General features: G+C 31.1%; 14 protein-coding genes, 2 long non-coding RNA genes and 3 other non-coding genes across 31 annotated transcripts; 10 read left to right on the top strand and 9 right to left on the bottom strand.

Annotated features, from left to right (window-relative positions):
• Positions 1 to 10,015: 10,015 nt before the first annotated feature.
• LOC126837290 (uncharacterized) lies at positions 10,016 to 17,015 on the top strand. The gene is made up of 7 exons (XM_050571137.1): positions 10,016 to 10,397; positions 11,633 to 11,830; positions 11,899 to 12,009; positions 13,464 to 13,701; positions 13,829 to 14,072; positions 14,470 to 14,678; positions 16,759 to 17,015. The coding sequence occupies exons 1-7, from the start codon at positions 10,299 to 10,301 to the stop codon at positions 16,893 to 16,895; spliced, it is 1,236 nt and encodes a 411-aa protein (XP_050427094.1). The 5' UTR covers positions 10,016 to 10,298; the 3' UTR covers positions 16,896 to 17,015.
• Positions 17,016 to 19,207: 2,192 nt separating this feature from the next.
• On the top strand, positions 19,208 to 27,513 carry LOC126837341 (UDP-glucosyltransferase 2-like). Of its 2 annotated transcripts, none has more exons than XM_050571216.1 (6): positions 19,208 to 19,407; positions 24,109 to 24,504; positions 24,615 to 25,046; positions 25,588 to 25,807; positions 26,705 to 26,924; positions 27,159 to 27,513. In XM_050571216.1, exons 2-6 carry the CDS (start codon positions 24,109 to 24,111, stop codon positions 27,445 to 27,447), a joined length of 1,557 nt encoding a protein of 518 aa, XP_050427173.1. In that variant the 5' UTR covers positions 19,208 to 19,407; the 3' UTR covers positions 27,448 to 27,513. The 2 variants fall into 2 exon arrangements, with proteins under 2 accessions (XP_050427173.1, XP_050427170.1); XM_050571213.1 differs by lacking the exon at positions 19,208 to 19,407 and adding an exon at positions 20,623 to 20,878.
• A 1,759-nt stretch (positions 27,514 to 29,272) lies between these two features.
• LOC126837272 (solute carrier family 52, riboflavin transporter, member 3-A) lies at positions 29,273 to 37,057 on the top strand. Of its 6 annotated transcripts, none has more exons than XM_050571106.1 (4): positions 29,273 to 29,453; positions 34,718 to 34,798; positions 35,657 to 36,665; positions 36,748 to 37,057. In XM_050571106.1, the coding sequence occupies exons 1-4, from the start codon at positions 29,449 to 29,451 to the stop codon at positions 36,949 to 36,951; spliced, it is 1,299 nt and encodes a 432-aa protein (XP_050427063.1). In that variant the 5' UTR covers positions 29,273 to 29,448; the 3' UTR covers positions 36,952 to 37,057. The 6 variants fall into 6 exon arrangements, with proteins under 6 accessions (XP_050427063.1, XP_050427067.1, XP_050427066.1 ...); XM_050571110.1 differs by lacking the exon at positions 29,273 to 29,453 and adding an exon at positions 31,546 to 31,646; XM_050571109.1 differs by lacking the exon at positions 29,273 to 29,453 and adding an exon at positions 31,564 to 31,794.
• On the bottom strand, positions 37,016 to 38,994 carry LOC126837274 (uncharacterized). Its single transcript, XM_050571114.1, has 3 exons — positions 38,716 to 38,994; positions 38,455 to 38,657; positions 37,016 to 37,376 (listed from the first exon to the last, which is right to left on the bottom strand). Exons 2-3 carry the CDS (start codon positions 38,632 to 38,634, stop codon positions 37,113 to 37,115), a joined length of 444 nt encoding a protein of 147 aa, XP_050427071.1. The 5' UTR covers positions 38,635 to 38,657; positions 38,716 to 38,994; the 3' UTR covers positions 37,016 to 37,112.
• A 90-nt stretch (positions 38,995 to 39,084) lies between these two features.
• On the top strand, positions 39,085 to 42,294 carry LOC126837271 (cytoplasmic tRNA 2-thiolation protein 2-A). The gene is made up of 9 exons (XM_050571105.1): positions 39,085 to 39,346; positions 39,603 to 39,677; positions 39,921 to 40,120; positions 40,191 to 40,413; positions 40,484 to 40,619; positions 40,683 to 40,826; positions 40,943 to 41,092; positions 41,162 to 41,401; positions 41,642 to 42,294. The coding sequence occupies exons 1-9, from the start codon at positions 39,285 to 39,287 to the stop codon at positions 41,738 to 41,740; spliced, it is 1,329 nt and encodes a 442-aa protein (XP_050427062.1). The 5' UTR covers positions 39,085 to 39,284; the 3' UTR covers positions 41,741 to 42,294.
• Positions 42,236 to 46,536, bottom strand: LOC126837273 (deoxynucleoside kinase-like). The gene is made up of 5 exons (XM_050571113.1): positions 46,118 to 46,536; positions 45,456 to 45,595; positions 43,872 to 43,990; positions 43,641 to 43,798; positions 42,236 to 42,932 (listed from the first exon to the last, which is right to left on the bottom strand). Exons 1-5 carry the CDS (start codon positions 46,409 to 46,411, stop codon positions 42,708 to 42,710), a joined length of 936 nt encoding a protein of 311 aa, XP_050427070.1. The 5' UTR covers positions 46,412 to 46,536; the 3' UTR covers positions 42,236 to 42,707.
• Positions 46,537 to 48,257: 1,721 nt separating this feature from the next.
• Positions 48,258 to 58,308, bottom strand: LOC126837306 (protein mahjong). Of its 3 annotated transcripts, none has more exons than XM_050571155.1 (28): positions 58,046 to 58,308; positions 57,805 to 57,959; positions 57,006 to 57,156; positions 56,802 to 56,933; positions 56,606 to 56,733; positions 56,367 to 56,536; positions 56,124 to 56,231; positions 55,423 to 55,571; positions 55,171 to 55,338; positions 54,580 to 54,713; positions 54,281 to 54,419; positions 53,962 to 54,195; positions 53,679 to 53,851; positions 53,342 to 53,609; positions 52,767 to 52,889; positions 52,552 to 52,705; positions 52,022 to 52,167; positions 51,517 to 51,705; positions 51,250 to 51,401; positions 50,958 to 51,170; positions 50,709 to 50,889; positions 50,413 to 50,624; positions 50,266 to 50,350; positions 49,995 to 50,204; positions 49,426 to 49,624; positions 49,203 to 49,357; positions 48,998 to 49,064; positions 48,258 to 48,626 (listed from the first exon to the last, which is right to left on the bottom strand). In XM_050571155.1, the coding sequence occupies exons 2-28, from the start codon at positions 57,897 to 57,899 to the stop codon at positions 48,412 to 48,414; spliced, it is 4,350 nt and encodes a 1,449-aa protein (XP_050427112.1). In that variant the 5' UTR covers positions 57,900 to 57,959; positions 58,046 to 58,308; the 3' UTR covers positions 48,258 to 48,411. The 3 variants fall into 3 exon arrangements, with proteins under 3 accessions (XP_050427112.1, XP_050427111.1, XP_050427113.1); XM_050571154.1 differs by having other exon boundaries at positions 57,805 to 57,920; XM_050571156.1 differs by having other exon boundaries at positions 53,685 to 53,851; positions 57,805 to 57,920; positions 58,046 to 58,307.
• A 1,389-nt stretch (positions 58,309 to 59,697) lies between these two features.
• On the bottom strand, positions 59,698 to 81,512 carry LOC126837343 (bone morphogenetic protein receptor type-1B). Its single transcript, XM_050571218.1, has 7 exons — positions 81,025 to 81,512; positions 62,277 to 62,461; positions 61,853 to 62,194; positions 61,586 to 61,778; positions 61,203 to 61,500; positions 60,773 to 61,103; positions 59,698 to 60,705 (listed from the first exon to the last, which is right to left on the bottom strand). The coding sequence occupies exons 1-7, from the start codon at positions 81,095 to 81,097 to the stop codon at positions 60,565 to 60,567; spliced, it is 1,563 nt and encodes a 520-aa protein (XP_050427175.1). The 5' UTR covers positions 81,098 to 81,512; the 3' UTR covers positions 59,698 to 60,564.
• A 2,241-nt stretch (positions 81,513 to 83,753) lies between these two features.
• Positions 83,754 to 86,339, bottom strand: LOC126837291 (ubiA prenyltransferase domain-containing protein 1 homolog). The gene is made up of 2 exons (XM_050571138.1): positions 86,146 to 86,339; positions 83,754 to 86,057 (listed from the first exon to the last, which is right to left on the bottom strand). Exon 2 carries the CDS (start codon positions 86,036 to 86,038, stop codon positions 85,055 to 85,057), a length of 984 nt encoding a protein of 327 aa, XP_050427095.1. The 5' UTR covers positions 86,039 to 86,057; positions 86,146 to 86,339; the 3' UTR covers positions 83,754 to 85,054.
• Positions 86,340 to 86,786: 447 nt separating this feature from the next.
• On the top strand, positions 86,787 to 94,316 carry LOC126837277 (zinc finger protein 271-like). Its single transcript, XM_050571118.1, has 5 exons — positions 86,787 to 86,929; positions 89,804 to 90,087; positions 90,761 to 90,819; positions 91,680 to 91,767; positions 92,270 to 94,316. Exons 2-5 carry the CDS (start codon positions 89,864 to 89,866, stop codon positions 94,011 to 94,013), a joined length of 2,115 nt encoding a protein of 704 aa, XP_050427075.1. The 5' UTR covers positions 86,787 to 86,929; positions 89,804 to 89,863; the 3' UTR covers positions 94,014 to 94,316.
• On the top strand, positions 89,163 to 89,281 carry LOC126837414 (5S ribosomal RNA). Its single transcript, XR_007685515.1, has one exon. It is a non-coding gene; the product is annotated as a 5S ribosomal RNA (ribosomal RNA).
• Positions 94,317 to 95,857: 1,541 nt separating the features above from the next.
• Positions 95,858 to 95,976, top strand: LOC126837413 (5S ribosomal RNA). Its single transcript, XR_007685514.1, has one exon. It is a non-coding gene; the product is annotated as a 5S ribosomal RNA (ribosomal RNA).
• A 1,292-nt stretch (positions 95,977 to 97,268) lies between these two features.
• Positions 97,269 to 100,980, bottom strand: LOC126837278 (uncharacterized). Its single transcript, XR_007685490.1, has 5 exons — positions 100,408 to 100,980; positions 100,106 to 100,271; positions 99,749 to 99,954; positions 99,243 to 99,443; positions 97,269 to 99,172 (listed from the first exon to the last, which is right to left on the bottom strand). It is a non-coding gene; the product is annotated as an uncharacterized LOC126837278 (long non-coding RNA).
• A 209-nt stretch (positions 100,981 to 101,189) lies between these two features.
• LOC126837275 (zinc finger protein 91-like) lies at positions 101,190 to 111,040 on the top strand. Of its 3 annotated transcripts, XM_050571115.1 has the most exons (6): positions 101,190 to 101,469; positions 101,571 to 101,721; positions 101,999 to 102,069; positions 102,206 to 102,427; positions 106,781 to 106,930; positions 108,091 to 111,034. In XM_050571115.1, exons 2-6 carry the CDS (start codon positions 101,719 to 101,721, stop codon positions 110,792 to 110,794), a joined length of 3,150 nt encoding a protein of 1,049 aa, XP_050427072.1. In that variant the 5' UTR covers positions 101,190 to 101,469; positions 101,571 to 101,718; the 3' UTR covers positions 110,795 to 111,034. The 3 variants fall into 3 exon arrangements, with proteins under 3 accessions (XP_050427072.1, XP_050427073.1, XP_050427074.1); XM_050571116.1 differs by lacking the exons at positions 101,190 to 101,469; positions 101,571 to 101,721; positions 101,999 to 102,069 and having other exon boundaries at positions 102,324 to 102,427; positions 106,737 to 106,930; positions 108,091 to 111,038; XM_050571117.1 differs by lacking the exons at positions 101,190 to 101,469; positions 101,571 to 101,721; positions 101,999 to 102,069; positions 102,206 to 102,427; positions 106,781 to 106,930 and adding an exon at positions 107,524 to 107,953 and having other exon boundaries at positions 108,091 to 111,040.
• A 293-nt stretch (positions 111,041 to 111,333) lies between these two features.
• LOC126837303 (uncharacterized) lies at positions 111,334 to 115,390 on the bottom strand. Its single transcript, XM_050571151.1, has 2 exons — positions 114,404 to 115,390; positions 111,334 to 111,439 (listed from the first exon to the last, which is right to left on the bottom strand). The coding sequence occupies exons 1-2, from the start codon at positions 115,274 to 115,276 to the stop codon at positions 111,404 to 111,406; spliced, it is 909 nt and encodes a 302-aa protein (XP_050427108.1). The 5' UTR covers positions 115,277 to 115,390; the 3' UTR covers positions 111,334 to 111,403.
• Positions 115,391 to 123,625: 8,235 nt separating this feature from the next.
• Positions 123,626 to 129,210, top strand: LOC126837287 (uncharacterized). 2 transcript variants are annotated; one of them, XM_050571133.1, is made up of 6 exons: positions 123,626 to 123,793; positions 125,666 to 125,782; positions 125,945 to 126,061; positions 126,584 to 126,644; positions 127,017 to 127,125; positions 128,096 to 129,210. In XM_050571133.1, the coding sequence occupies exons 1-5, from the start codon at positions 123,770 to 123,772 to the stop codon at positions 127,076 to 127,078; spliced, it is 381 nt and encodes a 126-aa protein (XP_050427090.1). In that variant the 5' UTR covers positions 123,626 to 123,769; the 3' UTR covers positions 127,079 to 127,125; positions 128,096 to 129,210. The 2 variants fall into 2 exon arrangements, with proteins under 2 accessions (XP_050427090.1, XP_050427091.1); XM_050571134.1 differs by lacking the exon at positions 123,626 to 123,793 and adding an exon at positions 124,886 to 125,248.
• A 1,852-nt stretch (positions 129,211 to 131,062) lies between these two features.
• Positions 131,063 to 131,133, bottom strand: Trnag-gcc (transfer RNA glycine (anticodon GCC)). The gene has a single exon. It is a non-coding gene; the product is annotated as a tRNA-Gly (tRNA).
• Positions 131,134 to 132,001: 868 nt separating this feature from the next.
• On the bottom strand, positions 132,002 to 139,359 carry LOC126837356 (uncharacterized). Its single transcript, XM_050571247.1, has 7 exons — positions 138,286 to 139,359; positions 137,194 to 137,381; positions 136,975 to 137,101; positions 136,591 to 136,712; positions 136,154 to 136,267; positions 135,388 to 135,456; positions 132,002 to 132,792 (listed from the first exon to the last, which is right to left on the bottom strand). The coding sequence occupies exons 1-7, from the start codon at positions 139,304 to 139,306 to the stop codon at positions 132,544 to 132,546; spliced, it is 1,890 nt and encodes a 629-aa protein (XP_050427204.1). The 5' UTR covers positions 139,307 to 139,359; the 3' UTR covers positions 132,002 to 132,543.
• Positions 132,079 to 133,374, top strand: LOC126837357 (uncharacterized). 2 transcript variants are annotated; one of them, XR_007685507.1, is made up of 3 exons: positions 132,079 to 132,259; positions 132,338 to 132,426; positions 132,536 to 133,374. It is a non-coding gene; the product is annotated as an uncharacterized LOC126837357 (long non-coding RNA). The 2 variants fall into 2 exon arrangements; XR_007685506.1 differs by having other exon boundaries at positions 132,517 to 133,374.
• Positions 139,360 to 140,193: the final 834 nt, after the last annotated feature.

Genomic DNA, 140,193 nt, shown 5'->3' with positions numbered 1-140,193 from the left:
TTTATTATGTAAATTTGTTAACGTATAAACGGTTTATAACATTTATATATCTAACCATTCTATGATTTTATTATATATTATTATATATTACAGTTTACACTTGTCGGGTTGTGGATTAATATTCCCCTCAATATTTCAGCGGCCCGAATTTATCACATCACTCACATGTAGAGGGTTAATTACAAATTAGAAATCAAACCTTTTCCGAAAAAGTCATCAGCCGCCGACTTAGGGTAGTTGGTCGACTTGTCTTATGCTATTTTTTTTTAACTCAACAACTATTTTTAAGGAAAATCATTTAAAAGTGTTATCGGTTTTATTGGAAATCATTAAAGAAATATTTATAACTTAAGTCTCAGAACCACGGGTTATTACAATGATATTGTTAATAATGTTTACAGAAAATACTAATCAGTAAGCCTAGTATAAATCAGTATAGAAAGGTGGGAGCATTTTATATTTATATTAGGTATTTAAAAAGACAATGTCACCTAGTCAATTAAAACATCTTTTAATAGGCGACATTCTTGTCTCTTAAATCTCTTAAATCTATGGCAAATTGTACATAAATGTCTGGAAAATCTGTTATTTTAGGTGTAACAAGTAACAACACAACTAAAAATCGTTTATGTTAACATTTTTTAACACCCCGAAGTCGGATTTTTATTTTTCGTGTTTTTATATAATACCTCGTTTCTAACCACCATTTTTGACGGCTCGTGGCTAGTTTATAATAAATAAAATAACACGGTGGTATATCTTTTGCCCCGCAAATACAGTCGGGATAGGCAACACAATAAACATTTGCCATTTAAGCGAATGAGGCGAGATGTAGAATGCTGGGCGCTAGTTAGATTAAGTGTGTGTGTGATTGTAAAGAAATCTAGATAAATTGGATGTAATTAGTAACTGATATTGCCCCGACCCCACTGTACTGTTTTTTTTTAAATTTAATTATACATTGAAGATACCTTGGGAAGATAATTTTATTATCATACAAAAACATATTTTTCTGTAACCCACATGTACCAAAAGCGAGAAAAGTAGTAAATTGCCTCTAGGAGGTTAATTTTTGTCAACAGCGTCAAATTATTGTGCTCATACTGATAAGAAAACAAATTTAACAACGATGAACATGTTATATGGACACCGATCATAAATATATATAAAACTCATATCCGAAGGCCGAATGCGATATATTATAGGTTTTTATTTTATTATGGTCTTTATTATTGACCATAGAAAAAAATGCAATATGAATACATTCAAAACCAGCTTATTTAAGTTGACAAGAACACAATTTGTTATACGTTTTTCGGACGCATAATGCTAATTTATTTCGAATATCGTTAGCAACGGCCGTAACTCCAAAATACCAAATTTTACACTAAAAGGAAAAAACGTTAAATTTATTCTATAAATTTCATTGGCAATTTCTTACTGTATATCACATATTTCATGGAAAAATACACTGATATAAAATCATCATTATACTAGTCGACGCACAGCTTTGTTTCTCTTTCAAATAGTGTAATATACCGAACATTTATTTTTTGGAGATACGTTCTTTGCTAAATAGGCTGACGATATATACATGTTGATTTGGGTGTACTTATTAAATTTCAATGATCAATGATCAGGAGTACACAAATCATCGCTATTTAAATATAGTAACGTTAACGGGCGGCACTAGGCGGCACTTAGGGACGGCAGTCATTGGGGGGGGGACCAACATAGAAGCAAAAAAAAAAAAGAATATAACAATATCAATAGTTTTTTTACTATTTTAAATTCTCGGAATGTAAGTGATTATATTATTATACCAATTTATATCTTAAGCAGTAACCCGTGTAAAGATGTACTAGTAATATTAAATAATAATTTATCTTACATAAATTATAGACGGATACGGATTTGAAGGATAACGGTCCAAAAAGTGTTGATGAACTAGAACAATTTTTTGGGTCATCTTTAACTAACAAAAAACTGAAACATCTTTTAATTTTAAATATTGAAAACGAATTACTCAAATCCGTTAATTGATCAGTTATCATACAACAAATTGCCGTTATAAAATAAAGACATTTTTTTTTTTAAAAAAACATGCATGACAAAGTCCCTCATAAATTGATAAGATAATGTTTTATATTGTAATTTTTTTTTTGTAATTTAAATTTGGTTCAATATTAGTGTGTGTCGCATATATTTCAAAATACTTAACTCAATGACTTTAGACTTATTTGAATAGGGCCCACGATTTTCTTTTTAGTCAAAAATTAAAGATGTTTAACATTATTTAAAATTGTAGTTAATTTTCGTTTGTTTTTAAGTAATTGGCATTTTAAATAAATTGTGCTACAGTTGATTGGTAAATTGTTTTGTTGTAAAATTATTTTTTTACTTATTAGTTCAACATATGTATTTTTTAAATTTATTTATTTTATTTTTTACTTTTTAGTCCTATTAAAGGTGTTAATAATTGGTGAAAAGATCACTAAATTAATTTTGAAAGATTGGAAAAAAACATGAAATTGGACCTGGATGTTGGAGTCCCAATTATATTACAGGATATTTTATTGTCATCCAAAATGAGTGTTTGTGCTAAGTTTCTGCCCTCTACGACATCGGGATGTAGGTTAAATTAATTTTGCAAGATTTAAAAAATATTCGTAGGTACGTACGTGTTAGCGAGTTAAAGAAAAGCATGTAAAAAGAGCATTAAAATATTAGTTTATAACACGATTTTTGTTTACATTTTATTATTATATTTTAAATGTATATTGATAATCTATTGGTATTTATAATAACAATTAATAAACTCATAGGTGTAATTTACGAATTAAGCCGATCATTTTTTTCCCAAAACTTTGTATGACCAAAATTAAATTTTGATTTTTTAACTTAGGTAAGTACTATTAGTTCTATCATTGCCCGCATTAACATATGTATTGTCCGTTGTGGAAAAACAAAATGATAAATTTACAATCACGTCTAAATTTTTAAAAAAAAAAAAACATTTTTAAGGGCGGCAAATTTCTTTCGTCCAGGGGCGCCAATATAGTTTAATGCAAATCGACCACCAGAATGCAGTTGTTACTCTGCGGCAAAACGACAGATCAATAATGGTGTACTGTACATATATGTATTTAAGTTTAGGCGTCCATTCTTTGTCCTGGCCCGTTCCAGGAGAACGTTTGTCGAGTGCGTCAAACTTACAAGTTGTAATATTGTCTACTCATTCAGGGTTTTACTGGATTTCTGGATTCTGGAACCGCTGAATTCGGTGGCGAGTCGACACACACGCGATTGTCGCCTAAACCAAATACTGGGCAATCTTCTGACCGAGGACTTCTTTTCACGGGACAGCCACAGGACATCGCTTTGGTCTGGTAATACTTTTTTCCAAGTTCGAAATAATTTGTATCAGCCGAGTTAAAAAAACAAAAAAAAGGTACGTAATGTTTTGGCAATTCAAATTTCTAAAATCTGTATCTAGTTAACGGAAACGTATAGCAAATGTATTTACCAAGTCATGGACGTACATGGATAACATTAATTTTACGATGATTAACCCCAACTAGAAATAATCACCTAAACAATTAACAAAAAAAAAAACCCATATATTCGGTAAGGGCGTAGCGGGGTTGAAGCAATAGTTAAACAATGGGCTTTACGGGCCATATATATATATATTTTTTTTCTCATTGTAATTCCTCCAATCGGGGCCTTACATTTGGCAGTTTGTTTCGGGGGGGGGGGGGGGTCTTACAGCTGGTTATCGACCTCACGCGTACCCACCCCAAGAGACAGATGGCCATTTCTACCCTCCGAGAGTCGCCTGCCCCAAAGAACAAAGCGACAGTGACAGACATTTGAACCGACGATCGTGCTGGATATTTAGGTTTTAAAAAGTTCAAAATATGATGCTAATATAAACATAAAATATTCTCTTAATATTCCATATTAAAAACAGGAGCTATTTGTCGAGCTACATAAAGGCAACACATATTTGTGGAAACCTGGCAATTAAATTAAAATATTGCGTGAGAAGTTTTTTCCAAAAGATTCAGGTATATAAATATTAATGTTAATTCTAGGTTTTCAGAAGTACCTATCCATGTTTTCTTTATTGAAAACCGACATTCCGGTCTTGTTTCAGTGTCCGTCTCCATTCTCCGTATTTTCATTCTTTAGTTTTAAATGAGTTTTGCTATTTTTGTTGATAAACCGATTATTTGGTAATTAGTTTGTTAATCTAAATTCTAAATTTCGTACTGTTCAAACTATTTATCTCCAGCAGCTATTCCCCAACGATCGATTATGTACCTTTTCTAATTTATTCAACAGTTCATTAGTTATTAGCTTTCAGGCGTGGACATAAAACTGGAACGGTATGGATTTTCAATGATTTTAATAAACGCTATTTTTACCATTAATAATTTTTACTTGTCTCTGGTAAATAATATCGTTTTCTGGGGCTATCGATTTTAAAGAACTCAACAAGTAACAGTATAAATGCTAAAAAATTTGTTTTTTTCAGATTTACACTGTCTGTAGTATTTATTTAGGCTACATAATTAGGACTACATAATCAGACAAAACAAATTATTTCCACAGTTTGATACGTGTCTTAAATCAACGAACAATGGTAAATTTATGCAGTGTTGTCGGTTGTAAAACCCGGTATTCAAAGGAGCGTGTTTCATTGCACAGGTAAAATTCTAGATTTAAAGTAAATACGTGGCATTATGGTAACTACTTAATTTTTATTTATTAAGAGACAACCTGACATATTAAGGAGATTTGACTGGTGTTTCATGCAAATAAGACATATTTTTATTCTAACGTACTGATCTATCGGATCACACAATAATGACACGTTTGAATTCATTATCTTGTCATCTTTAGATCCTCCAAACAACTTTTAACAAATTTGAACTTGCACTTATCAAAATTTGACTTTAAAAATATATACATTCACAAATATTCAACATAGACTATTACGCTTCTCCAGATAAATAACTAGAAAAGGCTGGTCGTAGAATCCAAAGTAAACATATCAAGATGTTCAAAACAGTGTTCACTATCAAAATCGCATTGATCGGTATGATGAAATGAAAATTAAAAAAAATAATTTTTAAACTTTTGGCATAATTTAAAGAAAAATAACTTCAAAAGTTTTATAAGTAGAAACAAATTAATATTTGTTCACCTTAAAATTAAGGCACATATAAAATGGATATTAGATTATTTTTGTTGAATATTGCTTAGCATTTGACCGTTAATAATAGCAGCACTTTCAAATCTCCTTAAGGCACTTCTACACCTGCATACTTTTGGTCAACAACAATCCGTTCTATTTCAAACGTACTGTTACTAAGAAAACTCTGATTTAAGTTTTGAAAAAACATTTGGATTTTTTATAACATTGTTAAGGCATTGATCGTGGCATAATTTTAAAATTATTTTTTGTTAACTAATTATTACAGTTTGAAAAAGTTAAAAATTGCAGTTTTTTACATTGGAATAATTAATCAACAAAAACTAATTTTAAAATTGTGCCACGTTTAATGCCTTAAAAATGTTATGAAGAATTCAAATGTTTTTTTTCAAAACTTAAATTTAAGTATTCTTGGGAACAGAAGGTTTGAAGTAGAAACATATGTCTTTGTACAAAAATGATTCTACATGCGTTATAAAAAATTGAAAAAAAAAAATTGAACAAAAAATAGACTTCTTTTTTATGGTAATATATTATATGTTTAATCATTTTAGTTAAATGTTAAGTTTTAGTGAAAAATTGCCTACACAATGCGCCTTAATAAATGCTAGTGTAGAGGCCAATGGCCGTACACCCACAGAGTTATTTATTATTATTATTATTATTATACTATTTAAATCTAAAGTAGTAATTAAAAAAACTATTACAACTCTAGTTTGTGTTTTACATTAATTAGATTTCCAAAACGAAATAGTAGAACGTTTCCATTTTGGGTCGCGGCTACAAAGAGGGGACAGGCATGGAAACCAAATGGAAGTTGCCGAATCTGTGAAAAGCATTTTATTAAGTCTGACTTTTTTATTCACAATAATGTTCTCTGGTTAAATCCATATGCCGTGCCCACAGTTGAATATAGCGTGGACGTACCGGTACAACTAAATACCTTATCAGTTTACAATAGTATTGAAGTGTAAATCGCTAATGATTTTTTTTTTTTTTTTAGAAATACTCATATTCTTCTCGCCGAAACGTTACACCGGCAAGACCTTCTGTAATAGAAGTGATCGATTTATGGTACAAGTCAATGACATTATTATGGTTTACATCAATGATAATATTTCATTTTATTTCAGTTTCGATGAGGATATGGAAACATTGGAAAACGAAGATGCCGAAGAAGTCGTATATAACCGAATGGTATGAAGTATATATATTATAAATGATCAAAATATTATGTCTTAATATAAAATACTTTGCTTAGGACGCCGAATCACTAATGGAAGAAATTGAATGCGAAGTAATTATCGGTAAAGAATAAAATATTGAACTCATTTCAGTCCTAGTGATTAAATTGCATTTATCTTAATTGTTTTTTTAATTTGATTTATTGAATTATAACGTCCAAGCGGGCATGCATTAAAAAAACCTGTAAAAAAAAAAAAGTATAATTTATTATTTATAAATTGTGATGTTAAAATAGAAAAATTAAGTATTCTTACCATTCATGGCGATTCTGATAATGAATGACGAAGACTTAAATTATTTTAATCTATTTTAATTTAGTATAATGGTTCTAGTAAAAACAACTTAAGCCTTTAAGTACGAGATACTGATATAATATTATATATTAATTTTGATTATTTTAACTATTGATAAAATTAATCCAAAACGTTTTACTGACTTGACGCGTAGTTTGGAATGCGTTAAATTTAAAATTTATATTTTAATCCTGAACTAAAAAATAAAATTGTTCGTTCAATTCGTTCCATCACTTGTTATAAAAAAGCTTTTTTTTTTTTATAACCGTAGGTAATAGGTACTTCTTTTAGTACGATAATTAATGCAGTCATAAAAAACCATTTGTTTCTTTATGATTTACTTATTAAAATAAAATACAAATATTGGGAAAGTAGATTTATTAATTTAGTAAAGCCAATTATTATACCGCTTACATTTTTGTTTTATATATTTAAAAATAAAATATTAAGTTGGCCACAATACGTAACTGGTTTAATGTTAAATATTTGTTTTATTTGTTTTTAGTTAGAAACTTCATGTAACCTGCGTGGATAGATTTTAGTGTCAGTATATTCGAAGACGATAATGCTATCTCGGCGGTAGAAATAAGGGAACTTATAATAGGGCCATATTATGATATAGTAGCTAACAAATAAAGCAAATAATATTACATTTTTATTATAATACTATTAATATATACTATTATTAAATAGTTTTTAGATTACTATTAAAAACTTTTGGTCATAATATGCTAATGTATTTGAAAATTAACATACAAGCCATGCGTTTACCTTATTTGTTAAAAACTACTCAGTCATTATTTTTTAAGCTGTCATTATTGTTTAAGTACTTTATTGATTTATATATAAATTATAATTATAATATATTTCTAGTATAAATATAATGTATATTATAATATAATTCTACATAAAAATACTTTTGCCATTACTTTTATAATTTATCTTATTACTTGTATGCTTTTAATAAAAATCTCATTCAATAATATTGTATAACTGGTCATTTGTTTGAACACCTCTACATATTTTCATTATTACCGTTAATATTAAATTATATATTACTTAAAATAATATGAAAAACCCTTAACCATAAAAATTATATACTCTCCGCGTATACGACGTATTTCGGTGGGTATATATTATTTTCTTGATTTTTAAAAATGTATAATGTAATATATTGAACAAATCTGAATAGTTAAGAGGATGTTATACGCTCAGTTTTCTAGCCTCAAAACATACCTACACAGAATGGGTATTATTCACTCCGTGATGATTTTAGGGCAAACAATATACTTATAAGTTATAACGAAATCAAAAGATGATAAGAATTTGGAGATTATGTCATATCCTTTTTTCGATAAACCTAACCTAGTATGTAACTTAATATTTAACATTTGAAATCACAGTTTTTTATTTCTTTAAAATCACTATAACTTTTTTTTTACATTTTTTTTTCAAACCTTAAATATAAGATCTTGTAAAAAATTGTCTATATTTAACTCCTTAAAAAATAAAGAATATAACGTACTTTGAAATATGTGTTGTACTCCCACCATTTTAAACTGGGATCAAAACACAGAAATATATACCTGTAAAAATTGTTCCGTTTTATACATAACGGCAGGGAAAACACTGCCACTTATTTTTGTTTTTGTTCTGCTTATTTTTAGTTAAATTTGGTTCAGTAGTAGCACAAGTTTCTCAATTTGAATCAATTAAAGTTTTATTAACATTGTATAACACCCACAAAAAGTCAAAGTGTACAGAAAATGTTTTACGTAAGCCAAATAAATTTTAACACAATACAAGAGTATTAATTGAAAACAACCTAACATTTTTTTTTTAATTACAAATTACGATTAAGTATTAAAGATCTTATATAAGTCTATCAGTAAATAAAATAGTTTTTATTTTTTTCCCAAAAAAAATGTGTATTGCTTCAGTAAAGGTTATTTATTTTTATAGAGATACAAGACAGAACAACGAACCAATAGTTTTATTTAGAAAATGTGTTTAATAAAATAAAAATATACATGTAAATGAAATTGTTTTCAAAAATTTTTAGCTAATGCCTAATAAGATAATAGCAAGCCACTCATAACAAATCTTAGATAGTTATTTTTAATGTTACTTAAGATAAAGTTAAGATGGAGTGTAGATAACTTAATCGCGTTGACAACTAAATACAGGGCGATTCATTAAAGATAAGACACTCGTTTTTTTTTTAAATAATTGGAATTGTGTATTTTTCTAGTTGAACACATTTTTGTATAAGGTTTTTAAAAAAATGATAAAATTGCTAAATGTCTACTTTTTTTAATATTTTCCATAACTTATCAACTTAAAACCTACTTAAAAAGTTAAAGTTTAAAATTTAAGACGGGAGGAAAGTTGGAGTGTAGTATTTCCCAGTACTAATACATATTACACTATTATGTATATCCGAAACGATATCCGCAGACCATGACTCCATTGCAAATTTCTTTATTTTTGTCATTGCTTTTTTGTTGCAGTTTAACTGTAATTTTTGTCTACCTGATCTTAGCGAGTACGACAAAATATGGTAAATACTTTACAATTTATAAATATTACTATATATACTAAGGTGATCCTTATTTTTGACTTTTTCAACTTGTTATGCGCCGAAGGACTGCTCTAGTGAGAAAAAAAAACCCTAAAAGTTTCACGGCTCTAATTCAATATTTTTGTCCATGTATGTAAGACGGTGAAGTTTTCCATTTAAATAACACGGGATTAACGAAGCTTAGTTTAAATATTTTCGAAAGGTGTAAAAAAAAATCTGAAAAATATGGAAACAACGTTAAATTGCTTGTGTACGAAAAATTCAAAAATGTATAAATCAGCCATTTTGAGCTTGCACAGAGCCAACATATCAAGTTTCCCTCCTCAATTTTTAGATTTGTTTATATAATTTGTTTTTATGAATTTAACATAATAATGGAACTATTGTTGTGTACACTGAAATAACGTTATCGGTTAATTTGTAGACTTTTAGTTATGACATCCGGTGGCCAAAAGTAAATCGTGATTCATTTTTAGTGGAAAATATCATGTATAATAATTTGTTTTATACTTATGGTTATGTTTGAACGTTTACTAATGAGCTCGCAGCAACACTCCCAACAGCAGACAATGACGGTCTTACGGGGGAAATATGATATTATAATACTAGAAAAAAAAAAATGTTAAATATAATATGTTTTTAGCAGTCGTGCTGTGCCGAACATGTTGTTAAACTAGGCGCACGCGCGAGACAACGCGTTTACATAGCAGCTGATTAAAATACTGATTATAATGACAATGTACTCAATTATATAGGTAACTGAACTTTTTATTATCGGTACGGTTGCAATTTTCGTCTTAGAACATATCGAGGCCACCATATAGTGTTTTCGTGGGTCCTCGCTGACGTTTTTTAGTATACAAAACAAATAGTGCTTAAGTCGTCCGTTTTAAAAAGAAGTACGATTATTATTTGTCTTGTTTAAAACAAAAAGTCTAAAAACTATAACGCTGTGAACATGTCGATTGCAGAGTCATGCGACGAAAAACGTCCAGTTCGCAATTCCATACCAGTCGTCTACGTGAACGGCACTCATTACGAAGTCGGATACAGCGTGGTAAGTAAAATTACATTAAAAAAAAATCACGAGTATAAGAGACGTTTAAGAACAGTCCCCGTAATGAGGCCACGAGTAGCATTTAGGATTTCCCTAAAGATGCACAAGCGAGAGAAGGGATAGAAAAGGGAGTCCTTACAGAAAAACTACTACCTAGGAATACCTGTGGAATCCAGAGAATGCCTGAATACTTAGATAGACCTCATATTGCTCTTTAGAGATCCAATGGTCGTCCTATAAGTTTTCCGGTCCGGTTTTCCCCAACACTCGAGGACTCTTAATTTAGATAGAAAAACGTTTAGAATAACTCCATTGCTCTTTCCCTGTTATACGGGATAGCATGTCAACGAGACGCACGGCAAAGTGTGAACAAGATGACACGCTTGGCATACTACTTGCTTGTAGAATAAAATGCAAGCGTAATAATATTATATTTGATCTATGTTTTTCCTATTTTTTGTGTGTATTTTTATCAACTTTAGACCACCAATTATAGACAATCACTACTTTTAATTAACTAAATACGTAAATCAAAATCTATAGATAAAACACACAATCATTTGAATAGCTACTAATAAAGGTTATAGTATATTATTAACAATTATAAAAATATTCCCATTCCTCTTAACACTGTAATATTGTTACAATGATTTTTGCTGTAGCAACTAATATACAGTATATATACCTAATTGCAGCATTTTATTTTGGTGATTAGCTTCGATGTGTAGCTGAGAATGTATTGTTTTTACAATGATGTGTTATTATTATTTTTTTGTCTGGACCCACGACATCTCGTAAACCGCTGAACCGATTTCTTCGTGTAGCAACTCTATAGATTAGAAATCACACCTGAAAGGTACTTTAGTAAGCAAAAAATTTTAAAAAGTTACCCCTTCCCCACCAAAATTGAGAAAAACATGTAAAAAATTTACCGTATATATACCAGCCGCTTAGGAGGAGTTTGAATACTTACACACGGACAGAAGAAATATATATATATAAAGATATATAAATATAAATTGGAGAAGCATTGAAATTGCGAAATATATCGGCGAATGAGTTTGTAACATATATGTCATAACTGTTAACATTTTATCTAGGGTTTCCCTTAATTTACCCGTTACGCATTTGCAACCAAATTCAGTTAGGTAAATAAGAGGTCAAAGTCGGGGCTTTTTTACACACACAACTAATTATAATATAGGGTTATGTTTTTTTATGTTTTTACTGTTTAGGGGCGGACTAATGGACAAATGATAAAAGAATTTCTAAAGGCTTATACGCCGTTGCAAGATGATTATTTAAAAATGATTGCCGAACCGGAAGGTCGAGCCATTTACGAAGAAAGCTTGAATTCGACAAAAATGTACTTTCCACAGTATGTGATCGAGCTGCAAGGCGTAGCTGACGGCGCACAGGTCTCTTTTGAAGAGGTGCGTTTTGAGTCTAAAGATTTTAATTTGAAAACCCCAATAAACTATCAGTGTATGTTTGTTTATAGCTATTTCTGATGGCTTTGGACGACACGTTGCCGGTAAATTTAAAAAAAGGACCGATAGAAAAAGGACCCGTCGGATGTACTTCGCTCATGATTAACCAACCTAATGGACAGGTAAGCCGAGAATTATTATTTCTATATTAAACCGAAAAGATAATAATTATAAATGTACACGGAAAAAAATAAACACAATATTAATTTCTAGCTGAAAAAACTAAATAAATAATTGACCCAACTAAATTTTTAGATGGCCGAAGGATCATTCCACGTGAAATCGCCTAATGGGTATGCGACTATAATTAAAAAATGTTTGACATTTTTATCATACATTCTTTATAGGTCCTTAACAACAACAAAAATTTTAAAACATTTTTTTTTGGACCTAGGTAGGTTAATTAAAAAAAAAAAGCATCCAAAAACACCTCATGTTCCCGACTCTGTAATTTAACTGTCGATAGTGGTATAGACATGAAACCTGAACAGTTAAAATTCTAATTAAGTGTACTTTAACCATATTTCAAGAAAATATTTCACGTGGAATGACCCAATTTTGTAGTTTTTCTTTTTGAAAAATACTTTTATTTGTGTTTTTTTACTTTATTGAACAATAATCTAAATTATATCTTTTTTTATTTTTTATCAACTTTTAAAGTTTAAATGGTAAGGTATAATATACTTAATTAACTTATTAAATTAAGAATAATTTGCTGAACATTTTGACTGGTCGATAACCAATTTTGGATATTGTGCCTTCAGTTTTATGCTGACGTTTCTAACTCATTGCAGAATCCATCTCCCGCTTCCTTGAAACCAGTTATCTCGACCAGTGGAGTGTGCGTGTCATGTAGCTTTTTCTTTGTACGTTGTGCTTTTTTTTAAATTCTTTTCATATTTTCTTTCTATTTTGCACCTGAAATTTTCATTTGTTTGGACAGAGGCTGTGACATTGATTGGTTGGTTTAATTTTTCCTGTTGAATAATCGATTTCATGTACCGTTGTCCACCTCCCGCCCTAAACTTTTATACATTTAAAAGCAATGAACTAACACTGGTTATCGACCAGTTAACCAGTCAATTTTCAGCAAATTATTTTTAATTTAAAATTTGAATTAAATATATACGTTCCCGTTTAAGTTTTTAAAGTTGATAAAGCTCTGGAAAAAGATAACAGTTTTAATATTGTCGAAAATTACAAAATAACATAAACTAAATTGTCCCCAAAAATAAAAACTACAAAGTTACAATTATTTTAAGAGACAACGAGTGTCTTACGTTAAGCTGATCACCCTGTGCACACATTGTGCTCCAAATATTTTTAGCTCTTCGAATAAAATACCAAAAGAAATAAATATTTTTGAAATTTCTTAAATAATACAAAGCGAAATGTTTTCAAATGAAAAAGTACTGAATTTCAATTTTTCCAATAATCAGTGGAAAGCATCTTTTAAATATTATTTAAAAATTAAAAGTTTGATATTTAATTTTGACTTGGATTATCGTAAGATTTAGATTCACGTCGGCGAATCAATAAATTACTCAGCAGTCTGTAAAAACGTTTTATTTTTCAGTTTTTGGGACACACGGAAGACGCGATGGCCGCGACCGAGGACCATTATTACATTGTAGCAGCTCACATAGTACCCAGTGAGGACGAATCCGGTGGCATATTCAAAGCCAGGGAGGAGAAATTCGAAGCGTTGGCTTATGCAGGACATTTGCCGGGATACGCCAGCGGGCACAATTATCACGGTGTCGTGTTCTCGATCAATACGCTGTGCACAGACAATCCACTCAGGGGCCGCATACGTTAGTTGTGCTAAGTTCCATGGGCGAAATTTGGGAGGCGCTTGGGTGTGCTTAGCACAAAAAAAAAAATTGTGTTCTGAGTCTATAACACTTTTAACTTGTACTTATAATTTATATTCTTTTATAGCGCGCGAGTTCATCACCAGAGCGTTGTTGTCGACGAGGGCCGACATGGCAGAAATTATAGAAATACTCACCAACAAAGGCGTGGGCACCGCCGATGCTTTCAATGTGAACTTGGCCTTTTTGAACGTGCCCAGAGATTCGCGAACGTTCTACACAATCGAAGTGATGCCTTACAACGGAGAACCCAAATCCGAGGTTTACCCCACTGAATTCCCTCTGGGCAACAACTCGGTGCACGCGAACAGGTGAACACAAAGTCTTGGATTTGTTCGTATAGGTTGGGTTACTGGGTAAAAGTATTTAAATGAGGGAATCAACCTGTTAAAACCCAGTTTCTTGGATCTTTTGGATCATATGGAATGTTTAAATTTTTAAAAAGGGTTATGGCCAATAAACGAACAAAATAGGCGAATACGTCAAGGAGACAAAGGCGGAACGTGGTTTTTTTTTTTAATTTCACTGAAAGTTTGTTTTTTTAGTCGTAGTGTCAAAATGAATTACATAAACAAACGTGTCATAAAAAATTAAAAGTTAAAAGGCTTGATTTTCATACCCTAGTGTCTTTGTAGCAAATGAACTTTATCTAGTCGGCCATGAGAATTTTTGTTTGTTTGCCAATGAAACATTCATCATTGTTTACAGGTTACTCTATTTAAAGCCGTCAGATGGTCAGAGGGAACTACGCGGAAGCAACAGCAGCGCGTCAAGAGAAAACCGGTACAAAGTACTAACCAAAAACAAAGTTGCCACAAGTTTAAGAGACATGTTGGAAATAATGGGCAACCGGGACGATGGCAAGAATAGTATATTTCTGAATTGGCCAAACGACATTGGCAAAACCGTTCATTTGGGTAAGCGACAAACCAGTAAATATTGAAATATTGACTGTAAGCTGAAAATTATGACAATAATACATTCACTTACATTTAAATTTCAATAAATGTAATTTTAAATCATATGCAGAGTGCCACTTAGATCACTTATCACGCAAGATATGAGATATCACCGTCAATTGTATTTAGATGATTAGTAATAGTCAATAGACAATAGTGTGGCATGAGTCTTTAGAGCACTACAATTTTTTTAATAAAAAAAAACATAAGATTACATTGGTACGTCCAATAATTGTATATGCCTCTGAAACATGGCCCTTAGAAAAACCGAGAAAAGAATATGTCGACATCAAAAAGGAGAATGGAGAAAAAAACAAAATGATGAATTGATTGAGCTATTTCAAAGGCCAGATATTCTAAAAGAAATTTGAAAGAGAAGACTCATGTGAGCAGGTAACGTGAGGAGAGAACAAGGGTCTTTAGTAAGGGTGTCGAAGAAAGATCACGGTAAGCAGTTTCGTGTACGATGGGAAGATTTTGTTAAGCACGATGAGGTAAAAGTAGGACCAGATTTGCAGTAGAGGATAACAGCAGTCGATAAGGAGAAATTGAATACAATTTATTTGGCGGTATGGTCTTAATGACCGGTAACCACAAAGAAGAGAGAGAAAGAGAAAAAAACATAGGTGGTCACGGGTTTTATAGACTTTAGAATTGTGTTAGAATAACTTAATGATCAAAAGTGATGAATATACTATTTCAGAGATCTCTAAGGTGGTGGATTTTAAAAACTATACCTATTAACGAAATTATGGCTATTTAAAAAATAACGTTTTGTTTATGATACAGTAGAAAAACTTGAGATAACGAATTTTTTTATTGCGCTAAACTCATCATAAAAAAATAGGCATAACGGGTTCTGCGTAACCTATGTTTAGGTTAGAAAAAAAATGCTGTGATAAAAAAACGAGCTACCAATAAATAAATACCAATAAATATGCCTTTGGTTTAAGCGTAAAAACAAAGTTTTTGCGAATAAATTGCTTGTACCTAATCCCTAATAAACAGGAGTGTATGTCTTTGGGAAAACGATTGAAAATTTGTCAACAAATATTTGATATTTAAATTAAATATAGTCTCCTATGACGCTTTGCTACTGATAATAGAGATTATAAAAATTATTAAGAATAATGTTAGATGTTAATAGTTATGCAATAAAAAAGTAAGAATAATACCTAAAATGTCAATGTACGCTACATGCCCTGCTTAGATCTTCAGCTAATAACTTATGTGTCCCCTTTTTTCTTCTAGCATCCTGGTCTATTTTCTGGTTTCAATTAAGTAGGTAATTAAAAAAAAAGTACCGTAGTAAAAAAAAAAACCTTCTAATAGCGTATTTTCATGTTAAAAACTAACATCTTTTCAAAACTAAAACAAAACGATGATTTGTCACCGATTGTGATTCAAAAATGACAAACTACAGTTTACTTAGCAACCGTCAACAAATTTATTTCCGCCATAAAATTATTTATTTATTATCTTTGCGATAGGTCGTTAAGGTCTAGCATTATAATATAGATAATATAATAACCATTTTTATGAAGAAATAATTAATATTTATTGAACGGTTGGAAAATGAAAGAATATGAAAATGTGTATTGTATGAGAATAACTCCATGGCGATTGCATATCAAAATAGCAACAATTTCTTTTAGTTTTTACTCTCAAATAACATTATATACTAATGTTAACACAAAGAGTCAGTCAACCCCTACGATAATTAATATTATTAATTATATTAAAAATAATACTTAAAATGTTTTAATTTAGTGCTGCATAATATTATAAAAACAGCAAAATAATAATATTTTGGATTAAATAGAGGAGTGGGGGGCAATTAGAAACTAATTAGCAAATATTGGACTATTGTTGTATCGCTTGGATAGAAAGAAGTCATTGATACTGTAAATTATTATAAAGCTACAATTTTAATTTCTATACATTAAACTACTAGAATAAAAATGTATTTATTAGTGTAATTTATTTTATGTCTAATTATCTCAATACTTTACGATCTATCCTAACGATTTTATTTTAGGCGTTTTCGACTTTGATAAGAAAGTTTGGATAATGTGGACCAAGAATCCATTGGACAGCCCGCCTCTACTGCAGTTGCCACTCACGTTTGTAGACATGGTCGACGGCATCGACGAAAGTCATTCTGAACTTTTGTAAAAACGAAGAAACGGCCTTAATCATTTATTGTCATATTCATAGTATGTAATTTATTATAATTTGTTCTTTATAATGGTTTTATTTATGTATTGCATTTATTAGTAAATCAATTTGGATAAATTGCACATCAACAAGTTATTTTACTGTGCGTGCATTGTGAACCGTATCGTACATTTTTACATTTATTAACCATTAACCTATTTTTTGTCTTTAATTAGTACAAATATATTTTAATTGTTACAGTAATTTTTCTCGGTAGTATATAATTTAAAAATATACTCCAAATTAATTAATAAGTTAATACGATTGCTGGTTGATTGTCCAACGCGGCAAAATAAGAATCAGGATTATTAATAATAATAATACAAGTAATATCCATATGCAATAATACTCGTAATTAGAAGAATTAATATAAGAATTGTTATAAAATCATATAAGCCGTTATTTAAAAAAACACCGAAGCAAAACATTTTACTTTATTCAATCGGACTTTAAACTCAATTACTCCGTATCAAATGTAGGATTCATCAACATCGGAGTTTTAATGGAACATAAATGGACTTGAATGTACATTTTTATGTGTCGGATTATAAGTAGATAATATGAAATATGAATTCACTGTAAGACCTTCGAAAATATTTTGGCTTAATAATCGCGCCTGGTGATATTAAGATCGGCAGCCAGGCGTGTCTCCCATATTGTTTGGTTGATGCAAACTAATAATTGCTAGTTTGTGAGAACACTTTCTTTTTAAACGGTCAACAATAATTCAAGACTTGAATTTAAATGTTTAGAGTGATTTCATCACTAATTCCTATAGTCCTGTAATTACTTTAACTTCACAATGCCGTCTCCACTTTATCCAGATCTCTTTGAGCAGTTAGAGCTTATAGTTTCGGTGCAGAAATAGTATTATTAAATGGTTAAAATTATAATCAAAATATTTTAAAAAATCCTACAGTTGCTATTTTAAAACATTATAATAAAATTTCATAAATATGTATTTGAGGCAAAACAATAGTTTTTTCAATTTATGCCAATAATTTTTTTTATTTATGTCAATAGATTGTTAAAATAAATACATTTATTATTAGAGTAGCATTTAATGTGATTTTTTTTGTTCTTATTTAAGAGGTAGAGGAATTAACGAACTTTGTTTTTGCTATACTCAAATATTTTCATAATGTGACAACTACAGTTTTTCCCCTGCGCCCTTCAATTAACAATCACTAGTTCAATAATTATCATTTTAATTATACCAAAAAAATGTTTTTATTACTGCTCTATAAAAATTAAAAAATGCATTTTGCTTTTAACCATGTACCGTTTATAAACTGTAAGCGTATTTTATTTAAAAAAAATATGTTTTTTTTTTGGAACAATTCAATTATATTAAAAGGCCTTTAATACACCTACGTATTTTTGGTTGAAAACAACTCATTCTATTTAAAACGACTGTTCCTAAGAGTACTCTTTAAGGTTTTAGTTTGAAAAAATATTTGAATTCTTCATAACATTTACAAGGCATTGAGTGTGGTATAATTTTTTAATTAGTTTTTGTTAATTAATTATTCCAATGTAAAAAACTGCAATTTTTAACTTTTTAACCTGAAAAAAATAATTAACAAAAAATAATTTTAAAAATTGTACCACAATCAATGCTTTGAAAATGTTATGAGGAATTCAAATGTTTTTTTCAAAACTTAAATCGAAGTATTCTTAGGAACAATACTTTTGAAGTAGAATCATTTATTTTTATACAAAAATAGATCCTACATGCGTTATACAAATTGAAAAAATAAATAAATATCCAAATAGATCTTCTTTTTTATGGTAATATATTAGATGTGTGATAATTTTAGCTAAATGTAGTTTTAGTGAAAAATTGCCTTTACAATGCGCCTAAATACATGCTAGTATAAATGCTGATATTATTAGTTCATCAAAATAATTAAATTTTTATGTCTGGTTTACACGATGCTTAGTACTAATCATTAGTATTAGGAAGTATAGGTACTTAAAACAGAGACCTTGAAGATAATTTGTTGACAGTATATTTCCTGGTTGTTGTTATATATTTAATACCTACTGCAATATGCGATATGCATGGTATTGTACATGTTAAACAGTTATAATATTATAACTATACAGATATACTTTACTTCAATTTATTTGAGCTAATTCGTTAAGTATTATTTTTTAACTTAATAAACTTAAACTGAGCATCTAATTCAATCTATTTGTAAATATTTACTTAATTAACAAAACAAAATGTGTTTTTATAATTCAAATAAATTTAGTTGAAATATAATTGTAGAGCTCTTATTCCGAAGGAAGCGTAATGTGCACATTATAAAACACTATTTCAGACAAAAATAAAACAATGTATGTGTTTTATAGTAACAAGTACTTAATAAATGATTCAAACACTTAGCTTTCGACGCGCTAGTCTATGTGAGATAATATAGTCCTCGTTTACCAACTAGTATACAGCCTACTTACCGTGTTAAATGTAAGTACACTTATACATTGTTTTTAATAACGAAGTAGTAATTATTATTTTTGTTTTAAACCACAATCTACTCAAATATTATTCGGACCAAAGTATGTTGTCGACCTAACAAATGTTGACGTTACTTCCGTTGGGCAATATGCTAAAGAGTATACGGGAGAATTTCGTCTGCCTATCGTACATTAATAAAATAGACAATGTTACATTGTATTATAATTATACAGATATACTTTACTTCAATTTATTTGAGCTAATTCGTTAAGTATTATTTTTTAACTTAATAAACTTAAACTGAGCATCTAATTTCATATATTTGTAAATATTTACTTAATTAACATAACAAAATGTGTTTTTATAATTCAAATAAATTTAGTTGAAAAATAATTGTAGAGCTCTTATTCCGAAGTATTGTGTTACTTAATAAGGCTTAAATATTTTAAAATTGTATTCTACGGTGATTACTGATTGTGTAATATTAGCCATTAATTATATAAATGTGTAAAGTTACCACGTATTATGTATACATTTTACGCTTATAATTGTTCAATCATTATTTCGCACACCTAGATCAAAACTGTAGCAACTCAAACTCAACTTAGAATTATAGGATTAGGCATTTTTACAAAAGGTAAAATCAAGATAAATTAAAATTAGTTTTGTTGGCTTATGAAACTTCGTTTGTAGAATCCGAATTATAAATAACTAAAAATGCCCACTTTTTAAGGTTGTTACAGGTTTGATCTAGGTGTGCGATTTGTACATGCTGGACAAAACGTTATAATATTAATAATATTATACATAGTAATATTAATTGCCTATTTTGTTAACCTTCTATCTTAGTCGTTTTTTTCAGTCACGCTGTAATTACTAGTTTTCTTACATAATATAATACATCGAAATTAGCCATCAACTGACGTCTTAAACGATTGCAACATCATTCATATTTGCTATGGTATAGCAATTGTTATTCGTTTGGGACGATTTAAAAATTTAACATGGTCTATTTTATTAATATACGATAGGCAGACGTTAATCGTTATCATACATGTTTTATTGTGCTATACTATTTTAAACGTAAGATGACCAGGAATATGTATTGCCGGGATCAACAGGTTTACGTTTATTTATAATGCTTGTCTCAGCAATATTATGGGTATTCTTTTTTTATTTAACAGTCGACTATTTGAATGGAAGTGGTATGTACGTTCTCCTTCTCGACTCTGATCGACAAACGGCAACTGCAATCTCTCGTCACTCGTGTATCAGTTGAACGTGTTGTTACACAGCCGAAGGAAGCGTAATGTGCACATTATAAAACACTATTTCAGACAAAAATAAAACAATGTATGTGTTTTATAGTAACAAGTACTTAATAAATGATTCAAACACTTAGCTTTCGACGCGCTAGTCTATGTGAGATAATATAGTCCTCGTTTACCAACTAGTATACAGCCTACTTGCCGTGTTAAATGTAAGTACACTTATACATTGTTTTTAATAACGAAGTAGTAATTATTATTTTTGTTTTAAACCACAATCTACTAAAATATTATTCGGACCAAAGTATGTTGTCGACCTAACAAATGTTGACGTTACTTCCGTTGGGCAATATGCTAAAGAGTATAAGGGAGAATTTCGTCTGCCTATCGTACATTAATAAAATAGACAATGTTACATTTTTAAATCGTCCCAAACGGCTAACAATTGCTATACCATAGCAAATATGAATGATGTTGCAATGATCGTTTAAGGCGTCAGTTGATGGCTAGTTTCGATGTATTAATTAACTAATTTTCCATGAATTTTGTGTTATAAGATGGTATCTTATGATACAATTAAATACATTATGATAAAAAATATCACTAAAAAAAATGCCATTACAATTGAATTTCAATAATGGTTTCTTGTAGAAATTGGTTTAGGAGTAAAACGATTAAAACTATTCCCGATTCGGTGGTACTTTGAAACAAGAAGCTTTTTTAAAAGTAAAATTAAAAAAAAAATAAAAAATGCTAATATTACTTATTTTATTTTTGAGCTATAATGATAACACAAAATTAGGGGTCTCATTTAGCAAAAACGAACAAAAAGTCCACTGGTCATCAGAATCCCACGGGGTGATGACCTTGTGACGTTAATATATGTAATATATGTTTCCTGAGAGTTGAGGTTAAAACTTGAGGTAGTTCATTTTAAAATTGTGTTATTGTCAGGATGGTAAATAACAAAAAATATATTTAAATTACAATTTAACAATTAATTTTGATGTAATATTATTTATTTTAGAAAAATCTAATAATAATTTTATTCAAGCATGTTCTTTTTCAGCCCGCCACTGATAAATATTTTATTTTTATAAATAATAAGTAAAGAATGACCAAGTACACATTAAAAAAAATAAAGGATCTAGTATTTTGAAACGTGCATTTAGTTTTTTATAAAATTATTCTTAGCCCATTATACGCTCTGGACTTTAAAGCGTTTTGTCGTAATCAATAAAAACGAATAAAGTGTTTTAAATGTAGATAAAACAATTATTTTTTATTATTTTTAAGAAAATGAATACATATAAAATATTACTATCGTTATTCACACAGACTTTTCTATTTAACATTGATAACTTTTCTAATGAATATTCCAAGATAAGCATTATTTCACGACATGCACGAATGATTATATTTACTATCTAGGATCTAGGTATAATGTAAACTGCCTTTTGATAAACAATCAATATTATTTACTTATTACGAATTTTACTAATTAAAATGAACATTTTCATGTTGCGAGTTTAATTAAAACGTTTAAGGTTGTTGTATTTAAGTTCAAAGGCTATATTTAATAAAATAAGATAAGTTATTAGGTAGGTATAAATAATAATAATACGAATAGTTTTAACAACTGAGTTAATAATATTATCAGTGCTGTGCTAATTGTCATTTACGTCCTAAGGCAATCATATTTGACGCCCCTATTTAACATGTATTCATATCTTTTTGGCACCCCTAAAATTTGTGGCGCCTTTGGCGCGTCTGGGCACTTGGCACAGCCCTGAATATTATATACATATACTAAAAAAATAATAATTTAAAAACTGCGCGCTTTATGCACCTAAAAAATATGTAATCAACACACGAATACAATTTAAACGTAAAATATTAGGTAAAATAATTATTTGCTTTTGTGTCTATGTCTTGCCTATTAAAATTTGGCCTCGAATATAATACTTAACTGATTACCATACGGTTTTTTATGAAATTAAAAAAAAAATAATGATGTTACCGTTACAGGCGATGCCTATTAAATTTAATAGACAAGGCAAATTTACCATCCTATATTTGTGTTTTCATTAAAAAATAAATTACATTTATCATTAAGGACTTTAAAAATGACTAAGGCTCGCTTGAAGGACAAATTTGTTTTCAGTTTCCAGGAAATATTTTTACATTGCAATTTTGTACAAAAGTTATGATTGCAGTTAATAGCTGATGATAATAACTCTACGACCTTTTTTTTTTGCCCCTGCTAATTTAAATACATATTTGTTTAAATAACATAAAATCAACTATTTATAAATAACCTTTTGTTATTCGGTCGGGCGAATGATTGACTATAGCGAAATTAGTTTTAGATCAATACCAAGCCGAAGGGAAATTTTTTTTTATTAATTTGAATTGTTTTTTGAGACTTTTATTGAAATATGCATGTATTACGTAATACGTTTCGTTAATATCTGTCAAAATAGGATATAAAAACTTAATCAATATTATCAAAATAAAGTACATAATTATTAATTGGAATACAATGTACACACTAATATTAGGTTTTTTAGCTTTCGCATAGATAATTTAAATTTTTAGTTAAGATACCATAATAGTAAGTCAGATGTAAATCAGTATGTCTTAAGATAACAAATTTAAATAAATAAAAAGTGGCTTAGGTCCTCCTACTCCCTAACCGTGGATTTGTAAACTTAGAAATTTAAATTTCCTGACATGTAATGGAGTTTTGACAATAATTTTGTTTAGCAATAATAATTATTATAAACATAATTTAAATAGGATATAATTAATTTATAAGATTTAATTAAAACGATTTTGAAATTTAAGGGACAAAAGTCAATGACGAGTATTCATAATATTTTATCATATACGAAGGTTAATTTCAGGATATGAAATAGCTCCAGGAACGCCCCTTGAAAAGTCCTACAACCAGGGGCGACATTTCAGTTTTTCTTAGGGTGGGGCAAAATTTGTATCGGCCCTATGTTCATTTACAAATATAAATATTTTTTCCAAAACACTTAGGTACAAAACAGTAATAACACAAATATTATCAACCTTCATACTTATTATTCGTACTTGGTAGTCAGTTCAGACGGTTCGTTATTAGTAAAGGTAGATAGTTGCACAAAAAACAGATAATTTACTGCCTTACGTTCCGAAAATTTGACCAGCCCATAAAAATCAAGGGTGGGGCAAATGCCCCAGCCCCCCCCCCCCCAAATGACACCACTGCCTACAACCGGGCCATGATATACAAATTTAGCTTAAAAAACATAAATCCGGTATAGGCTAGAATGTTTTAGTTAGTGCAGACCTCTTGTACTATCAGGGCATGCAGCCACATACCCTGAACGCTCTGTATATATTAGCTCCGCCTACGATGATTTATAATTATTTAACTTTGATCGTTTTTGAATAGATGAAGCTGTTCAGTGCACTATTGGTGTTAGTAACTGCTTGCGTGCTGGGCAGAACCAATGGAGCTAACATACTCGGAGTGTTCCCGATCAACGGCCGTAGTCACTGGGTGGTCTACGAGAGCTTGATGAAAGCACTAGCGGCACGAGGGCATAACGTCACTGTTATCACGTCATTTCCACAAAAATCTCCAGTCGCTAATTTTACAGACATCGACCTGTCCGGAGTAATGCCATCACCGGTTAGCTCTTTAAGCATTGATATGGTACGCAACGTCTTGTCCAGCGTATTCTCCAGCCAAGCTTTTATAGCCGACCTTCAATTGAAATTTTGTCGCGAATCGATAAAACATCCGCAAGTACAAGCGCTGCTGAAAAGCGACATCAAATTTGACGCGGTGAGTGGTATAAAAACAGCGGCTCTTAACATTATTCATCGAGCAGTTTGCATTTCGTATAATTTTTGATGAGATGTGTCATCAACACTGTGTGCGACATTATCTTACAGGTATTCACCGAGATATTCGGGTCGGACTGCGACGTCGGTTACGCATATCATTTTAAGGCGCCACTTTTGTCCGTCATGTCCAGTTCGCACCTACCCTGGAGTTACGACCGTGTCGCTGGACCGGACAATCCGTCGTACATACCCACTATCGTGACAAGGGTAGCTGGTAAAATGGACTTCAAGCAACGCATGATCAACACTTTCTACTATGTATACTTCAAAATCGCGTGGAAATACTACAGCGAGTGGCCAGCCGACGAGTTCTTGAAGGAAAACTTCGGGCCTAACACTCCGTACATCAACGATATACTTTACAATACTTCTATGGTGTTTGTAAACGGGCATTTTTCACTGGACGGGCCACGGCCGCTCGTGCCCAACATGGTAGAAATCGGCGGTGTGCATTTAAAACCCCCGGGGCCAATACCCAAGGTAGGACCTAGCTAGCCTGATAGGTAAAGTATATTAATCAAATAAGTGATACGTTTACGATTCTTCCAAGTCACTCGTGGTACGTCTTGTAGTTTACTCGCGACTAAACTACGGTTTTCGACATGAATACGTTCTGTGGGTAAGTTATAGTTAAGATTTGCGTGACGTTGAAACACTTGTCGTAGGGGGTGGGAGGGGAAGCTGGCGGGAAAGGGGATGTTAGGGGATCGACTGAATCGGCTTATTGTGTTGGGCCGAACACACGTTCATGATCCAATGTCGATTATTTAATTTATTTTTATTCGAGGGAAAGATTTAGATTTTTTTCACATCATTACCTGTTATCAATTAATCTCGATATAACTCAATATTGATAAATTGATAAAAAATGATGTGACCTCTCAATTTATATGAGGATTTAGCAAAAAACCCAGTGGTATGGGTTATTTTGAGTATGATCGATAATATTTACCGAGTAAATTTGAAAATCGGTTAGTTTTAGAGATTAAAAAAATGGAACTGACATTATTTGTTTCATTAGGATATTTTGAAATTTATTGAAGACTCGCCAAACGGAGTGATGTTATTCACATTCGGCGCATTGATACGTGCATCCACAATTCCAAAACCTGTACTACAAATATTTTTGGACGTGTTTGCAAAACTTCCAATCCGTGTTTTGTGGAAGTTTGAAGAAGACATACCAAACAAGTCCGACAACTTGTATATTAGTAAATGGATGCCACAGCGAGATATTCTAAGTATATATTTTTTATTTGAACAAGTACAATAGGCATATTAAAAAATCAGGAATCACCAGAGATAGAGGAATTAGTAAAAATACAATTTAATTATTACTACTAACTACAAAACAGTTCAAAAAATCTAATTACAAATTACAATTTTTTAATTTAATGAGTTGAAAATTACAAAATTATATTTTGTTTTCTATATTACACTTGTTCAAACTTCAATTCTAAACTGTATCGCAAAATTTGATATTTAGTTTGGAACAAAATCTAAATTATACATTAATTCTATACACTTAATCACATTTCTTCCCGCGCAACTGGCTAATTTCTTATTAATCAGCAAATTTATAAACAATTTACAAAACAACAAACATGAACATTTTTTTTAAAAAAGAAAATTAAAAAATGCTACACAAATTTTCAGACCCGCTCTAAATTTCACAAATAAAATAAAAAAGTGTTATTTTTTCCACGAAGTTATATTATATGACTTAATATAAATATAAATAATCAATTAAAAATATAAGTAGGTATTCAATTATAGTAATTCAAAAACTGTTCAGTCACGATAAATAAGTTGTGCAAAAAAAGACAATTCGAGTAAATAATAAAAGTCATGAGTACCTAACTATTATTGGTTATTTATTATTGAACATTATTCAATGAATACTGAACAATTTTTTTTAATCGTGAGTACCTACAATTTTTTGTTTTATTCATGAAAACAACTAAATTATTCACGAGTAACCGAATGAATAATGAAAACAAATCATGGACGATGAATACAATTTCTTATGAATAAAACGGATCAGTCGTTTTTTATTTGAATAATTATTCGAATAAAAATTAATTGAATAATACCCATTTCTGTCTAATAATAACATGTGTTTTCATCAACACTTTTAGATCATCCCAAGGTGCGTATATTCATGAGCCACGGTGGCCAACTGGGCGTACACGAAGCCATACACTCGGGCGTACCCGTAATAGGCATACCGTTCTTCTTTGACCAGCCTAGGAACATATTGAAACTTGTCAGTCAAGGCGCTGGTATTTTGTTAGACTATGATTTACTGTCAAGAGAGTATCTTTCCGATGCCATCAACACGATAATCACCAACAGCAGGTCAGTTGCAATGTCGGCCGGCATTGTCAGTACCTACAGTAATATACATTTTCGGCGGGGGTCCTAACCAGTCAAGTACAAATTTAGCAATATTAAGTTTCTCTCAAATCCAAAATACCTAGTTGAAATCTCATTTTTGCTAAAATTTGAACTTAATAATTGGCTGTGGCCGCCCGCCGGAGAAATAGCCGAATTCAATCGTGTACGCTAAAACATTATTTATTTTTGCTGCAGTTATCAAACCAACGCTAAGAAATTATCGCAGAGATTCAAAGATAGACAGCTAAACGCTACTGAAACAGCAGTGTATTGGACTGAATATGTGATAAGACATAAAGGCGCCAGACATCTAAGAACTGCAGCCGTTGGAATGCCGTGGTGGAAATACTATTTGGTTGATGTAATTTCGTTCATCACTATCGTCATTTTCGCTGTACTTTATGTAATTTATTTCATACTTAAAACTGTGTACAAGAAATGTACCAAAAAAAACGTACCAAAGAAAAAAGTGAAGAAAAACTAATTATACTTTTTTTTTTTTACGAAATTATAAGCACGGAATACGAGAAAATAAAAATATACATTTTTCCTTTTGTACATCATGTCTGTTTTTGTTCAACTTCGATTATTGAACGTATTGTTTAGAATAAACAAATTTTATAATTTTTGATCGTTGCAGGCTTGGAAAATATAATACATTTAATTAGCTAAAGAACCAGAAAGAAATGCAAATGTTTTGATAAATCTGAAACGTTCTAAGCAGTAGAAAAATATTTTAAAATCATAATATTTTATCATTTTTGATACAATATTTTTTAACATCCTTTTTTCGTGAGAAGTTTGAAATATAAATTGTATACTTAAAATTTATATAATATTATATAAATCAAATTTTACCTTTTTTGTAATCAAAACAAGAATTTTATAGGATGTGTAAAAAATATTATCTAAATCACTATCGATATTATTTTATCAGACTGTTGTTTTGACTTATTATTTTGTCAGACATCGGCCTTCGAACCGGCTGTATTAAAAAAATATGATCAGTGGATATCTCATCGATCATCATTGACGCTAAAAGTAATAGACACTGTGAAATGTGATAACATAATATACTAGTTATTGTTATGCCAAGTTTACACTATGCTTAGTACTAATCATTATTATGAAGAATTCAAATATTTTTTCAAAACTAACATCGGAGTATTCTTAGGAAGAGTCGATTGAAATAGAATGAGTTGTTTTCGGCCAAAAATACTTTATCAAAATGTTTTAACTTTTGAAAAATTCGTCCTGGATATATGTGCTTAAAATTATTTTTAGCGTTAGATAATATTGTACTTATCATTTAATAACTTCTCTATTTATGGAATATGGGTAATTCACAGTTCATTTTTCATCACCTGTTAATTTAAAGCTGAAATATTTAAAAATTATGAAATATACAAATTGTTTTTTCTAATGTTTTTTTTTTTATGTCGACCATGACTTAGAAATTCATTCAAGGTATTTTCTGGCAGCTGTTCAACTAACATAACTTTACGTGATAAGAGTAGTTCGATAGACAGTTTTATATTTGAAAGTTTCAAATCTATTAAGGGGAACGGAAAGCGCTATTTAAAAAAAAAGAATAGAGCAAATGATAGGCAATATTTGACAAAAATTGATCTAATAGCCATTTTTCATATGCCTACTAATTTCAAGACGAACATATATTACAATTTTCTAATTATAATATTTTGAAAGTTATTTTTCTCCAAGTTATTATAAAAGTTTGATAACAAATGACTTTCGTAAAAGTAATTTTCTAGTGTATCTATTGGACGGATTTCAAGTATTTTTTTACGCGAATCTTACAATTTTTTCTGTGGGGGCTAAAAGGCCGAATTTTTAATTTAGCGATTAAAAAAGTAGTTAAATGTATTAGAAAAAAACTATTAAACAGTAAAAATAAAATTGCTTATAAATATTTTTTGAAAACAAAAATAAAAAATCGGTCTTTTAGCCACCGTAGAGACAATTATTGAAGTCGGTTCGGTAGACACTTCAGAAAGTCACTACGCGTTTTAGTCTTTATTTGTACAAAAAATCGACGCTTTCCGTTCCCCTTAAGGCCATAATATTTGCCTAATGTCTTTGAGCGCAAAGCTATTGCATATAACATATTGTCAAACTTTCAGAACTTCCCTATTGACTGTACGCGTGGCTAACGCGTTACACAAAATTACAGTTTTAATTACTTATTATATTCAATTGATATACTATCAAAAATCGAACTCTGTTTAGATTAAAAATCGACATTAGGTCAGAGGTGATGGTAGACGTTCACTTCGATTGCTTGTGACCGGCTGTAACGGCAGTCTGCTCACTGCTGTTGGCTGCGTTGCCATAAATGCCAATAATGTTCGGCCGACCACAGACGCTCTACGTTTTATAATGTAAAATTATATGAATCAATAGATGCCAACAGTAATATTTAAGACAATTTTTTTTCTAACGAGTGACTTGTTAACGCTGCACAATAATGAAGTGAGTAAATTACATTTTACAGTTGTTTCAAACGATACTATATAGACGATTTATTAGTACATACATGTATACATATATTATATGGGTCAAAACGCCAATTACAAAAAAAAAATCAATATTTTTTCAGAAATCTAAGATTATTATACATAAGAAACTAATGTTTAACACATTTTTTCGAGGGCCGATGATACTATAAAAAAAATGATAATAAAGAAGTGTCAAGAAAAAAAACTATAAAAACTTTTTACGACCATGGTCAAAATAATCGAAAAAGAAATCCAAAAATATTTGAGAACATTCTTTTTATCGTAACACACATGCAGTGTATTTTTAAAAAAAATCTGTGGAGGATCGCTTCAACCGTTCGTTCGTACTTGGCGTTTTGACCCATATATAAACGTTTTTTATAATAACTGCATGCGCTTGTTAAATCTTAACTAACACCATTGATTTATAACACTAAACATGTTGTTTTATAAAATCAATGCTAACAATTGTATATATTATCACTAATAGAATATTATATCAATAAGAACCAATAGGTTATAAATTATAATATATAGAGCGATTCATTATGGAGAAGACACTCAATTTCAGTTTTGTAGTTTTTCTTTTCGAAAACAGTTTTGTTTCTGTTATTTTACAGTATTATAAAATTATTATCAAAATACTTACTTGTTTTAGTGTTTTACAGAGACAATAATAGTTTTGTATAGTAGGCACCCGCCTCCATCTTCCCAATTTACTTTTTTGATTAACAAACTTGAAAAAAAAATGCTAAAACTACGAAAAACTAAAATAAAAAACTAATTGAGGTTCTAGGCTAATAAATTGGTGATTTTCAACATTATTCAAATTCAAGATAGGTACAAAATAAACACACTAACTATTGACTGAAAACATAAAAAACATCAGTATTTAGGGAGAGAACATTTAAAATGTTTAATAACTTTTTAAATAAAGAATAATTCACTGGTTTTATTTACTAGTCAATAACCAATTTTAAGTAATTATTTTTGGAGCTAATAGTGCTAAAGTTTAGGTTTAACTCTTATAATTCTAAAAATAACAATTCAAAACTGGTTGTGAACATCTTCAGTAAATCCTTATTATTTAAAATCTTAATCAAATATAGGTATTCTGGGTTACCATTAAAGTTTCAAAATATTTAATATAATTTTTGAATCATAATGAAAACACAAAACTAGGGGTCTCATTTTAGGCAAAAACTAACAAAAAAGTCTTCAAAACAAACCATAAAATATCCAAATAAATCGTTCAAAATTCAACATTTTAGGATTAATAACGACAAGACAAAACGGAAATTAAATTTATACCATTCAAACTACTTTCACAGTATTACTTTATTTTATTTTTATTAGAATATATTGTATATTTCTCTGATAAAATTATTTTGTTTTTACCTACCTATGGCGAAAAGTAAGAACAATTATTTAGCAAAAATATGCCAATTGTGAGATACATTTTCTATCTATAAATAATAAATAAACTTATTATTTTTTATTTATCGATAAACAAATTATGTAATTCGTCATTCGTCGAATTATCGGTTATTTATTATCTTAATTCAATTTCGGCCAACTCACTGATGGTCATCTAACGTGATTGTTGTATGCACGGTTTACAAATGAAAATTAGAAATTACAGATATAATTTCCTTTCAAATAATCGTTGACCAGATTTGTTAACAAAATGTTTTAACTAAAAAATAAAAATCCGAAGGGGGGGGGGAAATATGTTCCATCACACCCTCTTCCCTCTATCCCTAGCTTGGAATCGCCACTGTAAACATAAAAATTACTCGTGTAATTGCAGTGGCTTTGTGACAAGAAAAACTATTACCGCGCATACATTTTTATGCGATACTAATATAGTATATTATACGCTTATAGTGTACCTATAGGTGTAATTATTATTGCATAAGGACGGTGCCGGCTAAAATAAGCTCTACCTTGTGTACAATTTCAAGGTCCCACTCGTGTTCTCGACAAGCACATGTCTATCCAACTATCTATTATATATATATATATATATAGATAAATAGGTCTACCGATCCTTCCCTCGCCATGACAAACGAGTTACACGGTAGACAGTAGACGGTCGACAGCCAAATCGTACGCGGTACCTTCGACGTATAGTATTCAATTACACGCCACGGCGACACGACTGTTTGTATGTACCTATTGCAGTATTACAGTTTTAAAACAATTTTTAATGTAACACCGAAAATACTAATTGTATAATATATTAAAATAATTGCCCATCTGGTTAGGAGCTTGACGTTGATATTTAAATAAACACCGCATTCAATACAAAACAGGTAGATACATCGATTTATAATAATAATTATTACCCATGATAAGAACCCGCACACAACCATTAGAAACATTATTTTATTACCTTATTAGGCTTTTATTTTAGGTTTGGCTGAAAACATTAAGAATATAACTGTTAATAATTTAATATTTAATTTTAATTCATGTATAACCAAGGCCTTTTAGCAAGGATTTCATCGGGTCTAGACCCCCCTCAGAATTTTTTCAATATCTTGTAATTTTTTAAAAAATAAAAAGTCATGGATTTATTCTTTATTTTGGACCCCGAAAACATCCAGAAACGGTCTTGTGTATTGTATTTAGAAAATCCCAGTTTGGCAAAACAAAAATTTAATGATTTTAAAATTAGGCGTTGGTCCGCCCTAGTAATATTATAAAATACGAACAATATTAAAATACTCCTTTTCGGTTACATTTTGTAAAAAAGTATTTGTAATTTGTAAGAAATGCAATTTCTGACAAAAAACTTAAAACAATTTTTTTAACTATACAATTTTTTTTTTCAATTAGGTTTTATCAAAACATTTATAAAGGTATATTACGGTGACTGTATTTGATTTCCTGCCAAAATATATGATCTAAAATCATTTTTACAATATTGACAAAAACGACGAAAATATTTTAGAAATGTTAAGTAGTCATAATATTATAACCGTATAAAATATACATTGGAAATCACCTATAATTTTTTTTTTTAAATAAACTGTTAACGGTACGACGTAGTTTATTCGAGACCACGAAAGTGGTAAGGACCGAACAAAAATATTTAATAGCGATTTTAGTTTTTTAAAACGAGTTTCTGGTTAGAGTAAATTTTTAATGATGTAATGAAATCATTATTTCCCATTTCTCAATTTTTTATAAATTCCAAACAAGCCGTCTTGCGGTTCTCCCCCTCTTCGTGATTATATAACATTCTATTGTGTGTTGTTCTAGAGTAACTGTATACAACTACTACAAACATGTAATGTGATCGTTTATCGTTACTACATGCGGTGATTAATTCCAAAACTATTTATTGATTTTCAAGAGGGGAATTGCATTAATAAACCCGTATATTTCTTGTTAATTGATTTGAACACATTTTTCTCTTGAAAGCTGTAATACTAGCTGAAATTTTATAATATACCTATTACGCTACCGAGTTTATTAAGGCGTTCTATTATAGTTTATTAATAATGATAGGATTAACCGGTATGGTTACATAGAATTGATTTCCTTCTGAATGTATACGGATATCAGATATGGCAACAAATAATAATTTATTAAGAGGAACGGAAAGCGCTATTTATTAAGGGGCAAAGGATAGGCAATATTTGACAAAAATTGCATAAAAACATTTATGATCAATAAATACCGTTGATCGATTAGTGGCCTACGTATAGATAAGATAAAAACTAATTGAACAAAGTTACATTATAATATTATGCACGAGTAATCTGAGTTTAGTAACACTATTTATCGTATAAATATAATTTGATAGTTTTAAATAATATTATTGCTTCTGATTACAACCATTTTATTAAACTACACATACCTTGTCAATTTCAAACAATATTTTAAAGTTTAAATATAATAATTACACTTTTTTGTTTTCTAGTTTTCCTCGTTGTTTTTATTTTATAAAAATTCAAGAACAGAACACATTACAGTGACTGTTGATTGTTGATAGGTAGTTTTTAATACGAGTATTCGTCGGTATGTATACATATACAAAATAATGTTAATTATAGTATTGTTTCAACTAAAGTTGGTAAACAATAAAATCTCACCTCGTACATTTACTATTAGCTTCGGATTTGCCTTCCCCGATTCTATTGAAAACAGTATAATATATATTATAAAAATGAGTAAACACATGCTTCTCCAGCAGTCGGGTAAAAATATATATTTAAAAATAATCAAATATTAATTGGTGTAACGAAATACCGATTGAAATGTTTGATTTCCATCACTGACTATCATACCATATACCTACCTGGTTAACTTAAGTTTGGCTATATTAAAATACACATTTCTGGTTATATTTTCTCCTCGACGGTGATTGATTACGCAAATGCCAAATATTATAACATATTAGATGTGATAATTCATAATAATTGTTAAAAGTTTTCGTCTGTGTTGAGACTAAAGACACTTAACACCACTCGGCTGATAAATTCATTCTGCTCATATTATACACGTAGGTATATTGCTTATTATTGTCATGGACAAGTAATGAGATAATTAAAATGATCGGCATGGATGTTTGATTTTTTAATATATAAACGGATAAACCCTAATCCTTATTTCGAAGTGTGGCAGCCCAAAATTCGTGTGAATTGCTATGATCATTAGCACGATTTCACAAGGTCTAGTGTCCCACCTTCTTGGTTTTTTTGCTATTAACTCTCTTCTTAACAAAAATTATTTGTCTATTAGTATAATTATACATAAAAAATAGAGTAGGGAAGGTTATGATATAAACCGTACATTTTTAATTTAAAATTTTAATCTACCCCCTTCCCACTCCCATTGATGTGGCCCTCTAAATACATTTTATTAATAGACAATTTTAACAATACGGTAAATTATTTTTCAGTCCAATTCTATAAGTTTTTAATCGTCTATATTTATAACTTATCTGTTAAATAATTGATTTTATTTCAATCAAAAGACATTTAAAATCGAATTAAATACGGTTTTTAATTTTTCGCTTATTATTTAAATGCCATTGCCAATTAATTGTTATCTGTTTAACACAAAGATAGGACAATTGACAGTTTATTTAAATTGCGTGAAGTGCGTGTAATAGTAGTGCGTTTCGTTTGTTTGAGCTTAAAAATAAAATGTATTATAAACCAAACGCTTTTAATTTTAGCTTAGTATCTTAACAATAACTGTTTTAACTTTGAATTTTGTTTATAGGGACGACGAGAAAACGCATTTAACATCCAAACGAATGAATGTGTATAGTGTAGAGTATAATACAATTATCGAAAGAAAATGGTAAGTACAGTGAAACCTGCCTATACACACAAAAGAACATAAAAAATGTCCGTTATAGACAGGTGTCCGTTGTAGAAAGGTGTTATAGTCAAATTAATGTGCACATTTAATATTTATAATGAAAATGTATTATAATTATGTTGTATTTAAATCTACATCAATCAATATCCGTACATAAGTACTATTTAAATATATATCAATCCATATGTACATATATGCATATGGCAATCATCATATTAATACATTTTTTTTATAAACAAATATAAAATAACATACAATAAATAAATTAAAATTAAAAAATCATGATGGATAAAATTAGCTCGTTCACATGTAAAAACCCTTTTCAACACCTTTTTTCAAATAAAAATCTTTCAGATGAATAAGTTGTCCCAGAGCTTCTGAATAGAATCGAACGTCAAACTTCAGGGGTCTGGTTGATCATTATCGGATTCGGTAATAGATTAGGTCGGATCAAAATTTGTCCAATATCACTGACACATCATTTGAGCTACATTTTGTCTATGTCAGTGTAATCGTGATTTTGAGACAACGGAAGAAGTTCTAATAATTCGATCAATGTCCATTTCATTTTCTTGGTTGCTTACTTCTGTGGATTCGCTGGTCGGAAATCCTGCTTTCCTGAAACCTCTGTACCTTTATAGTGTGTTATGCACTTATTGCTTAAGTTACTTTACAAACAAATTGAAAAAACACAAAAATAAATGTCTAGTATAAATTAGATAGCTGTTATAAAAGGGGAAATAGTTAAGTAATTTTGCATTAAAATTATCAAATACTGTACTGAAAAATATGAATTGTGCGACACAGAGTTCTGTATCATTGACTGATGTTTCGCAGGTACATAGATGTATTCACATTGCTATTTGGCGTTGGAGCCTGGATACTGGTCAACAGTTTGTTTACTCAACTGCCATCGCTAGTTCAGACTGCTCCCGAAGGATGGAATTTACCGTCTTATCTATCGATAATAATACAGATTGGTAATTTGGGACCGTTGTTGTACAGCATTTGGCGCAAATACTTTGAAAACAGATATGACAGACCGCTGACGTTATTCATGCTGGTTTTGGGTGTAGCCTCGATTTTCCTTATGGCCGGCTATTATAAAATCACAAAACTAGTATTTGGCGAACCGCACAGTGTATTTTTGTTTGTGCTGACATTCTTCATAGCTCTAGTGGGCTGCACCAGTTCAGTTCTGTTCATACCATCACTAAGCCAGTTCCAAGACGTGTATTTAGTCACTTATATGATCGGTGAAGGTTTGAGTGGATTTTTACCAAGCATTATTGCAATTGCTCAAGGAGTGGGCACAACGTCTTGTGCTACAATTATAAAAAACGGTCATACTATTACTACCAAAGAAGTGACAAACGCTCGTTTTTCTAGCCAAATTTTTTTTATAATAATCGGTGTCCTAATGTTTGCAAGCACAGTATCGTATATTTGCCTTGAATATTTACCAGTTTGCAAAAAAGAAAAATTACAAATAAAAAAATCACAAAATTTGGAAACCGAAAGCAATTTGAATACAATCAAAAGCTCAAATATAGTACTGTTAATCATACAAGGAGCAATTGTTTTTTTTGCAAACGGTTTAATGCCCAGTTTTCAATCGTATTCGTGCTTGCCATATGGTTATTTAACGTACCATCTGGCGGCAAATCTATCGAACATAATGAACCCAATTGCATGCTTTATAGCATTTTACACGAATCTGAAATCTAGAAATGTCATACACGTGTTGAGTGCCATTTGTAAAATATGTACAATATACTTGGTGATTACTGCGTTTGCAAGCCCCACACCACCTTTGTATAATACAACTGCCGGAATGATAATTATTGTAAGTTTAAAACTATTGAACTATACTTAACATTAAAAATAAACGAACAACAAAACTGTGTGCTTTTAAAATATCTTTTTAGGTTTTGTTATGGGTCGTCTACTTTGGATGTGCTTCTTATATCAAATTGTCAATAGCGGCAGTGTTACGCAAACAAGGCAACAAAGGCTTATTCTACTATGGCTGTGTCACTCAATTTGGATCAGCTACGGGAGCACTGGCAGCATTTTACATAATTAATATTGCAAAATTATTAAATTCATACGATCCGTGTTCGAGTACTTGATATTCAACAAAGTGTTTTTTAAATGAACAATTATTCGACTAAAACTTGTGATAAATATTTATTGTTAAATCTTTAATACGATATATACATACATATATTGTTGTAACATATTTATAAATTATATATAAATAATAAAATACATACTTGAAGTGTTAAATAATCTAAAGTTGCATAGCTCTTTCTAATAAATTATTTGATATTGTTAACATGGATAACAAAATTTGAGGTACATTTAAATCAAATTCTCGTTCATCATTTTGCTGATTCGTGTCGTTGGATGCCATATTCTGCAAATCACTTACAACGTCATTGACCAACGTCGTTTCTTGACTGGTGTTTTCAATTGAATCATCATAGGATTCTTCGGGTATACGTTCAAGGTCGATATTACTTTCATCACCATTAACCAAAAATATTCCTCTGACCTAAAATTATTGATAACAATACTGTAGTCATCTCAAAATATGTATAATAATATATATGAGGTGCTCAGAAGCCAAACTGATTAACTACCTTTTTTTTTTTTTGCAAAATCTAACCATGCTATTATTTGCAAAAAAAAAAAAAGGGTAGTTAATCGGTTTGTCTTCTGAGCGCCTCATATTATATACAATAATAATATTATAAAATATCTTAAAATTTTTTAGATCATAAAAACCATCGCTTATTAACTGTAGAAAAAAAGATATAAATAGATGTATATATTACGATAAATATTATACAAAACATTAGAAATGTAACTATTTTAATTTTAAAAAAATGGTAATTTATTCTAATCAAAATGTTATATAATAATAAATTATTGTTATAATTAACAATTTTAATTTCTATTATTCATCTTTAAATTATAATTTCTTTATTCATTATATCATTGTTGCCGCGAAAAAAAACTCTCATGTACTAAAACCTATAAATTGTTATTATTGTTCAGGAGACACTAAAACGTAGGTTTTATTTTTCATTTATTCTACAATGGAGATAGCACGTTGGAGATTTTGATAGCTTATTCTTTTCTATATACAGAGATACCAAAACCTAAAATTTGTAAAACTGACACATAGGAGGTTATTTTGCGGCAACGACGATAATATATATGTAAAAAAAACCTCCATTTTAACTTGTTATTTACTAGCTACTATCGCAATGAACTAAATATTATTTTTTAATACTTCAGAAGTCGCCCAATTATTATACACAGATATGCTATTATATAAAATGGATAATAAATTAACTATCGGTTTAATTAAATATAGTTTGAAGAGTATTAGAAAAAAAGTCCTTTTCTAAAATTTAAATTCTTCTGTACACAATAATACGGTATACTGTAAATAGGTAAGGTAATTACAAATTTTAAAATAGTAAATGACAAAATTGCTATACCATAATATTCTAGAGTTGTTAATAATTAATTTGTTTTGCCTAAAAATTGGCAATAGTGACTATTAACCTTTTATTGCTGTACTCTTCAGTTTAGCCAAATAAGTAAAAGTTGTTAATAATTACTGGTTCGTCTTCGTCGCTAGATAATAAGTTGTACGGATAGTCCCATTGAATGTTTCTTGGGATCGTTTCATCCACAACTCCGTCATCGCCAAAATCTTCATTTGTCAGATCGATGAAATCAAACACAGGAAAAGGATACCCTGACTGTTCGTAGTCGTCATGTTCACGTTTCATACACATTTTGTTGTAGTACTCCTGTAAATCTTTATCAACAGAATGTCTCATAATTACCGCACCTTTACCTTGAAGAGCAACACATACCAGTTTTAAATTTTTAATTAATTGCGTATAATAGTCAGTATAATATGGAGTAGTTGATAAAACACATCACTTGTTTTTATTTGTACATTTTTATTTACTTAATATTTCTTGTTAATTATGATGTCTAATCGGAGATCCTAATCACAAATTTACATTTCACTAATAGCTTGCCAGTGTAGTTCAACAAAAGATGTTGTACGTTTTTTTACACGCCGTTCACGTCATTAGTTACTGTATAAAATAATTATATAAATATAAATACTTTACAACTACTCGTGAGTAAAGTTATCACTCGACAAAGACAGAGATAAAAATAAAAAAACATTTGTTATCAGCTGTTGTGCTATCACTTTTCGTTTATCAGTAATTGTATTGTATATTATCCAATTTCCACGTGACGATTTGAATTGTTTTATTTTGTTTCCTATTTTATAATTATTGTTTCCTATATTATGTACAATCTTATTATATAGATTTGATGTAGTACACGGTTATACTTATAATTTAATTCGTATTCTTCGATCAATTATATTGAGGATCGAAGAAGTCATTTAGATTTTGGACAAGCTATGTGCAGTGTAAACGACGACGGTTGTTCTGAAGCCTTCGAAGATCTGGAAAAAAATGAACCGTAAGTATATATTCTATTTAGAAAAAAATGCATTATTATGTATAGCGTTATTTTAGCTTCGATGCGGAGAGAAGAAGGTATTGGTTTTATAAGGTGGGTTTTTATTTTATTTTTATGTCTGGACCAACAATTCACATCAGAGCGGTGTAGCATTGTCCCCAAATTCATTATGATCCGCCCCTACCCGACTGTGCTTAATTTTTTTTGTATACATTTAGTTAAATTATATTTTAATTATGTATTTAAATGTTTTCAGATTGGATGTAAAATGCCGTAAATGCCAAATCCAAAATGGAAATGTGGTCCTACGAAAAAAGGATGTCTATTGCAAGTCAGTAAAATAGGTTTATAACTTAAAAGTTTGCAATCATTTTTTCCCCCTCGACCCAGTTATAATATTTGAATATGCATAAGCTTCTTTTTGGGTAAATAGTGAATAATCAATCATTTATAATGCATAAACAAAACAAACCCACTGAAATTTTTTTTCGCCAACTCTGAATTAAAATGCATATATCTTAAAATATGTAGGTATATTGTATAACAATCAAATACATAAATTATTATTTTACAGGGATTGTTTTCTAACTATGGTCGTTCATAAGTTTCGTGCCACCTTAGGCAAGTCTAAACTAGTCAGACAAAACGAACGCGTACTTATTTGTGTAAGCGGCTCACTATGTTCTGTGTCTTTATTACACATGGTATGGTCAGGCCTACAACAATCTACTCACAAGCGGCTGACATTTAAACCAATCGTTCTACACATTGACGGTAGGTTTTTTTTATATACGATTGTTCTTAAATTTTTGTGAATTCAATTTTTTTTTTTGTGTACTTTTAGAAAGCGTCTTATTCAATTATCCTGAGGAGCGATACATTGGTATTAAAGAAGTTTTTGATTTTTACAGTTTACCATATCACATAGTACCATTATCTTTGGCTCTGTATAGTAAAAACGCCCTAGAAGAAAACAATAATTTGAGTGAATATGACAAAAAGCTGAAATCCCTTGTGAATAGTATTGCTGATCTCACGCTAAAGCAAGACATTCTAGTTAAGCTCCGGTAATAATTCAAACAGGAATTACCTTTTTTTCTTTAATAATAATAACCTTGAGTATTTACTTATGTCCAGAAAACACGCTATAATGAAATTAGCTGCCGATTTAAATTGTACTAGAGTGATGACAGCCGAAAATGAACACATGTTATCCATTCGCTTGCTTTCAAACGTAGCTTTGGGTCGTGGGTCTCAAATTGGATTGGATATTGTAAGCAAAATTTTACAATGTTATCAAAGACACGTTTAAAATACTAATTATTTATTTTTTTAGGGTTTGGCAGTTAATGACAAAAAAAACAATAATACATCGATAGTCATCTTACGGCCATTAAGAGAGTTATCAGCTAAAGAGATATCATACTATGTATTGTTTAACACCTTACAGGATTTTGTGCATTTCAACTTTTTAACAGCTGTAAGTAAATTTTATTATAGTTGATTTTGATTCTAACCAAACTGGCGATTACAAAATTTGGCTCAAACACATACATGGTTATTATTATTTATCTCGTTAAACATTTTCCCACATAGACAAATGAAGACGAGTCTATACAAAAAACAACTGAACAGTTCATAAACAACTTACAAGTAGAATTCCCTTCAACGGTATCTACAATATTTAGAACGGGTGAGAAAATCGTAGAAAAAGCTTTGGACAATTATACGTGTTCCATGTGCAACGTACGTGAATATTTATATTAATACTATTGGAGGAGTTAATATTACATTTTTTAACATTTTTTTTTTTAGGGTGTTATGGATGTAGATATGCCTTCATCGTCAGCCATACAAGCAACCAAGTATTCAAAATACGTTTCACAAATGGGAATTAGAGCAGTGGAGTTGAGTTTTAGAGATAATCTTAAAGTCGAACAGCAAGTTGGAAATAATTGTGATGAATGCAATTGTGCTAATAATAGAGAACAATGTTCAAAACAAGAGCTAAGAGATTCAATGTGTTATGGATGCAGAAATATAATTCAAAATTTAGTAAGTATAATTATATAAGCTAGAGGTATTCAAACTGTATCACGCAAGTTGGTCAAGGGTGCCATGGAGGTTATGAACTTATGTATACCCTAATGCAGAATCCATTAGGAAGGCATCAACATATTGTGAAGACACACAAAGGAGCCATGGGATCAAAAAGTTTGAATACCACTGATATGAAAATATGCAACTGTATAAAATTATAGTCGATAGACCATAATAAATTTATATTTTTTTTAGGATTCAATGGAAAATTTACCCCAAGAAATACTTGAAAAATGTAAAGAAAATACCAATGTAAAAAATATGGAAGAACAAATTAAAGATTTCATATTATGATTGATATTTCACTAAATTAAGTTGTTTTAATTATTATAGTTGGACGGTTTATTGTTATTTATGTAATCATTTTTAAATTTGATACTAAATGGATCACGTTCAGTGGCACTATGCCAGGTTTATTTAAAATGGTAATGAAAGGATCTATATTTTGCCTAACGAATCGTAATTACAAGGAAATTTGAGATTGAAGTTATCAATAAACACGCTTTAATTAAAACACAAGTTTCAGCAAGACGCTGGAGTTTTATTTTTGACGTACATTTTTCAAACCTAAATTAATTTTACACCATAAAAAATTCAAAACTAGGAGGGAGTGAGACACGCATAAAAAAAGGGACAATTGGAGGTGTGTTTTTCATCATCTAACCTAGTTAAGCCAGGCTTGCTCGTATTTAACATTCTTTCTTTCAATTCAGAAGTATGTGTTGATATAATAATTAAATATACTAAAATCATTCATATAGATAAATTTTAATACAAAAAAAAAATGTATTTCATTTTCCAGTTATTATTTGTTTTATTATAATAAATTGTTATTAACAAATTTGGTACCAGCCTCTTAGTGCAACTTTTTACGAACCTGGAAATTGCTTTACTAATAAAATATGGTAATAAAAATTCTGTTCCTTACAATTCGTCTGTGTTTTGTTATAAAAACAGTTATCCACACTTATTTATTTACAACATTAATTTATACGCACACAAATATCAAAGATAATAATGCTTTAACCAAACTATGGTTTGATACTAGAAGATAATTAATATATCTAATATAAAAAAAAAAAATTAGTAAAAATATAATATATAAATAATACACAGAACTCTTAACCTATACTTCTAGTTTTTGTCAAATTCTTTTTTTTTTTTTTTAATTAAAATTAATCAATCACTTAATTGACAAGTTATTATCGACATATTCTTAATATTAATGGTTAATTATTTATCCTGAATAAACTTGTACTTTCTATACCCGTTGAACTGGAATAATAGCTGCATCTGATATTAACTTACATTTGGGCGATATTTTATGGATATCTTTTAATATTTGGTCATTATCATTATTACTTTTGTCTTTGACCTGTGACTCCACCACTGCAGATGCAGATGCATTTGCCGTGATTAAGTCTCTAATATATTTACTCTCTTTTTCTACATACTCCATATTTTGGTTTGCATCAACAACAACCACCTGTAAAAATAAGATAGTTAAATTGAAATTGAAATAATATAAATATTACTTTGGCCATTTGTGAAACAAATAAAATTAAGTAACACCATGTGAACAAAAGAGCCCTCCTCCCGAAATATATATTTTTGTGCATGTGGAAAAATTAAAAATGTTTAATTAGTAGAATGTTACGTTAATTTGGTATAAATATACAAATGATAATTTAAAATACATTTTTTTAAAAACAATTTCTAAATTGTTATAATAATTGTAACTGTAACAGGCTTTATTTATATTTTTTGTCTACTTTAAAAAAATAACAATATGTAAATTTAAGTTCCCTATTAAAATACATCATAAAAAAACAAAATAATTATTTCATTGAGAAAAAAATATATTTTTGATTTACCTAATCTAATAGTCTAAATTTTTTTAGCTATTAAAAAGCATTACAATAACAGCTCGAGATGAACAACAAAGAAAAACTAACTCGTAAAAATCTAAGCCATCTCTAGTGATAAAAATTTTTTTAAATTTTTTTTCAAAATCCGAATTGTTTCAAACGTATTTGTTATATATTTTTTTAAAACAAACTGTTGTTGGTTCATCAGCTATAATTTATTATGCTATAAAAAAATTTAATTAATTTACAAGTATAAACATATTGTAAGTATGTTGCCTTATACTCATACAATGTAAACGTCCTATGGCAATTGAATTTTGACTTACTGGTGTAGCGTTTGGAACTTTAGTCCTTTCTACGTTTAACCATTTTTCATGCAACTCGTGAAGATGTTTAATGTGTTCAAAAGGAATAGCCTTTTCTTCAGATCGACCCCTAGTTTTTATTCTTTTATAAGCCACTTCAGGTTCGGTTCTGAGGTAAACTGTAATTGCAAACATTTAAATTAGAAAATTGATAATTCAAGTAAGAATATTCAATCTTTGTGATCAACATACTAATGAGGTCACATTCAATTTCAACATTTTCCGTTAGCCATTTGTACCACGCATCGAGCACAGCGTATTCCGGTGCAGACAAATAATTATCTTTGAACAAGTTTTCAACAAATATGTTTCTGAAAAACAAATTATAGAATTAATTCTTGACACACAAATACTAAAATAATACAATTTAATTAATAATAATAATCTCAAATTAATTGCAGAAAGAGTTTTTCATAAATTTCTAACTTTTTAATAGTACCAGTAGTCATTTTAAATTATGAATGTCAAATTCATAATTTAAAAAATTTTAGCCTTAACGCAAATTGGTAAATATATTATTTCAATAATATAATAATTTATTTTGGTTGTGAACGCATTCAAAAAAGATTTTTTGCAATTTCATTTAACACCTATAGGGTAAAAAGATGTAAAATTTAACTTTTGTACAGCTTAAGCCAAATATCACTGCCGTCTAAGAAATAAAATAAACCCTATGGTAAATTTAAAATTTACTTTTTAATACTAAGTTCCAAATTACTCAAACAACATTTAAGTTAATAAACTTTTATACGGATACCATTGAAATTTAATTTGTGTTCTTTCACAATACTTCAACATTGTGATAAGAAACTAAATGAGTTTTTAATACATTAAAATATTTAACAATTACAAGCTGAGAAAAGAACTAAATAAAAAAAATAAAAAACACTATAAATTCTCTATAATCTGATCGTCCTATGAATGTATAAAAAGTTAGATTATGTTTTGTAGAATTACCATTTAATAGGTTCTACAATTCAGATTAGTCATTTAACAACAAAGTTGGATGAAAAACATTTATAATTAGGATCATACCGCCAATAGGAATTCCCAAGGTAGACAACAACAATTACAGTTTTATATGAACTTAAACGAACAAAATTTAGAATGAATGCATTAGGCCACCGAAAACAAAGTTGGAAAATTGTTAAAACTCAGCTAACGATTTAATTTTATCATTTAACAACAACGCCAGTGATGAGCAAAACATATCAGATTTTAATAGCAGTTTCACATATTTAATTTAGATAATACACAATAATTATATATTTTTTTATGCAAAATAAAAATATAATTTTTTACTCAAGTTAAAATGAAATTTATTAAGTGATTAACTATTAGTTTATTTAATATTATGTAACACTAAACATTATTTACCTAACTGTACATTACTGTTTAAATATTTTTTCTTCCAATTCTCAAATTCTCTCCCATTGTCATAAAATCTCTACAAGATATACATTTGCGATAAATTCTCTGATAAAAGATTGAAATACGCAAAACTTAACTAAAAAAATTGAGCAAAGTAAATGACAAAGGAAAGAAGGAAGCAGTAAGGCACTATCGTTTAAATATTCTGAATGGCCATTAATTTTGTTACATATATTATATTATTATTATGATAATTTGTTATTAAATTAATATAATCTTGGGAACTCTGGTAAACAAATAAATAATTTTTAATGATACAACAATTAATACAAATAGATTAGTAAAACGAGATACAGCTTGGTAAGGATTATGTTTGTAACAGTTATGTGTTGCGAGAATAATTACCTGGCACTATAAATAGACCTTTCCATAATTTTAATATTCTGGTTAGAATTAGGTCTCAACTGGTGCATTTCTAACATGGTCCTTTGTACAATAGACTGGAAAGCAAAGCTCCAGCGTTTTGGATCGTCGTACATCAGTCCCTTTATGTAAAACAAAGAAAAAAATTATACACTTTGGGTGACTAATAAATTATGGTCTGGATTTTGAGGTTATAGAAATCAACTAAAAAAAAAATTACCATTGGAATATCTCAATGGTTTTAAAAAAATTGTCTATTTATTTGGACCCCAAGTCCTAAAATTATACCAAAAAGGCCAAATAAAAAAAAAGGCAATGATAATTTCTTAGGTATTATTCAAATCGTTATCGTTAATACTTATCTTAAGTGTAGACCCCATATAGTTGGGAGTGTAAGGCAAAGATAAAGAAAACTGTCTTATTTAAAGTATAACCCACACAAGCTTGTAAATAACTCTACCATTTTTCTAAAAGTTATAGCATCATTTTAAGTAGAAATATGTGCACAAGTTTTTCTTGATTTTGAGGTAAACTTTTTCATAATCATGAAACTTATTCATTTTAGGTCTCATAGATAACCTTTTGGGGACGATTACTAAAAATCCGTACCATATTAAGTCAATAATAGTTATGAATAAGTATACCAAAAAATTGTATCCGTCGACATTTTGCCACTTGTGTACCGGTTCTTTAGCGAGAAGCACGTTTGGACAATCGGCAAACCGTTCAAGAAACGTTGTCTTGCCACTGCCGACGTTTCCTTCGATCAACACCGTGTAGATTTTATCGGATTTATTCGAAGACATGGTTTTGTGTGTGGCGACCGCAAACGTGTACGGCAAAGAAAACAATTGACGGAGCTCAACACAATGCAGATTTAACACACAACGTAAAGCCGCTGACGCAGAACAACAGAAACACTGCGACCACCTCATCATATTTAACCGCCAAAATTGAAAAACGCTCTTATCACAAACGATTACATCTTTGTTGGTTAAACGGTTTTGACGTTGTTCCGACCATCCGCGGGTAACCGCTTACTGAAATATAACCGCTTTACACAACACATCAATTCTTAAATTATACCTAACGTCGCTATGTTTTAATATTGACAAATATATAATAACATATTTACCTATATTATTATTGATGTTTTAAAACATAAGTTTACAACTCGCGTTAATCAATTTTCGCGTTCGATAAGATAATAATAATATATCCATGATTATTATAATTATTAATTTATTCCACGGATTTAAATGATTACATTTAATCTGTGATTATTCTATAATAGACGGTAGATAAGGTATGCCGGCAATCGCAACAATCACGAAAACTGCGATGGCCGTGCATTATTTACAGGAGGCCATTTTGTATTAAAGTTGATAATACGAGTTGCTGGCTTACCTATTTCCAAACTGCAAGTGATACGCAGTACGCAGTGAGCCAGATTAAAATATTACGTTCTAACTTTTAAACGTACCAAACGATCCGGCAACTATGTCCAAACATAGCTTTAAATTAGATGTATAAACTTTGTAGAAACAATTTTTTTAAATAAACATGCGTTACTTTCCGAATTACCATTGACACCGTCTAAAATTAATAAAATTAGAGGATCATAAATATTGGAAGACCCGACTTCCCCCATCTGCTATGGTGTCCTGCTTTGTCTCAACTTCGTACTCCTCTCTTCACCACCCTATCCTTCTATAATATCAACCATTTTGACACTTATTCCATTCTCAATTCCTCAGTCATTCCAATCATTAAATCCGTCCTTCTCTTCATTGTTGAGTCCGGCTTTGCCTTGTAATTGCTGTAAATAATTGTTTTTTAAGTTGCTTGTCTTTGTAAATATCGTCCAGTTTGTACACATTAATTTTTAGCATCAATTCATACATTTATTAGCTTATAATTGTAGAAATAAATAGTTTGTATTAATATTTCAATAAAAAAAAAAAAAAAAATATTGGAAGACCACATATTATTATGATCATGAAATTATATTTTGGTCAAAAGACCAGCAATTATTTCAGGACTCCATAATCAACGTAATCCGTAATATAGATCCAAAAATTCTATTAGGCTTAAAATATAACATACTATTACAATTTTTCTAATGAAAAAAAATGAATTAAAAATAATGAATTTCCCCATAATTTGATCTAATGTTGGCGAGTCTACAATTTCTTAACAAGGTGAAAAATTGCTGTAATTTGCCATCGCATTTAAGCCGATATCAAGTTCACTCGATTCTAATCCGTATAAAAATTAACCTTTTAAAAACAATAGTGAATACGAGAACTCAAGTTGCAACAACATTATAGTATCCAACATTTAGAATAATGCAAGTACATTTTTTTGTACTTTTTAAAAATATTCCGTTTATTTTTATTAAAAATAAATTAATTTTGCCTCAAATAACAATAGTTTTTGGAAATATTATAAATCATAATGTTTAATATAATAATAGTCAGTTGAGAGGCGTTTTCAAAGCAGGTACATAATACATATATATCTATATTTATACAAAAAATGTTAATCGTCAAATTAATAACACTATTAAGAATCAACAGATCATATTTTAATAGACTAGAGAAGATCAACTCGTTTTTATTTATGAATAATACAACAAACTGAATTTGAATAATTAAAAAAATATTTTTTCCTAATGTATTAATTATCAGCATACGAACAATTACCAGTGTCCTAACTATACACATACTTACATAGGTATATAAAAATAGAATTAACATTTGATTGTGAAAGAAAAACAATTGGTTGAAATCATATCACTGAATTATCATGTGTTTTTATAGTGGCAAACACAAATGTTATAAGTAAAATATTTATAAGCAAGTCGTATAAAACTTCATAATAAAAACAACAATATTAAGGTATTTCGAAAAATCAATTAGATATTTCACTATATATCTTAGGACATATCTGGAGCTGGTGAGTAGGCAACATCACTGGATGAACTAGCATATGACGTTCTGGAGTAATCTGAACTAGAGCTATCAATGTCGCTGTACTGCAATGAAGCGCGTTCATCCCGATCATCATCGTCTTCGTCATCATCGTCATCATCATCCTCTTCGTCCAATACACTTCTATTATCCATTAAATCTTGAATAAATGACGGTAACACTAAAAATTCCATAAAATTATTATACATTTTATGATTATGATTATTGTAGTCTTTCATGAGTAAAAAAATACAAAAGTTATATTTTCTTATATAAATGTGAAGCTTGGTTGGCAACAAAAAGACAATAAACAAAGGTTAGCAGATACGAAAATTAAGAGGCAAGAATATATCAACATCAGTTACGAAAAAAAATAAGTTCTTTACGTAAAACACCAATCTTAGTTAACATACTACTTTTTATAAGGCAAATGAAACATAGTTTTCGTAACAGCTGGTGATACAGACCCGTCATTTTTTTCCTCTCAAGAAATTTGGAAATAAGTCGCAACAAAATATACTACTAAATAATAATAATTTTATCAATATTTACGTGACATATCTCCATCGTCAGATCCTGATCCTTCACTTTCGACTTCTTCTTCGTCTTCTTCTTCCATCTACAAATACACGACAAAATTAATATTAATATAGAACAACTAATAGTCATTTGCACCAACTATACTTCAATGTTAAGTATAGTTGGTCATAAATGGATAAAACTATATGTATATTATGTATATCACCGTAGAACTTACAGTTTCATCTTCCGTTCGAGATCTTCCCACATCATATATTCGTACAATAGATTCATCAATGTTTTCATAAATACCTTGGTTTTCAACAATTGCTATTTGTGTGTCATAATTATTGCAAGCCATATGATATATATGTTTCTTCACATCGACAGTAGCTACAATATACAATGGCCAATGAATTATTTTAACCACACGTGTTTATAATTTATCAATTTGCACTTACTAATATTTGTGTAGTCGTAAGGATCTAGAGTTTTGAACGATGTTTGATAAGACATATCGTCATCCATCTCTTGATCGATAACATAAACGTACATGCCTTCTCCCGTTCTGGAGAAAGTCACGTTACACTGATCAAGACTCGAGACGGTACGCAGTAATTGGAATGTACGCATATCCCATACTTCTGTGTTTGAAATAATCTGTTGATGATTGATAGATCGGATTAGATAAGGAAAGTATTATACAAATCTGAGTGAAATTATTTAGAATTAATGATGCAGTCAATTAAATTTTACCATTTTTGTTTTTTACGTAAATGATTTAGAAATATTAATTAGACTGGTAATGATTAACTAAGCTGTCACTAAAAATGAAAAATTTGCCTTATAGTGATAAAATGTATAGCCAACATTTTAATTTACACAAACTAGGTCGTTTAATTTTTCTTAAAAAATAACAGCATGTTTTAATTTGGTTTACATAAGATTTACCCCCCCAAAAAAATGTATGGTAAAATGTGCATCTCTCTATTCAGAAAATATCATATGTTGAGTTGTAGTACATATTTACTTCTAATCCATTTGGATGAAAAATACCGCTGACATTTTGATTTAACTTATCAAATTTGTGAATTTCTTTTCCAGATATCGCATCCCAAAGTACACCGTCGGAGAGTACTAATTCGTTTGTGGCATCAAATGCAGCTCTATTCCTGCTGTACTGGTTAGAATGTTTTGGAGTCAACGTCATTAGTTTTTTACTAGTTTCGACATCGTATATCTAAAAAGTTTGAATAACTATTAGTTTACAGTCATATAAAAACTTAGACCAAAATACGTACCGTTGCTATTTCAGCCTTAGTTCCTAGTATTTTATTTTGACAATAATTACTAAATGTGCAGTATTCTTCATCATCTAAAGAATATCTAGACAAGAAAACGGAGCGTTAACGAGTTCAATCAATAATAAAAAAACAAAATGTTATTACTTGAGTGTGATCGATTGATCATTTATTGACCATAATGACGTTAGAGGAGCTCGCCACGTAGCTGACGATAACAAAAGTCTCTCGTTGTTGCTTCTTTCTAGGTTAACAATATAGGAATCGTGTGCAGTAAACGTTAATTCTTCTTGACCGGTGAGCAAGTTGTAGACCTTTACCTCGCCGTTGTAAGTACCTACCGCCAGTCGTTTTTGCGACTAATAGCATGTACATGAAGATAACATTAATTTTGTGATAACCTTTTTTGTAATATTATTGTACTCCCAAAAAATAAGACTTACCAAAAATTCGCAACACGTAAAGTATCCGTCCTCATTGTCCAAACGAAACATTCGAGTTGGACAAAACCGACTGTGAATTAGCCTTTGATCTAACCGTCGTGAATGTATGTTTTTGGAAAATCGCATTGCAAAGTTTGTACACATTAAATTTCTCGGCGAAGGATCTGGGCATTTGTGCGGTCTACAATATAATGTGTTATTAAGAACTGCATGTTTTGTTTGTAATAAATTCAATTTTGTGATACTTACACAAATAGGTTGAATTGTGGACACGTAACCATCGGATGTTTACAAGAAGCGTGTTGATTGGTTAGATACTCAGTAATAATAGATTCTAGACTCACTGTCGAACTGTTATCAGAAGACGGAATTATCTCTTGATCTATTTTCTTGTGAATTGATTTCGACATTGGCGACTCAAATTCCGGTTCTGGTTCAGCTTTGGGTCGAGATTCTAAACGTCTGGAGAAAAAAAACGTAAAATTATTAGCTATAAAATAAAACAAAAACTGTATTAAAAAAAACCCATTATATTTTTTACCTGTTAACATTCAAACGTATCGGAGAAGACGAATTCACTCCTCGTACACTAAAACCAGCGCCCAAAGGTCCGCTAGAAGGATTAGCCAGGTCTGATTTTTGATTTTGAATCGAGTGTCTAGAAGTTATCGGGGACATTGTACCAATTCGACTCTAAAATATTTAAGAGTTTAGAGATAAGTAAAACACTTTTTAGTCACAAGCCCCATGGATTTCTACTTTTTTTTAAACGAGCTTAAACAATTATAATTCAAATTTTTACACTCACTCGACATTGGGCAATGTATTTGAACGGTTCTAATAAAGTGTTATTTTTTTTTTCTCCTACATTGAGATTAGCTTCTTGTACTAAAGCGTCAGCAGTTTTCGAAAATCCTTTTGTTACTAGATGTTGATGCATAAGGTGGAGCAGTTGTTGTTCATTGAAATGAATTTTCGTTTGAGCAACAATATTCGCCTGTTGTGTAACCAATAATCAATATTAAAGCATTATTATTTGTTATAAATAATAAATAGACACTAGTTGTGATATTGGACTTAAAATTTAAAAAGGTTCAATCAACTTAAAATATTTAAATTTTATTTTGTAACTTGGTTAGTACCAGATTTGAAAGGAGCTTAAAAACATTTTTTATCACTAACACATCCAAGTTATTGTAAGTTTGTTGGTCTTATATATAATATGCTCTTTATGCCACCACCAAAGAAATGAGATGAAGTTAATGGCTATACTAAGGTTACATAGATGATATAAATATAGAAATTTATCTTACTCTATTTATATTTGCCAAAGAAGCTTCTATTTCGGCACCATTTGATTTTGTTTTCCCAGAAACTAATTCCATTAGTTCAAGGGCATATTTTTGAAATGTCACGTGTTCTTGTCGTCTGTCTTGAAGCACGGGAGCTTTCATAAGAACTGAAAAATTCAACATTAATTAATTATAGGTAAAAAAAAAAGAAGACATTTTAAGCTTTAACATGGAGCTACAGATATTGATTTTAAATTAATGTGATCAATATCAATGGACAGATTTTTTTCTATAGGTCATTTTACAACATAACTTCTTTTTAAGACCAAAAGGTTATCCCTTATTACATTAAAATCGAAAAAATATATTAACATAACATTATTTTAACATAACTGAACACTATTTTTAAAGTCTAAATTGAATGCAGGCCTGAAGCGATTTTATCACTCACATTATTTAATTTCTTTAAATAGCAATTAAATATCAATAATTACTTATTAGGCAATGCTTAAAATCAAATTTAATTTGGAAGTTATTTAGCAAACACATACTTTGGAGTTGGCCGCTGTTAAATAATGGTAATTTGCTGATAATTTGGCGCACCGACTCGCTACGAGCTAATCCAGCCAATGCACGACTAGCTAGGCCCCTGATGGCGTCAACATCGGTAATAGGAGTTTTAACCGTCATTAATGTCAACAAAACCTAAACATACAACTTTACATAAACAAAAATGTCAAATAATAAAATGTGCAGACAACATTACCATTATTCCATTATTATTTCTAATGCAATCCCATACTTTTTCAATTACTACATCGTCATTGGTTTTATGAGTTTTCTTTTTGGCTGATCCATGGGATGAGTAATAGGCTATAGTACTTCCTTCCTAAGGAATAATAATTATTTATTTACTTGTACAATTTAATGCCACCCATTGGAAGATTGACAAAGTTTGAGAATAATTATAGGGAATCGAGGACAATTTATATTTTTCTATACTCTGTCTCACGAAAGAACGTTATTGCAGCATCATGAAATCTGGACGATGTCGCGCATCCATTTGCCTAGTTCTTCTTTTACGTGCAACACGGCGGACAACCATTGAACCATCAGACGATATCATCATCATTATTCAGTAATAACCAGACGCGTAGAGGGGGTTTTAAATAGTCCGAAAGTGCTAAATACCTTATTCGAAATGCACAAAATGGTGCTGTTCTTTTGTAAGACAGAGTATACGTTAGGTAAGTACCAAGTTAATTAATATTTTAAGTTTACACTTTTGTATACAAGTATACTTTTGTAATTATTAAGCAAATTATTATTTATCAAACATACCCTGTGGATGGGGGCACAGACACATGTAATTATTGCAGACAATGCTGCTTTTTGTACGTCTGCGTCAGAAGGGTCTCCTTCGGCTGCTTTCAAAATAATATTCAAACCGACTTCGTCATTTTCAGCTTGCGAATCATCTGCTATACTAATATCAGCTTGGGAAACATCTCCAGGAATTTTAGGCGCTGGTTCACACAACGCCAGTTGTACCTTGGGCATTACTGCACATATGTTTATCACTTCAAGTGCACCTTTGACCATTTCACATCTACAAAACGACAAATAAGAGTTAACCATTAAAGTCCACGAGCAATTAATAAAATAAAAAATATTTTACTCGTGCCTGCCAGTAAAGCTCCAATCGTGGGACAAATTAATTACTTGTAATAATATGTTTAAGCCGCCTAATTTCATAAAATGATCAATTGGTGTCCAATGGCTTTTCATAGACACTGTGTTCGACAACAGTTCAATTTCTTCTTGGACTTCAGCTGATGATCTTTTGTTAGACTAAAAACAAAACAATTTTTTAAGTATGGATAAATAAGCACTTTAAAGATGTTATAATTATTTAAAAATTACTTATTAAAGAAAAAATAATAATCATAGTAATAACTTACTTTATAACCAGGAACAGTTGTACGATTTGGAATGATGGTCGATGAATTTAAAAGTCCAGAATCTCTCATTTTGGCTCTACGTATTTGTTGAGCTTTTATATGTAAATGTGCTTCGAAGTAACGCTTTAAAGCAACACAAACATGGCGAATAATTTGTCTGGCTGAACATTCGGCATCTTCAGTTAATGAACTAAACGCCGGTTCATCAGTTGACAAAATTGGTAACATACTAACCTAATTAACGTTAGCATTGTGATAAAATACAAAAACATTGAAGGGAAGTGGGTATAGTTATTTATTTATTATAAATAAAACATACCACATTAATTAGTTTGCGTAGTCCATCTTGATTATCAAATATTTCTAGAATTATTCTAAATTGAAAGCTGTAGCTAAAGAACATTGTTGCATGACATCTGCTTGAATCGTGAGAACACTCCAACATCCATAATGCATACCTAAGTTGTAAACATGATTTAATTAACGTAGACAAGTAAGTAAAATTAATTTTTATATTAGTTTGCATATATAGCTGATTTTTTTTTCAAATAATTAAAAACAAAACGAAGAAGAAACTACATTTATGATGCTAAGTTAGTAATAACAGTTTCAACTCACTTCACAAGATCTACAAGTATGTGTTCAGGTAAGAGACATATTCTCTCCATAGCGTCTTCACAGTATGACAAATAATAAAAACAAATTGAAACGCCCGTTGCTGGTATGCTAGGTTTTGGAATTTGAAGCAGTTTCTGAAATCAGCAAACTTAAGTAAAAAATAGAAACACACAGTGGAGTTGGAGCTTAATGGAGACAACTTTCAAAATAATTGCTTCGGTGCAAAACTGTAGATGGTAAAACTCTTCAATATAAACATAATATTTTGTGTAGAAAAAAACAGCACCCGCTTTTAATTTTAAGTAGAAAAATGTGTACATTTTTAAGATGTTTTTTTTTATTTCGTAGGGGTAAACTTTATTCAATTTTTAACTTTTTTAAGTAAGATTCCTGATTGATTAGACTTGCTACATAAAGAAATTAACCCTGTAGTCAAAGATGTATCGCATGTACACAAAAAAAAAAAAATCATTTTAAAACGATACCTTCTTAGTTTGACATCGAAGCTAAAAATACAAAATAATACATTAATCCATCCATGAAAAGCTTTAACTAGTTGATAATATTGTTGTAATTTATATGAATACATACCTGTAAACCTTGTAAGCTGACAAACTCAGTAGCAAATTTTTTGTGACATAGTAATGCTGCCAAGTATTTGAGGGCCTCAAAAGTTAAATAGCCGTTCTGCCTGTCGGCTGTATTTATTAGTTTCATGACCAGTGTGAGAGCATTTTTCTCAAACGCGTGACTTAAAAACTATAATATCAAACATTTATAGGTAAATATAATTAAACAAATTATTTTTTGATAAAATTGAATGTTAGAAAAATGTTCGATTACCTCTTGGTATTCTCCAGTGGGAGTCAAATACTTGAGAATGAAAACTTGTTTTGTGATTAAAGTCGGTGGATAAATTTGTACCCAATTACTCGCATAAGGTTCAGAACCCATCCAAGACGAACTACTATCTCCACAGATGCCATTTTCCTCTAAAACCCGAAAAGATATTAAGTATTTAAAAATAATAATCTTAATACAGTGTAAACTGTTAATAACAACATTAGTAAAAAGTGGACGTTTTAATTGTCATACTAACCAATTTTCAATAAAATTTTTTTTTTAAAAATTTAGGTTAATAGTCTATCATGTATAGGTATGTTATGTTTAATTATCATAAGAAAATAATGAATGTTAATCTAAATTAGCTAGTTCCCGGAGTTAAGAGAATATAAATGGCTGTTAATCTGGACTAATAGAAAACCGTTAGGCTTAAACCGAATTAGTAACTCTGTGTTTGAAATGCATATAAACGGTTATTGTGAAGTAAAATCCAAATTAGATTTATAAGTAATAAATAATAATTAGTGTATAAATGGTATAATTATAAAGGTAATGGATGTCAAAAACATAATTGATATTTTTTTAATTTAGTTCTACATTTTTAATCCTTCCATATAAACCGAATTGTTAAAACGGATTAGTGTAATGTGTATTATATTAATTTGGTTAAATATATAGAAATATTTTAAAAAATAACATACTCGTCACAACAGCAATATCCTCTGGACTAGTTTTTAATTGCTGGTTGGAATCGCCAATAATACCATCCAATGTTTCTGCATTCAGAGCACTAGCAGTTTTATATCTTGCTATATATAATTAAAAAATAGTAAATAAGAAGGTTTATTTATATGGATAAAGGTCTAGATAGAATTTTAAACTAGTCGACTTGTTCAATTGGTTCACCAGCTATTTTGTCGACTGATATATATTTTTTTAAGTACCTTTTTTTCTCGGTGATTGTTTGGTTGTGCTATTTTCATGTATCATAGAATCATTGTTCAAATGAGAGAAGGGATTTGTGTTTTCATTCATTTCGTTTTCTTCACAAAATTGTGAGTACAATGATTGAAGACGATCTAACATTAAAGGTACAAGCTTATTATTTGGTTCTCTGTAAACAATAACAAAAACTTTTGGTTAGAACACATTAATTGTTAAGAAAACAACTATATTATTTCACCTGAAACTAGCAGCTATGTCTTGTATTTCCATGGCAGAAGCTAGTAATCCGGTCGCATATGTTTGCAATGGTTCAAAACTTTTTTCTGCCCACGAAAAAAGTCGTTTGATGAGAAAGTCATTTGTAGGCTACACAATTGATGAAATGTGATTAAAAATAAAAACTTTTAAGTCAAGTAAATCATAATGATACTTACACTTTCAAAAACAACAGTTGTTTCTAAGCCAGGTAAAATATTATTCATCAGCCTACAAGCTGCAACATTTAAATCTCTATTGTCTTTGGGCCGCCGGGGCCAAAAATTTTCTTTTAAATAATCATTTACCAGCTAAGAAAAAATGTATATAATAAAACGTAATTTTTAAAACAATTACATTAATAAATAATGATCAACATTTACCATTGTCATGAAGTTATCCTTGCGAAACAGAATCTTAAACATTTGTCCGAGAGCGCAGGCAGGATCGACTCGAGATGGATGGCGATCGTCAAAGGGATCGGGATCTTTTTTAATATAATTAATTGTTTCTGCTTCAATCATTTCAGATAACCTTAAATCATAAATTTACCACAATAAAATTAAAAGAGTAATAACTTTTACTTACATAAAAAATTAATTAAAATCTCTATATAAATATGAAATCAATACTGTAAATCACATTGTCACATTACTAATAATGTAATTATATTGATCTAAAAATAAACTGGGAGATTGATTATTCCACACAACCAGTGACGGGTTGATACATTCTCAAAAAGTTGATTTTAAAGTCTTAAAGTAAAAAATAAAAAATATTTTAACATTTAGGTATATTATACTTTTAAGATAGTTCTTATAAATGTGTACAAAATAAAGGCGACTTATAGGTATAAAATATATTTTTCTTCAAAACCTATTGCCAGTTTATAAGTTCCTATTAAAATTTATACTACATACCTATTCACATTAGACAATTTATTTTAAATAAACAATTTTGTAAATTATATTATGATTTATCAGTATAGTTAGTACCTAATGTATTTGATCAGTAACAATTTATAATTTCGTTTGATTCAATTATTTTTTATCCGAGTGCAAGGTAATAGTGGAATTAAGTCGTATTTTTGTTTTTATGCAATATACTTGGCCAGAGATAACACCAACAGTTGGGTTTGGGGTATAAGAGATGAATGTCTAAACGAATGAAGCGTTTGCTTACTTGATCAATGTCGGTATAGGATTATAGGCCGGTCCGAGAATATCTTCTTCCCATTTGCGGAGTGTGTTCGTCAGCTCACCGACGCTTTGCTCCATGGTGGACTTCACAAAAAATGTCTGTTAAATTATTTTCAAAAATTATTACGGGTAGAGTGCCTATAGAATACAAAAACCGTCGACAAAATCCGGTTATTAATTTTGAAATTTTATATATATATATATAACATAATATCTATACTCACGAATTATAAACGCAGTAAGATTAATATTGTGCAAGTTAATAAAAAAAAATATATATTAATAAAAATACATTAGTTATTATAGTAAATATAAACAATTTTCGTAAAATATTTGGTAGTTAAAAAAAAAACTGCCGAGAAAATCCAAAATTTGGAAAAAAATTTAAATAAGACACACTACGAAAAGTCAACAAGCAACGTTCAAGTTTCGGCTGGACTGTGCCTGTGCAGTTATAGTTTGCGTGATTTCAGTTTCGCACATTATTATTTTTTTGAGGTTATGTCTTGTCGAGTTTTGCCATGGAGTTTTGCTCGACAAACGCTCGTGTCTGATAGCGCTGTTGCTCGCTCGTCGAAACAATAACAAAAGAAAAAAAAAATACAAAATAAACGAATAATGGCTTATCACTCTGATAAGCAGCGGAGAGAAGTGCTATTCAGATAAGGATGCGATATTCAGTGCAGCCACTATAGAAAAAAAAAGAACCTATACGTATACGATAATTATTGGTAAGCTACCTTGCGGGGATTACGCGCAGTCTGTTTTAGACCAAAATGCCAGACAAAATGTCGACTACTTAGGTTGGTCCGATTTCAATTTTGTTAAGACATACGAGTTCTTTGGCAACTTTACTGGTTTATGTAGGAAACAGGTTTTAGATTTTTAGCTTTTTTTCATGTAAAAAAAAAACTGAGTTTTAATATTGAAAAAATTGCAAATTTAATTTCTTTAAATTACAAGAAACTGAAATTTTCCAATGAACATCGGCTCTCTACATAACATTTGGTAAATTAGCCAAAGAACTCGAATTTCTTTACAGAATTTAAATTGAACCATCTTGGTCTAAAATCAGTGGCATAACTAGAGACTAAAGCGACAGGAGCAAGACATTTTTTTTTGCTCCCTTAATTACATGTTAACGTGTATAGTAAACTGTACAAAAACACCTTAAAATAAAATGCACCCACGGTAGCTACGCCACTGTCTAAAATAAATCAAAATAACTTTTACTTATTAAAACCTCTTTTGTCTTAAATATTGCCAATACAAAACTCCTTAAAAACCGACCGCATGCAATCCCATTAAGGGGAATGGAAAGCGTCAACTTTTTTACAAATAAAGACTAATTATAGAAGCAAGTTATTAAAACATAACTGTGCAACGTACAATTTTTTTGTTGATGGCTATGGTCAAACCGAAAAGTGCAAACTTTTTCGAATGCAGGCAATATAGGGAACGGCTCATCTACATTATACCTACTACGTACGGCGCATAATGTTTAAAAATCCCAATACTTGCATCCTAACACACTTACCGTAATATAAGGTATTTCAGCGAGTTGTTATTATGTTTGTTTTTGGGTTGTTCAACATTTTTGCCGGGACAATATTATCGCAATAAAAATTTAGGATAAACATTTTAGCGTTAATCTAACATAACAAAAAAAAAAAAAAACCCAAGTCATAATAAAAAAATATATACATTTTTATTATTTGTATTTAAACAAAATGATGCGCGAGTATTTCGAGAGTAACACATTTTATTTTATTATTTTCTTTAGTTTATAAAACGAATTGTTACTCTTCAGAACACACGCTAGTCTTAAAACATGAATTAAAAAAAAAAATAATAATAATAAACCAAACATTATAGAATATCATATTATACACTATATATATTATACACAGTACATACACTTTGGGAGTTGACTCATAGATTAAGTATACATTTGATAAAAAAAATACAACAATTTTCTAAAACAATATATAATTGTGTAATAAATAAACAACAGTCGTTGTCGACAATATATATATTTATATAATTATTTTACACAACTCAAAAAATAGTAAAAAAATTATAAAAACATAATATTGTGTTGAATATATTATTTACATTGGAAAAACAAACACACAAACACAACATTATCATGTAAATACTTGAAAAATAAATAAATGTTAGCGAGAGAGCACACACAAGTGATGTATAGGTAATGGTTAAAAAAAAAAATGTTTTTTTTAAATGATATCGGCTACCTAAACAATATATGAAATTGCTCTCGTACGGTAAAAACAAAAAAACAGACATCACGTGTACAATTTTGTCGTACATGTTGTTTTGTACTATTTTGTGATAGTTATAAATAAGGGGGGTAGGGGCAGGAAGTAAACGAACGTTTGATTATGTTAAGATTGAATCGAAACCGTCGTAAAATTATTCAATTATATCTGGCCATCATACACGAGAGAAAAAATTCTACAAGAATAATTTTAAACAAAATATAAAATCGACTACACTGCGATAATACAAATGGCACATAATATTTTTATACATAAGGAGTTAAGTAAGTACGTTTCATTAACTCGACTTGAACAATTTGTTGTTCGTTTTCTAAGTTAATAATAATAATAACATTTAAAATTAATTCTATCTACGCAGTCTTGGAGTAAAATATAATAATATAATCCTGTATGTCGTCTTAAAAACGGCGCTAAAAATTACACACGCTGCCTTATTTTGACATTTAGACGTGATGGATTCCGTTTTCCACGGTTTCGCTATCTTCCAATTTACGCAGCGTCTTCATCACTCTCAATGCAGGTAATCGAACACTTGGATTTTGATGCCAACACTCTTGAATGATTTCCGATATTACTCTCAACCTCTGTTTAATAAAAAACCAAATATTAATTAATAACTACAGTTGCAAAAAAATTATACAATGAACTTACATGATCACATCTCCATCTCATGGGTATATCCGGTCTTGCTCCTTGTACCATCAGTACCAGTCGCATGTCTTCTACGGATGGGTCGGGGCCAACCAGATTGCTATAAGGCAACATGTACTCTTCGGCTTGTAACATGGGTGAACCGCCTACAGGCCAACCTTGTCGGCATCTTCTGCACAACTCCCAGAATACTAAACTTGTTGAGTACATGTCGGCCGCTTTGAACGCGCTAAACGACGTTACATCGATGGCATCGCTAACAACTTCAGGAGCCATGTACCTCCTAGTGCCCACTCTCGAATTGGGAGCGATGTCAATTTCATTTCTTCGGCTAAAAAAAAGTAACGACAATAACAATAAGAAAAACATTGAAGCGAAATAACACTTTTATATCTACATTGACCTGTAATAATCGATAAGGAACATTTACCTGTCATATCGGACAGCTAAAGCGAAATCGGCAATACAACACTCGCCGTCAGTCTTGACCAAAATATTTCTCGACTTGATATCCCTGTGGGCAATGCAGGGTTTCCCATGGGTACCGTTTATCGGCTCGTGTAAATGGGCCAGGCCGCTCGCAATGGAACGTACCATGACAACCAGCTGAGCAGCATCGATTGTGTTTTCTTTTAGGAAATCGTGTAACGATCCACGCTTATGGTACTCGGTGATCAGCATCATTTGAGCGCCTCCGGCACTTACTTTCAGGTCGGCCGCAATGAATCCTTTAAAACAAAAAAATACACACGGTTAATCGTGATTTATGATTAAATAATTTATAAATAACAGATCTGTCGTTAGACATTTTACCTAAAATATTCTCATGTCTCAGTAGAACCGTTTGATATATTTCAGTTTCTCGTAGCCAGCTCTGATCGTTTATGGTCGTGAAGATTTTCACAGCCACGTGCTCACCCCGCCAGTTGGCCAAGCACACTTTGCCAAATCGACCCTCGCCGATTTGTCGTTCTATTCTAATTTGTTTGGCTATCGTTCTTTGTACCTAGAACGCACACAACAATACACAAATTATTAATCGTACAGGCTTTTGGCAATAAATCAATTTGTTTTGCTTACAAGTAATGGGATGCCGGAACCAGATCCCGACGAGTGTCCGATAAGCGTTTGCAACAAATTGCTGTTGCCGGACATGTAACTGTCAGTGGACGCCAATGCGTACAACCTGTTTTTTTCCCTTCTTCTGTACCGTATGTAAACCCAGCCGATGACGATTGCCGACACCAGTAAACAAATGACCATCGACAGCATGAACGCTATATACGGTATGGAATTAAAGTGGATTTTGGGCGGCGGAGGTGTTGTTGTGTGAGGTGTGTAAATCGGGTGAATCTCTTTGTTGCACATGTCGGTGTTACAGCACTGGATCGCCAAACCGTACAACGAGTTGCCGCCTTTACACTGAAAAGTAGATAAAAACACCGCCATTAATACAATATAATATTTATATATTTATAGCTTTATATTGATAGTTCTCAATTACTTGTAAGAAGCCTTGTTCGCCGGCCGCTAGACAACCATACGATGCCACCGGCTCGTACTCGCCAGTGTCTTCATTATATTCTTCTTGGACAGCACTGAAGCACTGCGACTTGTGTGAAGTGACACAAGTGCCATTTGGTTGACCATTGGGACACTGGTGTTCGCAATAACAGGTTAGGCCACGCACTAAAAACAAAACAAATCATTAAAAATATGTAAAAAAAAATATATAAATGTTTAATTTAAATCCTTCTTTATGTCTCGTGTTTAAACAAAAAGTTTACCAGTTACATTCCCAAACGATTTTTTAATTTGTTTTCCCCTAGGCTTGTGTATTTTTTTGTTTAATGTTATAATAAATAACTTTGTCAGTAAAAATTACTGTTATTAAAAAATATATATATTTATATATATATACATATAAATATATAAAAACTTTTTCGTTTTCAAAAGAATTTTTATAACGGCAAGTGCATACAATAGTATTATACTGAATTTTCATCCCTATAATAATAATAAATTTGTTTTTATTCAGACAGTTATTCACCTGGAGTTTTCTAAGAAAAAAAAAATCATCCAATACATTTTACTCTTTACCTAACCTCCTAAGCCTACGTACAAGACAAAATATGTAAAAAATATTTTTTTTTATAATTTAGTTACACACACACACACACACAAGTATATGACTGTATATGATTATTTCAAAAAAGGCAAATGCAGAAAAAAACTTTCCGCTCAATCCGGGAAATAAATAAAAATCTCAACGAATTCTAAGAAATGTTATCAACGACCCCGTTGCGTTGTTCCTGTCGTAATCCTGTTGGCGTTAAATAATCGACAGACGAGTGGAACGTGTTAAAAAAAATAATATATCCAGATTCTGCTCCGAATCGATCGATAGTAGATGGTATATATAAAAAAATAAACTAGCCGCATTTTTCCTATAATATTATATTACAGTGTCGGCGCCACCAGTTTTAGGACAAAGGAGCAATAAAAACCGGTAGCCGAGATGTAACTCATTAAAATTCATCCGAACCTACATTCAACCGAAGCCGCCTTTTCCCATATAATATACATTATATATTTTGTCGTTAAAACGTATTTTTTTTCCTGAACGTTTTTTGAAACTGTTCACTCTTCGCATACAAATAAATATAATATTCAACCACAGAAGAGGACCAAAACCATTTTCCTCCACAAAGTGCGTTATATTTTTAAATATATTATGGACTATGGTTTTGTACAATGATAATAATTATTATTATTTCGTCTCCTTGCTACAACAGGTGGCGTGTCAACATGGCACAACCTCAACAGCCGATCGGTCATATCAGTATAAAATACGTACAATTGTAATAATAATAATAATAAATCCGTCTAGAGAAGCTATAAACCTAAAATACGGTTTAAGTTTTATCTCCTACGTCGTAACCATTGTTAAATATTATATATTATATTATAAATTACAATCGAACGATGAGATGCAGTTTTCTGAGGGATTCAAATGCGCGTCTCTCTCTTCAGTGACCTCTCTCGCCTCGCCTGTTATATTATATTGCAGTTTCATCAAATAATAATAATAATATAATATAAAATATAATAAAACACCTGCTGCCCCCACACATCCCCTCGTCAGGGGTCGCCGCCGTATAAAATATGAAACATCGTATAAAAGAAGAAAATCATAAGAGAAGAGAAGGGGCCCACCTGCACTATAGACGGGTAGGTATATAGGATAGGAGCTGGTGCACAGGTAAAGACACACAAAGACCCGTGTATAAAGGTTTTTATATGTATGCATATATATTGCATCTTGGAAGCACAAAATTCAAAATGGATACTAACGCGTCGGCGGCGGGTCAATCCGACTAACCCCTTTTACATATACAATAATAATAATAATAAAAACCCGTGTAGGCAGTGTGGAGAGATTTTTAAAAACCTCTTTCGTATAATATAATACCAACGTCAAGCTGATGCACACACAACAAAATCTGTCACACCTTTTGGAAAGAAAAAAAAATACCGTTTAAGAACTATCCTATATTAAAATTATTATTATTATTATTTTATGACATGTATAATACGTGCTTTTATATGCTATGTGAAACGCGTTAGGTACATTTACATAATTTATTTTATTATAATTTATGATTTATATGCCGGTGGGCGTCGACGGGGTTGAAAGACGGCAGCGGCGGCGGCGTTTAATTATTATTAATCGGTTAGAAATCGCCTTGGCCGAATGAGAGAAACATGTAGAGACTTTAATGCCCCGCAGTCGCCTAAAAAATATTATAATATAAAATCATAGACTATATGAAAACAGAATATAGTCCGACCGAAAACAAAAGACATTTTTAAAAAAGACTACCTAATCAGTCGAGAGGAGATACCAGTGTAGCCGCCGCATGAACCAGTATAAATTACTGTGCAGATATTTTACAATATATTTATTGTACAAACTTCTTATCAATCATAACAATTAAATGATAACTTACTGACTGCATTATCACAGATTAGGCAATTTCTTTCTAGATACTATTATGAAATTTTATACTTGAATCCGTGGTCATACCGATTTCATATTCAGTCATGTGACGTCACGGTTTTTGTTTACCTCATCTAAGGACTAAGAGAAATATAGCGTCTTCAGGTTTAAATTGATTACAGAGTTTAGTAGCTTCGATGAGATATATTTTGTTTGATGATAATATTTTGTCTACAACGCATTAACCTAAACCTGACCGTCGTCCTCCGGGGACTAATTAAATCCTATGGTGGGCGGCGACGTTTGGATCCCATTTTCGTTTTTAGACGTTTTACTCGTTTTATTGCTTTCCGGGCACCACCACATTAAAGATGTTGGGTGTGTCTGGCGGGGGTATGTTTTTTTCTCTGTATACATATAATAATGTATAACACAAAATACGCAGTATACACGACAAAAACGGCCTCCGGGTAGTGTGCGCGTTTTGTCGGTATTATTATTATTATAAAATATAATGTACGGGTTTTAAACGCTTCCAAGTAACTACACAGTATACACACACACAAAATGCGCTTCCTGCTATACTTCTGCGACCCATTCAAGATTATTTGTCGGAGATGCGTTTGTATGTATAATATATACATTTATTATATATTATACTATAAATCTGGATAATACTGACTAAGAGGTGTGGCCAACGGATCACTCCCTCATCAAAGCCATTCAAGCTATGTACTTTCTTATTGTTATTATCAACTCATTTACTTATTATACTATACATATTGTAGTGACTGTAAATATTATCTTAAATAAATAAAATCAAAAAAAATCTGAATAATATTGCGCCTATAGGTTACTCTAATGTCTATGATCTATGAAAATTTGTTTTTGTTTTTTTTTTGCATTTCAATAGCCCTAACCACACATAAGCCATTTTTACTTTGCCGCCAAATTATTTCATCAGCCTTTTAGACCGTCCCAGAGTTATATTATACGATTTTTTTTTAATTTACCGGAGGCACGCCCCTAAACGCCTTTTACTTAAACGTAACAGAATAACAATAATAATAATAATAGGCCAACGCATTAAGCAATACATAGATATATTATATACCTAAACGCTACCTTCCGAGTACTCGAATGTTTTATACGACAATAATACAGCCAACACCTGTAATTATAAATAATTTTATTATAGCCCGGCGCACGGTCCTTAGTATTACCCATCTAACCTTTTGGTAATAATTCGGTAATTGTATAGGAGCAGTGTACATGTGTGTTTTACACCAAACGAGATGACGATAACTGCATCAAATGATTTAAAAAAAAAATAAGGAGTTTTTTTGGAAAAATATAGCTATTCTGTTGGAAAAATTGTTGTAATCGAAAATTGCGCAAAACTGGCGACATTTAAATAGATACCAAAAGAACGATTATTAAATAAAATCACAAGATTAATAATATTTTTGAGAAAATAACAAAAATCATGTATACAGATATACCGAGGCATAAAATATAATTATGAGTTTTCAGTCACATTAAAAACGTGGTTAAAATAATTTGAGTTTGTCAAAAAAAAAAAATATTGTTTTTATAAATTTATTTTCATAAATTAATTTATCACAAAGTAAAGTTTAATGGCAATTTTTCGCAAAATCGTAATAAACTTAACTATAGTCTTAATTATGAATAAGCTTAAGCTAGAAATATAGCAGCAAGGATATAATGGTATTAGGCTTACAAACGAGTGTTTCAACAAAAACTGATTAACACAGATACTTGTCAGGAATAACACGAGGGCTTATGTTATTATAATATACAAGAAAGAAAGAAAATTTGTAAACGTTCATTTTATGTGTTTCTGTTCGAACGCGACAAGTGTGTACCCCAAAAGGCGACACCCGCCGTTAAATCCGATACCCCGGGCGCGAAGAAACGACACTCGAATTCCACACCAACGTTAGTGTAGGTGTCGAATGTCATCGGTGATCGCAGCAGCCGTACCAGCAGCGGCGCACCGGAGGATTCTTCCGTCCGTACGACGCAGCGTCGTCGTCGTCGTATTGCGGTTTTGGGTTTCCTGGTGCGCCCCCTCCTCCCACCACCACCACCACCCGTCGACGAACACGACAAAAAGGGCATAATATTATCGCTGCTATTTTCGTTCCACCTTGCCCGGAGGAGATTTTTAATTTTTTTTTTTGGTCGTGTTCCCCGACGGCCGCCACACGGTCGGTCGGTGCCACAGCGGCGGCAGTTGCCCACCCTTCTTCGCTCTACCATAACTAACGAACAAACGTCGTATAGGCATATAATAAAATACACGCAACGCATGGCCGCCACCGCCGCCGCCGAGCTCCACCGTCGTCGTCGTCAATGGGTGACAGCCGAAGCAACAGCAAGAGCAGCTGCATCGACCGGTTTTTCTGTTGGCCGCCGCCGCCTCCACTATCCGATCCCAACAAGCATCGTGTACACTGACATATGAACACATTGTGCGTGTACCGAACACTCCGGCACGGATTTCTTCCACCAAGACCCTTACCGGGTGTACCACACGTGCAACGAACGTGACTAGCGCGCGGTTCTTGCCCAATCGCGGTAATAAAATAATATTACACCCGTCGACAGAAATTTGCCCATTATTTTTAAACACCAGCAACCACTTCCCCATCCCTTCTCCTAGTATAATATTATACAGGGTTGTACCAGACTCTATCGATAACTATGTTTTTTTAAAAAACATTAAAAAACATACGTTTTAGCGATCTAGGCACACTACTTTAAATATGTTAAAAAATAATTATGTCCTTTTGAATAATTCATGATAAGAAACTAGGTTTAGATATAAAATTTAAATGGCTAAATAGTTTTTGAGTTAACTTATTGTCAATTACAGTTAAATATTCAAACGATTTTACTAAAACGTTTCTGTGCCGGTAATCCGAGTAGGAACTATTAGCAAATATATTTATAAATATTAGACAAATTTAGAGGTGAATTGGCTTGACACTTTGTAAAATCTATAATACAAATACTATAATTGCAGCTCGTCAAAAATAATAAATTTATGTTCGGTTTTTCGGTTGAATTAAATTTTGTTTTTTAATAACTTTGACCGTCTTTGATATTGGTAGATACTAAAGAATCAAATGTTAGATGTATCAGAATAAACAAGGTGTTTTTTTACATATAGTGTTACATATTATGTAATAATGTACATATTTTGTAAGACAGGCCATAATTATTATACATTTTATGCTCGACTATTCCCCCAGACAAAACAAATAAGGCCAACGGACCGATTTAAAATGATTTATACAAACTGTAGTAATTTTTATACACAAAGAAAAAGACAATGGCATGTTATGTACAAAAAAAACTTATAAATTTAATGTTTCATTAAAGTTGAATGGCCCCCTTGATTGGCTCATTAAAATTGACGCTCAAGTAACCGCCAAATTGAACTTAATGATTCTTTTAAACGTTTAACTCTTTGAAGCACAGCAAGACGAAAAATAACCCACCATTTTAAATGTAGCTATTTTAATTCTTTTAATAAACCATGTTTTGCTGTTTCTATCGTTTAATATTCTACACCCTTGTTTATCATCAGCTTACAAGAAAAAATCGATTATATTAAATTTAATCTATGAAATGACTAATTTAGTTATCCGGTGTCATTCGTATCGACAGAAAATGTGTCACACTAATACATTTTAGAACTGACCATACTAATATTCGTTACCCCTTATTTCCGCCAATAAATCAGGAACCAAATTATCAATTACTTAAAGTCCCTGAATTAGAAAACAATACTATCGAAAACGATTCACCTGAAAATACATTGGAACCCAATATTAATGATAATGAAGCATCAAATAATTTTGAATTTACTGCTCCAATATGGTCAAAAAATAATGTTATTTCACATGAACCTCTTTCCCGAGTTAAATTTTTTTTTGACGCAGCTGTTGTTAATTTTCATATAATATATACAAAAACTATAGGTAAAAAAATTACATTAAACAATTTTCGTCGTGAAATCTCAAAAAGCCTTGTTCAAAAACGCCGGCAGAGTTTTGGATTACCATCACCCATTTCCAAGTCAAGAAACTATTTCAATAATTATCACTCATGTTGAAATGTAAGTTTTTAAAACTGTTTACTATTTGTAGTATAAATTTAAAAAAGTTTTGATTAATTTTGTTTTTATTTCAGCGCTAAAGGAACAAACCAACATATTTGATAACCATGCACAGCGGGACATTTTTTAACCCACCTCTTTTTTATAAATAAAAAATCAATTTTTTTAGTTTTTAATTTTTCAACATTTATTCATAAGTAATAAAAAGTATTTTATTATAAAAAAAAGTTTTAAAATAATTAAGTTTGTGTGCAACTAGGGTTCTTTTATTTATTAAAATCTCGTGCCTCAAAGAGTTAATGGCGTTCGTCCCTTGTAGTTAGTACATTTTTCAACATCCTGAGACATCTCTTTAATTATTTTCAAAATCACTATCGACTATACTATATACAAAGTCTTTGAATCGCGTCTCCCGTATAACGACAATGCAGAATATTAATTATTACACACTTGGAACTTGCCGCCATATACATTTAGCACACACTGAACTTATTATGCTGGTAAGAAAATCAACGACCCAAATATAAAAAAAACAAAATGGAAAAAGTATTTTTTTTTATGTATATAAAATAACACACCGTTTGGATTCAAAAATAATATATGGTCAAAAGTACTTTTTGAATACATAATACAGTCATGGGTTATTTTTTTTTTTTTTTTTAGAATAATACCATACACAAAAAAAAACATGTATTGTATGCCAGTCAACGGGAATGAAGGACCATATCAAATTTGTCATGTGTGAAAGAAAAAATATAATGTTCTTCTCGTTTTATCACAAAAAAAAAAATAATAATAAATGTAATTCTGTGGAAAATAATCGGATGGGAATCAAACAGTTTAAACTAATAAAAAAAAACCGCATATTATAGTAATTGTATTCCATTTGCATACTATTATAAATGTTTTGACCGTCTGTGGCCGTCGACTCATAAATTGCAAACGTTCATAACAATATAATTGGTTTTTTCTTCTTCAAATCGGTGAGAAATATTATATAATTAAAATAAAATATATTAACAACCAACCAAAACGACGGCCAAAAGTACGCAAAACCCGATTTATTATTTTGTTTATTTTATTGGATTGTGAGGTTACTTAATGTATTCGATTACTATTTGACATATTTTTAAACTCTAAAAGCTGTAATTTTACACGGTTTTATTATCATAAAATTGAATTTAAAGCCTTAATGTTTATAATTGAATAACAGTTTTAAATCATAGGTATACGATTTGTATAGTAAAATTGATCAAAATATAGTTAAAAAAATAATACATTGGTTTTTTCATGATTTATTCAAATTTGCATCAGACCATACTTAAGAGAATATTGGCAATTTTTCTAAAATTTTCTATGGAGAAAAGGGTGATTTTTTTTTTTTTGCTTTAAAATAATGAAATATAAATTAGAAAAAGAAGATTTGTTCGAGAAACATATTTATTAGACTGTTATTTGTAATTATTTTTAATGTTCTTGTTATTATGTTAAGTTTATTTAAATTTTGTCCGGCTTTGCTAACCGGCCAGTGCGCGAGTTTTACAAAGTTGTAATTTATAATTAATAATTATTAAATAATGATTAATAATTTTTAATAATATTACATTTATTACAAATTGAAACGACTGTACGTGTTATTTTCATAAAAAATTGGCAAGCATGCAGCAAAAAAAAAAAAAAAAATGCCGCCAGACGGTCTGCATAAAATTACAATAATAACGTGTCCGCTTTGCAATGGAATTCGGCCAAAGCAGACCCAAAGGTATATAACAAAAAAAAATGCCCATACAGAAAAAAAAACAACCCGTCTAAGACATCGTTTGGAAACGATTGAAAAACGCCGAAACGTGACACGTTGAATGCACGACCGGCTCATGTGTGCGTTACACACAGTATCGCTTAGGTATGCGGGAACACCATCATCTCGCCTCTATATACTACGTGCGGGTGTCAACGACACCTGTACGTTTTATCACAATAGAGAAGGCGACGGCCAGGTGTGAGTAGAGTATTATCAAAAAAAAAAAACAACATATACATACATACATAGGCATATTATATGACAATACAAAAACACCATCTCCCCGTGAAGCGGGGCGGCGGCGGTGGCAACGAGCAACAGGCGAGCACAGCCTTGGCGGCTTTTTGCTTCTTGTCGTCGTCGACATATAATAATTTATTTTTTCGACGCTTTTTATTTTTTGAATATACCTACATCGGCGGAAAAAATATATATCTATTTATATTATATACTTTAAGGGGGAACACTCTCCTCGGTCACGGTTCGTCAGTCATCGCGTGTAGTATAGATGAATACACGACGTTCTCATAATAATAATATAATATGTGTCGTTTTCATTGTCATTGAATAATAATAATATGACGGTGATAATAATAATAGTGCTATCATATTAGACCATATGACGGAGCGGCGTATTTTGTAGGAAAAAAAATTACAACAATATATATACATTATATTGGCAAGACGTGGAAAATGGACGAAAAATCCAATTATTACCAGAGTATGCCGCCTAAACATATTATATATATATATATATCAAATTATATTCTTTCCTTAGGATTCCGTTACACGCGAATATTTCACACGGGCCGATAGTACAGAGCCATTTACCGCACAACGGTACCAACCGGTCAACTATATAAATTATAAGAGTTTTGTTATTATTATAATAAATAAATGTAATTTGGTAATGTGTGCATACAATGTATACAATATTATAGCGACGTTATTATTGGACGGCCGTTTAAACGATAAAAAATACAGTTCTTGTCGACAATGTAAAATTTACACGCGTAACATACATAATAATATAGGACTGGCAATATTATGCATTACACTTTAATTTATACATTAGATGTTTACAAAAATAAAAATGTTTTTTTAACCATACAAAAAAAAAAAAAGGCTAGCATAACAATACGAATAGAGTGTTATAATATCACTCTATTTAAATACAATTTAAACCTATGTATCCAAATTATTAAACATATTCGACGAAAAATTACAAAATAATGGCATCCGGCTATTGAAGACCCAATTATTTTTTTGATAGGTTATTTCGGATTTACTAGATATTATATAAATAAATTATTTGAGTTCTTATGCTTTTCTGGGCATACACACCCGTTGTTGGTTTATTTAAGTGAACATTTGTACAAAACAAAAAGAAGGAATAAGGGATGTCTGATATTTTCTAGAAAGTACTTTGTGAAAACAGGGATCTGTTTTTCGGTACGACCTCGTTTCCCGGGAAATTATTAATTGTTATTATTGTAATAAATTATTTTTTTCGAGCAGTTTTGCCTGTACGAGTTCGTGTGGCTTACTGGTCCGAGAGTAAAAAAAAAAAATAATTAATTGCTCAAAAAGCAAATTTACTTCAAGCTTCCAAGCTGTTATAACATGCAATCGTCTACGCTAGCAAGGAAGAGTTCAATGAAATTTGTCAAAAAAAAAAAAAAAAAAACGTTTATAATGATAATTATTATTAAAAATAGAACTCCTCGGCTAAACCTCTTACCGACGGATAATATATAAATATATAAATGCTGTTTGCGATGTACGTGAGAGAACCGCGTAAACGTACTATAGGGTTTCTAAGAGATTTCTTTTTATTTTATATTTTGAAAACGTTCCAAAACAACGATGTCGGGTTATGTCGAAAAAGTCACGTTCAAGTGTATAGTCGGACATTTTTTAAATAAAACCCGGCCAAAAGAGATGATCCTTTGTCAACAGTCGAGGGAAACCTTCGGTAATGAACCCAATATAATGTATTATATGTTTACCAGACACCCGATTCCCGAATATACCTACTACCTATAATATTATCATTTTTACTGGAAGAGGAGGCGCGCGATGACCTTAAAGAGAAATACAATAAGAAAACCCACCTTTATAATCCCATTTCTCCGAACCCAACTCCCACGTCCCGCTCACGTGCATAGTGTGTAAATGCATTTTACTATTAATACTTAATATGTGTACATACATATTATATATTTATATAATTACATTTTTTTTCTTTTGACAGACACCAACATCGACCTTAACGGGGTTTTTTCCCCACCAGAACACTAAACTGTCTGATCGTGGCGTTCGAATAATATTATAGTTTTATTATTCAGTTTTTATTATTACTACCATTTGTTTTTTTATTTTATACAACTCACTCGCAATTAAGAGACACGGGACGTTTCGTGGACAGCCCGAGATGAAACGCAACGCCGTGTAATTTTTAATTAATAAAAATAAGTTAATTTTAAGATCCCAGTAATTTTAGAAATAAATAGTTATAAGCTGATATTTTAATGAAATAAATCGAATAATAATTGTAAAGCCATCGATGAAACTTAGAAGCAGACGGGCACAAAAAATAAAATAAAAAACGAGGGTTCTTCTTATGAGAGAAAAAGGGCAAAATCTGAAACGACTTCAGACGTTTGACAAGAAATTGCCAACTAATGGTAAATAGTTACTGAATCGGTCATTTTCCTTTGTGAGAAAACGTGTATGCTTGTCTCAGTTGTCGCATAAAATAACTGTACACACAGTTCACAAAAGTGCTGCTTTAAAACAACTTGCTTTATTATATTATTATTAAAAATTTGACGAGATAAGAAAACCACAAAGAACTAAAGCGGTGTCAATCGGACGTGTGCTGACCAACAGTTGACGACTGCAGCTGTTATCAAACTAGTTTATTAGCATAATAGTCCATACACGCACGTGGTACGTGATCTGATTGGCTATATCGTTTTCGTACACACTACATCTAATATATTTTTGTATATTAGCTGTATTTAAATGTTTTATAACTGATGTACGCGCGAGGCTTAGCTTTTAAGAGCGAAGTAAGAAGAAAAAATATTTGTTAACCAGATGTATAAAAAAAAACTGGTTTCGCTAATACAAACAGATATAAAATTTAATATATTTAATTTAAATAGTACTATTTATAACTATAATAACTATATAACTATAATAACCAACCAATGTAAAACGTTTTCCTATTTCCTCAGTGGCGAGTTCCTTAAATTTAGTACATATTATGTTCTTGAGCAACAGTGGTCAGTTGATAACGGATGAAAGGCCCAGCTCGACTTACATTGTACAAAAAAATTATTATTTTTTCTAAAATAATATTAATTTTAAAGGTGTTTAATATTATACACATTATAATTCATAACTATCGCGGTTGTCTTAAAGTAGGTGACACTCTGGCGGGAAGGGGGGCGTTCTCCCCCGCAACAATGTTGTGCAATATTCTGCTGTGTGGACGAACCACCATCGGTGCAACACCACAGTTGAAAACGGTAAAAACACATGAAAATATCTTAGTCTCGAGACGTTGACCATAACGAGGCAAACGTGTGGCCGACCGGTTTTTATAATAACAACAGTAATAATAATAATATTATTTTCTCAGCCTTTCTTCTCTGTCGCTCTCTCGTTCTTCTCCGGTTTAATAAAAACAGGACGACCATCTGGCACAAACCGTCCGTCTCGTTATATTATATTCTCCTCGACATTATTATATTCACTGCACTCTAGATACCATACACATTTTTAGTGTACCACGCTGTTGTAGTATAACATTATCGTACAGGACAATAATCCCTCGGACGAGATGCGTGCTCGCACACAAGGTATACACACACTACATGTCATCTATCTCGTTTTCCCCATTATCGGAAATCGCCGACCAGTGTGTGTACTACACGTACAAATGTATATACATCTGATATATTATAGGCTAAAGGCACGTACGTCGTTTGCACACAACCATATACAGCGTGCAACTGCATCTATTCGTCGCGTCACGTCCTCGATCGAGTTTCGTTGCACACACACACACACACGGCCTATACTCGGAAAGTATTATGTGTGTATTTTTTTCTTCTTGCTCAATTGCAAAGGAGATGGAAAAAAAATGTCGAAAAAAAATACACTCTGGCAACAATAATTCTCACGCGAAACGATTTTGTATGCACAAAAGAATCGGCGACGACAACGTCCACCGTCGAGATTTTATATAATATATTATTGTATGGCAGGCAGCAAAACCGAGATTCGATCTGATTCTTCGGTCCAAGTCCAGAGTTTTATTTTTATTTTTATGTTATTATATTAAAATAAAATTATCCCTATCTCGGGATGCGATCGACGGCGATGGGCGGCAAACGTGGCCGTCGTACACGCACACGGTAACGTGGTAATAGGCAAGCCTAAGGTGTTGGTAAAGAAAAAAATAAGAAAAAAATCGAGACACCTTAAGAATGAAACAAAATGTAAATAAATAACGAGGGTTCACACGCGGGAAGATTAAACACAGTGCGGACGTCCACACACATATATAATATGTATATATTCTGTGTATATATATTATAATAATATTCTGCCTTGCACAAAGACCAGAGAGATTGCGTTCAAAACACGGCTGTAGAACACGACCGGCTAAGTATTTTTTTTTTTAAATAGTTATTATTATTATCGTGCAGGCTGCCAATGGATTATCGTATGATATATTATTTCAGATGTAATCATACGTCTGTGTACACACAACCAGCCAACATGACGTTATAATAATATCGCCTTACGGATTCCACCTAAACGCGTGCGCTCGAGTCTCGGATTAATATATTATTATAATTATTATTAGTAGTAGTAGTAGTATCGACGGTGTACCGTGTGTCAATAACCCGGAACGATATATTATATTGCGATATTATTAAGGCGGTCTATATTATTTTTTATACTATGCGTTTTATATATGATAAAAAAAAACATCCGGCCAAAAACAGGATCGACGGCCGTCGGTTTAGCAAATTATAATAGTTCCTGATGTATGGAAAAAAACCTAACTCCGAAAATCAGCATAATATTTAGAACGTACGCGACTCAAACCCAACTTCTTAACACGCTTGTAATCGAATCGCCTTGAAGTAATAATAATAACGTGGCACAGGTGTGGTGTGTGTGTGCACTAATAAGCGTGCTTGAAGGTCGTTGATTCGCGCCAGAAACTATACATTGTAATTTGTATTATTTATTATTATCAATACGGATAAGAACAACGATTGAAAAAAAAGGACGCTAGCGGTAGAATAAATAGCCAAAATATATATACACATATATTATATTAAACATAAAAATAATAGGTAACTATAGTACGAAGATTCTCTTATTATCAAAGGATATAATATTATACTTTGAGGGTATTCTCAATGTAAACATATTATTATTTCACGTGAACACTATAATATTATTGTCGAAACACGCAGATCTAAAAATCACGGGAGGGAGTAGGGCTAGTATGGCATAATACTTTGTATTGCACCGTCTGGGATTTAATTATTCTAAAGTGACATTACAATCGTTAACTTATTGCCAAAGGCCACAACATGTAAGATTGTCCCTTTTACACTCAGGGTACCAACATAACACTAATTCCAGGAGCTAGCTGAAATCGTATGGAATGTACTACGATTTAGTATTATTCCTAGGACTATTGACCAAAGTCAAGGATTTTTCAGGATTTCTAGGATCTGTATAAACCGTGACTTGTACCTACCGCGGACCTTACATACTCTACTCCTGTCTTACCGATGACGGTTCCCAACTGGAGTAGGTTTTAGTGTTTTTACTCTATACTGTAAACGGTCTCGTTAATTTGTCTTATCTATGCGAAGACAGCGGCAAAGCAGCACCAGAATTTTTCAGTATGCTCTAGTATGCCTTTGAGTGTAAACCCTATAAAACCAAATTCCAATTATTTTTAAGTAAATTTCAAGTATTTTCTGTGAATTTTTTTTTGCCAACTTATTAAAACGGCCCGTGTACAAGGCGCGTGCATTTAAATGGCATCGGTGGGGACGGCAAGAGAAAGAAACCGTTTGTCGCGTTGAAAGTCGTGGAACCGTATATCTCGGTGCGTAGGGTGCGCGTGTTACAACTCATTATTATTATTGTTATTGTGTGGGAGCGGAAGTCACGCTGGCCCACGAGGTGGGCGAAAGGAAGGGGGAAGGAAGCCGCCGAGGGGAAGGCAGGGAAAAGGGTTCGAAGGCGACTGATGCAAATCGGTTCCCATAAATTCCGGACAGATCCGAATCATTTTTATTCTGCTGGTCGTCGTGACGACCCCGTGTGGTGGTAGGCGTGAACCGCCCAACACCTCGGATGCGGTTACAGCGCTATTTACCTATATAGGTAATATGCATTATAGCTTATGTGTTCACCAAATACCACAAATCCTACGAGTGTTATTATTATTATTGGTATTATTATTATAACTTTCATCGTACGGTGGTTGTACGTACGAGTATCGGTTGATGTTCGGGGGAGGGTCAAGGACACGAACACACCACGTACGGCGGTTAACTTGTCCGACACCAGCAGCCGCAGACTCGAGCCGCCGCTCATTAAAAAAAAAAGTAATAATAAAAAAAAACAACTACGTCCGGCGCCACACGCTGCTCAATCGTAAAAAAAAAAATCTTACTAGCCCTTTTTTTTACCCGCCAAACAGGACGAATATGTAATATATATATATATATATATTGTATTACGATATTTGATACTCGCCGTCAAGTATCAAATACTAGTTGATCCTCTATTAATAGAATTCTAAAATGTTAATTGTATTATGTTAACAAAATGTGTGTTTATACGATTTCTAAGCATTTAGTATTGTAATAATATTAATACTGTGATGGGATGGTTGATATAATATTATGTCACATGTCTGATGTCACTTTTTGTGAACTTTTATAAACGTCCTTCTCGCCTTCCTCTCAACATACATATTATATCTGTGGCTTAGGTCAAGAAAAGGGCCACAATGTCACGAAGTACAGAAGTTTGGTCGAATAAGCTTTTGCATAAGTTTTTCACGCACTCTTAAAAATTATAACTTTTAAAATAATAAACTTGGAACTATGACATTTGTTGAACTAGATGCGAGCGTTTAATGTGATGTATATGAGATCCAGCTCAAGCCATACAGACACAGGTATATATTTGTGAATGTTATAATCAAAAATCGTTTTATAGTTAAAATTTTAATTTGTTGCTATCACAAGCAATTTATTTATAGAAATAGCTAAACAGGTTTAAACATTTTAGTATCAACACAATAACTTATTATTATTACAACTTGTATTAATCCGAAAATTAAAAACGAGTGACATATTATCAACGACGGTACCTAACGAGTTTAATTTTTATAACATTAAACGAATTCGCTTATTAAACTGATACATTTTTTTTTTTGTTATCCAAGTGTCATTAATATTTGGAACCGCTGATACCCGTCCACCTCTGATTGAACCCGTGTATTTTGTTATGTAACACACGGCGATTGTAAGTATATAGAACTTGTTATTATATTATACCGGGTGACACGCGTTATCGCATATTTAATAAACCACATATTTGTCGCTTGTAACGTCCATAATAAATCCTACTATTGCTGACAAGAAGAGTAAACATACCATATAATATGCTTATTGTACTGATTTACTTGTATATTTGTCTAATAAAAAAAAATATATATATCTTTTATTCTAAATCAGTTATTATGAAATGGGTGGTAATTCTATAAATCTAATTCGATATTTTGTAAATGAAAACTCGAGTAACTACTGTTTATTGAGTGTGTTAAATATTTAAATATAATAATATATTATTAAAACCGTATTCTGATAAGATTTATGGCCGATTTCTTGTGAAATTTCCGGCGTTACAATTAACATAATTACATGTCTTTTTTTAAACGTTGTACAAGTTTCGAACAATTTAACAATTATTGCAACATATCATTTTTTTTTTCTGTTCAACGGCCACGTTTGGCAAAAAAAATATACAAATATATGCGAAACTTTTAAGATTTATAGACACTTCAAGTGGATTCGTTCACTCAAGAATTTACGTTATTGATTACCGTGGTTTTGCGTTTGACAACATTCGATTGTACAATACAATGATAATTTATTAGATATATTCATAAAACGACTTATGTTTACACAGTTTATTTTTTACGCATATTGCTTTTTTTTTCTTTTCGCGGAGGCAAAAAAAAGTTATGGCAAATGTGAATTTTGCACTAAATGAAAACATCTTTACACCTGTTTATTGGTCTATTATGAATATAACATGAAAAAGTTATCATTAATAGAGTAAAAAATAATTATATGTTAATTATAGACTACATATAATATAGATGTATGCATAAATTAAATAAACATAAATGTTAATTTAAATTAGCTTTCTGTGTATGTGTTCTTGAATAATACATATATTTATATAAACCCTACGTTTTAAACGATCGCCTCAATATTTGATCATTTATCCTTGTTTAATTGTACGATACTCTTAGTTAATCAGTCTTATAAATTTAATTTTCTTTATCAAAATAACATTTACCTTATAGATATAAATGCACTCACATACTACATCAATGTAAAAGTTTATCTACGCAAGTGTAGATAACAATACGTTGTTATAGTACTTTAAGTATATTTTAGTCTTGAGTATATATATATATATATATATATATATATATATATATAATGTATTTACCTACCAATAGCTAATATACAAATATAAACAATAAAAAGTAGGCACCAAATTAACTGTTATCTTTACTTCAAATACACAGTAATAAGTTGACTTTGCAGCTAGCAGGATTATCATACATACTTCATGTAGACAAGTAACAAACAAAATAATACATCAAGGATTAGTCATTCTTACAAGGGACAAATACAAAGCGTATACAAACTAAAAGGGTCCTATTGATTTGGAGATTAACATATAAGGGGGAAGGTTTCTACAGCATATCGGTACCATACTCCCTACTAATGACTTTTTCTTAGAGGGTGAGATCTCTATTGCTTCAAATAAAACATAATTTATTACCAACATCAAGTAAGTTTGGGAGGGCAAAAGTTTAATGGATAAAATATTTAGGGTGTTCTCCGCTATTGTTAGCACAATATTGTCAACTAAAGGAACTCTTAACAGTTTATGGACTATTGGTACATATACGATCATTATCTTACTATAGAGTAGTATATTGTATGCTGTCAAAAAGATTAATAATTGAGTTTTCATAAAATACTGATAATTTATAAAATCATTTGTACATAAGTATCATATCATTTAAATTGCATATATTTATTTAAATTAAAAATAGAATCAAGTTTTTTAAATCTGGATTTAAAAAAAGATACATCTGTGGTTTGCTAGTCTTAAAAATATTTAATAACAATACACAGATGTCTAAATAGTAATAGCATACAAAATAATTTATTTAAAAGCAATACTGAGAGTATTTATTCAAAATCCAACAAAATTTTTAATAATTTTCCTTAAAGTATATGATTTTATTGGAAGTTAAGAAAGTATTCATTTTACTATGTGTTTGTCTAAACACCTTCATTAAGTAGTCTGAATTTGAACACTTATCAACAAATTTTATATTAATATCAAATTTGTAAGACTTTAGAATTGCTACAACAATGCATTTTGTGATTAAGTGCATAATGCACTTAGAATTTTATCTCAAGAGTGGAATTTAATGTTTTGACGCGTACAAGCCTAAGTGCAGCATTAATCTTTTTCTTGGTACACAAAATACTTACATTGAATAAATAACAAGTCTCGGTATATAACAAAGTTGATTGATAGCGTACCGCGTAATTACAAGTAATAAGTATTTTATCAATTTTATAATATACATTCCTAATTTTTTTTTCCTGTTAATTTTACTAGCATCGTAATATAGCCATGTTGGTAACCTAGTCTTCCAATATTTACTCAACGTTTAGTTAATATAAAAAATAAAACGAAATACAACCGTAATGACATTTTCAACTTTTCCAAACTGGCCTACGTATTACGCGAAATTTTAATTTCGAACCTAGCTCGTAGGATAAAAGTAGCAAGCGACAAACTACGCTTTGTACGTACCCCGCACGTTACGTTATTTTATCACTGATAGTACATACGAGAACCCAAATTTGTGTTTTGTTTTATACTTTTACATTGGTACAAAAAAATAAATGAACGTTTTCAAATACCTGATCGTCCAGCCACGGCCGCTATACCCAATCCAATGGTAATTGCGCCACCCCAATCTCTTTTGAGCAACATGGTAAAATTCCAATTCTACACGGCCAGACGTGCGATATACTTTAGCCTTTAGCCGTACGATATGCTTGCGTTATCAATCCAACCGAACTAAAAACAATATTCTTGAAAACGACCGCGACATTTTCGGCACATAAAATTCACGTTAAATCACGACACATCACTACGGTAGAAAAAAAAAAGAGAAAAAGATAGGTATAACAAAACGATTTTCGTCGACAGAAAAAATTGTACAATTTCAAAATTTAGTTTATAATAACAAAAATATTATGACCTATTCACTATTCAGTATTATTATTATTATTTTTACAAAATGATTACATTGGCGCAGATAACCACACGGGATGGACGTGAAAACCAGAATGCTCGGTAGCCGATGCAGCCTGCAGGCGGGGCCATAGACAAGTATTCAGTTGACTGCGAGGTGCACCGTGCAGTGGACAACGTCTGATCGACGAGCTGATACATAAAAGAAAAAGAAACAGCTGACGCCGAACGTCTTGGAAGAAAAACAAAAATTCCGCCGTAACAAAAAAAAAATGTACACACACACAGCACAACTGTCATTATTGTTATATACCTATTATAAACGAAATTCTGGCTTAAATATGTGATAAACCGTTCTGTTACTTCATTACGAAATTTTTTGTCACTCGAGTTGTAAAGAATGCTTTTATAATTTGTCATACCTATTTTAACTTAAAAAATCTTTCTTCAAAATTGAAAAAAAAAATTATGATTAGATTTCAAGTTAGAATAATGATAAAAAAAATCCATGATAATCGAATGCAAAAAAAAATTCATGAGGAAAAACCCAAGTTGAGCCTTGGATCTGAAATGTTTAGGATTTGTTAATTTATTAGGCTACTATCAATGGAAAAGTTAAGCTGAACGTAAAAAAAACGGATAAACTAAATAAAAATTTAATAATAATTACTGCGGTAAATTATTGTCAAATAAGGCAAAAAAATATAAATATTTCAAAAACTTCGTAAATATTTTTCAAATCCCACAACAATTTCCAAATTAATTTTACGTTTAATTTACTTAAATGTTAAATTCGTTTTTGTCTCTATTGAAATATTTTTTTTGCACTTTGGATAGAATATAAATTATATTGAAAAATCGTTAATTTCAAACAATATTGCTTATATTAATTTACCTACATATTAGGTAAGGAAGCCTTAATAGTTGAAATTTATATAATTTTTCCAAAGCGCAGTTATATATTTTTTTTATCTTGTTAATAATTTTTCCATGCAGACCTTAGGAAATATTTAAATTATACATTATTTGCTTAAGGGGACGCCGTACTGCTATTTATTAAAGTTAGATATAGGCAGTTTTTTGCAAAATCTCAATTTAAAGCTTAAATTGTAATTTGTAATTATTAGATTAGTAATAAGAATTCTTTGAGGCAGTTAATTTATTTTTCGGACTATCGCAGCATCTTTGTCATTGATTTTAAATATCTTTTTCATCTAAACATAGTTTTCTAATTCCAAAAACACGGCTTACTGGGTGGTTTTAGGGTAAAAAACCCATTTATAAAATGTTCTAGATGATAACTTTTTCTTTGTTTTGTTGGAAACCAATTTTCGATACTTGGTTTGGATATGAAACATATAGCATAAAGAAAGGGCATAGTTTTAATTATTCAAATGTATTTATCTTAAAATTAAAATCTAATTCCAACAAAGCATAGTAAAAGTTCTCATCATTCAAACAATTTATAATTTATATCCCTGCGTGCATTGTAGACTTTATACTATTGGAAATACAAAAGTACTATTTTGGTGCTATTATTTTGAGGGGCGATGTCCCCTTAAGAGGACGCCACACCAGCCATTTCTAAGGAGTAAAGTATAGGCAATTTTTCGAAAAATCTTAATTTAGAGTTTGAACTATAATGTATACTTATTAGTACAGTATTAAGGATACTTTGTTGATTGCCATTTTTTTTTGGCAGACTAACATAGTCATTTCTATAGGATAAAATAAAATTTTTTTGCCATTAAATCTGCTTTGCGCGGATTGATTTTTCTCAGGCTTCATATATAGTTAAGGAAAGAAATTCATACATATTATTTATGACAAAACTATCTTTGTTCCATTATCCGTATTTTTTCGATATACCTAATACAACCAACACTATATCATTTTTAAAAAAGTAAAAAAAGTCCTTTCTTAATTAATTAATTATTCATTAACTGGTTGATATATTAAAAAAAGGGCGATGATAGAACACAGACAATGTTGTTCTCTGTATTATGTAAAAATTTGGTTTCTTAGTTTTGATTATAGCCTTTGTAAAATTAATCCGCGCAAGGCGGGTTTTTTGAAGAAAATAACGGGTGTGTGACGCCCTCTTAACAGGAAGTTAAAAAATGTAGGATATGACTACGTCTTAGCCATTACCATAAAATGTTCATATACTTTCTTTGACACATTACTATAATAAATAAAATATTAATTCAGATTGGAATTAATTAACTAGAGAAAATACCCAATGCAGTCTTATGATTTGTTAGTTGCAAAAGATTCCAAATCAGAATTATTACACAACCAACGGAATCATTTCAGAATAATATAGTCAAGTATATAAGGAAATAATTATATCCTATGTGTATAAGTTTTAAAAATGATTTATTTATGCTCTTAAATTTACAACTAATTGACACAGTTATTTTTCGACCAACATAGGTACATATTATATATAAATTATAATGTTCTATTTTTTATAACGTGTGCTCTAATAAGTACATGAACCCGAGCGCTGCCAATAGCAAGGCGTCAGTAGGCCCTCTACATACTTATGTTTATTTATAAAAATAACTAAAAAATACACAGTACACATACAATGTTGAGTAAAACAAAATTTAACTGTTACGTAAACTATATGCTGAGTGATTTATTTCAAGTGCTACAACTTCCTAGACTTTTGGTTTTACAAGTTAAATACTAAACACATATTAATGACAATAAATCTATTAACATCATTACACTTTAACGCGTTTGTCGTTTTAATAAAAGAATACATAAACATATTATGATTTGTGGCCAACATTTAGACCACACATAAACTATTTGATTGGTCCAATTATATAAAAAATATTACATATTTTATATCAAAGAGTGATTGTTAATAGTCCATCGATTATTTACAAAATTTATAATTTTATTATATATACACACAAATGTAGCACAGGAAGACTTTGATTTTAATATTATGTATAGCATTTAAAGAATACAAGCAGTATAAACCGAACAAAAAGAATTATTTGTCGTTAAAAAATGTCTTAACTAAAATTATACTAGATATGAAAAATATGACGTTTATATTATTATTACAAAGATACAGCTTTATTTTGACAAATGATTCAAGGTTTAATACAAAATATAATCACATATTTTATGAATTTTAAAACCTATCTGACTTATTAGTTGTAATACTAATTATAATGTACTATAGAATAATAACTATTAACTAAAAAACAAATAAAAAACAATTGTTCTTATTGGCAATAAGTAAATTATATTTTTCCTTAAAATCAATACAAATTGTCATAAAAAAAAAAAAACAACCTAAGAATAATTTTGGTATCATAAAATGCGCGATGTATTTCGACCTAATCAATATTAGGTGCTTGTCTAAATAGGCAATTAATATTTAAATAAATATATGCATACGCTAGACAGCATTAATAATTGTATCTATATAGTTTTAATTTTTAACATAGTACATACAAAAAACAAACCTATAGATTTAAACGCAAGTATTATCTAGATGAAAATTAAAATAATTATTTATGTATAGATGTATATTTATTAACTAAATAAATTCACAATAAAGTTTTCGTTACAATGTCAACACTCTCATAAGGAACAACTTTATGACTGTTGCAAACTATAAAACAAATCACTGATACTAATAACCATTATCTATGAAAATAAAGCGCTTCATTTAATACTAAATGGCAAGTTTGATTTGTCAGCTGCCATTACGGCAAATATATATAAAATACCGAAAATACAATTTAATTTAGCAGTTCGTTTGGGTATCGACTGAACATTAATACCATTTCTAAATTCTCTTTCAATTTTAAAGGCATAGCTCATGGTTATTAATGGCAACAAGAACCATTTAGAGCACCTTACAGACAAAACGACGAACATTATGTAAGGCGTAAATAATAAAAATCCGTAAAAGATTATCGAAGCTGTTCGGCCAATCAATATCGCTAATGTAACAATACCAACTTTTCTGTCACTTTCTAAATCTCTAGTATTGTTGCTATGCAATATGGCTTCAGTATTCAGTGCCAACGGTATTGCATAGTAAATAGGTTCTAGATTGAGTTCACCGGTGTGGGACAGATATGCAAACAAAACTGAAGCAGGTCCAAATAGTATTAAAAAAATTACATCTCCTAATGCAATGTATTTGAATCCGAAGCCTCCGGTGTATAGAAAAGATACACTTAAGCCCCAAAGGTAGGCAGCAGCTAAATGACCCATTTTTGCTTGAGATATAAGTGCCAGCCAAAAGAAAGTAACAAAACTTAAAAAGTACAATATTGCCCCCAGCCTTTCCACTTCATTTTCAGACAAAATCCTATCAACTAAAGTGCGGTCGTCACTGTTGCGGCCATCAATACCTCGGACGTAATCATAATATGTATTCACCACATTTCCAGCTCCATGGACTAACGCCACGGTGAGCAAGGTCAACAGTAATGTCAGTAAATTGAATTCAATATTCTGGTTCAGCTTCTGTGCAATGGTGCACCCTAACAATGTCGGTATTATTGATGCACTCAACGACCACGGCCGTATGGCGAGAACGTGAGATGGAAGTCTGGTACGCCAAGACATAAACATAGAAGGGAGATGCGCAGCGACATTGGGCAAGGAATCGGCGTATGCCGTACCGCCGTTTGACATCGTCCCGATATTAGTCTACCTGAAAAATCAAATTATGCAACCGTCAGCAAAGTTAAGCAATACTATTATTCATAAAATGTTGTTAGTTGGAAAAAAAGTTTACTTACGGAATGTAAAATTTGTCTAACCCGGTACAACACAATACACGACTGAAGACAATGGTTACACAATAGTATATAAAATCAAATAATCGTTAATATAGTATTAACCGGTTGAACTATAACTATAATAATAATAAATTAATTCGATAGTAATAATAATAATAATAATAATTAATGTTATTAATACTGTAGTTCATTTGTTATCATTGATTTGTATTTTGTTATCAAGAGAAACGTCATGTGTTCACCGTGTTAGGATGGTAACCGACTTTATGGTAACACAGAGTTCAGTGGAGTAGGCATTTGTATAAGAATGTCGACTATCGAGTATAGGGAATGTAAAATATACAAAATATTAATAAATTTTAAAAAAAATGTAGTTTTAAAATCATTAAACGTTTTCAATACATTTGTGTTGAAAAGTCTAGTAAAAATATAATAACATATCTGTTGCATTTGCCATGAATCTCAATTGTTTAGGATAATTATTATTACTCTGTGTGACCATTTAATAATTTTAAAAGGTGTAAAATGTCTCGCCAAACGAATAAAACCGCTATAACAATAAAAATATAATAACGTTTTAACCGTTAGGAGTAGTGGACGTGTACCTGTTTCGTTTAATCGATATTATTGATTTTTCAACGTTCATTTTTACCTAGCCGGTGGTGAACCGTAAAACTCATAAACTCATTGAAGTTTGATCATTATTCATTATTTATATGGTAAAGTGTAACCTATACTAAATATTAGTAAAAAAAGTTTTTTTTTGAACACGTGAAGCCTTTAGGTAAGTACCCAATACTTTTTTTATATGAAAATCATTTAAAGACCTTTGATTTATTTTAATCGGCCGATACAGATTTAACGGGTCAATTTTGTTATTAATGAATTATGTAACGTAATTATTTTTAATAGTCAGAAACTGTTATCGACTATCGTGTTAATTGGCTTACCAAGTCATTTCATTTTAGATAGTTATATAATGTCCAACTGTTGTACATGTATCGTACTTCCGTTATTGCATTAACTATTCAATTAAATGGAATTGGACATTATAAAATAGGAGTCTACATATTATTAAATTATGATATTGAACTTATGACGCTATCTTATCTTATCAATTTGTTTTGGATTTTAAAATTTTTTCTTAATAGATACCTACTTGATTTATTGATGCTCATTAGTTGATTTTATGTTTTAGGCCTTTTAATAACTAACTATAGATATAAACTAAAACCACCTGGCGCAATGAGGGCTGTCTATTTTCTATCTTTAAATAGCGATTAAAATAAACTACTATAAAGTCGTCGGAATGATATATAATATTATTTATACGGAATACCGACAAATATTTTAGTCAAACTGTATTTTTTTCATCAGTTTTGGATTTAAATGAAACATGATATGGAAATATTTGAAAGAGGTTCCAATCGAGTACGGCGTGCATTTGGACTCTTGTAGTGTACGCGGTATATTATTAAAAAAATTGTTTTGCTAATGCTGAATGAAAAAAAATTCCTGCTTCAATATGTTAACCTCAACAATTTTTTTTAAATTTTCACATAATAAAAATCCGAATTGGATACAAGGTGATCGTGGACCACTCAATATCTCTAATTAATAACTGAACTTTTTTTTTTCTATACTGTTTTCATATAATGTGATCTCAAGTTTTCACAAATTTTAATATTCTACCCCCTCTCCCAAAAAAATGCCTACAATAAAAATGAAAGGGGACAACATTTTAGAGACTTGATTCCTAGAAAAACAGTTATTATTGTTTACAAATTCAGTTCTATAAAGGGGTTTAGGGTTATAAAGTCCTTTTAAGGAGTCAAGGGGTCAACTGGTTCACTTTCTTCGGGTTGTGGAGTAAAGAAAAAAATGTTGGTTTGTTTTTGAGATTTGGTTTCCGAATGCGATAACACTAAATTCTAAATGCACGTTTACCCACTGCATTTGTTTACTCGTTTACTCAATTGTATTCTGTTCACGGTTGTGTGTTGTACTGTAGTTATTTTTGTTTTTGGAAATGGGAATAAATGTCAAACCTTAGCATAAGTTTAATAGTATCATATAATAATGCATCGTATTGTATCATATTGATCATTAGAGCTCGGGCATTAATGACCATAAATGTATTAAAATATGCATTTTAAAATGTCAACATATGCCTTAATTAACACGTTTGCTAAAAATGTTGGCCGAGTTTTCAAATGGCTGTCTTGACATAATTTAAATAACATTTACATATGTTAATTATTTAAAAAGTGTTTTATGTATCAGAATACATTAAATTACAATTTTTATGGCGGTGTTTTTAAATTTAAAAGAACAATGACAATTATTTTAGACATTTTGGACCAGAATTTTCGTATAATACTTTTTCTATACTATTGTGTATACTTTTCTTATAACTCATACTCGTAAACACGATAAACGATAAAAATATAATGGAACATAATATGCGTCAAATATATGCAATATAAGTTTTCCGATTTCAAATTTAGTCTTTGTGAATCGAATTGATTATCTTATTTGGGTATAAATCTGATTTTACTAAAAAAATTGCAAAATCATAAACATCCGAGCTTTAGTGATCATGTTAAAAAATTCGTACTTCGCGTCACACAAAACAAAGCCTAAAACATTATTATGCTTCTACTTTACTCTAGCCTTAGCTCAAAATCTTAAACTGGTTTTTTTTTGTGTTTCTCAGCTTTTTTCAAGTTTAATTTTGTAAAAATTTTTATAAAATGACTTAAATTTAACTTTCTACTATAGTGTAATGTACTAAACCCTGAGTTACGAAGACCCTTTATTGGTATTTGGTAGTTATTTTTGTTTATCAGAGGTTTCAACGTTTTCCTATAAAAACAAGTTTTTTTTTAAGTAAAGATATACCAAAAAGTACAAAAAATCAGTTTAACAGAATTAATAATAATTAGATTTTATTAGTAGAACATAATATTGTGTACAGCTATAACGTAATAAATGATGACAAAAATCATGATTTCATCGCCAACGACCATACCACGTTGAATACACCAGTTCTCGTCCGATCACTGAAGTTAAGCAACGTCGGGCGTAGTTAGTACTTGGATGGGTGACCGCTTGGGAACACTACGTGCCGTTGGCATTTTTTTATGTTTGATTCGGATCTGATGAGGTATTGTATTTACAATAATGGGTTTTATTTTTTATGTACCTGGATCCACGATATCTCCTAATCTGCTGTACCGATTTCTTTATGTAGCAGGTATATAAATTTTAAATCGTACCAGAAAGGTACTTTAAGGAACCAAACATGTTCATAGTTCACCCCTTTCCCATCAAAATCGATCAATATATGTTGACAAACTAAAAAACATCAACAACTTTTACGTGCCTATGCTATTTTGGGACTTATGGAAATAATAGATTGTACGTCTACCTAAAGTAGGGCTACAACATGTAAATTTTTTTAAAATCTATTGTCAATTTTTTTTTTTTATTAAGACAAAACCAAAAAATAGTGTTGTGTTAAATCTGTAAAAATCTAAAACAAATATTAATGATAAGTATGTAGGGAATTGTGTACAAGACTAACCTTCTTGTTTACAGTTTACGCTGTTTTTTTTCCTCTTAACATAATTTAATAATTCTTTTATCATATGTTTAGTTATTGATTAGTGGTTGTAAAACAAGCAAAGATATACTAGCAAAAGTATAGACCGACGAAATGGACGAATTCAATAATTATAGTGTGACTGAGACAAAAGTTGAAGGAAATATAACATTGGATGCTGCAATATCCAACGACGAAACGTGGACGTTTCTTTGCAACTTGTGCCAGGAATCGTTTGATTCTAAAACGCATATGGCCCATCACAAAGAAAAATCACACAATAATAATCTAACAACCCACAACTGTCGTATAAAATGTGACGACAAAGATATGTTCAGGTAAGATGAGCTTACTCTTAGGAATAAGCATACCTATAGTTTTCTATGTTTACCAATTGTATATTTTTGCTTTTGAGAATCTCAGCCGTCAAATAAATATTAATAATAACAAATAATTTGATTTATTTTTTCAAAATCATTTAAGTGTACGTACACAAACAATAGTAACTCTTAAACCGACTATGAAGCTAATATAATTTGTTTGAATTCCTTACTAGGCGTTAACTGTATTGTAACATACAATTTTTCATTCAAATTAATTATTTGAACTGCTACGTAGAAGCAGTATAGTAGTCCTCCTGTCCTAGACTAGAAGTTTAATTAATTTATTTATTTAAACGGGCTAAAGCCCAATACATGTTGTAAATATAAGTGATAAATAGGTGAGATTATTACATATTTATAATCAAAAAATAGAGTAACAAGTAATTCATAAGGTGAACAGTAGAAAAATAATAAAATACTATAATTAATGAGTATAAAGAAACATAAATGTAATGACTGATTATATCTAATTATATAATTACAAAAAGACTCAATAGAGTTAAAATTAAAAAAAAAAATTGTGGACATCAATAGCTAATCCAGTGTTATTAGCTAATGTTTTATGTTTAACATCTATAGTTTTATTTAGCCCCTGGTTAATTATATATTTGTTTTTTTGTTTTTGTAGCGTTATTAAAACAGAAAATGTAATAAAAATCAAAGACGATCTAGACAAAATAGGCGAAGGTAAGCAATGATCATAGTTATATCTATAAGCACGAATAGGACTAGTATGTGTAGTAAACTTTAAATAGTCTAATAAGTAACAAAAAAAAATATCATCAACACTTTTTCAATATTTCGTCATTTTTTAGGAATAGTTTGAGGACTCGGAGTTTGAAAATCTGACTGAAAGTCGTTGTGGCGTGACATGATAAATCTATAAAATATTAAAAAGAATTTCAAAGTTGGTTATTCTATAATGAAAAATAAACTTAACAGTGGGTAGTGTTTAAATATATTATGAAAATATTTTACCATAAATAACTCTAAAAAAAATATAAGTAAAACAAGTTGGAAATTATTCAAATAACTACTTTTTATTAAAATAAATTGATAAATAAAACTAATCTTTTGTTAGTAATAATTTATTATTCAACTATTTATGACAAATTTATTCGTCATTAGCTATTCATATAAAATTATTTGTTATTTTACCTTGATGATTTTCGGATCTATCCATGTTATCATTTGTTAGTTGACGTGTCGAACCTACTTCAGAATCTAACTACAGAGACATAGTCACCGTTCCTCTATCGTATTCCTACTTATACAATCCATAAAAGTTTTAACACTTTAATAACTTGTTTTTAAAAATATTTAATTTTGTTCAATTTTCAGTCTAACTTTCATTTATCTCATATAAATTATTGAATGTATTATAATGTACTTAAAGTCATACTGGCTTTTGATGTTGTGGACGCTTATTATAGCAATAAATAATTAGAATCTCTTGGGATAAATAACAATTTTTTCATCCCAAATGATTATAATCGTTTAAATTAATTTTTATTTTTAAAATTATTATCGTTTTGTTTTTTATCTAGAACAGAGCAAGAAACCAACAGAGGACGTGATTATAAAACAAGAAAACGAATATAATATAGACCAACTCTCACAGCCGCGTTTGCCATAGTAAGTTTAAAGTTATAAATACAGAAGCTATCTTGTTTACTTTTAGATTTGATATATATATATATATGTGTGTGTGAGCTATTATTCAAATGTTGACTAATTTATCAACGAATATAATTGAATAATAATTGGAATAATTAGTACATCATTGGTACGTCTAGGTTTATCTGAACAATTTTTAACCTTAAAAAAGCTTTAAAATATTTGCAGCTTTATTTTGGGTAAAACTAATACGTTTTAATAAATAATTAAAGACTTGAATCATGTATTTCAACACAATTCATAAATTAAAATAATACCTTCTAAAGTCAACATAGGCTCGTCAATTTTAATAATCGAAATTATAAAATCTTGAAACTATCATATTTTTGCAGACGTGTATTCTATCATCTATGTATATATTTCACCTTTTGTTTTTTTCAACATTAGCTTTTAGTGTTAAATGTATGATAAGTAATTTATTAGTTATTTTTATTTTCAATTCAAATATCGTTTGTTGCAGTATAATTAGATTAACCGAAGAGGTGGGTATGCCAATCAAAACAGATGATAATTACAAAAAAGAATCTGCTCTTGTACAACACAAACTAACTCATGAAAAGCCCTACGAATGTGACAAATGCCCAAAGTGCTTCTCTCATGAGGGCCAACTAATACAACACAAAAAAAGCATGCACGCTGCTAAGCCTCATATATGTGACTTCTGTTCAATGGCGTTTGTGACAATATCCTCTCTTAAAAGACACAAACGCAGTCACAAAGGTGAGAACTCCTACGAATGTGACGAGTGCCAAAAGTGCTTCTCTCAAGAAGCTTATCTAATACAACATAAAAAAAGCGTGCACGCTGGTAATAAGCTCCACATATGTGACTTGTGCACAAAAACGTTTGCAAAAAAAAAAACTCTTGTAAAACACAAACTAACTCATGAAAAGCCCTACGAATGTGACGAGTGCCAAAAGTGCTTCTCTCAAGAAGCTTATCTAATACAACATAAAAAAAGCGTGCACGCTGGTAATAAGCTCCACATATGTGACTTGTGCACAAAAACGTTTGCAAAAAAAAAAACTCTTGTAAAACACAAACTAACTCATGAAAAGCCCTACGAATGTGACAAATGCCCAAAGTGCTTCTCTCATGAGGCTCAATTAATACAACACAAAAAAAGCGCGCACGCTGCTGATAAGCCTTATATATGTGACTTCTGTTCAGTGGCGTTTGTGACAAGATCCTCTCTTAAAAGACACAAAAGCAGTCACAAAGGTAAGAACTCCTACGATTGTGACGAGTGCCAAAAGTGCTTCTCTCAAGGAGCTTATCTAATACAACATAAAAAAAGCGTGCACGCTGGTAATAAGCTCCACATATGTGACTTGTGCACAAAAACGTTTGCAAAAAAAAAAACTCTTGTAAAACACAAACTAACTCATGAAAAGCCCTACGAATGTGACAAATGCCCAAAGTGCTTCTCTCATGAGGCTCAATTAATACAACACAAAAAAAGCGCGCACGCTGCTGATAAGCCGAAAGAATGTGTTGGGTGTCCAATGTGCTTCTCTAAAAAAACCCATCCGATACAACAGAAATGCGTGCCCGCCGATGTTAAGCCTTATATATGTGACTTTGTACAACATAAACTATGTCACTCCGGCAATAATCTCTTCGTATGTGAGTTGTGCTCAATGACGTTTGCGGAAAAATCCGCTCTTGTACAACATAAAATATGTCACCCCGGCGATAATCTCTACGTATGTGAGTTGTGCTCAATGACGTTTGCGGAAATATTTGCTCTTGTACAACATAAACTATGTCACCCCGGCGATAATCTCTACGTGTGCGAGTTGTGCTCAAAGACGTTTGCGGAAAAATCCGCTCTTGTACAACATAAACTATGTCACCCCGGCGATAAGTCATACAAACGTGCCATGTGCTCGAAGAAGTTTGCAACAAAATCTGCTTATGTAAAACATAATAAACGCGTGCACTTCGGTAAACAGTCCCACGTATGTGACTTGTGCTCAAAGATGTTTGCAAACAAATCCTCTCTTAAAAAACACAAATGTGAAAAGTCCTACGAATGTAACGAGTGCTTAAAGACGTTTGAAAAAAGATCCGCTCTTGTACAACACCGACTAAGTCACGTTAAGCTCTACGAATGTGACGAGTGCCCAAAGTCATTCTCTCAAAATGCTGATTTGATACAACATAAAGGCGTGCACACTTGTGATTTTATTCCTATTATATAGTTATTAATTGTTTTTTTTAATAGCTAACTTTCATTATCATTGATTACATATGTTGGTGGATTAATAATACGATTATTATTATCGCCACTAAATTCGTTAGCATTTAAACAGAAACATATTTTATAGCTCGTTATTTTAGTTTTAACAGACAAGTAAAAAAATAAAATAAAATTATATGGTATGTTATTTATCGTTCATGGGCCTTTGTGTACAAATGTAATTAATTTTACTACTTAAAATATTTTTAGATTTACGCTTACGATAAAGTGCAAAAGACTGAAGTATAAGTAAAACGAAGTAAAGGGTAATCAATATTATGTAATAATTTTTTTTGAAGTATTAATAATAATTTAATTAAGCTGTAAGGGTCCGGAATAAACTACAGTCAAAATAATTGTATTTGCGCTATTTATTCAGTAAAATCTCCTCACAAACCTAATACAAAATAAAACTAAAAAAATATTTTTAATATGACTGGGTCGTGTTAACTCTAGACCTTACAGTGCTTGATTTGGTATAAAGTATTAATAAAATGGGAACGTTGTTATTGGAAATATTTTATTTTAACTAGTCAATCGATAAATTGCATTACTCTGATTTCACTTCGAGTTAAAAATATAGATACGTTAAAATAATTGAACAATAATTGGGGTACCTACTGAGTTAGCGCTCCACCAAGTCAAGTACTGTGGTCTGTGGGAATTATGTGTATTTACGATTATGCCATTTTGTTCTCAGCTCACCTCTTATTAACAACCCCTTAACTCTTAAGACATAACTACTACTTATTTATTTGAGTTAATTTTACAGATTTTAACATTGATCATAATTGTATCTACTATTAAACCTATACTCTAACGATCACACTTATAACTCTCAAGGTACAATGCAATTAAAAAACAAAAATTATGTAAACATTTTAATTATACTTACACTTTTTTCATTAAAATCCGCTGGGCTGAAAAAAAATGCTAAGCTAATATAGCGATGAACACTACACCTTTAACGTAGAAACGTATTAAAAAAAAACCCTTTTTTGAATTTATTATTTATGATAGTTTTTTGTATAATTATTGTAAAAAAAAGCACACCATTTTTAAACCTGCCTGTTCAGTGAACAGTGTTCATGACATTATAACATAACCTAACGGGGTTTAATGAGTTTTATATAGGAAATATTTAACACATGTAAATTATTATAACTAGTATGCTATTGTTATTTCAATTTGAAAATGAGCGGAAAGAACTATATTTACCTGAAAAGTGTCACAACTTACACGTTATACTTTATAGTATATTTTAATGGTCAGGCCCTTAATGTATGCGGTATGAGCAAGTTTTTATAAAAGTGATTGATTTTTCAAATTTCTTTGGGTTTTCACTGTAGGGTAATTTAATAAATACCAATGAAGTAACGAAGACCCCATACTAATATTTGGTAGTTACTTTTGTTTATTTCACCGTTTTTCTACAAAAACAAGTTTTTTAAGTAGATTTACCAAAAAGTACTAAAAACCAGTTTCACAGAGTTTTGTGAAAATGAATTGAACTTTATCGAAGAGACAATATTGTACGTATAATGTATACAGCTATAACGTAAGTGTTACAACTTATACATTATAGTATATTTTAATAGTGTTAGGCGTTGGGTACGTATGAGACGTTTTATTTATATTTATCTGAGCTTTCAATGTTGATCTACAAAAATGAGTTTTTTAAAGTAAAGATTTATAAAAAAACCAGTTTCCCAGAATTTTGAGAAAATAAATTAAACTTTATCAGTAAAACATAATATTGTGTACAGCTATAACGTAATAAATGATGACAAAAATCATTATTTCATCGCCAACGACCATACCACGTTGAATACACCAGTTCTCGTCCGATCACTGAAGTTAAGCAACGTCGGGCGTAGTTAGTACTTGGATGGGTGACCGCTTGGGAACACTACGTGCCGTTGGCATTTTTTTATGTTTGATTCGGATCTGATGAGGTATTGTATTTACAATAATGGGTTTTATTTTTTATGTACCTGGATCCACGATATCTCCTAATCTGCTGTACCGATTTCTTTATGTAGCAGGTATATAAATTTTAAATCGTACCAGAAAGGTACTTTAAGGAACCAAACATGTTCATAGTTCACCCCTTTCCCATCAAAATCGATCAATATATGTTGACAAACTAAAAAACATCAACAACTTTTTCGTACCTATGCTATTTTGGGACTTATGGAAATAATAGATTGTACGTCTACCTTAAGTAGGGCTACACCATGTAAATTTTTTTAAAATCTATTGTCAACCTTTTTTTTTTTTTTAAGACAAAACCAAAAAATAGTGTTGTGTTAAATCTGTAAAAATCTAAAACAAATATTAATGATAAGTATGTAGGGAATTGTGTACAAGACTAACCTTCTTGTTTACAGTTTACACTGTTTTTTCCTCTTAACATAATTTTAATAATTCTTTTATCATATGTTTAGTTTTTAATTAGTGGTTGTAAAAAGAGCAAAGATACACTAGCAAAAGTATAGACCAACGAAATGGACGAATTCAATTATACTGGGACTGAGGTCTGAGATAAAAGTATACCACTATATCGGCACCAAAAAACATAACACAATTTTTTAAAACATCTATTATATGAAGAAAACAAATTAGGAAAATGGTAAATTGTGAATTCGTTTTTTTTTTGAAACTGCGTCTGTTCCTACTAATGTACAGTATTGGTGGTATTTCAATAACAAACATTTTTTTATGTCCCCAGTGACGTCGACTACATTGTTATACTTTTGAGGACCGTAGATTACATTTTTGTCACTTGTACATGTATAGAATAATATGTGTTCATTCGATTTTATTTCTTATTTCTAAATAATAGAAATCGGAATTGAGCTTTCTAATGTTCTCCTTCATATATATTTAAAAAACAAATCATCCTTAATTGCTTTCAATTTTAATCACTCTAAGTAACATGACGTTAACTTGGCGTGTCTCATCAAAAAATCTAATATTTTTAAACCCCATTTTTTTAAATTGTATTTACATAAAAAAAAAAAAAAATAAATATTAAAATCGGAAATTTATGTGATAATATTTCAAATAATAATTTTTAAATATTACAGTTTTGAGGTAAATTTTTAAATACACGTAAAAATAGTAAAATTTAACAATTTACTATTTATTTTTAACTCATAATAAGTGAGTAATAATAATTATAATATATAATAATTATCATAAAACAACAATAAACTTAACAATTTTTTTTTTTAACTTTCACTACTATTTTGTCTCGTTAGTTTTTAAGTTAACATATAATAAATATTTCTTAAAACTAATACAAGAATTATAAATCAAGTATTCTTTTTTTATTTTAAATACATATTATTTCTACAGTCCAAATCAAACAATATTAATGTATATAAAATCAAGTATCAACAAATACATGTTAAAATTAAATCTGCTCATGTTCACAGTGTTTAAGTGACAGTAATGCCAATTTTAGAGACTGTCAAACCATATAAGGATTTTTTAAGAACCCACTAATATGCAAGGTCCCTATCATATGTGAAATTACAACTGAGTATATCATACAACAATTATTTTTACATCATTGGTTTTTCTTTACAGGATATAGTAGCATCATAGATTAAATGTATTACATGTAAATTTAATCAATAGTAATTTATCCAAAATATAATAGCACACAACACATATGACTGTTTACATGCCATAGAAATTGAGCGATGCATATATAAATATAAAAGTAAAAGAGATTACAATATAATTTCATGTATGACGAAAATGACAATATGATTATTACAAAAATACAATCAGTGAGTACTAGTGCAGTTAATATAGATACATTCGGGTGTGACACCCGGGTGACAAATGAGGAAAGTATTTTTTTCTACAAAATAGAGTCCACGTTATGGTCAGTTCTTGACAACTGTCTCTAATTTATTAAAGTAACGAAACAGCATTGATAAAATAGTTTTTGGACAAAAGTAACTGTAGTTAACTCAACGGAATCGTAACAGGATTCCATTTAATATTAAAGGTAAGTAATTGTAAATTTGTTACGCACGATTTAAGCAATTTAAAGCAGTTAAATAACTTGTATACAAAACTAAAAAGTAGTAAACAAGAGTTCTTTCATTTAAAATAATAATAGACCATACATTTTTTTAATGTACGAAACAAAAATAGTAAAAAAGAAGTCACAATAGACTTTACCAATACAAATCCCAATACAGATTACGAACTACAAGAATTTTAAAAAAACGATGAAGATTTCAACAAAAAATAAATGTTGTTAGTTCCGTTTAAAACCAAATTAAAAGGTATGTACCACCTTATTATGAATGAAAAAACATATTAATTTGTTTAAATAAAAAAGTTGTCTATAAAACTGGCTATAAAAGTTGTCCGTGTGGAAATCTCATACAGATTCTTATAAGAAATGTATTTTAAAAGTCTCATGTCGTTTTTCAGTCTTACCGCCGGTAGAAGAGTTATCTGTTTACCAGAAAAATTCCTATTCTAGAAGAATTGGTCTCGGGTGGAGTTATCCTAATGATACAGACGTGGGCGGTTTCATACTTGCAGTATCCCTGAATAATCATTTAATGAATGAAAACAAATTACAATAGAGCCATATATAGAGCAATATATGAAGTAATAGAAAAGGAAAACTAAAGTTTATATTATTTAGCTATAAAATGAAACCTTTTTGAAAATGTTCTATAACTGCGAACCCCTGAATACAACTACCAAAATATATCCAATAATATATTTACCCTATACTTAGAAAACAAACTTGTTTTTTAAAAACATGAAGTTAATTATTTTACGGTTAATACGTATCAAAATATAACAAGCAAGACTAACTTCTGAGTTTGACAAAGAAAGTAATGTGAGTGTGCTTAAATAAGTACTATTATCATAAACAATGCCTATTTAAAAATAAATATATGTTAATATTTTCACTGTGAAAGTTTTTTTCGTGTACTGATCTCTGACACTTTTTGTAGTGTATGACACTTTCGACGGTATATCTGCTGAAGTTGCTGTGTATTTTGTTAGCTTGACTTTATGACTGCAAGTCTGACATTACTCTAATTATGTGATATTTGAACCAAGTTTTAGGTTGTTTATCTGCAAAATAAATGAAATGCTTTAATAGTTTATCATTATTTTTTCAAAATAAATTAGAAAAATAGATTACCGTGTGTTGATAATTCTTCTGTTACTTGTAACTACATAACTAGGAAACTTGCTCACACAATTTAACATCAGCAGGAGATACTTCCTCACCATTGATTGTGAATGAGACTTGAAAGATTGTGCGTCCAAGGAATGTCACATTTGATTGTCATGTTTTTGGTGTAAGCATAGGTTGATTTAACAGGTTTTTGGTCATCCGGAGCTATTAGGAATAATAGATCATCATGTGAATACACAGATGACTTAAGTTTTTAACAAATATTCTTATAATTAAAGACAAGTTGAGTTCTAGCTTATGTGTATGATGATTATCAAAAAAAAAAAAACCCTATAAATATTAAGTCTTAAGTCAAAAGTAAATTGATTCATGGAGTCCTCCTGAATGATAATAAATGGATTATTCTTCTACCTATGAAATATATTATCAACTTTTGTTACAAAATTATAAAAAAAAAAAATGTAATTTAAGTACTTCAATTGTGTATTATGTACTGGGAAACAAGTTACCAATAGTTGTGCAGCACAAGCTCGGCCATGGTTTACATTTCAATGGTTCTATTGTAATTTGTTTTACATTCATCAAATGACTATTCAGGTTTACTTGTATTATGAAACTGTCCGTGTCAGTATCAATAAGATAACTCCACCCGAGACCAATTCTTCTAGAATAGGAATTTTCCTGGTAAACCGATAACTCTTCTACCCACGGTAAACTGAAAAACGACATGAGACTTTTAAAACACATTTCTTATAAGAATCTGTATGAGACTTCCACACGGACAACTTTTATAGCCAGTTTTATAGACAACTTTTTTATTTAAACAAATTAATATGTTTTTTCATTCATAATAAGCTGGTACTTACCCTTTAATTTAGTTTTAAACGACACTGACAACATTTAATCTTTGTTGAAATCTTCATCAGTTCTTAAACATACTTGTAGCTTGTAATCTGGGTTGGGATTTTTATTGGTGAAGTCTATTGTGGCTTCTTCCGGTTTTACGACTATTTTCGTTATGTCTATGGAATTCTAAAACAATCAAAACGTTTGTTCTATTGTTATATTAAAGAAAGAACCCTTGTTTACTACATTTTAATCTTGTATACAACTTATTTAACTGCTTTAAATTGCTTAAATCATACGTAACCCATTTACAATTACTTACCTTTAATATAAAATGGAAACCTGTTACAATTCCATTGATTGCTATAGTTCCATTTATCCACAAACTATTTTATCAAAGCTATAACATTACTTTAATATAATGGTGACTGTTGTCAAGAACCGGCCACAACGCGGACGCTATTTTATATAAAAAAATACATTTTTAATTTGACACTCGGGTGTCACATTCGAATGTATCTATTAGCTGCACTAGTAGTCGCTGACGGTGTTTTATGTAATAACCATATTGTCTTTTCACCATATGTGAGATTATTTGTAATAGGCTTCACTCATTACTTTTATAATATACTAATGCTGGGTTGCATAAAAATTTAATAAATTGAATCGTCCTATTACGGGCCAGTCAATTATGTTTAAGGAATCATCTATTGGTACATTGAATCTTAAATGAACGGTTATGCAATTCATTCTATGTATTAAAGGTTATCATTCAATGATGATACAATAATTATCATAAGTTTTGATAACTAATAATTACTTTTAACGTGATTTTTAATTTTTATCTTTTCCGTGACCTCTACATAACTTATAAATAATTGTTTTATCGAACTTGAAGTTTTAAAATTTAACAACAGAAACACTGTTTAGTTTTATCACTTATCATAAAAAATAAATGATAACATCATCCCAGATTAGATAAGGTTCTTGTCACAGTTTAAAAAATATACCGTGTTTTTTAAACCGCGGTTTCATCTGGTCCGCGACAAAATAGTTATAAAGTCCGAATGACGTGGCAGAACTGATTTGCAGCTGCCCGCTGCTGCGGGTTGCTAGCTGCAGCTGCTGCCCGGTGCTGCTGCTGGTGCCAATTGTCGTTTGTTGTGCCAATTGTCATTTGTTATATCTACCGTATTGTTTTATCATGACAGACGTTCATGTTTATCTTTAACGCGATTTTTAATTATAACATTCACATTTATTTACAAATTTAAAGTTGTGTTGTATTATAATAAATTTAACTGTAACATTATCATTTTTACGTGTAAAAACTGTTAACGAAGAAACCAAACAAGCTATTTAAAATCCCACAAGATATACTCCGGTGTGTATTATACTGAAATATATTTTAGGTTAATTTTTTTAAATAAATATTTTTATATTTAATTCTATGAGTAAGAATTTTGTTGTTGTTTTGAATAACAGAATGGTTTGAAAACTGCAAGCAGAAAGACTTCTAAGGAACACACATTAGATGCTGTATGTCCCCTACATATTGTGACGTCCGTGGTTCATAACAATAAACGATTAAAGCCGACATCGTGTAATCTAACATCACCAACAGTTTTCAATAATGGTTTGTATTGTGTACACAAAGCAAATTAGTTAAATTAGATAGTGATTTAAAATGTTTTAGCTGCATGGCTCAAATCTTTGGCTGAGTAAAAAAATTAATGTTTGTTGTTATTGTTTGCTGAATAATACAAATATTACATCAGGCTTGAAATATGTCATGTAGTAACAAATATCACTGAGCAATTACTATAATCTATACTAATCAAACTACTTTTGAAATCATACTGTACATCTGTTCAAATTGTTCATTATGAGTAATTTTTCTTAATCCATATCAGGCTGACAAACTGAAGGAACGTGTGACTAAAAAACAAGGAAGCGAACCTAATATGAGCCAATACTCACAGCTGTAAGTTTAACGTTTATAAAGCATATTAGCTATTACCTTTTCTTGTTTTTCTTCAGTTTATATTTTAATCTGTCATTAGTAAAATTTATCTTGTTAACTTTTAGTTTTTCTGATTAAAATTGATTTTGGCTTTCAGTATAAATGAACTAAAGAATGTGTCGACAATTAAAATCGAAGAAGACGAAATAGACGAATGTTACTACAGATCCATAATTGAAATAGAAGAGGACAATGGCGTATTGGATGGTTTTTCAGACTGTTCAAACGATATGAATACAGAAAACATTGAAATTTCTGATGATTGTAGTTTGACAACCCAAAATTCTACCGAAGAAAAAGTCAAAGAAATAAATCAGAGGTAATGTGATTTTTAACTCTGTTAGTCGTATGATTTTCGGTCATACTTAAATAAAGTGTGACTGGCGTACATAATTCTTACCTGAGTCACAGTATGACGGTATTTGAAGAAAAAAAACTGGGTTCCACCATGGTCAAATAAACAGGCATGATTGCTAGATAATAAATAAATAAATAAATAATACAGTGTAGAATAACTTCCCCTAGCCATGGAAAAAGAAGTATATAACTGTTAAATTTTCATTATAAGTTATGACTGGGGCAAACCGCATTAAAATGTGCAAAGATAGGAAAAGTTTGATATCTAGCTATTCTGCCTGTTTATTTAGTTTTTGGTTCAACGAGCATTTTTTTCTTGCAATTTTTACTTATATAAGTACTTATTTTGGAATTTAAGATATTTTATAAACTTAGTAATACATTTGATTATAAATAATATAGATGTTCTATAACGACATCGTCATGAAAAAACTGACCAAGTTTATTTTTATGGTTTTGTAATATTTTTTTTGTAGATTAATATACTTAGTTCAAATAACGCATTTTATAATGTTATTTCACATGGTCACTTCTTGCACATAGTCAGTTTTTGCATGACGATGCCAATATAAGTTTGTACTTACATAGGTTACCGAGGTAATGATTTCTTTGTGTAAGTCTCTTGCCCCTAACAATACAATTAAAATTTTATTGGTGTAATGGGTACATATAGCCACCATTTACTACTCTCTCTAAACATTACCAAGCACTAGTCAATAACACGATAGGTAGGTGACAGCTCTGACACACACGAGTCAAATATCCAGCCTGACAAAATGCTAATTAGTTGAGACCTTACCATCACTAGTCAGTGATTGATTAATAAACATAATAGTATTCATACCCTGTTGCCATACCTTAACATTTTATTTACTTTTATCTTCTACCGTGTGCGTCTGCTCGACTCCGCTTCTCCAAGACCACCTAAACAATGTCAGGGACCCAGGTAGAAGTGTGTTATATTTAAATACCCATACCTCAGAACAAAAGTGTAGTAAGTCAATCATTTAAATTTACCGTTTTTTTAGTTCACTTATATTTAAATTTAGCACTCTATTCACTGATCTATCTTAATATACAACATTTGGACTCCTACATGAATAAATATAATTTTATGAACAGTATTAAGTCCACTTTGCTTCTAGAACAAAACAATATCATCTTTACATCACATGTATTAGGTCTAACATAGTACAAACATGATCCAGTGCAAAACTATTATGTCCAAAAAAGAAATATAATTTAGACAAGGCATGAAGTCTATAATCTCAAGGAATGATTAAATTTTTTAATTAGTTTATGCTTTGAGGTACGGATATATATATATGGGATCGGATCTTTGTGTAATAACTCAAACGTTTATTTAACAGAAATATATTTACAGACACTAATAATTGACAAAAATTACAACACACCGACATCACAATTACAACACGTCTATCGTCGCAGGTCACACACACTAACTGGTCCTCACACCACACACCATACCGTCTCATGGTTAACTGTTGACTGGCTCACTCTAGTGTTTCCCCACATATATATTGTGTAGTTTAGTTAACTCTGTCAATACGCCGTGATTATAGTTACATACTTGAGAGTTGGAGCTTTTAAAGGTACGACAATTCGATCTGCGATCAGCCCTATGAGTGATAGATTAAATCGAGGGGACTTTATGTTTATTTAAGCGTAGATACGTTAATAAATAATAGATTTTCTAAGCTTAATATGTAATTATGAAAACTAAAAATTGATAGTTTTCTAGAGAAAAAAATGTAGTTACATGCAATTTTCCTATTGATTTTAAAATGTAGAAGTTTATCGTAATAGTTGATACTGACATTTTTAGGAAGTAAGATAGGAAATTAAAGGTAATAAATATCCAACTTAAACAAACAAGTACGACTTAACATGTTTTTACCAGGTTTTGTTTTCAATTGATACATTTTTTTTATAATTAATAATGTAGTACCAGCACAAAATATTAATCCTTAACAATTAAAGATAAAATTAAAAAATCATAATTAGTGAATAAAACAGTTTATTTTGGGGGTTTTTCGCAAGTCATATGTTAAAAATGTTTACACAAATAAAGGTAATAACATTATTTTTTTGTAAATATGTAGTATTTTTTAAAGAATCTCTATAATCAATCTGGTGATATGTATAATGCGATTCTTTTACTGTTACATTGATCGAATAAATATGTTTTATTGAAAATCGACATTTTTTAAACAGTAGTCTTAAAAAAAACCCAATTTTTTTACTATATTCTGTTTTATTTGAATTACTATAAATATCAGGGCCGTTGTCTAGAATTTGGAAGTAGTGTATACTAATTGTTTATTGGAACTTCCATCTTCGTTTTTAGATTTATGGTACCCATATTTTTATCACACTCCAAATATGGTGCATTCCACTCCAAATGTTCCGACCTTAAAATTCGAAAGTTATAAAAGTTAATTAATATAAGTTATAACTGAGTGAAAAGATGGCTTAACGAACGTTGCAAACCCCCACTGATCTAAGACAGCCCTCATCAGCGAGGGTTTCCATTTTCACCGTTAAATTTCACCCACTAAAATTTACGAATTTTATAGTAAAAAAGTCGAGCTACCCATCTATTTACTTTTCAAAAATACAATAATGGTCGCAAAAGCCTAAAAATGCAAAAATATTTTTCAAATTGATTTTTAGGGTAAAAAATGGTTTGACGTAATTGCAAATATTTTTTATCGTGAAGTAAGAAATAAAATGCTAAGGGACTCGTTGTTTTTAATCCTAAGTAACCACTTTTTATGAATGCGTTAGAGCTTTTCTTGGATTGATGTATCATTTGGATGATTTTCGGATTTATCCACGTCAATAGTTATAGGCCGACGTTTCGGACTCGTTGCAGAGGCCATCTTCAGGGCGATAATGGTCTCGACTCTTCAGCTGCCGTGACCATACCATTGCTTACCGCTATTTATATGTGCCGTGTCCTTGATGTCATATTTCTCGACCAATGGGGATCGAGCGTATTATCGTATCACAGCATGTTATGACAAGTCGTGATAAGTCATGTTGCGCTCCGTGTTCTTATGCGTTTTTTTGGCATTCCCTACATTTAGGTCTGCCTGCCTTTCTGCACCTGCAATTTTCGTTTTCTACAATGGCTGCTTCTATTTGGCGGGTTGGTTTGAATTGTTTTTTTTTTTTCTAGATGGATAATGGGTTTCCACGTGTTACTGAATTTCCAACCATCCTCTCTATTAAAATTTTGTGGGCATTTTTCTATTGCTTCTTTATACATTCTTTTTTCGAAGTCAGCTTCTTTGTCCAGTATTTTTGCTTTGTCAAAATGGATGGTATTTCCGGAGTTCATCGCATGTTCTGCTAATGCAGATTTTGATTTTTGTCTAATGTTTAGTAGTGCCTGTCGTTAATATGTAATGATTCAAGAAGTTTACATTTAGTTACAAAATAATAATTGATTCTCAACACATTAAAGTCCAGCTATTTAGCTATTTTAGACTTTTTTTTTAACATTGTTATGTAATAAAACTATAACGAAAAAACATCATCCGATGCTTTTTTCCAATAATTTCAGGATAAGTATTAAAAAAAAAATTCCTTTAGGCAGTTCTTGTACATTAAAATGAATACATAGATAGTTGCCTCCGATAATACACATCATTTTTGCGAATTTTTGTTGGTGATATATCTGTTTGCAACATTGTAATTGTCGTTTATTGTAATTTAACCAGTCGTTAATTAGGATTATCTTGTTAGTTTTTCTGATTAAAATTCATTTTGACTTTCAGTATAAATGAAATAAAAAATGTGTCGACAATTAAAATAGAGGAAGATGAAACGGATGGTTGTTACTGTAGATCCATAGTAGAAATAGAGGAGGGTAATAAGCCGTTGGCTGGTTTTACAGACTGCTCAAATGATATAGAGCAACAAAAATTCGAAAATTCTGTTTATTGTTGTTTGACAACTCAGAACTGCCCTCAAGAAATATTAGAGAAAAATAAACACAAATAATGAGATTAAAAAAAAAACATTTTATAAATAATTACCAAAAAATTTCCTTTTTTTTTCTTTAGTTCATTTTATCAATTCTGTCCTATCTTAGTGTTTTGCATTTATTATATACAGATCGTGGGCTTATGTACAATTATTAATAACATATTATATAATGTAAACCATTTGATTAAAATAATATCATAAAATCAAATTTGTTTAATTAATTTTAGAAAGTAAGCAAACTTTTTTAATTATTTTAGGTTTGACTGTAAATAATGTGAAATATGCGTTGTGTTTTTTGTAGTTCCACTGAAAGTAACAACGAGATAAATACTAAAACTAAAATAGACGATTACAACAGTTGTACCGTTGAGACTCAAGTAGAAGTTGAAAGAAATATGTTGTTCGATGACCATATCGCCAAAGACCAAAATATCAAAATGAAGCCATACAAGTAATTACATTTTTCAAACCTTGCAATTGACTATCAGCTTAAATAGTGTAAAACAATATATTTAATCTCGAATTTAAAATGACTATTGGAATAGGCCTTACTCATTTACATATTTATGTGTATAAGTGTTTAATATGACCGTGTCAAGCAAGGGTAGGCATAAGTACGGGCTACTAGAATGAAATTAGTATTACAAAAGTAGAAAATAATTGGCTTAGCTGAACAAACGCTTATAAAAAACTGTAAAACAATTTTTATAAAACTAAACAAATCTATAAATTTCACAATAATTTGCAATACTATCGGTCCATAATATTATAAAAAAAAATGACTACGCAAATAATATGTACTAGACATAACAACCAGTTCAAAGACTTTTGAATTTATTTTCTCATAATTTTTTTATTATGAATTCTTCGCAATTTTAAATAAACAACGAATGGTTTTCTTTAATAGTAAAATAAGTGTACTTTTTTTTTGCATAGAGTAAAATAGAATAAAATATTCAAATATCTCATTTTTTTTAATTTGTCATTTAAATTAAAAAAAAATCCAAGGTTTGAATTTATGGAATAACATAATATAGGATAGTTGGTAATACGTTCATAATGCATAAAATATGTATTCCACAGAAACTATTGAAGGGCTTGGAACAACAACCAAATAAATCCATTTTTTTAAAAAATTGTTTTTTCATGGAAATATGATCACGAAAAAAATATCTAGATTTTGGTGGAACAAACAGTAAAATCGGACTAATGGTAATAAATGGGACAATGGATTTTCTTTTGGCTGTCCTGAACAATTTTAAAAAGTGGATTTATCTGGTTGTTGTTCCAAGCTCTTCAATTTGAGTAATATGTGTTATTTTTTTTTAATGGGTGTGCATTTGACAAAGGCTGTTTCTCTGTGAATAGAAACTGATACGAGTATTTAGTGTATTCATTAGCGAGACTGTAAAATGTATAAGCCCCGATTATGAGCCGCCTTCCCTATACGTATAACAATTTCCAAAACAGGGCTGTAAGTATCAATGTTTTAATGAAGCGTATATTTTATAAAGGTGCGCATTCTAATTATTTAAACATTAGCTTGTATTGCCTACTGTGTGATAGATAATTGATTCATTTTTTATTTGATATTTGCATCGCTTGTTGTAGTGTTGATAATGGATCGATTGACGAGGCGAGTATCCCAACAAAAACGGACGGAAATTACCAAAAAGATTCGGTTGATAATTATCAGGTTCCAACAAAAACCACTAAAAAAGTTTTAAACAAAATGGAGTCGTTTGAGTGTGACCTGTGCAAAAAATCGTTTAACGCTAGAAGGAATATAATTCGTCATTTTGCAGTATCCCATAGTGCAAATGTAAAGGTTAACTCTGCATTCCGAAAAGGAAAAAAAAAATTACCAAAACTCCTCCACAAATGTGAAACATGCATGAAGACGTTTGCAGCAAAATCCACTCTTGTATTACACCAACGCGTGCATACCGGCGAGAAGCCCTTCAAATGTGACGAGTGCCAAAAATGTTTTTCTCAAAAAGGCTATCTGAATTTACATAAACGCGTGCACTCTGGCGACAAGTCCTACGAATGTGACGAATGCCAAAAGTGCTTCCCTCGCGAAGACCATATGATACAACACAAACGCGTGCACACCGGCGAGAAGCCCTTCAAATGTGACCAGTGCCCTAAGTGTTTTTCTCATAAAAGCTCTCTGATTCTACATAAACGCTTGCACACCGGCGAGAATACCTACGAATGTAATGTTTGCTCGAAGTGTTTTTTGACGAAAAACAAACTTGTACGACACATTTCCATTCACACTAGTGAAAAGCCTTACACGTGTAAATTATGCTCAAGGTCTTTTCGGTTAGAAACCTCCTTGGTAAAACATGAACGCTACCACGTCAAGAAACCCTACAAGTGTGACGAGTGCTCAAAATGCTTCATACAAAATGCCCATCTGATACTGCACAAACGCTTGCATACCGGCGAGAAGCCCTACAATTGTGATGTGTGTTCGAAAAGTTTTAAAACGCGTGCCAATCTCGCACAGCACAGCATCCGACACACCGGTAAGAAGCCGTTCGAATGTGACGAGTGCGCAAAGTGCTTTGCTCAAAAAGCCCACCTGTTACAACACAAACGCGTGCACACCGGTTATAAGCCTCACAAATGTGACGTGTGTTCAAAGTGTTTTTCGAACAAATCCGCTCTTGTAACACACGAACGCATACACACCGGAGAAAAACCTTATAAATGTGACAAATGTCCAAAGTGTTTCTCTCAAGTAGGCCATTTACAGATGCACAAACGTGTGCACTCTGGCGATAGGCCCTACGAATGTGGTGTTTGCTCCAGGCGTTTTTTGACTAATTCCAATCTTGTACAACATCATTGTCACACCGAGGAGAAGCCCTACAAGTGTGAAGAGTGCCAGAGGTGCTTCTCTCAAAAAGCCAATCTGATACTGCACAAACGAGCCCACTTGAGCGTTAAGCCCCATAAGTGTAACATATGTGCAATGCTGTTTTCGTTGAAGTCCAGATTGTTGCGACACGAACGTTTGCACGCTCGTGAACCTTTTAAATGTGACGTATGTTCAAAGTCGTTTCGGCAGAAATTTATGTTGGTAAATCACAACCGCCTGCACACCGGTGAAAAACCTTACACGTGTGGCGTGTGTTCGAAGTCGTTTTCGATGAAGTCTGTGCTAGTGTCGCACGAGCGCGTGCACCTTGAAGAAAAGCCCTACCCATGTGACAAGTGCCCTAAGGGTTTCTCTCAAAAGTCCCATCTAACACTGCACAAACGCGTGCACGCCGGTATTAAGCCCTACGAATGTACCGAGTGCCTAAAGCGCTTCTCTCAAAACTCTCACCTGACACTGCACAAACGCGTGCACTCTGGTTATAAGCCCTACAGTTGTGACCTGTGCTCTAGGCCGTTCACAACAAAATCCGCCCTTGTACAACACGTCCGCATGCACGAAGACGATAGGCGTTACGAATGTGACGAGTGCCGAAAAACGTTCGTCCAAAAAGCTCATATGATACAACATAAACGCGTGCACACTGGCGATAAGCCCTTTGAATGTAGCGAGTGCCTAAAGTGCTTCTCGCAAAGGAGCCACCTGACACTGCACAAACGCGTGCACACTGGCGTAAAGCCCTACAAATGTGACTTGTGCTCTAAGAGTTTTACACACAATTCGGCTCTGGTACAACACAAACGCGTACACACCGGCGAAAAGCCGTACGAATGTGACGTATGCCATAAGCGCTTCACTCAAACTGCCCATATGATACTACACAAACGCGTACACACTGGTGTTAAGCCCTACGAATGTGCTGTGTGTTCGAAGTCGTTTTCGACAAAATCTGCTATTGTAATGCACATGCGCATACACACCGGTGAGAAACCATACGGATGTGACGTGTGCCTAAAAACTTTCACTCAAAAGGCCAATCTGAGGCTACACAAACGAGTGCACACCGGTGAGAAGCCTTTCAGTTGTGGTGTTTGCTCAAAGAGTTTTATGACGAAATCCAATCTCGTACAGCACAACCTCTATCACGCCGGTGAGAAGACCTTCAAATGTGACAAGTGCCCCAAGAAGTTTTTTTTGAAATTTACTTTAATGCAACACCAACGCACTCACAACCCACAACTCGAGAAGCCTCACAAATGTCACTTGTGCCCTCTGTCTTTTTTGTCGAAATCGGACTTAACGCGTCACTTGAACGTGCATACTGGCGATAAGCCCTACAAATGTGGCGTATGCTCAAAATCGTTTTCGTTGAAGTCCAATCTGACGAGACATGAACTCTGTGTTCACTCCGGCGATAATTCCTAATAAAATATACTTGGTTTTAAAAAAAAAAAACATTTCCTTAAAAATACTACACAATTTACGTAGGTTTAAATTATATTATTAAAATGTATTTAAGTTGATTTTACTCGTTTATGTAATGATCTATTTATAGTTAATAATATCCAGTACACCTTATTTTGAAATTTATTTAAATTATACTTTAGCGATTCATTTTATTAGGTAATATTTTCATAGATTAAGCATAATAACTTATTTATTTATTTATAATATTGTATAGAATATTGGAAAATGTATGTGAATACATTTATGTATTTTTTATATAACACATGTTTTGTTATTTATTTTGTTTTAATATAATAACAAAACATTCTACATTTTTCCTTTGTATGATTTTTTTAAGAATTTGGTATGTATATGGTTTACAATCCTTTTATTTAAACTTAAACTCTACTTATCATTTAGGTTTATTTACGACATATTTATGACATAATACAATCTATAAACAAAAAAAAATGGTATTAACTATAATTATAAAGTTCAGTGTCCCTTTATTTAAAAATCTCCAGCTTAAAAAAAAATTATTGGAAACAAAAAAAAATATCGTAGGTAGAACATTTCAATATTTTTAATTTATCGCTTACATCCGGTTTTGCCTCCGTTTTGATTCTGTTAACAAAAAAAAAATCTAAAAACCTAAATGTTTATATATATAAATGTTTAGTTTGAAATTTAAATCTACTGTACTAGTGTAGCAATTGGGTGCTTTTATTATCGTTGCAATTTTATTAAATTGTGACCACCATAACATACTTAATGTTTTTTCCTAATTTCCTTCGTTTTTATTGTTTACTGATCAGTTTTTAACCATTCATGTATTTTCTGTACTGCCTTGCTAATAAAAAAGACAGTGTCTTAAAAAAAAATAAGGAATAACTTATTAAAAGTTCGTTTTGAAAGTTTAAATGACGTTATACTGCATTTCAACCTAGGAAAAACGCTGTAAAATAATCCGCTAAACAATAGTCTGCAAAATTGTTTTTAAAAAAAAATTATCAGTTAGCTGTAGTAATATAATAAAATGTTGACGCCACTATTGAAAAACAAAAACGCTCATCATAAATACACTAATTGGTTAGACATAATTTTGGCCGAGTGAAAGAGAGAGAAAGATGTAGAAAGACTAATGTCCTGTAAATTCGCTTAAAAATAGTATATTATAATATAATCACAGATTATATGAAAACAGATAGCTCATTCGGTCGAAAACAATAGAAACTTCTAAAAAGATTCCCTATGAGTCGCGAGGCGATCAGTGTAGCCGTATGAATTAGTATACATTATTGTGCAGCTATTTTACAGCATTATTGTAAAAACTTCTTATCATTTATAACATTCAAATGATAATTGACTGTATTATCACAGTTTTTATCATTTCTTTTTACCTAATCTATGATATTAATATGAAATATTGTGCTTGAATCAGCAGTCACCGATTTCATTTTCAGTCATGGTTTGTATTTACATGTCGAGTGAGCTATTTGTTTTCATATAGTCAGTGAAATAACCAGAAGAAAATCGTAGACCGGGACTGATAAGTGACCGACATTTTGTTTTCGCCATTGTGACAGTGTGACCAGAAATATCGGAGAACTGAAATTATCTATAGTTTTTCTACTATGGTCTGGCTGCCTGCCGCGGAAACAATATGGCAATTGGCCTTTTTCGAAGGCTCATAAGAACTCATGTACATTTTTTTAATGTTTCCCTTCTGTGCTAATTGTACGGCAATAAAGTTTTTTATAAATAATATTGAAACTTCACTGTATTGTGTAGCGCAATCTTGTTACAGCTGCTATACTAATACATATATTATGAACAATACTAGACACCACGAATTAATATAACTGGATAGCCAACGGCCTATAGGATAAGGTGTCTCCCAAATTATCTACACCATCTACCACATAAGATCAGAGTTGGGCATTATCAATATTTTGTTTAAATAATTTTTCGAATAAAAGTTAATTATTCGTAGAACCACAAATAATAACCATACGATTGATGATTAAAATAACTAATATACGTGATTAATTTCATTTACTCATGAGTCTTGACTAATTTAACTATTGGTCATGATTAACTTTTTCAATCATGATTGATTCAACTATTGCCCATGATTAACTTTGTCAATCATGACTTATTTAACTATTATTCGCGTTAAGGGGTTGTGGATGAACTAAACAGCTGGCAGCGCCAGGAGGAGGCAGAGACTGCGGCGGGTGGTTCGGTATATAACCTACGCCCGGTAAAGAGAAGCGCTCAGTCTACAGGAGAACGCGGTACGAGCAACATAGAACCAGAGCCCAAGTGTTTCGAAACGTTGGCGAACCAGTCGAGATATTCAAATGGAGTAACCGCAAGGCGTGTAAATAGTGTACATATTCAAGTTTTAATAATTTTTTAATCATATTATAATGGTTTTTAGTAAAAAAATCTTTCATTTGCCTCATTCCTAACTGCTTGTACTGCCATTAACTTTTGATTTAAAATTATTTAGTATTTGTAAGTATAAATAGTAATGGACTGATTATCGAGACATTCATCTGTGTCAATAAGCAACAGTAATTAATATAATCGTGAATCAATTTTATTAAAAACCTCCTAAAGAAGACCTGTATTGTTTTACAGATTATTCTTAATTAAAAGAACCTCTTCTTACCCTCAATTTTTATACCTATGAACATTGTGTACATTTAATTTTGATTGGGAATTATTAATGTTATTACAAATGTATAAAAGCATTAATAGCTATTATTAACTTTTTGTTTTTAGGAAAGAATAAGCGGCTACAAAAATGAGATTTTTTGTCAAAAAAACAAATTTCGGAGGCTAGGGACGAGGGTGAAAAGCAGGCCCCCGCTGGTGGTCAAACGACCACCGGTACTACTGCACTTGGTGGCATTAAGGAAGACTTAGAAATGATCGAATCAAAAGACTCATGGTCCGGTTTTTCAGAAACGTTAGAAACCAGTGACTGGTCAATTGTCAATTCCAAAACTGATGGTCTTATTAAATAAAGCTTATAACTTCTTAAATTGCTTAATTTAAATAATTCTGAAATTTGTATAACTTACTTATATGTATATAAATGGCTGGTACACGTTTGGTTAAAGAGGCTTATAGAGATCTAGAATTACTAATTTGTGAGTTTGTAAATATTGATTATAAACATATATTAGGCTACAGCAAAAACAAGGTGCCTAGCGTTAATGCCAGCTATTAAGAGAATTGTCAACTGAGTATTAATAATTTTTTTTTATCTGTATTAAACACTTTGTGTTTTTTTATTAAGTAGATTTAAATATTGTTTTTATCGTTTTTTTATTATAATAAATAAAAGCATACATGGAATACTTGTTTTTTCAAATTACATTTTGTTTTTATAATTTTTTTGTTAAATATATAATATAATTTTTTTTAATTTTCTTTTTTATTCTAATTTGCAATAACAAACTACGCATACATTTTTGTTTGTATAATAATATAATTCATTTTTTTCATATTATTTGTAGACATCAGGGATGCCTTTATTTTTCAATAAAAAAAATCTGGATCATACGTTAAACTTACCGTGTTCGACTCCAGATTATATTTAAAACCGAAACCCTCGTCAAAAGTTTTTATAAACGGTTCGATTGCGTCATTTATAAGTATTTTTAGTTCATACACCACGTATATAGGAGGCAAGACTTCGAGCTTGGTTTGAACATTTTTTGCATCTGCGGAAATCCCAGCATCTTCTTCTTCTTCAGGAGGAATCGGCCTACAGAATTTTTTGTAGAAAACTGTCAATCGGTTTAAGGTTAGCAACATTTGGTTTTCGATAGAGTCAATGTGCGCAGCTACGATGGACATAACATCTCCGTTAGCGATTGACTCTTTGTAAAAATGTATGCTTGTGTGATAATGTTTTAAATCATCTAGGACATCGAATACTTCCTTCTCGAAGAGGTCTTCCGGGGTAACGCATAACCGGTGTAAACACCAAAGCGATCCTTGCATACGCCTAACTAATGGATCCGCTTTTTCGAGCATTTCCAGCGCATTCCCTAAACATTTCAACGATTGATTCGGCTTGCTCATTCTCATGCACGCAAGGCCTATACCCCTCTGGTTATCGCAGATTTCTTTCAACACTCTGACATACCTGCAGCTCAAAAATTGGTGCGCTTGTCGAATTTTATCTACGACATTATCCTTGGTGACTATCCGTCCGTTATGAATAGGTGCGAGGAAATCATTTATATTGAATTGTCTTTCGTTCGTCTTGTAGTCGATTATCTCCACATAGTATCGCGTCAATCTTGTTTCGTACCAGCCAAGCCATCCGGGCTGAGTAAACATGTGGTTCATCAAATCAACGCGATAATCGGTTTGGGCATTCACCGCGAACATTTCCGTGGAAATAATAAATAAACTAACGAGGAAACTAGCGACTCGCATTGTTTTATCGAATAATACAAAGTGAAACGAATTTAAAAATTTTTTATTTTTGTAGTATAAAACTTTACACGTACCTAGATCGATGTTGGTTTTTATGAATATGTGAAAACGCTATGATCGCGAACAAACTTTTTTTTTGACACGATGCATATGCGACACGGTAACGATGCGAACGGTTTATTTACATATTCTTTTTTTAGCAATGGCATGTGTTTTAGCGAAAAATGTACATAGTTTAAAATGTATATATCATGTGTTATGGTTGTTTTTTTTTTCGAAATCAAGACAGAGTAGCGACAACTTCAAGAATAGCGAGCATTTATAATTATACGAAGATGTAATAGTCCCACAAACATAATATAACTGATGAGGTATAGTCTTGCACCGAGATATCAAGTTCATCTCCTTTATTTAAAACCATTTTAGGTTCCATTGATTGGTTTTTCATCTCCATCATAAATTTTGGTTTTAAATAATTAAAATATTCAACAGAAATTGAAGAATTGTAGCTACGACATTGTCTGAATTACAACGTTTTAATGTGTTTAGGTGGATTTTTTAGTATTATATCTAGTTGCAAAAACATATTATATCAATTCGAAAGAATAATAACACATGTTATGACAGTTTTGTTATTTATTTCGTTACGAGATTAAAATTACTATTTACCGTCTTATGAATTTATTGTGCCGCCACTTTTTTTTTTTGTATAATGTAATAAACATATTTATTAAAACGTATTTCGTATGAAAAACAATTTTATTTTAAAAAAACTAGTGCTCATTTCAAAGACACACGTGCTAACCAATTTTCCATGTAACTAAATTGTTTAATTGATAATATGTAACACAATTTTTTGGCATCCGGCCATACATAGGTCTATGTATAATGGAATAGAAATCATAATTCTATAATTTAAATTTATTAAAATAGGTACCTACTTACATTTTTTGTATAACATTATTTAGCAATTCAGGGATGAACAGAAATGATAATTATTTATTGTTTTACTGACAAACTCAATATTTGATTTATTTAATATTTATTATGTGTCATTAGTTATTGTGTATATTAAAAAAAATTATATTTAGTTGAAAAAAGTGGTAATATTCCTAATTCCTGAAACTAAATTTATTACAAATAAATAAATTAATTAATCTTACTTAAAACAAATAAAATTGTAGTCGAATTATAATTTTAGTAATGAATAAATAATAAATTATTTTCTATTTAAAAAATATGATGAACCAAATATTAAAAAACTCAAATTCACTTAAATATTTTAAAAGGTACAATTTGTATTAAATAATGTCCTACTCGGCATCTAATTTATTTTTTAAATAATTAATAGAAAGTTTGTTGTAAGTAGAACATTAAAAATAATGCCAACAATTATAATATGTACTGTGTATCTATTAAAAATCGAACCGAATACCTGCAAGTTGCTTATAAGTTATAATTTACCATCTAAATTAGCTTTAAAAGTATACGACTGTTGATTTAATTTAGAAAAATAACTTCAACGTATTTGCTTGAGGAAAAATCACATAATGCGTTGACGATTTATAACAAAAATATTAAAACTAATTTATGATTGTCCTATTTTTAGTTGTATAATATAATAGAATGCGGCACTCAAATTATAAGTAACTTATAGTTTATTTTAGTTCAATCCGAATTTGATTGAACTGTAGATATTATTCTAAAAAACAAAAAGTGTCGTAAACTTACCTAGCCAAACTCGTATGAGATGATTGATTGTCGTGGCCTAGAAATCATTTAATCATGGTCCAATCATTCAACTTCATCCTCCTTAATGTTCTAGCAAATATGTCAATAACTTCATTAGAATTTACAGGAATTTCATTATGAATATTTAAAACTGCTACAAAGAAATTTAATAATTTAATATTTTAAATAATAAATATTAAAAAAAAATTTAAAAAAACAATAACATTGTACAAAAACTGTAAATATTTAAATGCAATTTTTTTTTTTAACTTAAAGTGTAATAGCTAATGGCCATAATAGTCCATGTTAACTAATAAAGATCAATAAACAAAAAATGTTTTTTTTTCTACTTAATTCAGTACTGTCCAGCTAAAATGTAGAACTAAATGGTTTTTAAACTTTAGAAACAATTATATTTAATAAGACGGACTATTTAAATTTGGATTTAGTAGAAAAATCTTTTGTTTTTTAAAAAGGTTCGTTTTTTTTTTTTACTTTGTGTTGTACATTGTTATCACAAGTAACATATAAAGTAGCTATTATAAACAGCAAGAGGTTTCTGAAAACGTTAACTGGTCGAAAATGACTTTTGGACAACTCTTACTACTAATTTAACTTGGTAAATTTATTAATATTAGTTGAAATCAAAAGTACTTTTACGTGTGTATAAGTATGAATAGAATTATTAATCATAATAATGAGGTATAATATGTATTATATTTCTCTGTTGGCCAATAATAAAATGAGAACGCATTTGTACTGTCGATAGGGAACTGTTTTCGGTGGTCGTCAAGGTAGGCACAAACCAACAAGATCTTATTGTTAATAGTTGAAAATGTTTAGATTATACATTTGTGTTCTTTAAGTGTTTCACTGCGTTTTCATACTATTCAGACATTATCTACTACGTCTATTCATTTTCATAGGTAAGTGTTTATTAATTTAGTACTTACTGTTGTTTATTTTATAAAAAAAAAAAACCACTAGGGAGGAGTTCGCTACACCCATTTAAAATTACTAATATGATATTTTAATGTGTTATGTAATATATACCTAGATTTTGACTGGCCAATATTCTGGTTTTTGTAAAAGATTATTTAATTGACCTCTCGTTATATTTAATATTTTTTTTGTTAGAACTTTAAAACATGTATGGCATTTTCCTTAAACTGTTATTATTTTATATCATCATGGGTAATGTTGTTTTTTGTTAAAACTGATGGTTAGAGTTTATAAAAATAAATCATTATATTAGTTAAAACAACTTAAATACCATACATTTTATATCGATGGATTATAAATTGTCTTCTTTCATAATCCGCAATGCATTCATAATGTTGTAATATTTATTATTTGTATCCAGGCAACGTTCAATAAAATACTATTTTTAAAAATTAAACAACATAGTTTGTTTTACTATTTTACTAGATATTAAACACGTTTTGAATTATACAAACTTTTTGTCAGTGTTAAATTTTAAGTTAAAAATGTTTTAGTAAACAATGTCTGTTATACCTAGGCCGACAATGTGGAACGTATGACCCGTGGCTAGCCCAAAGCCATCGGGCGCGTCCTCGGGTTGCGGATAGAGGAACGCCCTGTAGATATACAGGGTAGCCGCGATATAAGCCAACCTCTCATGGGGTTGGACGAATAAGCGGCTGCGGACAATGGGCATGCCAAGGGAGTAGTCACCCCTTGGTATCGTGGATGACTGGAAAACTGACCCGGAAAAATACATCAGGCCGGGAGCGACCTACCAGGCTCCCGGATGTGCGGCTACTGGAAAGGATTTTTTATGCATTATGGAAGACAACACAACAGAATTAATCAACGCACCCGGGGATTCGGATACTCGGGTAACGGCAGGGGAGAGTGCGGACGCAGGCTCGACCCGGTCGACATCCAACTACTGCAGCGTAACCTTCGGAGTGGAGAAACAGGCTTCGGAGGCTAGCAATGCTACTGGCGATGAGGGTGAAAAAAAGGCCACCTCCGGCGGTCGTATGGCCATTGGTACATCATGGTCCGCTTTTCTGGACACGCTAGAACCCAGTGTCTGGTCAACTGGAAATTCAAAAACGAGCGTCAAAAGACCTCTAAGGGACGATCATTTTGATCAACCACCGATGAAAAAATTCAAGTAAACATAAAATTACAAAAGAAAACCCAAAGACATTATTATGCATCTTTTATAAACAATTGAATAATTTTATAGAAGGCCTTCTGAAGATCCGGTCGGTCTCGAAGCCTTTGATTACGTTGGCGATGAAGTTCCAAACTTAGATGATAACAGTATACCGTTTAATAATCACAACGAATCTGATCCATTTTGTTTGTGCGGATATTGCCAATTTAGGTACGTCCGTTCTTATAATTACTTCTCAAAAACACAGTGTGATCTCATCAAACAGTTTGTCACTTCATTGTGTTATAAACTATTCGCTGCAGTACAACTTAGCCCACATTAAAAAAAAAAATGTCTTAGACTAAATTCAACACAAGTAGAGTTCTGTAGCTGATCTCATCAGTTTGGCTGGGCATTTAAATAAAGCTTTTAGTTGTATTCAAGTTGTGTGACTCTATAATTAGAAATTTTCATTATAAATTATAATTACAATAAAAACAAATGTTTTTCTTGTGTTATTGGACATCTTTACTTTTAGTGAAAAATGTATTTCATTTCAAGTGTAGTAAATTTAAAGATCTACTCTAGTTAACTTATTTATAATATTATTGCTCAACCAATTTTTTTTAACTTATAATTTTAAAATATTATGTTCTTATAGTTTAACGGATGAAGACGATGACAAAGAAAATTTGGAGTACCATAGGAATGGTAGTTTTAGTCGTAGATGGCAATTTTTTTAATTATTGTACACAATATTTATTTATTCCTTTAATTTAACAATTTATTTAATTAATTTTTAGTCCAAGATTTTTCTTTTATATTGGTTTATGTATTGTGCTTTATTGTTTTTATATTTTTATACTTATTTCTATATTTATTATATGTTTTTTCGATAATATCTAATTTTTCATAATATTTTCAATAATGTAAAGTACATTACTTTTGTTTAAATTTTTTTCAAAACGTTTTAATAAAATATAAATACAATTGATGGATTTACACATTTTTATTTACTATTAGTTTTTGGTTTATCTTTTTTTCTTCTTCAAAATTACATACTTAATTACATTTTTTAAAAATGTCTTATTGATATAACTAAAACTCAACGCTTTAATAAAAAAAAACCGTTTTAGGGACAAAAAGTCATTATCATAGTTCACAATAAATTAATTTATATTAAATCAAAAAATGTTGCTTAGTAGCCGAATAAACATAAGTGTAAACAGTTACAATGATAAAAGGCGAGATAATTTGGTTTTTTATTAATGTAAAAATATAATATTATAACCTTATTAGTTTATTCGGCATGTCGGGTGAACACAAGTGTGTCGGACTGAGGGGGAAAACCCCTTTTTTGGGTTCAATAGAAACGCCAAATTATCTGCCTGGCCTGCTAAAGGAATGGACCAAGGCGGCGATACGCACTCGGCCGCTGAACTTGCTCTACTGGTCGGCCACGTACTTCCGGATGAAAGCCGACGGCGAGTGTCCACCGGTAAAACCGCACTTGGATCCACCCGATTACAGGCTGGGTCCTGGAGGGCTGAGCCCGACGGTTTTGAAAGCACTGACGCTGACGTTGTGCCGCGATGAAGAACCGTACGACAAAATCGAAAAAGTCTGGCTCGTCCTGTCGCTGGACAAGCAGCTGCTCGACGACATCGTGCGTGTGGGCGGTTTTCACAAGGACGTCGACTCTCTCGAGTTCGTCGGTGTCGCCGCAGCCCATCTGACCGACAGGCTACGCGACACCGCCGTGTTGTTGTGCGACGTACTGTCCGACGGTGACCAAGGCGTCCCGCTGCATCGGTTCGTCAAGGTCTACCGGTACTTGGCCGGCCTGCACTGTTCCGACGTCGGTCCGGACGACGACCTCGTGCCGGAAGAGTGTTTCGGAGAAGACGCCGAGTTCGCGGACGAGGAAGCCGGCAAATCGTGGGCGGACGTCGACGACGATTTGATTTCGGCCGGTTGCCGGATGGACAACGACGTTTGGGAAAAAATGATCGCCGACACCATTGACGAGTCGTTCGAGATGACCGACGTGGACTCAGCGTCGGCACAATTTACCGTGTGGAAGAACAAGGACGGCGGCGTCGGTGGCCACAGACTGTCCAACGCCAAAAGCGTTGCTCGGGCACCGTGCGACCGGTCGGACGCCGCGGGATCCGACTTTTTGTACAACAGGAAAAACGTGGGAGCCACGCAATACGACATGCTGTCGTTCCCCAGCGCGTCCACTATCATACCGGATCCGTCGATGGACACGTACGACGGCCTGTCCGTGCGCAGCGTACAGTCGGACGGAGTGTACGCCGAGCGGGAAGACTTCGAGAACGTCGCCGAAGAAGAACATTCGTCCGGTATGATGTCCACGCAACGGGACGACGACGACTACAACGCGACGCCCACCGACGGCGAGGACAACGTGGTCACGGTCGGCAACGTCAGAGTAGAGGTCAACAAGGACGTGGTGGTCATGATGGCGTTGGTGGACGACGACCCGGACAACGACTCGGCCACTGGGGCCGACAACGAGTCCACCGAGTCGGAATTCTCGTTGCTGTCGCACACGGACTTGGGCGACGGCGGCCGCGCCAAAGAAGACGATAAGACGGACTCCAGAGTGCTGGAAGACTTGCCGATCGACTTGGGACCGGACAGCACGGGCAGCGAGACCAGCAGCCTGTCGGACGAGGTAAAGTACTCGGGCGGCGACGAGCAAAGCGTGGCGTCAAGGTTTTCGCCCAGGCTGTCGGCGGTGTCTCAGAGCACGGTCAGCGGACGTGCCGCGAAAATGACGTCCGATCAAGTCAGAGCCAGGTCTAGGAGCAGGTCGTCCGTCGGTGGGCCGATAGTCTACGAGCATTCCGTCGACGGCGGCGAGCACCGGATCGAGTGGGAGTACGGTGAGGGCGAGGAGTACGAAGACGAAGCCGACGGTTCCGCCAAGTATGTCGATAAGATGAGCGCGTCGGACGCCGCGTCGCTGTCCAGAGACACAGAAGTTGGGTCTAAAACGCCTGAGGTACCCGCCGTGTACGTTGTTCCTGGAATCGGGCCGTCCATACCGCCCAGGCAAGTCGAGGCCGTCGTCGACTGGTTGACGATGTGCGCTAAAACACAAAACAACTATGTCCAGCCGCACAACCTGATTCATTTTCTGTGCCCTCCGCTCGATCTAAAGTCCAGCCACGCAGACTGCGAGTTCTTGTACAAATAAATTCACATGTGTTGTATCGATTTACCTGTCCAGTTCGCAATAAATATTTTTACCTGCGGACAGCAAAAACAACTACTATTCAATAAAAATTATTTTATACATAATATTTGTGTTTTTTATTATTAAGTTTTCGACGTAAAGTCTTCAACAAAACATTTCAGTAAAAATTAAGTAACGCTTTTTTTTAAAAAACCATCTAATAACAAGTGAGAATTATGAATACTCATACTAATGTAATAGAGAGTAATATACTTAAGGAATTAACTTTACCAAGATAAGTAAGAAATAGATTTATTATGTAAAAAAAATTCTATTTTAATATTGAAAAATGGGCAAATTTAATTAATTTGATTACAAGAAACTGAAATAATTGAATGAAAATTGGCTTCCTACATAATAACATAGTAAACGGTGGTACACGATTGCGAACGTTTAACAATAATAATTATAGGTGGCACTTTATCGGTCATAATACACCAAAAGTTTTATATAAATACAGGGTAATTTTTAAATTGATCCACGCAATATTTTACTGGGTTAACCAGTTTTTAACTTTTTCATTTTTTACTTCGGTTAAACTAAATTTGTATCTACAGTATCATCTTCACTAACAATTTTTTTAATTCGTTTTTTATTTCTTCACAACTTAAAGTACTATCGTGTTGGGGATTTTAAAAAAAAACTATAATTGTATTAAATAAATTTCAAAATAACAAACATGCATACAACCGATCACCACCAATCGTGGTAAACACTAACTATAAATGAAAGTTAAATTAGCCAAAGAATTCGAATCTCTTTATATATTTGAAATTGAACTATCCTATGTAGACGATGTAGTAATAGAAAAAAATATAATAAAACAGTCTCAAATTATATAGTTGATAATTATTTGAACTCGGATTTTTCTAGGTTTTAAAATGTTGCAAAACATACAATATGTGGTTTTAAAGTGACTCGATACATATACAAACTATCACTACTTAGAATTTATAAATATATTTGTAAAGCGATGAAAAAAACGGGTTTTTTTTTTAAATAAATGTATTTTTAACAAAACAAATGATGATATAAGCCATTAAGTTTTCTGACAGTTATTCGACAGGTTGATAACAGTATTATTATTGTATAACTCTGTTGTTAACTAGTAAAATAAAAATGAACATAAATTCCAAACCGGTTCTTGCGATGATGATGATAATGATAATAATAATATATTAGTTTTACCAAATTGCAGAGTTATATTGTACACAGAGCTTTGCACGGCAGATAAGTTGTACATTTAGTCGAATAACAGCTGCTAATAACACTGTGGTGTTATTAGCAGCTGTTATGGCGTTGAATGTATTGGTTTGTAAAAAATCTGTAAAAAAAAAAAATATGGCATATGGTTAATGGATGAAATCAAATGAATTTAAAACGAAAATGCACAGTAAGTTTATTATAAATTATAAATGTTCAATATATATATATCTATTAAATACCCTATCGAAGAACGATAGTAACACATTATGAAATTTTTTTTTTAAATAGTTTTTTACAATTCATGCCAATAATTTTTTTATTTATGTCAATGGATTGTTTAAATAAACACATTTTTTATTAGAATAGCATTTAATGTGATTTTTTTTGTTCTTATGTAAGAGGGAGAGTAATTCACAAGCTTTGTTTTGCTATACTCTAAATTTTTCATAATGTGACTACTACCGTTTTTCCCCTGTGCCCTACAAGTGTAAACTGTAAAATAATATTTTTAAACGTAGTAATAAATAATAATTATACAATTAACAACGATCAACATTGAGTGGTTTGTAGGTTAAGTTTAAAAGCTAAAAACAATGTCTATTATGTACAGTAGAATTTTGGAATAAGTTCCAAAAATAAATCTATTTTTAAAAAAATTTGTTTTAAGCTGAATCAGAATGTGGTTTAGTTTTATGTATTTAAATATATATTTTTAAATTGCTTTCAAAGTAAAAAAAAACAACACCTTTTTGTGCTATTTTCTTGTACGTTTTTTAAAATTTATTTCAAAATAGGAATTTTTATTATACTATGTTTTTTACCGAATGCGATGTAGAAATTTTAGTGTTTTTTTTTTAAATAAAATATGTTATGTATAATCTTATCATGTTTATGATATTTTTAAATCTTATGTTTGCAAAAATACTTGACATTCTCGGTTATTCGTTCCAATCGGAAAGGGATATAGTGAATTAGAGAAATTACACTTGAATACATTATAGTAACGACGTAATAAAACAACTACCTTGCTATTTTTTAAATACATTTTAATCATAAAATAAACTAAATAGATTTAAAAAAATTACACGGGAGCCGCCGAAAAAGCAATAATCAATCCGCAAAAACAAAATGTCGGATGATTAACAGTCCCGGTCTGGGTTTCCCTTCTGGTTATTCTGTGGTGCATGGCGTGCATATCATAATATTTTGATGGTAGATTTACGGTACATGCCACAATATGACGTCATACATTTTTTGTGATAACAATATTTTATATTTTGCAGTTTGTACTAGGATAATATTGAATTTCGAAATTAGATCGTAGACCGTAGTCGGTGCTCAGTAGGTTAGTGACAAAGCCATGGTTGTTGGGTTAGGTACCAGTCGTTAATGTGTATTTTGTTAATTTGGGCTGTCCAGATTACGTTGACCGTTAAAGTTATTCCCCACTTCCCTACTTTCTTTTATTCTTTTTACAATTAGGTATACACCCGTTAATTTTTGTACACCTTTTTTCGTTACACTATTGGTTTGACTAAAACAGTTTCCAATTTTTTTTTTTATAAATCTTTTGTGGCAAATCTAAAGTGAATAGGTCCAATCGAATTTTGTTCAGTGAATAACACATAATACAGCCAAATCGGTAAGTATATAAATATTAAGTAACAGTATTATACTAGGCACTGTCAATGTACGTTTGCGCCAAGGCCGAAAGCGAATTTCTGTTCTCGACGTCTCGCCAAAGCGTATTTATGGTATGCCGGTTGTTCAGCTCGTTAGTCACACTCGATCGTTCGGCAAACGTTTTCGGTTTACCGAAATATGTAAACCATATCTTACAAAAAATATGCTTCTCGTACGTATTTAAGCAGCCGTTGCAATTAATAAAATAGAATAAAAAAACTGCGTACGCTTCAAACAGATAACGAGTGCGTTTAGGTAGATACGTATTAAACCACTTAAGATCATATAAAAATAAATTAACAAATTTCCCTTGTTACCCATAAGCTGTGATTTCACTTTTTGACTATTAATGTTTTTGTTTCTTTTTTTGCTCTAGAAAAATATGAGTCAACACAATGATAAGTTTAAATCTAAATTAAGAAGCTCCGAGTTTGTTAGACGCTCGCGCGAAGGTTTGACTTTACCACCAGATTTCAACAGCCATACTACAACAGTAAGTGAAGCAATGTTATTTTGAAAAATAAATATTTATGGTTTCTCATCATCAAAACTTGAGTTAATAATTTTATATTTTAAACATGTTTTTTTTAAATTTAATACTGATTTTGTGAAAAATGTTATGAAATTTATTTTTTAACATCGATCTTGATTATAGCCGCCGCTGGTTTTTTGTTCGGACAAACCAATGTACAGAGGACGAGGGCTAGTTATACAACAATTATCAATGCAGCCCCCAACCGATTCGGAAAATCTCCTAAATAATCCAAACCTTGTAAGTACATGCATGTTTATTCGATTGTCTTTAGTATATCGCCGGTGCACAATAATAGTATTATAACTAAAAAAAAGTAGATTTTCCAGTACAGCCGCTTAAAGATAACAAACTAGGGATTATGTGATAAGAAAAGAACGACACTGAAGCTACCTATCTTGCAGTCAGTTTTAGAATTATCAAAAATGTTGTTCTTGCACATAAAAATATGGGTATTTTGCTGTACATTTTCATAATAATCTGGATGATGGCAATTTTTGAATTATGTTACTATTCTTTGTGCACCGACGATGTGTCCTAAACAATTCTGTGCAGAATTTGGTAGGACAAGAAATTAAATTGTTATCAAAGTTGTAAGACAAAATGTTAAAAACATATTGCACTTTCCGCTGTAATGCCACTTAATTTTCAGTCTTAATTTTTTTAAAATGATATAATTAAATAGTTATACGTTTGCTTTATTATTGAAAATAATAACGTTCTTGTAAAAGCTTTACAAATTTGTTTTTGATTTTATTTCAGGATTATTCTAATTCGTCCATCGAAGAACATTTCAAAAATATAAGAGAAGAAAATGCAAAAAGTAAGCGTACAAAAAATATAATATTTAGTGCTTCTGTTTTTACTTAATAATCACACTGTAAAACAAAGTGACCAATATTTTAATTTTCAATTTCAAAACTAATTTAAAATATTGTATTTACCTACAATTTCTTAACCTAATATGTACATATTTTATTCCCGATAGAAGATATTTTATTAATTTACAGCAGTGTATAACGCTTTGTACTTGTAAGTGAAAATTGTCTAGTATAATAATGTTATCACAATAACGAGTCGACCCAATATTGTTCTACTTACAGTAGATTCATATAAATTTAATTTACTTTGAGGTTTTTTAAGTTTGATTAATTTTAAAAATTATATATTATTTTCAACTACTTTGTTTGTATAGAAAATGCAGAAGAAAACCAAAGAAAATTTGGACATCTCATAACCAAAGGATTTAAAAAGTGATCAAATGCTACCATTATTTGCCAGTTACCAGATTGAAACCAAAACACGTAAATACTTATTTTATAATAGTTGGATAAGCTCATTTAGAATATATATTGTATAGTTTTATGTTTTCAACAAATATACGTATATTGTAATTTGACACGGATGTGTCTTATGGCTGGGGGCCATTCTGTAAATTTGTCCGCGACATGTTAAGTGTTACGATTATGGAGGGATTAAGGAGCAGGATTACAGAGGGATTATGAATAACAAAAACTTTATGATTTATTATTTGTTAGATAGTGTCATGTAAATTGAGAGCTTTCCAACAATATTGTTTGTGAAACGTTATCAGTTGAATGTAGCCAAATATTAAAAATCTACTAAAATCCATTTGGCCACAACATAAAATTAAGACAATACTTTACTGTCATATTAACATAATAAAAGAGAAACTGCAGACGCACAAGCACACGTTTACTACAAACGACCCAAACATGAAGAGAACGGACATTGTCGTTTTGGAGCCATTTTTTTTGGCCAAAGGAACGTACAATAGTCTTACTGTCGATAATTAAAAACGATTGTTGATGTAAATTACTCGTTAAAATTATTTCCGAACATTAGTGGGCATTGTTTAAAAAAGGTTTTTTTATTTAATTATAAAATTAATAATTATTTATAAATTCAAATAATTGTTTAAAATATTAACAGTTATTAAAAATAAAAAAATCTACTAAATAAACGAGACTTTTACATTTATTTATTTGACAAAAAATATCCAAGTAATCATTTTTATATTCTAAATATTAAAATAATAAATAAAAAATTATTTAAATGTGTTTTTCGATTTTAACTAAAATAATATTAATGAGAATTGGAAAGAATAATTGAAATAAAAATGAATTTGAAATAACCAGTTATCAGTCAATTATCTTTTTAATGAAATTGTCAAAATGTATTATTAATATTAACAGCTATTAATTTGCAATGAACCTTCCAAGTTTTAGTAATTAATTAATTTTTTGTTTTCAGGTTTTTTCAGTTAATTAATTTAATTAATTAGATCAATAGGAGTAACACAAACTTACCTCTACCCGATCAACACACAGCTCCCTGTTTTTGATGACTTAATTTTTTTATTTTTGTAGCAATTTATAATAACCAATCGTATGGAATATTTTAAAGAACAATATTACTATTGTAATTTTTTTTTATATATTTTTACCTTCTCCAGATTCGCATTAAATCGTTTTGTTTTATTTTTTGCACTGTTATAAAACTTTACAAACTGGCAACAAAACAAAAATAAAAAAAGGTATTTTTTTTTAATAACTGCTAAGAAATTACAGTTAATTTGCACAAACCTAATTTTTTTTTTTTATTTTAACATGGCCCAAAAATGCCAAATCTAAACCGTCTAAGTCCCGATCGGCGGGAATAACGGACGTTAAATGTAAGAGAGAGAGAGAATTTTTTTTAAATATTTACAATAAAATATGTACGCACAAACTAATTGTAATTTAATTTCACTAGTTTTGGTTAGTTAAAAAATTTGATGTTTTTAGTTTAAGGTTCTTTAACCTCCAAGCAGTCGTGTCTTAAAAAAATCTCATTGGTGGTCGCGCCAAAGTGCTTACATTAAAAAGTACCAAAAGTTAACGTCGCATACACAATTGCTTGGAGGTTAATATTTTCAGTCTTTTTTTTTTTTAATTGTATAATTACAAACAATTTTATATACAAATTAAAATTTGTGTTTAACTACTGTTTATCATCATTAGTTATTATTATTATTTTTTTTTTGAAATTGAATTTTTATAACGTTTATGTTCGTCATGTGTAATGTATTTTAATATATACATAGGTATAAAAGAGCTGATCTTTTACATATTATTTTGTTAGAAACCTGCAAATGTAAAATTAAAATAAAACTTATTTATTTCACGTTAGGTTGAACTACAAAATCGAATTGTCCGTTTCCATAATGTATGTGCAGAACAAACCGTAAATGTAATTTTTTTTTATTGACTGTTATGAATAAGCATTTTTTCTTTTTTGTAAATCAAGTCGTTAACAGTTTTATATATCAGCTATTTACACACATCTATTTAATCAAAAGATGAATAAACAATATTTTATTATCTGTCGACGGTTTTTTATGATTCGATTGTTTGTGCTTTTCCTTTGAGCGTAGTACTAAATGGCTAACGTTTTTATATTTTTTAACTTTTACAATGTAAAATATAAATTCACCAGAGCGATTGTGAAAAATTATTATAAATCGGTTAGACGGTTTGAGCTGGTATGATTTAACCATTTAATTTATTTTTTCTCCTTCCAGACGGACATACGTACGATATGTGTTGTTACTTAATGTTATGTGTGTAGGGTTTTTAGGACAACCCCAATACGGCATAAATTTATATTATTTTTGGTCGCGACAACAAACGATATTCCACTCGTAAAAGGATTGTTGTAAGTTCCAAAAACGGATTCCTTATATAACATTACCTGGCTTAGCTAACTATACAATATAGTAGGACTTGACAGCAGCAGCTGACACTTGTTCGACAAATAATGTAACAGTACAAATGTGCGTGACACTATGTCACGAGAGCACGTATTATACACATTAACGCCTTTACAATTATTTAGTCACTCCAACACATTGCACTCGAGTATGTACCTGTATCTAATCCACAGGCGCGTGCCTACCTTGTATTAGATAATACCCGACTTCCTACATCAGCTGGAAGTGACCAACAACAATATTATGAACTATGTGGTACTTGGTAGGACATACATCAATTAAAAGTGAGCTCCAAACCCTCGCAAGACACTCTGGAGTCGACTGTTTAAAATATATTGCCTACTATATTGCTGAATAAAGTTTTTTAAGGGTGAAAGTACCATTTTAAGATCGGTACGATTTGTGATCTATGAGGATATCCGTCAAGTAGGGTTTAAAATGTGGGTTATTGTGGTTCAAAATTTCAAACATATAAATATAAAATAAAATAACAAAACACATTATGGTGAAAAAAATACTCCCTCGACTTCGAACCGGAGCTAAAACGTAAAATAAAAACTTTTTATTAAATGTGAAAACAGTGTCTTAAGTGAAGTGAGCGGAACATGGTGAAGACTGTTTTTTTATAATATGGACAATATAATATCAACTTTGCCCGGGGTCATACAATATGCCTATACTTCTTAAATGTGATCCTAGCTAATGGAAAATTTGTGTTGTTTTTAATTTCACGTTTTCCATTTTTACCCTCTTAGGGTTTGAGTTTTGGAAAATTCTTTCTTAGCGGGTCTCTACCGACACAATTTCATACTTATAGCTACAACATTTCAATTTTTCATTAAAAAAATTCTAATATGAAAACAAATCATTTTTTTTTTTAAATATTTAAATAAAGATTATTAAAACTGAAATATGACACTTCAAAATGGCTTTTTTATATTTCACAATTCACGACCAACATTGTTTTTATCAGCTCATTGAAACTGATAACTTTCTAAAAAAAATGTTATATGTACACGGTATACCACAGACTACGCAGAGGTCAAGTATCGAAAGTCCAAATTTACAATTAAATGAGGTACGTTCTAATAAAAATATTCGTTAATGAACTTTTTAGAGGTATTTAAACTTATGTCCAATACTTCAATGTTCCATAAATGCATAGATAGCAAGTGGTATACTATAGTAAGTCCATTTATGATGTTTTATTATTTATTTGTGTTTGAATATAGGCTACTTACTGCTTACTGTTGATTGAATGGGTATTTTTAGGAAAAATAAAATAAATTTATATAGGTATACTATAAAAAAATATTTTTTTAAAGTAAATATTTATTTGACATTTTAATATAACGTTTTTTTTTCATTTTAATTATCGTTTTCAACTATTGTTTAAATGAAAATCTATTCGAGTTAAAAAAACACGAATAAAATTATTGTCATTTTTTATAAAAATCAGCAAAACTCTATGCATCAGCCGGGAATCGAACCCGGGCCGCCCGCGTGGCAGGCGAGCATTCTACCACTGAACCACTGATGCTTGTGCTGGAGTTGATAAAATTCATCACATTTCGGTAGCGAATTGGAGAAATACAAACAATTAAATGTGCACTATGATTTATATGTCGTAAACCAAAATAAAATCCGAAGAAGATAGGTACGTAATGATTTTCAACACTAGCTTGTGTTTATTTTAAAAATAGACGGAACAGTTTTAAGTATTAACACAGAACTCTAACGTTATAAAAGAAACAAAATTAATTAAAACAACAAACAGTCGTGCACAGTACCTACTAGGTATATTATTAACCAGCACAGTCTAAACTAGTAAGAAATTACAAAACTTACAAGTTACCATAGAAGCGTTTTCTGGAATGTAATTATAATATCTGTTAAAATAATATTACTAGGTACCAACCCCCCTCCCCCCCGGCGCGGTAGAGGGTTATCGAAATTTGGATGTGAGACAATTCAAAGATAGGGATTGAGAATAATATATTCGACTAGATCCGACAGTTATTGGCAAAGTTGAAGCAACGGGAAAGTCGAAAACGGGCAATTTTTTCGGGTCTACCCGATTTTGGGGGCGAGGGAAAGGGTGACGTATAAGACCAGTAGGTGAAAACCAGTTAAAATAATATTTAGTTGCCAATTATTGGAAACAAAAATTGTAGAAAACTTGCTCGAATAACGTTGTAATATTCGGCTAAGGATTTGCACAACTCTGTCCGCAGTTTTGTTTGGTAAAAAGTAATAGTTGCATTACGTTACAAAGCGGTATTCCCAAGACTTGAGGTTTATAATATTATATTGTACAACAATGTAAATTACAAAAATTTACCGAGTGTGTCTACTTCTTGAATTTTTCAGTGGGAAAAATGCCCGGAAGTATTATATCGGAACGGTCGAATGAAAGTATTGCGAAGATTAGCCGTCTTAATCCTAACCAGGAAACCGGTTAAGGAAGCGACGCGTGTGACTCGAAATAGCAATAATAATTATTGTAGTACCGACATACATTATTTTTGTATTATGTGTTGCAGTTATATTATTACGGACGGCAATAACGGGTTCGAAGACAAAGTCGGGGAATTGAAAAATATTAGATTCGTGTGTTCTGTGATATTATACAAGTCCAATTTGGATGGCCTGAATAATATTTAAAGGTTAGTGCGTACTAAACACACGCTGGTCGTGTGTAATTATTAGTTTAGTAATTAATGTTTTTACCAAACAATCTTAAGGTATGAAATGCTGACATTTGAGCTGAAGGTGCTGATCCGAACACACTGCCCCGAATCGGGCCTTTGGTCAAAGACAAAATATGTATTTTGTAAGTCGAAATGTTTGCAATTATGTATTCATTAGGAAAACAACGTTGGACATGTACAATCGATTTTCGATTTTTTTTTTTTTTTTTAAGTGTTTCGTTTCTTTCAAAGGGGTTTCATCAAGTGGAATCGTCCTGGTCGACGGATACAGCAGCTGGCACAGTGGTCAGTTTACAAACGGCCGGTTGACCTGCTTCGGTGTGGCCCAATTTCTGACACGTGACAGACTCCAGAGGGATGTTCCAAAGGCCGGCGTGCAAAGCCCTGAAACCCGGATAGAAGTCGCAGTCGCACCAGCCCATGAAATCGTCCGTGTCCACGTAGTACAGCTGAACGCCTAGTATATCCAAAAACCTCATGGCGTAGCCCTGCGGATAAGTAAACATCGGTTAAGTACACCGGCACGCGCAGTCAATGAAGTTTCCTCGAGTTCTTCGAGGAAGAACAGTTATTATGAATCATGAAATATAACATAACGTTTTATGGCACCCAGCCACTGTTAATCTTGATGACTGAACGTTTCACACAATTCACCTGTTTGCACAGATAACTAGATTGCCAAGTGTACGTGCCGCCAATTAAGATAATTGAAGTTACCATTTTCCGCAATACTAACTATTTTTTTATCAATACCAATTCCACCAGCTGATAAGAAACTGGTCATAGACATTGGTGATTTGTGCAATTTGGTAAAACTAGTAGCGACCCTTATTATTTACACACACACACACATAAATCCCACAAAAATGGCGGACGTCGACTTCTATTTTTATCACAAGTTAGCAATCTAGTTTATTATATTGCGGTTAGGATAGTGATAAGAGATAAGGAATAGTGATAAGGAGGCGTGATTAAAGATAAAAATAGGTGATAATGATATTGATGTGGCTCAAAAGTGTGTTGCAAATTTTGACATCGCCCTTAGCCATAAAATATGAAAAACTTACACTTGTGGCTCGTTATTTGATGGCCAGTTCGAGACTTGTATCATAAATAAAGACACTAAAATTAATCCCTGACCTCAGGCTGCCGCTTGGAAAATTCAGGTTTTTTTTTTAAGGTATTTGTGCGTTAGATTACCTGTATTCTCAGTGTTGTGACATTTTTAAGAAAATACAACACTAATATTGCCAACAAGATGAATTTATAAGGTGTACTATATATTGCCCAACCGGTTTTGATGAGATAGGAGGTTTTCTAAAACTGACAAAAAGCAAATAGTATATGATCTTAACATAATATTTTAAAATGTATTATTAACAACCGTTACAATATTATTACTAATACTTTGAAAGTACTGACCGCAAGCATTGTGTGTATTAACTTAAGTTAATACGAGTGAAGCTGTTGTACTTTTTACATTGATTTACAGTATTATCCACAGTGAGAGTGCTAAAAACACTAATTATGTACTTGTTTAGTAATCCGTCTTACATTTGAATATGGTATAAATATATTATGTTTTTTGCAATAGATTTTATTTACATAATAATATTATATTGAAACTAGGGTCTGTCGATGAAAGCTGTCGAATGACAAAAAAACTAATTATTATTTACGCGTTACAATTTCAAATAAACTGCACGCAATTACCTGATTAGTGTTAAAAAATTAGACTACTATTTACTATTGAGTAATAAAAAAAAACTATAATTATTAGTGATCCGTTATCGGTTCGAGAGAAAAAAACGCTAGTAGGTTACCTACTAACCAAATGAAAAAAAAAATGTACGTTTCAGAGAATTAATTATTTAATGAGTCTTAGCAAGACTACATATAAATATAGACTTGCATAAAATATATTATAGTATTATGAAAGAAATTTCTCGGTGAAACGGGCGTTTTATATTATACCAGCTAAAATAAACACAAGCGTTGTTGAAACGTATTATTTAAGTTTACCCAGCTGCACCAGGGGTGTAATTAATTTTTATTCATTCGACGGTACACAATACAAATTTGTTTATAACAACTTTAATGCACGTCGTTTCCGTTGAATTTGATTTCAATGTTTGTGTAAAAACACATATTATATTGGCCCAAAGTATTTTAATAATTTGTAGAGATAAAACTATTGAATTAGTTGACAATCCTAAAAAAATATAAACTCTTTCCAACCGAGAAGGGGTGCAAACTATTTTGCATTTCGCTTTTTTTAGGTTTAGTTTTAGGACTTAAGGTCTGGTAATAATTAGAGATTAAACTTAGAAAAAGAGCGAGGCTATAACATGTACGGTTTTCTTAAATATTTAAACTCAAACTTTTCGAACACAAAGAAAAAAACCGTACAGGATTCATTGGATAGTCCGACTAAAGTTTTTCGTGAACATTTATATTTTATATGTTATGAAAATTGTACATCACTTTTTCAGTCCACTTTTCAGACATTAAGCCCAAATGAGAAATTAAAAAAATAAATGCACCTTTTCTGGGGGAAAGGGTTTTCTATATTATTTTGGTCTGTGGTAAAAAAAAATTGGTGTATGCCCAAAAAATATTCCATTGGAATAATATTCCAATTTTATTTGTCCCAATATCCGAAATTTGTTCTGCGGTTTAGGAGATACCGTGGGTCACAATACAAGAAAAAAAAAATTTTAATAACACAACATTGTAAAAACAATATCTTCTCAGCTCAATATATATGTATATACATATATACTGTAACGGAAGTTCCCTAGGTACGCAATTTCCTAAACGGAAATACGTGAGACGAATGTTTTTTAAATTTATTTGACGATTGTCAACTGAAACGGCTTAGATTATTTGTTGTTGTCGTTTCATCATAATAATATGTTGTATGTTGAATAAAAAAAAAACAGGTTTTTCTTGTGTTAATAAATATCAATGCATACGTTGATATTTTAAAATGGAAAGTGCGATATTATTGAACGACTATTTTAAGGATAATTGATAACCGTACGTTTGTGTAATGCATTTTGAATCGTTAAAAAAAAACTCACTTTTAAGTATAACGTTTCCGACGATTCGGCGCACCATTCTTTGGTATTGTTATTGGCTTTCTTACACATCTACAAAAGAGAGTACAATGTTTTAATGTCAAAAGCCTTCATGCATTATATTTATTAAAGAGTTAGGTATAGGTAAATTTTTGCAAAATCTTAATTAAAAGATTAAACTGTAATGTGTAATTATTAGTTCAGTAATTAGCACTTTTTTTCAATGGTTAATTTATTTTTTGGACAATCACAGCGTCATTGACAGATATTTAAAAAAAAAATGTTCGATTTCATCTAAACATGTTCACAAAAAACCGAAAAAGGTATCTTCCAAAGTGATTTTTATGGAGATAAAAACACCTATAGTAAAAAATAGCGAGGACAAGATTCGAGGGGTTAATTCTTGAACTAGGGTTGCTTAGCACACTCTACCCCCTCCGAAAAGGGCTCGTACTTAATCACAAATTTATTGAAGTCGTAAATTTTGCAATTATTTATTCTAGTTATATTTGTTCCATGCACTGTAGCACACTGTACGGTATAAACTTTGCTTTGGGTTTACAATATTGTAATGATTGTTATGCTCTCGACTATAGAAAATATGATGTGCGACGTCCCTTTGGGCATTGCGACGCTCAAAATAAGATAATAATTTAATACTGTCGACGATTCCATAAATCAACTCCCCCTAGGGAATCACTGGTGATATATATATATATACATGTAATTTCTCTTAATAAATTGATATATTATTTAAATGCACACGTACTTGTCCGTACGAATGTCTTTTTCCGTCGGGCGCGGTCGCAAACATTTGCAGACCTATTACGACTTTTTCCTCTTCGATCGAAGACGACGCCAACAGTTGAAGCACTGAGTTTTGCTGAAAAAAAAAAAATCAAACATATTCACTTGAAAATAAACGTTTCGTCGGATAGTGAGTAATAATATTGAATAACGATGAGAACATTGTCAGAGGCAATGTAAAAAAAATAACCTAACCTCACGTACGGTATTTAAGAAATAATATTTTTGCAGATTCTCGCAAGCTAATAAAACTAAAACGAAATACATTTTTCTATTAACTTTTGTCATGATGACCTACTAAAAGTTTTGATAATATTGTATTATTATTATTCTAGCTAATTTTGACTAATTTAAAAATTGTATGTTTTGTTATTTTATTCATGGAATTCATATACTTACTATGCTGTATACTCCCATCAATGGGTTCGTTCCGGTTAAGTAAGCCGGCGAACATTTCACCATATCGATTGTGTTCAGCACGTACCAATCGACATGCTTGTTTATATCCACATACGGGAAACCTATGTAGTGTAAATTGTCATTATTATTATTTTTCTAAGAAAATTAAACCGTACAACGTCAACTATATATTATTTTTTGATGATAGTTGATCGTCACAAGATGTAGACTAAGCGTGTTAAAAAAAAAAAATAAAACAAAGTCTAAAAACCTTCCACTTAAAGTGCTTTAAGGTCAAGGTCCTAAATTGGTTACTAAGAAAGGATAATAATTATAAAAACAAAAAAAAAAAACGTTAAACATATTATAATGAAAACAAGTCACTTGTTGCCACGGTCGGTTCGAACGCGTTTATTTCCAATCCTATTCCCAAGTCGGCCATTTTCTCAGTGAGCTTGGTGAAAAAATGTATTAGTTTGCATGTCATATCCGTGTCAATTGATTCGCCCACCTAATAATAATATTCAAAATTAATCAATCCAAATATTGTGTAGTCTTGCAATGCGTATTTATTTGATGCTGTCGAAGATTAAGAGTACTTACTTGGGGATAGAGGTTAGCAAATTGCACACCTGCGACTTTGTGTTTTTTCACAAACTGCACCACGACCTCCACTTCTTTGTCCAATCCTTTTCCCGACAGCGCCAGCGACCAGTTCGAATAACTCGAATGTGTCATTATTACAATGAATAGTAAATTGTCCTTATTTTGCGCATATTGTTTTATCAATGCTAGAAACATAATTATTTGTACTGTGTACAAGTGGACTGTGTTTGGGCCATTTCACCGAAAGTGATTACATTCAGTGTTTTTTGAAAAAAGTTCATCCTTATCCCAATTACAAACAAAAGGAAACAAAGTCCAATTCCAGTAGAGTTAGGTCCAACGGGTATGAGAATCGTCACGGAAACTAGGACCATCTTGGGAATGAAAATATTTCAATTTAACGATAGGGATCTACTGCCAGATGATGCAGATTATTCTAATGCACATTTAGGTAACAATTGCTTGCTCGGTGTGGCTTATAATTGACAGGAGAATAAAACTCACATCTAACCAACCTCCTATCACCACGTTTTTTACTAATAATAAACTGCTTCCCAGGCATAATCAAAGGTATGGTTGGTTTTGAAGGCAGTGTAACAAGGTTTCCGATTCCTTAACAAAATATTTCTCAAACCATCCCTACCCTGTCGGTAAAATTAAAACTTGACATGAAAGTGTTAGAACACACCTAAAATGCGATTCCCATAGCATAATGTTGTTATTGAATGGTATTTCTTCATAAATCATCTTTTAGCAAACAATGTTCCGGTGTAGCTTCATTTCAAGCTAACTATCCTTATATTAGGAATGACCTTGTAAGGGTCAGCGTTGGTACAAAAAGCCTGGGGTTGTGAGAAAATGGCAATTAATCGATTTCTTACCTTTGTTATTGAAGCATATTAAATATTCTGATCGACACCATTTGCTGGTCTAAATAAACCTAAAGTGGACAATTTTTGGGACATGCCAAAAACAATGATAAAAAACTCATCATTTTCCTTGGACACGAATGTACAAATTTCGGTAAAATAACCCAAATGGTGTTTTTTTTTTCAAAGATATTATTTTTATCGACTTGGTACGACTTACCAGCATCTTTTTTGTTTAATTTTGGTATCGCATGCTTTTGATCGATGACAATGCGTTTTCCGTAAACGATGGTATGGCATATGTCGGTCGGGAAGTCCCTGGAATACCTCATTGGCGGATCAGCACTTCCCGAAACCACGCAGAACACCCGTTCCCTGTGATCCTCGTCGCTCAACGTATTCTCATCATCGCCATTATTAGTCTCCATGATATCCTCCTTTGCGACCGAAGCGTCTCCACCTTCGTTTTTGCCACTTTCTGCTTCGAGTTCTTCGCCTGGGGTTTCTTCCCGTTCATCTTCTGGTAACAATGCTGGCTTAGGATCATTGACTTCCAAATTGTCCGTATCCGTTTCGGGTTCGATGACTTCTTTCTCTTGTCCTTGATCGTATTCGCTTTGTTTCTCCTTTGAGCTCTCATCTGCAGCTGTTATGGGCACTTCTTCGTCAGCCACAGTCGGGTCATTGTCTACAGCGTCTGCATTATCTAGTATAAATTGTTTGTCATCGTCAACCGTGGCTAGATCTTCGTCGTTTTGTGTCTCTTGTTCTTCAACATGAACTTCCTCGTCGGCCACAGTCGGACCAATGCCTGCTGCGTCTGCATTATCTAGTATAAATTGTTTGTCAGCGTCAATTTTGGCTGAATCTTCGTCGGTCTGTTCTTCTCCCTGTATATTTTCTTCTTTGACTTCTTCGTCGATCTGCTTGTCCTCGACCACTAGTTGTGTTGGTTTTTTTCTCATCATATTTTTGAGAGAGTTAATTGTATTCTTGGTTACATTCATTGCGGTACCTCCAGCAGTTTTTTGTACCTGATTCGGTGTTTCTTTATTGACTTCCATACGCTCGTTCTCTGCCAGTTCAAGAGGGCCGCCGTTTCCGGACTGTTGCGGTTTCGGTTTTGTGCTAAACATATTTGCGATAGAGTTTAATCTACTACTATTATTGTTCTGCGCGAAACTAAAATTTAAAAATAAAACACTCAAGAGGGATATAAACAAAATAAGCTTGAAATTCATTATACAGGTTATGACAAAATAGGTTTAGTATCGCGGACAAAATAAACGGTATTATTCACAATGATCTACAATTACAATGCGCAAGTGTTTTAAACAATTATCAGGCGTGCATTATGGATTTAATTGGATATAAATCAATTTGTTTACTCGATATTTTTTCAGCAAGTCAAGGTAAAAAAAAAACATATAAATTACCTATTTAAAATTTTTTATTTGAAACGCTATATGTAATATATATGCGAATATATGCAAATAAAAAAACAATCAAGTTTATTATAATATTATCTAAAATTATAACGTTACTCACAGTACGACCAATTGTATTTTTTCCATTAGTTTTATCCATAGATCATGTCATGATTTTACTGTAATAATTGTCAGACCACATTGATAGTCTAACCTAACCTAACGTTTTCACGTGGGATTTGGCGTCATCTGTTATTTACTTGAAATATAAATTAATTTATGGTGTTTAACTGTCGTTGTATAATTTTTACCTGGTTTGAATTATTCATTCAGATTTGAATCAATCAGAATTCAATGAGCACCGTACCGTTTCAGTTGATAGTTTATAAAATAAAAAAAAACATATTATTACAACTTTGCCATAAACCAATAGTATTTATTATTATTTTTTCAGTTGCATTGTACCTTTTTCGTCCAATCATCGGCACAATTACTCACTGCTTATTTATCGTATAAATATACATTTTTTAATATTAACGTGTTCGGTAAAGCATATTACTAAAACTTGTAAGAAATGAGTTTGAAGGTTTCACAAAAACGGGGGTCGAGTTTTAATTAATTTTAATTCACAGCACAAACTTTTCCTCAAAAACATATTATTATGTCAGCCGTAAATTCTTTAAAAGCATTTTATTTATCAA

The sequence above is a fragment of the Adelges cooleyi genome, unplaced genomic scaffold (assembly GCF_023614345.1).
Source record: "Adelges cooleyi isolate 19-005CV unplaced genomic scaffold, UGA_ACOO_1.1 ACOO_flye_CR_arks_rails_tigmint_CR_PRNA_248, whole genome shotgun sequence".
Taxonomy (NCBI): domain Eukaryota; kingdom Metazoa; phylum Arthropoda; class Insecta; order Hemiptera; family Adelgidae; genus Adelges; species Adelges cooleyi.
The sequence above is the reverse complement of the archived record's forward strand: the minus strand, read 5'-3'. Positions and strand labels throughout refer to the sequence as shown.

Bases quoted from the DNA above. Each gene is read 5' to 3' on its own strand.
- LOC126837290 (XM_050571137.1), top strand. From the start codon at position 10,299: ATGTCGATTGCAGAGTCATGCGACGAAAAACGTCCAGTTCGCAATTCC. The intron at 11,831-11,898 runs GTGCGTTTTGAG...GTTTGTTTATAG, and splicing joins CACAGGTCTCTTTTGAAGAG to CTATTTCTGATGGCTTTGGA. The intron at 14,679-16,758 runs GTAAGCGACAAA...ATTTTATTTTAG, and splicing joins TGGCAAAACCGTTCATTTGG to GCGTTTTCGACTTTGATAAG.
- LOC126837341 (XM_050571216.1), top strand. From the start codon at position 24,109: ATGAAGCTGTTCAGTGCACTATTGGTGTTAGTAACTGCTTGCGTGCTG. The intron at 24,505-24,614 runs GTGAGTGGTATA...ATTATCTTACAG, and splicing joins GCGACATCAAATTTGACGCG to GTATTCACCGAGATATTCGG. The intron at 25,047-25,587 runs GTAGGACCTAGC...TTGTTTCATTAG, and splicing joins CCCCGGGGCCAATACCCAAG to GATATTTTGAAATTTATTGA.
- LOC126837272 (XM_050571106.1), top strand. The intron at 34,799-35,656 runs GTAAGTACAGTG...GATGTTTCGCAG, and splicing joins ACAATTATCGAAAGAAAATG to GTACATAGATGTATTCACAT. The intron at 36,666-36,747 runs GTAAGTTTAAAA...ATATCTTTTTAG, and splicing joins CTGCCGGAATGATAATTATT to GTTTTGTTATGGGTCGTCTA.
- LOC126837274 (XM_050571114.1), bottom strand. From the start codon at position 38,634: ATGTGTATGAAACGTGAACATGACGACTACGAACAGTCAGGGTATCCT. The intron at 37,377-38,454 runs GTAATTATTAAC...CAATAATTTTAG, and splicing joins CTAGCGACGAAGACGAACCA to GTCAGAGGAATATTTTTGGT.
- LOC126837271 (XM_050571105.1), top strand. From the start codon at position 39,285: ATGTGCAGTGTAAACGACGACGGTTGTTCTGAAGCCTTCGAAGATCTG. The intron at 40,414-40,483 runs GTAATAATTCAA...ACTTATGTCCAG, and splicing joins GACATTCTAGTTAAGCTCCG to AAAACACGCTATAATGAAAT. The intron at 40,827-40,942 runs GTAAGTAAATTT...TTTCCCACATAG, and splicing joins ATTTCAACTTTTTAACAGCT to ACAAATGAAGACGAGTCTAT.
- LOC126837273 (XM_050571113.1), bottom strand. From the start codon at position 46,411: ATGATGAGGTGGTCGCAGTGTTTCTGTTGTTCTGCGTCAGCGGCTTTA. The intron at 45,596-46,117 runs GTATACTTATTC...TTTTACATAAAG, and splicing joins TCGACGGATACAATTTTTTG to GGACTGATGTACGACGATCC. The intron at 43,799-43,871 runs GTATGTTGATCA...TTGCAATTACAG, and splicing joins AATTGAATGTGACCTCATTA to TTTACCTCAGAACCGAACCT.
- LOC126837306 (XM_050571155.1), bottom strand. From the start codon at position 57,899: ATGGAGCAAAGCGTCGGTGAGCTGACGAACACACTCCGCAAATGGGAA. The intron at 56,734-56,801 runs GTAAGTATCATT...TCAATTGTGTAG, and splicing joins CAACTGTTGTTTTTGAAAGT to CCTACAAATGACTTTCTCAT. The intron at 50,625-50,708 runs GTAAGTCTTATT...ACATGCTATTAG, and splicing joins TTACGTGTTGCGAATTTTTG to TCGCAAAAACGACTGGCGGT.
- LOC126837343 (XM_050571218.1), bottom strand. From the start codon at position 81,097: ATGTTGCTCAAAAGAGATTGGGGTGGCGCAATTACCATTGGATTGGGT. The intron at 62,195-62,276 runs GTAATTGAGAAC...TCTACTTTTCAG, and splicing joins GCGAACAAGGCTTCTTACAA to TGTAAAGGCGGCAACTCGTT. The intron at 61,104-61,202 runs GTAAATGTTCCT...ACTTTTTTTTAG, and splicing joins TTAGCTGTCCGATATGACAG to CCGAAGAAATGAAATTGACA.
- LOC126837291 (XM_050571138.1), bottom strand. From the start codon at position 86,038: ATGTCAAACGGCGGTACGGCATACGCCGATTCCTTGCCCAATGTCGCT.
- LOC126837277 (XM_050571118.1), top strand. From the start codon at position 89,864: ATGGACGAATTCAATAATTATAGTGTGACTGAGACAAAAGTTGAAGGA. The intron at 90,088-90,760 runs GTAAGATGAGCT...TTGTTTTTGTAG, and splicing joins GACGACAAAGATATGTTCAG to CGTTATTAAAACAGAAAATG. The intron at 91,768-92,269 runs GTAAGTTTAAAG...CGTTTGTTGCAG, and splicing joins TCACAGCCGCGTTTGCCATA to TATAATTAGATTAACCGAAG.
- LOC126837275 (XM_050571115.1), top strand. The intron at 102,070-102,205 runs GTAAGTTTAACG...TTTGGCTTTCAG, and splicing joins ATGAGCCAATACTCACAGCT to TATAAATGAACTAAAGAATG. The intron at 106,931-108,090 runs GTAATTACATTT...CGCTTGTTGTAG, and splicing joins ATCAAAATGAAGCCATACAA to TGTTGATAATGGATCGATTG.
- LOC126837303 (XM_050571151.1), bottom strand. From the start codon at position 115,276: ATGCGAGTCGCTAGTTTCCTCGTTAGTTTATTTATTATTTCCACGGAA. The intron at 111,440-114,403 runs GTAAGTTTAACG...TTTTGTTAACAG, and splicing joins ATAATCTGGAGTCGAACACG to AATCAAAACGGAGGCAAAAC.
- LOC126837287 (XM_050571133.1), top strand. From the start codon at position 123,770: ATGAATTTAAAACGAAAATGCACA. The intron at 123,794-125,665 runs GTAAGTTTATTA...TTTTTGCTCTAG, and splicing joins ATTTAAAACGAAAATGCACA to AAAAATATGAGTCAACACAA. The intron at 126,645-127,016 runs GTAAGCGTACAA...TTGTTTGTATAG, and splicing joins AAGAGAAGAAAATGCAAAAA to AAAATGCAGAAGAAAACCAA.
- LOC126837356 (XM_050571247.1), bottom strand. From the start codon at position 139,306: ATGAATTTCAAGCTTATTTTGTTTATATCCCTCTTGAGTGTTTTATTT. The intron at 136,268-136,590 runs GTAAGTATATGA...TTTTTTTTTCAG, and splicing joins TGATGGGAGTATACAGCATA to CAAAACTCAGTGCTTCAACT. The intron at 135,457-136,153 runs GTACGTGTGCAT...TCTCTTTTGTAG, and splicing joins AAAGACATTCGTACGGACAA to ATGTGTAAGAAAGCCAATAA.